This window comes from Hibiscus syriacus, unplaced genomic scaffold (assembly GCF_006381635.1).
Source record: "Hibiscus syriacus cultivar Baekdansim isolate YM2019G1 unplaced genomic scaffold, ASM638163v2 tig00110783_pilon, whole genome shotgun sequence".
Taxonomy (NCBI): Eukaryota; Viridiplantae; Streptophyta; class Magnoliopsida; order Malvales; family Malvaceae; genus Hibiscus; species Hibiscus syriacus.
In genome coordinates, this window is record NW_024062861.1 from 369,317 (window position 1) to 512,783 (window position 143,467).

At 35.3% G+C, this 143,467-nt stretch overlaps 10 protein-coding genes, 2 long non-coding RNA genes and 1 pseudogene across 16 annotated transcripts in view; 5 read left to right on the top strand and 8 right to left on the bottom strand.

Moving 5' to 3' along the window:
- Nucleotides 1-516: 516 nt before the first annotated feature.
- LOC120140193 (glucosidase 2 subunit beta) lies at nucleotides 517-3,337 on the top strand. Its single transcript, XM_039155207.1, has 5 exons — nucleotides 517-784; nucleotides 869-982; nucleotides 1,296-1,391; nucleotides 1,948-2,130; nucleotides 3,006-3,337. Exons 1-5 carry the CDS (start codon nucleotides 652-654, stop codon nucleotides 3,107-3,109), a joined length of 630 nt encoding a protein of 209 aa, XP_039011138.1. The 5' UTR covers nucleotides 517-651; the 3' UTR covers nucleotides 3,110-3,337.
- A 9,267-nt stretch (nucleotides 3,338-12,604) lies between these two features.
- Nucleotides 12,605-17,103, top strand: LOC120140397 (calcium-binding protein CBP-like). Its single transcript, XM_039155385.1, has 5 exons — nucleotides 12,605-12,898; nucleotides 16,227-16,273; nucleotides 16,357-16,532; nucleotides 16,845-16,863; nucleotides 16,999-17,103. The coding sequence occupies exons 1-5, from the start codon at nucleotides 12,634-12,636 to the stop codon at nucleotides 17,101-17,103; spliced, it is 612 nt and encodes a 203-aa protein (XP_039011316.1). The 5' UTR covers nucleotides 12,605-12,633.
- A 590-nt stretch (nucleotides 17,104-17,693) lies between these two features.
- LOC120140396 (transcription elongation factor B polypeptide 3) lies at nucleotides 17,694-21,007 on the bottom strand. 3 transcript variants are annotated; one of them, XM_039155383.1, is made up of 8 exons: nucleotides 20,753-21,007; nucleotides 20,159-20,368; nucleotides 19,937-20,074; nucleotides 19,707-19,785; nucleotides 18,439-18,507; nucleotides 18,215-18,287; nucleotides 18,039-18,090; nucleotides 17,694-17,943 (listed from the first exon to the last, which is right to left on the bottom strand). In XM_039155383.1, the coding sequence occupies exons 2-8, from the start codon at nucleotides 20,360-20,362 to the stop codon at nucleotides 17,848-17,850; spliced, it is 711 nt and encodes a 236-aa protein (XP_039011314.1). In that variant the 5' UTR covers nucleotides 20,363-20,368; nucleotides 20,753-21,007; the 3' UTR covers nucleotides 17,694-17,847. The 3 variants fall into 3 exon arrangements, with proteins under 3 accessions (XP_039011314.1, XP_039011315.1, XP_039011313.1); XM_039155384.1 differs by having other exon boundaries at nucleotides 17,694-17,938; nucleotides 18,034-18,090; nucleotides 20,159-20,457; XM_039155382.1 differs by having other exon boundaries at nucleotides 20,159-20,457; nucleotides 20,753-21,006.
- Nucleotides 21,008-47,031: 26,024 nt separating this feature from the next.
- Nucleotides 47,032-48,115, top strand: LOC120140243. Its single transcript, XR_005517706.1, has 4 exons — nucleotides 47,032-47,133; nucleotides 47,483-47,542; nucleotides 47,868-47,906; nucleotides 48,014-48,115. It is a non-coding gene; the product is annotated as an uncharacterized LOC120140243 (long non-coding RNA).
- Nucleotides 48,116-48,547: 432 nt separating this feature from the next.
- On the top strand, nucleotides 48,548-50,670 carry LOC120140242 (annotated as a pseudogene).
- A 627-nt stretch (nucleotides 50,671-51,297) lies between these two features.
- On the bottom strand, nucleotides 51,298-79,285 carry LOC120140259 (ubiquinone biosynthesis O-methyltransferase, mitochondrial-like). 3 transcript variants are annotated; one of them, XM_039155257.1, is made up of 9 exons: nucleotides 79,037-79,285; nucleotides 78,643-78,958; nucleotides 77,728-77,805; nucleotides 76,999-77,044; nucleotides 52,725-52,777; nucleotides 52,477-52,625; nucleotides 52,255-52,335; nucleotides 52,098-52,159; nucleotides 51,299-51,440 (listed from the first exon to the last, which is right to left on the bottom strand). In XM_039155257.1, exons 3-7 carry the CDS (start codon nucleotides 77,791-77,793, stop codon nucleotides 52,278-52,280), a joined length of 372 nt encoding a protein of 123 aa, XP_039011188.1. In that variant the 5' UTR covers nucleotides 77,794-77,805; nucleotides 78,643-78,958; nucleotides 79,037-79,285; the 3' UTR covers nucleotides 51,299-51,440; nucleotides 52,098-52,159; nucleotides 52,255-52,277. The 3 variants fall into 3 exon arrangements, with proteins under 3 accessions (XP_039011190.1, XP_039011188.1, XP_039011189.1); XM_039155258.1 differs by lacking the exon at nucleotides 79,037-79,285 and having other exon boundaries at nucleotides 78,643-78,998; XM_039155259.1 differs by lacking the exons at nucleotides 78,643-78,958; nucleotides 79,037-79,285 and having other exon boundaries at nucleotides 51,298-51,440; nucleotides 77,728-78,088.
- LOC120140292 (ubiquinone biosynthesis O-methyltransferase, mitochondrial-like) lies at nucleotides 78,856-79,248 on the bottom strand. Its single transcript, XM_039155291.1, has 2 exons — nucleotides 79,037-79,248; nucleotides 78,856-78,958 (listed from the first exon to the last, which is right to left on the bottom strand). The coding sequence occupies exons 1-2, from the start codon at nucleotides 79,246-79,248 to the stop codon at nucleotides 78,856-78,858; spliced, it is 315 nt and encodes a 104-aa protein (XP_039011222.1).
- Nucleotides 79,286-81,658: 2,373 nt separating the features above from the next.
- Nucleotides 81,659-85,409, bottom strand: LOC120140188 (probable receptor-like protein kinase At2g42960). The gene is made up of 9 exons (XM_039155203.1): nucleotides 85,122-85,409; nucleotides 84,994-85,008; nucleotides 83,774-84,516; nucleotides 83,566-83,670; nucleotides 83,258-83,380; nucleotides 82,873-83,043; nucleotides 82,653-82,782; nucleotides 82,322-82,531; nucleotides 81,659-81,830 (listed from the first exon to the last, which is right to left on the bottom strand). Exons 3-9 carry the CDS (start codon nucleotides 84,433-84,435, stop codon nucleotides 81,759-81,761), a joined length of 1,473 nt encoding a protein of 490 aa, XP_039011134.1. The 5' UTR covers nucleotides 84,436-84,516; nucleotides 84,994-85,008; nucleotides 85,122-85,409; the 3' UTR covers nucleotides 81,659-81,758.
- A 2,049-nt stretch (nucleotides 85,410-87,458) lies between these two features.
- LOC120140283 lies at nucleotides 87,459-88,037 on the bottom strand. Its single transcript, XR_005517714.1, has 3 exons — nucleotides 87,956-88,037; nucleotides 87,785-87,865; nucleotides 87,459-87,621 (listed from the first exon to the last, which is right to left on the bottom strand). It is a non-coding gene; the product is annotated as an uncharacterized LOC120140283 (long non-coding RNA).
- An 83-nt stretch (nucleotides 88,038-88,120) lies between these two features.
- On the bottom strand, nucleotides 88,121-89,050 carry LOC120140294 (callose synthase 7). Its single transcript, XM_039155292.1, has 3 exons — nucleotides 88,886-89,050; nucleotides 88,632-88,732; nucleotides 88,121-88,243 (listed from the first exon to the last, which is right to left on the bottom strand). The coding sequence occupies exons 1-3, from the start codon at nucleotides 89,022-89,024 to the stop codon at nucleotides 88,121-88,123; spliced, it is 363 nt and encodes a 120-aa protein (XP_039011223.1). The 5' UTR covers nucleotides 89,025-89,050.
- A 21,631-nt stretch (nucleotides 89,051-110,681) lies between these two features.
- On the top strand, nucleotides 110,682-120,424 carry LOC120140231 (DEAD-box ATP-dependent RNA helicase 53, mitochondrial-like). Its single transcript, XM_039155241.1, has 4 exons — nucleotides 110,682-111,012; nucleotides 111,185-111,409; nucleotides 112,216-112,368; nucleotides 120,054-120,424. Exons 1-4 carry the CDS (start codon nucleotides 110,974-110,976, stop codon nucleotides 120,354-120,356), a joined length of 720 nt encoding a protein of 239 aa, XP_039011172.1. The 5' UTR covers nucleotides 110,682-110,973; the 3' UTR covers nucleotides 120,357-120,424.
- Nucleotides 120,425-123,700: 3,276 nt separating this feature from the next.
- Nucleotides 123,701-130,533, bottom strand: LOC120140199. Its single transcript, XM_039155214.1, has 9 exons — nucleotides 130,441-130,533; nucleotides 130,257-130,337; nucleotides 128,479-128,940; nucleotides 128,148-128,328; nucleotides 127,181-127,478; nucleotides 126,311-126,383; nucleotides 125,307-125,397; nucleotides 124,264-124,343; nucleotides 123,701-124,127 (listed from the first exon to the last, which is right to left on the bottom strand). The coding sequence occupies exons 1-9, from the start codon at nucleotides 130,444-130,446 to the stop codon at nucleotides 123,969-123,971; spliced, it is 1,431 nt and encodes a 476-aa protein (XP_039011145.1). The 5' UTR covers nucleotides 130,447-130,533; the 3' UTR covers nucleotides 123,701-123,968.
- Nucleotides 130,534-141,251: 10,718 nt separating this feature from the next.
- The window catches only part of LOC120140265 (protein DETOXIFICATION 41-like), a 4,543-nt gene continuing 2,327 nt past the window's right edge, over nucleotides 141,252-143,467 (bottom strand). The window contains exons 2-8 of the mRNA XM_039155264.1: nucleotides 142,671-143,215; nucleotides 142,519-142,605; nucleotides 142,316-142,372; nucleotides 141,996-142,234; nucleotides 141,734-141,852; nucleotides 141,502-141,588; nucleotides 141,252-141,416 (exon numbers count right to left, since the gene is read on the bottom strand). Of these exons, the coding sequence (XP_039011195.1) occupies nucleotides 141,348-141,416; nucleotides 141,502-141,588; nucleotides 141,734-141,852; nucleotides 141,996-142,234; nucleotides 142,316-142,372; nucleotides 142,519-142,605; nucleotides 142,671-143,215 (1,203 nt within the window). The 3' untranslated portion in view covers nucleotides 141,252-141,347. The remainder of the gene's footprint in view (nucleotides 141,417-141,501; nucleotides 141,589-141,733; nucleotides 141,853-141,995; nucleotides 142,235-142,315; nucleotides 142,373-142,518; nucleotides 142,606-142,670; nucleotides 143,216-143,467) is intronic.

Here is a 143,467-nt window from a genome sequence, read left to right on the forward strand (position 1 = left end):
TCTCCACTTAGAGTCTCTCAACATCCGGTGAGTCTTTCGTTCGTCATCGGCGACAATGTTCATTTGATGTGTGTAACTGGTGACATCTCTCTGTTTTCTTACTCAATTGGCTAGTGAAGTAATTTGATTCATACAATTTTTTTTTAATTTTCTGGTTCCTTTAATCAACTTAATGCATACTTCTGATTCATCATTTGCTCCATTTTAATACCATTATTCATCTCTCTAATGTGTTCCAAATTCTGATGAGCTTGCTTTTATTCAGGATTGGCTGATAGTTTTAGTTAGTTGGTTTGAAGTTAATTGATATGGATGATTTTGGAAAGTGGTAATGATTTATGTCGGTTGATCTTTACCTTCAATTGACTACTGCATTCCTGACTGGAAATACTGAGGTGTGGAAGGTGAATTTGAATGATATTAGAAACTTAGCAATAGTTGGGTGAGTAAATGAGTAATTTAATTTATTCCCTTTATTTATTCCCATTCAACCCTAAGCTCAAAAACAGAAGGAAAACCAGGCGATACTGGATGGCTTTGACTCTTGCGTCAAGTCATGGCTGAAGACTTAGGCAATTGAGGGTACAAATAATTCCCGTAAACCATATCCTTGCATTTCAGAGAAAAAAAATAGAAGAAAGGGAAAAGTAAATGGAGGCATGGAGTTGGCTATGTTTGAAACGCTGTTTCACGGTTTGTTTTGCTGCCATCTCCTTTCTTGTCGTGCTTGTTTCTTCTTCTTCTGTTCGTTCTAATTCTCTTCCCCTCGGAATTCACCCATTAGGTATTCCAATTTCCAAACCCCTTTTCATCATTTTTCTTAGTATTATCTTTAGTGATTTAATCGAATATGTTGATAAATGAATAGATGCCAAGTATTTTGCTGCGGAGGTTATCAAGTGTAAGGATGGTTCCAAATCATTTACCAGAGATCGTCTTAACGACAACTTCTGTGACTGCTTTGACGGCACTGACGAGCCTGGTATTCTCTTCTCCTGCCAAATCCATCGCTTTTACTGTTTTAATTTGCACTAAATGTATTGTCTTTGCGCTAGAATTGGTGTTTTCATCATATTGTTTTAATGCTGTAGCTGGGAAGACATCCACAGTACAAAATTCTACCTGTCAATGACATTTGCCTGCATTGATTTAATTTCTTGATTATGTGCATTCATATGGCAATTGCCAAGTACATTGGTGATTAATTCTTTTCAAGATTAGGATTGCCTTTTTTAATTTTTCTATTTTGTTTTCTGACTTGTTGAGTCTCTTGGCTGCCTTATTTGTTTGTGCAGGGACTTCAGCTTGCCCTGCAGGCAAATTTTATTGTAGGAATGTAGGAAGTATACCTCGATTCATTTTTTCTTCTCGAGTTAATGATCGTTTTTGCGGTGAGTGTTATTCCAACTTTATTTTTGTTAACCTTTGTTTATAATCTTTTTAGATTTGATCATTTTTGTAAACATGGATTGATGTTTCAAGCAGGAAACTAAACAATGTTTAAGGAAATGTTTCTTTTTGCATGGACTAGGATAGCTAGTGGTTCTGATAATGTGAGAGGCTCCTTTGTATTCCGCCATCTTAATCTTTAGCTCTCTAATATAGAATAGAAAGAATACCTTGGATTGAATCTTTGCTATGCCTTTTTCTTCTCATTCTTTTTAATTTTCTATAACGGACCAACTCTGAAACCAAAAACTAGATTCTAACCCCATACTCTTATAATATTTGAATGTTATACTGTCACTACCTGGTCCTATTGCTTCACAACATATTTAAGCTCTTTATTCTTTTCCAAACTCTTGATCTTCTAATGAGATAGTTTTGCATCTTTAGATTTTCAGTTTAAGTGTTGTACTGAATTCCGTGATTCTGAGCCTAATGTATATCAACCTTGGCAAGATTTTCTATTATTTGGTTTTTTGTTAAATATATGTCATCTTTCAGATTGCTGTGACGGAAGCGATGAACATGATGGTGGCATCATATGTCCCAATACATGCATCATGGGTGGTAATGTCGAGTACAAAACTGAAAATTATATTTCTACAACTACTTATATGGATGCTACTAAAACGAAGGAAGTGAAGAGTGGGATTAATTTAGAAGATTTGATCCAGACAGTTGCAGGTATTGAATATGATTTATGACACTGATTTGGTCATGATGGGTTGTTTGACTTATAAATCTCACTTCAAATGTATGTTCCAATTTCATGCATCAACTCTTCAATCCCACCCCTATGCATACCCCTTTGTTTTGTAATATGGTTAATTACACATTTGGTACTGAAACTATAACAAAAAGGGTCAAGTTGGTACTGGAAGTTTTAATTGCTTGCAATTAAAAAGAGGGGGGGGGGAAACTGTGTCAATGACATGTTACAAAAAATGCCATGTCATTTTTATTTTTGACTTTTTTCTTTAATTTTTAAGTTCCAAATTCTTAAAACAAACAAATTATGTAGAGAAAGGCACTGAGAGATAAGAGTGGGGGAGAATCTGCTGATTTTGGTAGAGTGGTATTGATTTGTCTCTATTCCGGTATATCAGCAATGAACAAACGACCAAGCATATATATGTATGCCTAAAATGGTGAAAAACAACCAAGAAGATGAGTGCACTGAGTATTATTTTAATAACTAATGAAGTTAGATTTGATATTTGCTTAATGTAATACCAAATGTGTGTTTAATGCAGTATATAATGCACATTAAGAATGGGGTTGTCTGTCAGTGAATTCCCCCTTTCCCTACATGCATTTCAGATTATTTTTTCTAGTAACTGTTCATTCAAAGTATGCTGAACATATCTTATGGAGACCTCTAGCTTCATCTTTTGTATTTTGATGGTGAGAAATAAGAAAGTCCAACCGGAAAAAATTTCAAGGTTTATACACGTTTATCATGTTATTTATGTTTCTATTGGACTCGTAAATCTCATTCATGATGTATAATTTACTTTTCCTCATTTGGAATGACAAAAAATGTGGGTTGGTGAATGTAGGTTTGAAGATGATAACAGTGGCGGAAGTGGTTGTTGGTGGTTTTCTGGTTATTAAATGGATATTGTATAAGCGTGTCAAGTCTAGGAGAAGGCATCATAGATGAAGGAATCTGATCCAAATCCAATTCTTCTACTTCCATTTTGTTTAATATATTAGAACGGATGCATGTTGAGGAAGCCGTCTGTTTCTGACGTTGGTGCATTAAATTGCATCAACTTCAGCTCGTTGCGAACCTTACAACAGAGATTGTTCTTGGTGCACCGATAGATATTCGGACATGTATATAAATCCTTCATAGACCTTGCAAAATATATGGAAAATTTTCACTAAATGTTTGCTTTCTTGAGGTCTCAATTTCGAGCAGCTACGTCTGTAAGGCGTGTGTGCGTTGTCAATGAGGAAGTAAGATTATAGACAAATACTACCTTGTGATTAGAGGTGCAAAAAAATTCGAATATTCGATTTTGCGCAAAAAAATATCCAAAACCAAATTTGGGAAAAAACGGTTTTTTTAACCGGATCGGATTTTTTTAAACCGGTTATTTTAACTGGTTTGGGAAAAAAACCTAGACCGGTTTTTATCCGGAAAAAAACTCGGTCTGGGTTTAAAAATTAGCCGTTAATATAGTCATTGGGGGGTTTTGTGACCGTTTTTTATCGTTTTTTCTTAAAAAAATTATCATTTTACCACCTTAAACATGTATAAATAGGTTGGGGATGTATTTGGTTGATTACAACTTTCTCAAATCTTATTACACAACACCTAAACATCTCTCAAATCTTATTTTTGTAATTTTTTGTTCATCATGAGTAACACGGCTGAATCTTCCGTCGGGGGAAACCTTGAAGTCGTGAGAGTGATCGAACATACTCGAAACATAGATATTTGAGATCACTACGATTTATGTGAGATGTCAAATGGCTCGAGGAGGGCACGTTGTAAACTTTGTCTAAAGTTGCTTGCACCAGAAGGAAACACAACGTTGAATAACCATTTGATAAAATCATGCAAGGCACTTCGCTCAAGATCGGATCCAAGTCAATCGAATCTTACACCGCAAGGTGGTTTTTTGTTTACGACAACGAAAAATTACGAGAAGTGTTTACAAAGTTCGTGATTGCAAAAGCATTGTCGTTCGACCACTTTGATGATGAAGATTTCACGGCAATAATTCAACAACTAATACAACCACGTTATACTCAAGTAAGTCGTACTACCCTTAGAAGAGATGCTATAAAAATGTGGCGTACGGCGAGGGAAAAATGATTTTAGGATTCCAAGAACATCGTTATGGTGTGTCGCTTACATGTGACGTTTGGAGTTCCCCTCATAATACCGGAAATTCTTTTTTTGCCATTACGGCACATTGGTTAGATCTAGATAATTGGCAAATGATGAAAAGAACAATCGCATTTGAATTATTCGGTGAGCCGCATACCGGTGCTAATTTATTTACACTTTTAAAAAGGGTAATTTGTCTTTATAAAGTAGAAAATAAAGTTTTTTCTATATCCTTTGATAACGCATCGAATAATACAAACGCGGTTCCAAGATTGAAAATATTACTTTCACCGATTTTAGAAGGTACGTTTTTTTCATACCCGTTGCGTTGTACACATAATTAATTTATTCGTGCAAGTCGGTTTGGAGGTTATTGAGCCGATTAGATTAGAATTTAAAGCAATGATAAAATCGGTTCTTTGTAACAACAACAAAAGACGAAATGATTATAAACGATTTTGTAAGTCGGTTAATAAAAAAACTTTGGGTCCTAATTTGGATTGTCCAACTCGTTGGAACTCAACTTGGATGATGATGCATACCGCCTTAAGGCAAAGGGAAACATTGCAAACATTTCACGATCGACTTTTCAAGAGGGGTCATGTCCCAAACATTTATCCGGATTCGAGTTGAGAAACTATAGCCAAAATAATCGATTTGCTTGGGGTTTTTAAAAATGCAACAACTTTTTTATCCGGTGTTTATTACCCTACTAGCCCGTTGGTTCTTAATCAAATATTTTTGTTGGCTACCCGACTAAATGACTTTGAATTTGAAACCGAAGTTTTTCAAGAAATTGGCTTTGCAATGAAAGAAAAACTTTTAAAATATTTTAAGGAGATACCCCCATTTTTACTTGTGTCGCCGCTTTAAACCTAACGTTAAATGTTGGCGGGTTGAAACACTAATTAAACAAATTGTGTTTGCTTTTAATCTAACCGATGATGAACCCAACTTTGTCCAAAACCAAATAAATTATTTTAACAAATGTTTTCGAGACATGTTTGCAATTTATTTAACTAAATACGGATCAAGTAGTGTAATACACGATCAAATGAGAACGAATGTGGAATCATATAGTAGACGTCCCAGTAACATAAATTTGTCACTTTTTAACACTCTTGTAATTGTAAATTCTCAATCCAAACTATCACGTACTACTACCCAAGTAGCGAGTTGGGAAATTACATGTCATGCGATTTTCTATCAAAAATGACATTTGAAGAGTTTGAAAGTTTAGATATTTTGGCTTGGTGGAAAGAAAAGGAAGCACAATTTCCGATTCTAGCCGCCATGGCCCGTGATTTACTAACCGTCCAAGCTTCTACGGTAGCTTCAAAATCCGCTTTTCTGTTAGTGGCAGGGTTATATTCGCAACGGAGATCAAGACTAAGTTCCGAGTCGGTGGAAGTATGCATTTGTTTGAAGGATTATTTGGACGGAGGGCTCGGAAGCAACATATCACCACCCTAGAAGATGCAATTGATGCCGATTTGAAAGCAAACTTACACATTGAAGAAGTCGAACTTGGAATATCCCCTCCAAACGAAGAAGGCGAAGATGATGAAGAAGATATGGCAATGTAGTTTATTTTTAAACTTTATTTCAATTATCGTAAACTTTGTTTCAATTATCGAACTTGTAAGTTTTTAAGTATTTGAATTTATCGAACTTGGAAGTTTTTAAGTATTTGAATTTATCGAACTTGGAAGTATTTAAGTATTTCAATTATCGTAAACTTTGTTGCAATTGATGACGATGTAATTTTAATAATATTAAAATCGGTTTTTTTATAATCGGTTTTTTAAAAAAACCGGTTTTTTCAAACCGAAACCGGTTAGAATATTCGGTCCTCCGAACCGGTTATTTTATAAACCGGTTATTTGTCTATGGGAAAAAACCGAATCGGATAAAAACCAATCCGGATCGGATTGAAATCCGGCTTCTGTGCATGTCTACTTGTGATCACCCCAAATTATTAAAAAAAAATATTTGTTTTTTGACCAATTGAAAAAAAATGATCACTCAATGGTTCTTTTGTTCATTATGAGAGATTTGCAGTCTCCATTGCAAGAAATGGATCCTCCTTTACTATTTGCCCTTTTAAAAGTATGGTAACACTTGGAATCTTCATTTTTCTTTGAAAAAAATGACATTTCAAAGTTGCCGCAGATATGTAGTGAAATTTTAAAAGAAAAAATATTGTTAACCTACACTTGGAGAAGAGTTGGTCGGTATCCATGAGATCAGCAACTGTAATTTTCCCACAATTGCTATTGTCTGATGCATCAAATTGGTTGCAGATCTGCAAAATATCTTTCTCTGAAATTTTTCCCATCTCCTTGAGCTTGTATATTACAAATTCAGATTTACTGCCACAAATAGACAACTATAATGATTTGAGAGGGACTAAAATGGTCATTTGCTCAATTGAAAGGGACTAAAATTCCTGGATTTACTGCTACTTATGATTCATATAAATATCTTATATTTTTGGTAATCACACTAAATCCAAGTAACATATATGAAAATTTGCTAAACATATACAATGAGAGAAATTAAAAATTGAGATTAACAATAGGAAATGAGAAGATATTCATTGGAAAAAACAATGAGTTAATCTCAGCTTTTGATTTCCTCTCATCTAGAGGTGATTAATGAGTTGAGCAGCTCAAACTTTACTCGGTCAATACTTGGTTAAAACTCGACTCGATACCTTAATGTGTTGTTGAACTTTTTTTCAAGAATGGTTTTAATATGTTAGTTTGATTTATTTGTGGATTGTTATTTGGTTTTAATATATTAATGTGGTATATTTGTGGATTGTTACTTTGGGGTTTAGATTTTAAAATTGCTTCATACACTCTTTTTGTTAGGTATGGCTCATAAATATACCAGTAAAGCGGTACGGTACAGGGTTAATTTTGTAATTATGTACCAGGGTTTTCTATTATAAATAGAGATGTAACCTAGACCTAAAATATAATTGAATAAAACTTCTAGCGCCGCCTAGGCACCGAGGACGTAAGCACATTGCCGAACCTCGTAAAATTCTCGTGTTCTTTCGTTTTCTTTACCCGTTTTCGTCAACAATTGGTATCAGATGTCAGGAGCAAAATTCGAAGTCGCGAAATTCGATGGTCAGGGTAACTTCGGATTATGGCAAACGAGGGTGAAGGATCTATTGGCGCAGCAAGGGATCTTGAAAGCTTTGCGACCTACAAAGCCGGCGTCGATGGATGAGGAAGATTGGGAAGAATTGCAGCAGCGAGCGGCAGGAACCATACGATTATGCTTGGCGGACGAGGTCATGTATCACGTCATGCATCTATCGTCTCCAGACGAAATTTGGAGGAAGTTGAAAAGTCAGTTTATGTCCAAATCCTTAACGACAAAACTGTATCTGAAGCAGCGGTTGTATGGGCTGAAGATGCAGGACGATCACGATTTGGCGCAACACGTGAATGTCTTCAATCAAATCGTTTCTGATCTGGCTCGGCTTGATGTGAAAATTGAGGATGAAGACAGAGCGATGATTCTGTTGTGTTCGTTGCCTTCCTCTTACGAACACATGGTGACTACTCTTACATATGGGAAAGAGACTATCAACGTTGAGGAGATTACTGCAGCCTTGTTGGCTCATAACCAGCGGAAGCAGAATGCTGGGGAAAGCTCTCAAGCCGATAGCTTATATGTCAAGGGTAATCGAGATCGTGGACGGAAGCCAGAGAAGGTAGGGTCCGGGAAGCGGAATTCCAGATCCAAATCCAGGGATAAGAAGACGATTCACTGTTACAAGTGCAAGGAGGCGGGACATATGAAGCGAGACTGTCCGAAGTTGAAAAAGCAGACTGATGAGAAGCGTGATGGCTCATCCAAGTCTGTGAACGTGCTCGAGGATGATAATTCTGATTGCAGTGAGGGTGATATGCTTTCTATTTCAACGACACAATTGACGGATGCTTGGATTCTTGATTCTGGATGTTCTTATCACATCACGCCAAATAGGGAATGGTTTTTGACATACAGGCCGGTTAATTCTGGTTCGGTTTATTTGGGTGATGATCAATGTTGCAATATTGTTGGTATTGGTGATGTCAGAATTAAGATGCACGATGGCTCCGTTCGGACGTTGAGTGGTGTTCGACATATCCCAGACTTGAAGAAGAATTTGATTTCCTTGGGCACTTTGCACAAGAATGGTTTTATCCCTAAGGCTGACGAGGATAGGGAAACCATTCGAATTGTTAAAGGAGCATTGACTGTGATGAAAGGCAAGATGACTGCAGGGAATATCTACAGATTGTTAGGGAGTACCGTTGCAGGTGGAGTTCACTCTGTTGAGTCCTGTGATGATATGACAAAATTGTGGCATATGCGCCTTGCTCATCTTAGTGAACGTGGTATGGCAGAATTACACAAGAGAAACTTGTTGCATGGTGTCAAAAGCTGTAAGCTCGACTTTTGCAAGTATTGTGTTCTTGGTAAACAGACTAAAGTCCGTTTCAAGACTGCGAAGCACACAACTCAAGGGATTCTTGATTATGTGCATTCTGATGTATGGGGGCCTCCCACGACATCGTCTTTGGGTGGATCTAGGTACTATGTTACTTTTATTGATGATTTTTCACGGAAAGTTTGGGTGTATTTTTTGAAACAGAAATCTGAAGTTTTTGAGAAGTTCAAGCTGTGGAAAGCTGAGGTAGAAAACCAAACAGGACGAAAAATCAAGTGTTTGCGGTCTGACAATGGTACGGAGTACACAGATTCACAGTTCCTACAATTCTGTAAGGAGCATGGGATTCAGAGGCATTTTACAGTGCGCAAGACACCACAACAGAATGGTGTTGCGGAACGAATGAACAGGTCGTTGAATGAAAGAACCAGATGTTTGCGGTTGAATGCGGGGCTTCCCAAACACTTCTGGGCTGAGGCTGTTAACATGGCGTGTTACCTTATCAATAGATCGCCAAGGGCATCGCTGGCTGGGAAAGTTGCAGAAGAGGTATGGACTGGTCATGATGTTAGTTTTGATAACTTACGGATTTTTGGTTGTCCTGCTTATGTGCATGTACCTGCTGATGAGAGATCCAAACTTGATGCAAAATCGAAGAAGTGCATTTTTCTGGGTTACAAGAAAGGTGTCAAAGGATTCAAGTTCTGGGATCCAGTTGCGAAGAAAGTTGTGATTAGTAGAGATGTCGTTTTTGATGAACAATCCATGTTGCAGCAGAAGCAAGACACGACAGTGGTGGATTTCGAGCAGTTTCCAGTTGAGAAACCAGAAACTTCTCAACCGACTTCTGGTGGTTCCACTACGGATGATTTGCAGGATTATAGTCTCGCCAGAGACAGGGTGAGACGGACGAATATAAAGCCACCGAACAGATTGGGTTTTGAAGACTTAGTATCTTTTGCACTTATTGTTAGCAGTGATGATCCGGTTACTTTTCATGATGCCGTTACTAGTCAGGAAAACGACAAGTGGATGGCAGCCATGGTTGAGGAGATGGAGTCTTTGAATCACAATCGCACATGGGAGTTAGTTCCCCTTCCTGAGGGTAAGAAGCCGATTGGTTGCAAATGGGTGTATAAGAAGAAACCAGCAGTAACAAAAAAAGAGGGGAAGAAGTTCAAGGCTCGTTTGGTAGCGAAGGGTTTTTCACAGCAGAAAGGAGTTGATTATGATGAAATCTTTTCTCCTGTGGTCAGGCACACTTCAATCCGAGCAGTACTTGCATTGGTGGCTAGTTGGGATTTGCATTTAGAGCAGATGGATGTTAAAACTGCTTTTTTGCATGGTGATTTAGAGGAGCAGATCTACATGCGGCAACCTGAAGGTTTCACTCAACCTGGAAACGAGTATTTAGTTTGCAGATTGAAGAAATCTTTGTACGGGTTGAAACAGTCTCCGAGACAGTGGTATAAACGGTTTGACTCCTATATGATCAAGATTGGCTACAACCGATGTGAGTATGATTGTTGTGTCTATGTTAAGAGCCTTGATGATGGTTCTTTTATTTTTCTATTACTGTATGTTGATGATATGTTGATTGCTGCGAAGAACATGGATGATGTTATCGGTTTGAAAACTTTATTGAGTCAGGAATTTGATATGAAAGATTTAGGTGCTGCAAAGAAAATTCTTGGAATGGAAATTTGCAGGGACAGAGACTCAAGGAAACTGCGGCTATCTCAACGGGGTTATGTTGAGAAAATGCTAGAAAAGTTTGCGATGAGCAGCGCAAAACCAGTTAGCACTCCATTGGCGAATCACTTTAAGCTCTCATCAGAACAGTGCCCCAAGACAGATAAGGAAGCTGAAGATATGGCAAAGGTTCTGTATTCTAATGCTGTTGGCTGCTTGATGTATGCGATGGTATGTACTCGTCCTGATTTAGCTCATGATGTTAGTCAAGTTTGTAAGTACATGTCTAAACCTGGTAAGCAACATTGGGAAGCAGTCAAGTGGATCTTTCGGTACTTAAAGGGTACTGTGGGACATGGAATTGTTTTTGGGAGTCAGCGGGATAATCCTTTGGTTGTAGGATATGTGGATTCAGACTATGCAGGTGACTTGGATAATAGAAGATATACGACAGGGTATGTCTTTACTCTTGGTGGAGGGCCTATTTGTTGGAAGTCTATTGTTCAATCTATTGTGGCTCTATCTACAACTGAAGCTGAGTACATGGCAGCGGCTGAAGCTGCAAAAGAAGCTTTATGGCTTACTGGTTTAGTGAAGGAGTTGGGTGTTCAACAAGGTGGAGTTCAGTTGCTTTGTGATAATCAAAGTGCTATTCACTTGGCTAAGAATCAGGTGTATCTTGCTAGAACTAAACATATTGATGTAAGGTTCCACAAGATCAGAGAGTTGGTTGCATCTGGAGAGGTTTTGTTTCAGAAGGTACATACTGATGAAAATGCCGCTGATATGTTCACTAAGCCAGTTACGACAGACAAGTTCAAGCATTGCTTGGACTTGTTGAATGTTTCGAGTTGTTAAAGAATCAAGGTAACCCAACCCACATTGAATTTTCAAGAGGCAGGATATTCGCCAAGGTGGAGATTTGTTAGGTATGGCTCATAAATATACCAGTAAAGAGGACAGGAGATGGAGCGAAGTGAGCGAAGCGAACATCAACTGCCCTTACAAAGAAAGTCTCGTTGTGGGGTTACGAATTATGTGGGTTGGGGGTGCGGGGGGAGCAGCCCCCGCGGTACGGTACAGGGTTAATTTTGTAATTATGTACCAGGGTTTTCTATTATAAATAGAGATGTAACCTAGACCTAAAATATAATTGAATAAAACTTCTAGCGCCGCCTAGGCACCGAGGACGTAAGCACATTGCCGAACCTCGTAAAATTCTCGTGTTCTTTCGTTTTCTTTACCCGTTTTCGTCAACACTTTTAATATTTTTTTGGTTAAATTTGTTAATTTATGTTTATATTAAGCTCTATCTAGTATTAATAGATTTTACTAATAGTTAAAAAAATAATGTAAAAATTCAGGTGAGCTTAACGAGTTGAGTCGAGCAACAAAATTTTTTAACGAGCACGAGTCGAGCAATACCAAACTCGTGATCGACTCACTCGATAAACATCCTTACTCTCATCCAACGATCCTAAGTAATCATAAATCAATAAAAAATTTATTAAAATTTAATCAATTATAATAGTATTAATTTATTAAAATTAAAAAAAATTAAGTAGTATAAAAATAATTAGTCTACTCAAATTTTGAAGTTATAAAAATCTTTTTACTAATGAAAATAGAAGAATAAAAATGGATTCCCACCCTAATTAATACTTAAGCCTGGAAACTAGTTCTACCGGTAAATAACTATCAGGACCACACGGCGGCTAACTTCAATATATTTTAATAAATATTTCTCCATTTTGTCAATGGGATAATTTTATGTAAATAATATTTTATTATTATTTGAGTTAATAATACTAAAATATTATTTAAGAAAATAACATCTATTTTAGAAAAATATTCTATCAAACGCATGTATTAGAAATGTAATCAGCGTGGTACGTCTTTTTTAAATGAGTATTATTTTTCCAAATAATAGTTTTTGAACACTGTTTATGTAAATAATAAAAAAGAATTTTATTAATATAAAAGGCCCTTAGATAGGGTTGCTTTTACAGAATTTAAACAATCCAAAGAATGGGTCTTGCATAGTAAAATTAATCCAAAGAATGGCAGTCTTGTAAATAGTATTCAAAAGTAAACCCCCTTTAACAAACTCTTGCTTTACAAATACCACATCAATGAATCAACACGCACACTCAAAAACGAATTGAGAGCTCATTCTCGGCAACAAAAACATCGAAGCATGTCTGATGAACACCCCTCCAACTATGGTCCTCCTCCTGCAGGGTGTTACGTCAGCCCATTCTCGGCTCTGTTTCCGTCGACGTTTCCACCGGAGACGGATCCTAACATCGTGGCTTGCTTTCAATTGGCTGATCAAGACGGCAGTGGATTTATTGATGATAAGGAGTTGCACACAGCTCTTACTTCCTGCAACGAAAGCTTCAGTTTGAGAACTGTCCATTTGCTCATGTATCTCTTCACTAACAGTGACACAAGAAAGATCGGTCAGCTTCTTCTTCTATGCTACATATTTATTTTATGATTTATATTTAGTATTCGATATTATTTTCTCAAAAATTTGCATCATGTTATCAAATAAAATAACTTTTACTTCTAATATTTTATGATTTAATGTATAATGATATATATATATATATATAACCATGTGATCCATATAAGTATGAAATAAGTTTTAGTGAGAAGTATTAATATATGAATGATGGGCTAAAGATAAAGATGAGTTTCGGTTTATTGAGCGGTCTTAGTAGTTAAAGGGAATTATGTTCTCTCTAAAGGTATTGGATTCGAGTAGTTATATTTGTAGGTTATATGTAGGGATGACAAACGGGCGGGTCGGGTGCGGATACCCCTTCTCCCATCCCCATACCCACCTACTATTTTTCAATCCACCACCTGCCCACCACCCATGATGGGTACAAATTTTCAAATCCACACCCGCCCACGCGGGTACATTTTCAAATCCATCCCCACACCCACTACCCACTAGCGACATACCCATTTAGACCCGCCTGACAACAAACTAATGAGATGTTGGAGTTGGTTCGCTGACAGTTCGTGATGGGGTAGCAGCGCATGCTTCAATTTGTCAAATGAGTGGCTCTACGAATGTTATGGAGACATATTGTAGGGAGCATGTAGTCGCAGAGCTGGATTGTTGTGTTGCTTTCGATGTTAATGCTCATAGTGCGCCTAATATGGGTTTTGATGGGCTAAAGAACATGGAAACTGTTGCTTTTGATGTTAATGCTTATAGTACGGCTAATTTGTGTTTGGATGGGCAGCATGGGCTAAAGAACATGGAAAGTGACGTGGTTAGTGAGATTATGGGTTTAATCAAAGAGCCGAATATTTCCCTAATTAAATACCAGATTAAAGACTAAATATCCTTAATATTTAATTAAATTATATGTTATATATTATATAATATTAAAATTTATAAATTAGTCTCTAAAATTACACCTAAATTCATAATGGTCCAAAATTTAATAGATATTTAGCTGGGCGGGCGGATGTGGGGCGGGCGGATGCGGGGCGGGCGGATGCGGGGTGGGTAATGTCTCAAACCCATTACCCGCCCACCACCCACGACGGGTACCACTTTATAAATCCACACCCGCCCACTACCCGCTAAAATTATACCCATCCCCACTCCAATTGGAGCGGATGCGGTGCGGAATCCACGAAACTGTACCCGTTTGCCATCCCTAGTTATATGTGCATTATTAATTGCTAAGAAATATCTTGAACAAATATTAATTGTTATTAATTATTTGAATTAGTATTATTGTTATTGTAACACTTGGATCTTATTTGAGTTATTTAGTATGAATATTTTATTTTCAAAACTATTTTTTAAATTCAATGTTTTACATAGTTAATCATAATAACTTAAAATAAAAAAGGTTTATATTATTTTTAACATATTATATATAATTTTAAATTAAAACACCACAAAATTAAAACATTTGATTTTAAAATATTTCAAGTTAAATTTAACTTAAGCAATCTATTTATTTTTTTTTATTTAAAATAATGATAAAATATTACAAATATAAACTTATATCAATATTTTTATATTATATAATTAATTTTAAATTATATATTTTAAAGGGTAAATTACACATTTAGTACCTAAACTATCAATTTTATTTCATTTTAGTACATAAACTTTCATTTATTTTAAAATCATACCTAACATTTACTTTTTGTTTCGTTTTGATACATCACCATTAAAAACTTAGCATAATTGTTAGAACACGGCACTTATTTATGGGTAAATTACATCATTCATCACTCAATTATCTTTTCTCTTATTTTGGTCATTGAAGATTATTTTTTTAATTTAATTACTTAACTTCCAAATTACTCCTAATTTGATCACTCTAACTTTCAAATTTATTTTTTATTTTAATTATATATTAATAAAATAATAATAAAAATGTCATGTCACAAAAATTATTAATAAAATAAATTAGAGTGATTGAAACATGAGGAATTTGACAATTGAGTAGTTAAATTAAAAATTTTAAACTTTAGTGGCCAAGATAAGAGTGAGAAGATAGTTAAGTAATGAATTATGTAATTTACCCATTAAAAAGTACCACGTGCAATAGTTCCATTAAGTTTTTAACGGCGGAGTATTAAAATGAAACAAAAAGTAAACGTTAGATATAGTTTTGAAGCAAATGAAAGTTTAGATGCTAAAATGAAACAAAACTAATAGTTTCGATACTAAACATATAGTTTATCCTATTTTAAATTACATTTGATTGTCGGGAGTAAATTATATGTAGTCCTAGGGGCACTATTTTTTATTAAAAAATAAATAAAGATAAATACTTATTTAGATCTTTAAATTTTGATATATTTTAATTTTACCCCTGATTTTTTATTGTTATTTATATTTTATCTCATTAAACTAGAATCATGACAGTGTTAACTTACTAGTTAAACTCTTTTCACATATTCGATATAGGCCGGGCTAGATAGACCAACCGGCCTATGATTAGGCATACTAAATTTTATTTGACTTTAATGAAAGATCAAAATTAATTAAAAATTAGGTATGTCCAATTAATTATTATCAGATGTATAATTAAAAATTAGGCATATCCAATTAATTATGGTTGGATCAGCTGTACATACTTAAGTTGATGTTTGTTGTAGGAGTACAAATATAATTACATTAACTAAAAATACAACCAATACATATTGGTACGATTATGAAATATTTTCTGATTTAATTAATTTAAATAATTTTTTAATTAAAATTAAAATAAAGTTTAAACATTTTACACAGTTTATACAAATTGAAACTCGAATGAATATTCAAAGACATAACACCTAAACTTTTACCAACTTTTCAAGAACCTCGTTGGTAACTTTGCCCAAGTGTAGCATGCACGTAGAGTATACTTTTTAGCTCCATGCAACATAATGACTAAAAGAACCCCCCGTTCATGTATATTTTGGCACTTTGTTTTCTAAGATTTGGCCAATGTTCGAGGGGCAATTCGGGGGTGAGATAGGGTTCTATCCCTATAATGACTTGGAAATGGATTTAATGGCTAATTATTTAATTTTCTTTTTCTTTGGGCTTGAGAGCATTGGATTTAAATATTTTTGGTTAAATCTCGCACTAAATTAAAAAATAAAATTAATATTAAAAATATTTATATTAACATTAATATTAACAATATTAAAAAAATATCTAAATTGTATCAGAATTTAAACTTTTCAAAGGGCTCGACCGCCCCCAACACCTCCCCGGGTTATCCTTGATTTTAGTAGTTTTTGTTTTTCTTAGTACAGGTCCTATGGAGTTCACTTCATTGTTCTATAGTCTTCAGAGTTTGAGGGTAATTCCCAAAAGAATGTTTCTTTCTTCCTTCTATGATTACATCAATGGGTTAGAAAATGAGTACAAGTTTATGTTTTGTAGGCAATTTTTGAGAAATTGGATAGGGACATGAGTGGTAAAATCGACGCCAATGGAATGAGTGAAGCACTGTTGAGTCAAGGAATTGCACTTCCTCCCACTGTCTTGGAATTGCTAGTAACCAAGTTCGACACAACTCAGGGTCCAATAAGGACCATCGACTATGAAAACTTCATCCTGTAAGATTCATTGAATATTTATTTAAGTTTATCTCATTCGGCGGTGTCTAACTTAAAATATGAATTTTTTCAATTAGTTATTCATTTTACTGATGATCTTCATATAGAAATTTTATTTATGTCCACCCGTACAAAAAATTATATTGTAAATATATGTGTTCATCTTCAAAAAAAATTTACGGATCTGTAACTATTGGCATTCGAGATTCATTTTGTGTTTCAAGCATTTGGTTTTTTAACGTGATATTCCATTGACTTATGCCTGTAATATCAACTAATCTTTGTCAAATTTTCTTCTTCTTCTCAACGCAGGTGCAGTCTTATAGTTAAAGTAAGCTTTCCTATTTTATCAATTTTGATGTGACTTTGATTTTTTATGTAAGATTCTAGTAATCTTATTCCAAAAGGTAATTTTACATTTCATGAATCAAACCAACCCTAAATAATTTTGTGGTTTGTAACGTAGGGCTTAACTGAGAAATTCAAGAAGTACGACAGCATGCACACTGGTACTGCAACCTTTACATACGGAGAATTCATGTTCACCGTTCTGCCCTTCTTAATGGCTTAGGTCTTCTTCTTTTTCTTCTTCTTAGATATGGAATAAGATTTTAAATTAGTCCCTGTACTTTAAAATGTTCCATATAAGTCCTTAAACTATGACCACATCTATATTGATCACTAAAATTTAAAACATTCTACATCATTCCTCAAGCTATCAATATCATTCCATTTTGATTCTTACATTAACATGTCGTTAACTCTACTAGTCTATTGATTTTAAAGGTCCTGAAAATTGAACTCGTGACCTTGTAAAAAATTTAATATGTTTTTGAAGCAGAAACAAAGCAAGGATTAAACTATGAGGGGGCAAGCAAGTTGTTTAACTTTGAAATAAATTGGATCTTTAAAATAGAATATACCGTCAAATTTAAAAGAGTTATAGTTTAATTTCACTAATTTTAAAATTAAATGATCTTAAAAATTAATTAAACCAGAAGAAATGGAGGTCTAAACATGATTTCGTTTTAAAATTGATAGGGTCCAAAAATAATTAAAATAATAAATTTTGAGAGGAACGAGGACTTAATTGTAATGATTTCAAAAATATTAACGACTTGTAGACAATTAAACCATCAAAGTTTGGGAGGGGTAAGAAATGCAAAAACCTTATATATAATTGCATTATGCAAAATTATGTTTATAAAGTCACAAATCGGTCCCTTATTACTTTCCAAACATTACAAAGATAGATGAAAAAGAGAGGCAGCAGAACCTTTTTTGGGACTGCTCTTAAACTTTTACAAACATGCTTCTAAAATCTCCTCTCTAAAGGTTTGGCATGCTTTGATATTGAAGCAGAATTCTTTCCACAAAACCCACTTGACTTCGTTACAGCGGAACCACTGTGTTTCAAGAAGCCAATGTAACGAGTCGCCAGCTCAAATTAATGGATGGCTGTTTGATCTAAAATTGAATAATATAGAGTCAAGGATATTACCTAGGATGACTCTGCACTGCTTTTTTCTTAATGGCTGCAAGATTTTTCACTTCCTGACTGTTTAAAGATGGAATGAGAAGAAAAGAACAATTAATTCCCTTGAATATTCACCTTAACGATGTGGAATCTTAATGCCGATCATTGTAGGTGTACAGTTTTCATAAAAGAGAACAATGATTACCTCTTCATAAAATCTATCTTCGCTTTCTTCATTATGTTGCTCTTATTGGAGAAACTGCAGCCAGGTCCACTCCCTAGAGAACATGTTAAAGACTTTCAAAAATAGAACCAACACTTCGCAAAGTACACTATTTATTAACAGTTACAAAGATCAAAATCGCATATATTACAATAAGAAACCAATAAACTAAATCAATCTTGCTTCAGAGAAACAACGAATATTACCAGAAAAGAAGCTTCTTTTGCTTGAAGGTGGAACCTTGGTGCAAAGCTGAACCTGCCGGCTTTGTTTTCCTAATCAAGTTAAGTCAAGGTAAGAAATTCTGATGATGGAAAGAGCATAGGTGCTGGAACACACAGCAAAATCTTGCTTTCTACAAACTCATTTTGTTAATGTATTGATATGAAAGGTTCTCTTAAATAACACAACACATCTTCATTTTAAATCCATTTTGACAGTACCAAAGTATTCAATCAACGCAACACCACAGCCATGATAAGTGTGTGTGTGTGTGTGTATAAAAGATACCACCAAAAAAAATATAATGGATATCAAATATTCTTATTCATTAAATTGTTTAATGGAAGAAAATAATCAGCCAACCATCCAAAACTTCTTGTCAATGCAACTACTAGATCGTCTGATGAACTTTTCTTTGACACTTCAAAGTTTTGAAGCATAACAAACAAGAAAAGGATGCATCTATTGATCAAATGAAATTAGTTTTACCATCCTAGTATTGTGAGCTTTGTCCCCCTTTATACACCTAACAGAAACTTAAGGCCAATCTACATCATGAACTGTCTCAGAGAAATTGTACAGTCCTAAATGCCGTAGCAGTGCAAATAACTAGAAATAGAACCAAATCTACAAATACTACAGGGGATGGAAGATTGATGGAGATCAACAGAAAATGGCATAATACATGTTTTATTGGTTCATTCATTCATGTCAATCAGAGTTCTTATCAATGCACTAGTTGAAGATGAATGCCCTAATAAAGCTCTACAACATAAACTGTTCAATGGTGAAAGCCAAAACTATGTTGGACTTATGATAGTGCAAATCATGGTGAACAAAAATCCTATAGCAAGCTAAAATAGTAAAATCTGAACATTTTGTTTAGCAATTAAGGAAAATGGTAGACATCTCATTTTACCACGAGAAAGACTCTTTAGTCCTCTCCAATCAGTCGTAGGGTCAAGGGTACACAGTCCAAGTATGTAGACACGCAATTAAAGGTCACTTCTCAGCACAAGCTTGACCCAATGCATGTTCTTGGGAATGGCATTCAATAAATAGTTCCAATTTCAGTACTTTCTGAACTATGTCGCCTAGTTAAGCAAGACCTAGGTGCATACAAGAGAAAGCTTAAGGCACTATTGCACAAGTAATGATCCCAAAGTGCTTACAATAGATAGAAGCACACATGTATAATTGTCAAAAGCACGGCTTATATTGTTATAAAAGATTCAGAGAATAAGGAGCTTACGGGCATCTTCTTTCTTGTATAATTGTCTCAGCCGATCAATTGCTTTGTTCTCAGCCTCTTGAACATCCTTCAATTTTGCCTGCAACAAATCATTCAACTTTAGTAGGGAAGTTGATAACAGTGTCCAAAAACAAGTAAAGGCACGATGCTGGTTCCTCAGCATTCCACCAACAGCCTAGCTATTAAGCAAGAAGATGGCATGCAAGGAAAAAAGAAAAGATAAAGATTACCTCATACAACTGTCTCCATCTAAATGAGACTTTCTTTCGTTTCATCCTCTCAATTACAACTTTCATACTATCACGACCAAACTGCAGCTCATAGAAATTCTTCCATAGTTTATCAGTTACCGGACTAAGATCCCTTCCCTACACCAATTGATTAGTGCCTGTTAAATGTACAGAACCAAAGGAAAACATCTAACTGTGGATCATATGATGAGGACAACTTACTTTTGTACTCGTTTCCACATGCAATAATTGATCAATTGTACAATGCGGTAGAATCCGTTCAAGTAAATGTGTGTCTGTCTCACCAACATCTCCAAGGTACCTTACATTATCTATTGCTGTTCTAACACAAAGGTCTACCAGTGAAGGAGAATGTCTCATATTGACTATATCCGCAATGCTTCTTGGTTTCTTCTCCGGATACATATTGCTCTAGGGAAGGAGAAATGGGGGAGGGGAGACAAAGGATGCAATTAAGACAATCTCTATTGTTATGCCATAGATCTACCCTGTTCGTTAGTCTACAAATTGGATTTGCATATAAAAAAGCAATCAATTAATACTATGATCATCCAACAATAATAAACTGAACTAAAATTCTAGCTTTCAAAACAAAGAAATTGAAAGAAAAAAGGAAAGAAATTTGTTTCCATATTTTTTCTTTATGAAAAAAAAATTACGCAAGATCATAAATAATTAATAAAAAAAAAGATAAACAGCTGCATAATCATCATATCGGAAACATTAAGAAGCTGATCGGTTCGAAATTAAAAAAAAAAAGCATAAGATTCGAAATTAAAGGTAAAGATAGCTCACCGATTGATTTCCGAGGGGGAGGAGCGAAGGGATTCGATGGATCGAGAGACGGGAAGAACAGATCAATCAAAGATTGCCGATTGTAATCACAATTCAGAAAGAATGAAATTCTTAACGCGTAGAAGAAAAAGATTTCGGTTCCCGTGCTAACATGCGCCGGCTCGGGGGATGATAAAGACACAGCCTGCTCTACGCAGATTTTTATATATCTCCTAGACCAGATTTGCTAACTTGCACTATGGGTGCACGGCTTGCCAGCGTTTTTATTTTATTCCGTTTTATTAAAGATTTTTTTTCATTTTTTATTTATTTTTAAGTAAAAAAAAAAGTATATAGTTAAAAATTAAACAAACTTCCATTGTTTTATTTTATATTTATAGAATGTCCACCCAAATATGGAGTTCTATTTGAGTATAAAAATATTTAAAATAGTAATTAGTAAGAATGAATAAATTAACTTCTTATATAAATTTGAAAAAAAATTAAAATTCCAATATTATATTACTTTTACATTTATATATTACATCTAATATTACATTATGTAATAGGATCCATAATTCTAACGAAAGTAAAAGTGAACATGTAAACAAGTTTAGTTATAAAAAAGTTTAGTCTATCTTGGATTTGAATTGCTAAAGTCCTTTAGCATATTCCCAATTCTTCTCATTGTCGGAAAGTCTTTTCTATTAAATGAAGTACTCATGTCTTAGACGGTGTATTGCTCATCGGATGACTATGTTTTTCTGGACTCCTCGAACTTTATTCTCGTATGAGACATTCACTTCAATTAGTGTTCGATGTGACTTGCCCAGATTCGATTACTCCTCATCTTGATGATACAACTTTAGTAGGCTAACATGGAGCACATGATGAACTCGGATGGTTGGTGATAACTCCAGTAAATCCTTTTTGCAGATTTCTGAATCTTGGATTTAAGGTGAGGAAAATCTGCCCAATGATTATAAAAACCACTCCTAAAAAAATGAAGGTATGATAGAGGATTAAAGGAGATAAAAACCTTAAAAAAAAAAAAGAAACAAAAAAGAAAAGGGGGAGACCACTTCCCTTTGATTTTCAACGTTTCTCGATGATTGAAGAGTCCCTTCAAAGATTTGAACGGTAGTAAGCTTGGTTGCGATGAGGGGAGCCACATACTACGAGACCAACCCAATTTAAAATGAGAGTTTTAGTTTGAGGATGAAATTGAAATGTTAAGAAGTTTGAGGATTAATTTAGAATTATAATCATAATTTACGGATGAAATTAAAATATTACAAGTTTAGGGGCCAACTTAAAATGAGGGTCATACTTTGAGGACATGTGATGTAATTAGATCATATAAGTTTATAATATAAAAATAAATAATTTATATTTTAAAAATATAACCAAATAATTTAGGGTAAATTACAAGTTTAGTATATAAACTTTTAGTTTTGTTTTGTTTTAGTACATACATTTTTATTTGTTTCAAAAGCATACCTAACGTTTACTTTTTGTTTCGTTTTGGTATATCGTCGTTAAAACTTAGCAAAACTGTTACTGTAACCCCCTCAGACCGATGCGGGTAACCCGATCCGATCTAGAGTGTCACATTAAGGCCACCGGAGTGACCCGCTGTAAAAATAGCGGAAAATTTAAAAACTTTTTATCAAAACATGTAAACTCATAAAATCATTAATAGGTATGCATAATTAAAACAAATTTTCAGACTCAAATATAAAACAAAATACAATTACATGCCCCCTAATCACATGCACATACTCTACAAACAACGTCGGAAGAACTCCTTTACTGAAGTCGATAGCTGCACTGGTACAATTCTTTTAACCTGCAATGGTGAGTAATAGAGTGAGCTTCAAAAAGCTCAGTAATACAGAACTACCAGATGATGCTGAAGAACGTGCAGATACATATAAACATGTATTTCCTTATCGGTTCAGATATCTACAAATCTATATGTTGAGCGGAAATCCTACTGATATTTCAGGTAATAACAGATAGTATTTGTGAACACCATTTTTTGTCCACCCACTCATCAGCACCAGCCCATGCTCCACTCACCAGCACAATACCTTGTTGTTCCCCACTCAAGTGCCTGCCCATACACTGCCATGCCAACCCATACCCTGCTGTTTTTGCACCAATGTTCCACTAATTCAGCACTAATTATATTATGTTGCCACCATTAATATTTGTTGACCACCCATGCTAGTAGTGCTCTATTATAGATTATTTATTTTCCTTTGTAATGGGTATTTAATTCACACGAGAAAGAAAGGGAAAGGGGGGAGCTCAGATTCGAAAAATGTAATAGAGGGACGATTCAAACAGAAAAAAAGGGTAGCTTGTAACCATTCGAAAAAATCAATACACAAGGAAATTTTCAGATTCAAGCATTTTCCATATGTTTCATCAAAGGTAATTTTTTATTTTGCATACATGTTTTAATTTTCGAATAACAAAAAATTAGAAAAGAGATTAAAGCTTACCGTGGTGGCCGAGTTAAATCCGACCACCAAGGGACGATGGTCGACTGAATTTTGACCTTGGAGGTGTAACCCCCTAGACCCGGCCTATGCGTTTCGACTAAGTCTAGTGGATCACATTATGATTATTAAAGACATTTTTCGAAACTGTTATTCCATCAATATAAAATCACATTATAAATAACATGAAATTATAAACAAATTATACTATCAAAATCCAACTCGTAAATATAGTACCAATAAATAATAATTTAATTTAAAACATGTCTTCAAATTCAAAATCACAATAAACCGAGCAATAATAGCAAAAGAGTCATCATTATAAAATCTGATATTTTAAAATAAGGTCCATGTCACCAAAATAAAGTCAATTTGCAAGATAAAAACATTACAATCTGATTTACTTCAAGAGATATGTTGATCCTCCAAGTGCTCGAACCGAGGTATCTAACCAACAGTATCTGAAAGGGGGAAAACATTTTCAAAAGGTGAGCTAGGCTCAGTGTGTCCCAACATTTCCATAAAATCACAATAGGTACAAATCATAGTCCAGTAATCTCACAAATTCGTAAAAGAGTTTAACTTTTGAAAATCATAGTTTAAACCCTTTTCTGGTACACCATCAGTAGTTCCCAAAATTATTTTCCATATAGCTACTTTATGCACATAGCAAAAAGAAAGCCGACTTAAGGATAGGCTCTGAAGCTTGTATCCTTAAGCCCTAGTCAATAAGTCCATATAGCTTACCCTAAGCACACAACAAAGGAAAACCGACCTAATGAAACATCTTGGGGCCCTCAAGAGTCACATTAGACCCAGTTAGCTTGATCAGAGCTATTCCATCGTAATTCAATTCCAAAATTCAATTGCATCGTGACATAAATTCCATAAATCCAAAAACATGGTAATCATATACCATTTCAAAACAAAAATTAGATAGCAGCCATATTCCATAAATTGTCACATTAAATTGGTGCATCCATAAAACAATAACCAATGAATTCGGTGTACCACATATTAAAACCAATAAAACAGTTCAATAATAAGTAGGGAACACACCTCGACAATAGGTTCAAATAGCAAATCTACTGATTGCTGGTTTCACCACGCTCTGTTACAGTTTTCGAACGGGTGAATACTGGCACACGTGGTTTAACTGATCTAGAAGAGCTGGGTCGAGCTGTCGAACGATCCGGAGAGTCTCTTGTACCTTCAAACGATAATATTTATCAGTCCCAAATCCTATTTAATTGTTCAAAGCTAAACTTCTTAAGTATATAAGCATTTTTCGGGTTTGACTATCAATTTGGGGTATTTCGAGTCTGAATTTGGCCAAACGGATTGCGGGATCGGAATCAGGGCATCGAAAAACATAAATTATGACTTTCCGAAAATTCAAATTCTTGGTCAAAGTCAAATTCAACCACTTTAACCGTCGATTTGGAGACCTTCGGGTTTGAATTTGATGAAACGGACAACGGAAACGGATTCGACACGTCGAAAACTATCAGGATAGGTATACTCGAAAAAGATTAACGATCGTTTAATAGCCGGTCAAAGCCGATCAAAGTTCTGGTCAAAGGAGGTCAACAAACTTTTGAACATTTTACACAAATAGCACCCTTTTTAAAATAATCACCAAAATAGCACCCATTTCGAATTAATTACCAGAATAGCACCAAAATCGAATTATTTACCAGAATAACACCAAAACTGAATTATTTACCAGAATAGCACCGATCAACGGTCAACGATCGGGTCGGGTCAACGGGTCGGGTCGTGACCGGTCAAACCGGTCAAACCCTTAAGAAAACCGGTTGAACCGGTCACTCACTCGCCCAACGGCGGCGCGTGAGGTGTCCTCCGGGGCTCTAAAAATTACGGAAAAATTTCTAAAAATTATTTTGAGCGTTTTCGAGATACTTACAAAGCTCGGTTCAAATTTTTGATCGTCGGAGAGCTCGAATTCATCAAATCGGGAAGTTTGACCGGTTCACCTCCCCACGCGCCGCCGCCGCCGGAGAAAAAGGGGAACACCGGTGGACTCGGAACGGCACAAGGAACACGATGGTGTGGGAGGTGTCGTAAATGGAGCAACGATCGGCGATGAATTTAAGATTTTCTCGGTGATAGAGCTAACAAAAATGTCGCTGCTTTGACGGGAAATTCCCGACGTTTGGCCGCATTTCGCTTCAATTAATTTGAAGGGTTTGTTTCTCGCTCGATGATGAACACAACGGTGGTTTCAAAACAACGATCGGAATTCGGACGGCGTCGGAATCAGAGTTGGAAACTGCGTATGGGAAAGGAAAATTGAGAGCATTTTGGTTCTGAAAATCAGAACCAAATGCACGCTTATAATCAAAGCTGCCGACAGTTTTAGGGTAAATTCAAGGCTTGGTCCTTGGATTTCCTTCACTTCTAAAATGGCCTATAAACTCTCATAAATTTTGATTTAGTCACCAACAATTTACCAATTTTCACAATTAACCTCCAATTTCAATTAATTATTATTTTGTAAATATTCGGGTTGTTACAATTCTCCCCCTCTACAAGAAATTTCATACTCGAAATTTACCTTATGAGAACAGTTGAGGAAACTGAGCCTCCATTGACTCCAATGTCTCCCAAGTAGCTTCTGAGGGGCCTCGATTACTCCATTGAACTTTAACCATTGGAATGCGCCTATTCCGAAGAACTCTCTCATCTCTTTCTAATATATGAATGGGCTCTTCCTCATATGACAAATCAGGTCTCAGCTCTATTTCCTCAACCTGAATGATGTGACTTGGATCTGGACGGTATCGCCTTAACATAGACACATGAAAAACATCATGAATACGACTAAGATGGGAAGTCAACTCGATCTGATAAGCAACAGGTCCAACTTTCTTTAAAATATGATACGGCCCAATAAATCGCGGACTCAGTTTACCCTTACGTCCAAATCTCAATACTTTCTTCCAGGGTGAAACTTTTAAAAAGACCTGATCTCCAACCTCAAACTGTATATCCTTCCTCCTTTGATCTGCATAATATTTCTGCCTATCAAATGCCTCTTTCAGACGGTCACCGATTAATCTGACTGTGTCCTCCGTCTCACGCACTAACTCAGGTCCCAACGTTTTCCTATCACGCAACTCAGTCCAACAGATCGGAGTGCGACATTTACGCCCATAGAGTGCTTCATAAGGTGCCATACGAATGCTGGTCTGATAACTGTTATTGTAAGCAAATTCAGCCAACGGCAAAAAGTTCTCCCAACTACCATGAAAATCGATTACGCAACCCCGCAACATATCCTCCAGAATCTGAATCACTCTCTCAGATTGACCATCAGTTTGTGGATGAAAGGATGTACTATAATCCAATCTTATTCCCAAAGCCGTATGTAGCGCCTTCCAAAATCTCGAAGTAAATCTTGGATATCGATCAGAAATAATAGACAATGGAACACCATGTAATCGTACAATCTCTGAAATATACAATCTCACCAGCTTGTCCAAAGTATAATTTACCCGCACAGGAATGAAGTGAGCTGACTTTGTAAGTCTGTCAATAATCACCCAAACTGAATCTTTTTTCGAAGGAGTCATAGGTAAGCCGGTAACAAAATCCATAGTAATACGCTCCCATTTCCATTCCGGAATCTTGATAGGTTGTAACAAACCTGATGGATGTTGATGTTCTGCCTTAACTTGCTGACAAGTCAAACACTAGCCACAAAATTCGAAATGTCCTTCTTCATACCGACCCAATGATACTCTCTCTCAAATTCGGTACATCTTATCTCCACCGGGGTGCATAGCATATGGACTACTATGAGCCTCAGTAAGGATAGTCTGCCTCAACTCAGCATCATTAGGCACACAATACCGACCTTTGAAGCATAAAACTTCATTCTGATCAAGGGTGTAATCTGAGTTTGTCCCTTGCTCTACTTGCTCTAAAATGGAAAGCAAGGAGCTATCAAGGGCTGCTTAGCCTTGATCTCATCAACCAAGGTCGGCTTAACTTGCAATTCTGCTAACAAGGTGCCATCGTCATATAAATTCATCTTGGCCATTAAAGACCTCAACTCCGATACCGTCTTTCGACTCAAAGCATCCGCTACAATGTTAGCTTTACCAGGGTGATAATCAATCACGCAATCATAATCCTTTAGAAGCTCTAACCAGCGACGCTGTCTCAAATTAAGCTCCTTCTGGGTCAGAAGATACTTTAAGCTCTTATGATCCGTGAAAATGTAACACTTCTCTCCATAAAGATAGTGTCTCCAAATCTTCAAGGCAAAAATTACTGCTGCCAACTCCAAATCGTGAGTAGGATAGTTACACTCATGTGGTCGCAGCTGACGGGATGCATAAGCCACCACCTTACTTTCCTGCATTAAAACACAACCAAGTCCTGAATGTGACGCATCACTATACACTGTAAAATCCTTCCCGGACTCTGGTTGAATCAACACCGGTGCTTGAGTCAAAACCGCCTTTAATTTCTCAAAGCTCTCATGTTGTGCCTCGCCCCAGTCAAACGGCACATTCTTCCTTAACAACTTTGTCAAAGAAGAAGCAATGATCGAGAAGCCCTCAACAAAACGTCGATAATAACCAGCCAAGCCCAAGAAACTGCGGATCTCAGATACGTTCTTAGGTCATTTCCAATTCATAATAGCCTCTATCTTGCTGGGATCGACCTGAACACCTCGCGCATAAATAATATGCCCCAGAAACGACACTTCTTGAAGCCAAAACTCGTACTTGCTTAGTTTGGCATATAGACGATGCTCTCTCAAAGTCCGCAGAATGATCTTCAAATGCTCGTCATGCTCTGCCTCAGTACGAGAATAGATCAGAATATCGTCAATGAAGACCACCACAAATTGATCCAAATATGGACGGAACACCCGATTCATCAAATCCATGAAAGCTGCAGGAGCGTTCGTCAAACCAAAGGGCATCACTAAAAATTCATAATGACCATATCTAGTGCGAATGGCCGTTTTTGCAATATCAGATCCTTTACCTTTCAATTGATAATACCCCGAACGAAGATCAATCTTAGAGAATACAGTAGCTCCTCACAATTGATCAAATAAGTCATCAATCCTGGGTAGTGGGTATTTATTCTTGACCGTCATCTTGTTCAATTTTCGATAGTCAATACATAATCTTAGCGACCCATCCTTCTTTTTCACGAACAGAACTAGAGCTCCCCATGGTGAAGTACTATGTCGGATAAATCCTCGATTGAATAATTCTTGCAATTGGATTTTCAACTCCTTAAGTTCCTTTGGAGCCATACGATAAGGTGCCATAGAAATAGGTGAAGATCCCGGATAAGTCTCAATCTCGAACTCTACCTCTCTATCAGGAGGTAACCCAGGCAACTTCTCCGGAAAAACATCAGGAAACTTGCTAACTGTACGAATCTCCTCGATCGTGGACAATGCACCTTTGGTGTTCAAAATACAAGCAATGAATGTCTCATATCCCTTCCGGATCATACGATCAATTTCCATCGCTGAAACTATATTGGAGAGATAACCACGCCGTTTACCAATTAACACAACAGTCCGACCATCTGAAGTCTTCAGAGTAGCCCGCTTGTATTCGCAATCTAGATTTACCTTGTGTTTATTCAACCAATCCATCCCAAGAATTAGATCGAACTCCTCTAAAGGAAGCTTCATAAGATTAGCGAGAAAAATTTCTCCCTGAACCTCAAGAGGACAACGCCGAAATACTTTATTCACTAATACCGCTTGTCCTACTAGACTCGTAACTGTAACAGTATTTTCAGTGTTCTAAATCGGAATCTGAAGGTTTTGAGATACCGAGCTCGATATATAGGAGTGAGTGGAGCCATTGTCCAATAATGCAAAGTCTGGGGTAGAATAAATAGTAAATGTACCTGCAATAACCTCAGGCTCATCTATGTCATCACGACGTCTAGTTGCATAAACCAAAGCTGGCTGTCTAACCTCAGAAGCTGTTGGCCCTCTATTTTGCTGAGGTCAGGCTCTACTGTCTGTCCTGGACGCTGATCCTCGAGTCTTTCCTCGACTACGATCTCTAATTGGGGTCTGTACTGTAGTCTGTGAACGCACAGGAGTTTGGGTAGTGGTCTGCTCAAACGAAACTAGCTGAGGACAATCCCTCCGATAATGACCACTAGATCCACACTGATAGCAAAGACCCATCTTCTTACGACACTCTCCTGAGTGCTGTTTACCACAATACTCACAAAGGGGCCCATTATAATACGACGAGGAACCGCCTCGACTGCCAACTAACGGTGAGGATGCTGTAGGCCTGAAACGTGTATTGCTTCTCTGAGGGGCTGAAGTACGAGTCCTCTTCCCGGACTGTGCTGATGACTCCATCGGGCCTGAAAATTTTTTAGATCGTTCCTGATCAACACGCTCTCTACCAGAAGCTAAAACCTCCACCTCTTCAGCATCTTTGGCTCTACCCACCAGCACATCAAATATTTCATCCTGATGGGTTACAACTTGCCTACGCAGCTCGTATCTGAGTCCAAAAGCAAATTTACGACATCGATCTCTCTCAGTAGGTACCATACTGAATCCATACTTCAGCAACTTCAAGAACTCGATCTCATACTCAGAAACAGTCATGTCTCCCTGAACCAAGTCTTGAAACTATTGTCGTCTCTAAGCTAAGTAGCGCTCTCCCAGAAAATGACTCCGAAAGCGATCCTTAAAGAAATTTCAGGTCAAACGATCGGTAGGAACACTACTAGTCACTGACTCCCACCAAGTGTAGGCATTACCATCTAACATTGCTACAGCACCCAAATATCTCTTAGTTGAGTCCAAACCCAACTGATTCATGCGTCTCTCTATATCCTGGAGCCAATCCTCAGCTTCAGTATGAGCTCCACCAATCTGGCCCCCAAAAGTTCTAACTCCATTGGCAATCAACGTCTGTGAAATAGGAACCTCAGATACAACACCAGTAGCTCTGACTGCTCTCTGTATTAACTGCAGAAATTGTCTACCAAAATTCTCATCCAAAGCAACTCCGGTAGACTCTGACTCAATATCGGTCGCTCCTATGATCGGTGTAGTCATGCCAATACCAGCGGCTGGAGGCAGATTCGTTGGGGTCGTAGGAGCAGGATCACCTATCGGAGGTGGGGGGTCTACTCGTATCTCATCAATCGGATCTGCAAATCTAGCCACTCGACCTCGTCCACGGCTAGTTCGACGACCACGTCTAGCACTCATTTTTGGTGGATCTCGAGATTACTACAGAAGATAAACTTAAGGTTAGATAAGCACTTGGAGTCTCGAACATAGTTAAAATCTTAATATCTTTGTGACATGGCTTTAGTAACTTGTTTTGTAAAATATTTCAAAACCGTATTTTCAATGTGGACTCATACACAGTACGAGGGTTAAAAACCAAAAGCTCTGATACCAAAAAAATGTAACCCCCTAGACCCGGCCTATGCGTTTCGACTAAGTCTAGTGGATCACATTATGATTATTAAAGACATTTTCCGAAACCGTTATTCCATCAATATAAAATCACATTATAAATAACATGAAATTATAAACAAATTATACTATCAAAATCCAACTCGTAAATATAGTACCAATAAATAATAATTTAATTTAAAACATGTCTTCAAATTCAAAATCACAATAAACCGAGCAATAATAGCAAAAGAGTCATCATTATAAAATCCGATATTTTAAAATAAGGTCCATGTCACCAAAATAAAGTCAATTTGCAAGATAAAAACATTACAATCTCATTTACTTCAAGAGATATATTGATCCTCCAAGTGCTCGAACCGAGGTATCTAACCCAACAATATCTGAAAGGGGGAAAACATTTTCAAAAGGTGAGCTAGGCTCAGTGTGTCCCAATATTTCCATAAAATCACAATAGGTACAAATCATAGTCCAGTAATCTCACAAATTCGTAAAAGAGTTTAACTTTTGAAAATCATAGTTTAAACCCTTTTCTGGTACACCATCAGTAGTTCCCAAAATTATTTTCCATATAGCTTACTTTATGCACATAGCAAAAAGAAAGCCGACTTAAGGATAGGCTCTGAAGCTTGTATCCTTAAGCCCTAGTCAATAAGTCCATATAGCTTACCCTAAGCACACAGCAAAGGAAAGCCGACCTAATGAAACATCTTGGGGCCCTCAAGAGTCACATTAGACCCAGTTAGCTTGATCAGAGCTATTCCATCGTAATTCAATTCCAAAATTCAATTGTACCGTGACATAAATTCCATAAATCCAAAAACATGGTAATCATATACCATTTCAAAACAAAAATTAGATAGCAGCCATATTCCATAAATTGTCACATTAAATTGGTGCATCCATAAAACAATAACCAATGAATTCGGTGTACCACATATTAAAACCAATAAAACAGTTCAATAATAAGTAGAGAACACACCTCGACAATAGGTTCAAATAGCAAATCTACTGATTGTTGGTTTCACCACGCTCTGCTACAGTTTTCGAACGGGTGAATACTGGCATACGTGGTTTAACTGATCTAGAAGAGCTGGGTCGAGCTGTCGAACGATCCAGAGAGTCTCTTGTACCTTCAAACAATAATATTTATCAGTCCCAAATTCTATTTAATTGTTCAAAGCTAAACTTCTTAAGTATATAAGCATTTTTTGGGTTTGACTATCAATTTGGGGTATTTCGAGTCTGAATTTGGCCAAACGGATTGCGGAATCGAAATCAAGGCATCAAAAAACATAAAGTATGACTTTTGAAAAATTCAAATTCTTGGTCAAAGTCAAAGTTAACCACATTGACCGTCGATTTGGAGACCTTCGGGTTTGAATTTAACGAAACAGACCACGGAAACGGATTCGGCACGTCGAAAACTATCAGAATAGGTATACTCAGAAAAGATTAACGATCGTTTAATAGCCGGTCAAAGTTTTGGTCAAAGGAGGTCAACAAACTGTTGAACATTTTACACAAATAGCACCCTTTTTAAAATAATCACCAAAATAGCATCCATTTCGAATTAATTACCAGAATAGCACAAAATCGAATTATTTACCAGAATAGCACCAAAACCGAATTATTTACTAGAATAGCACCGGTCAACGGTCAACGATCGGGTCGGGTATATTTATTTTAGTATTCGTATAGGCATCTTAACTTATTATTTCTTTTTATTTTAGTCATTGATCTTGCTTGTGTATATTTATATTTTTGTTTTGGTCTTATTGATTTACACTCTGATTGGTATGATGTTTTTAATCTCGATGGATAATTTAGAAAGTTTGCATGTTGATCCCTTATTTATGTGCATATTTAAATAATTGTTAACACCCTCTTTTATAAATCATCATTGTCTTTTAAATATGTAAATGAAAAATGTTTATTGTGAGATAAATCTATGAAGACATCTCCCAACTAAAGGGAAAGTATTTTTTCGAGGATTTTTCGCATTAATGTCTGTTTTGTATTCGATAATTCTTTTTGTTCCACGTTTATTTGTTTTGATTATTTTAACTCTTTTCATTTTTATTTCATTTTGTTTTTATTTTATTTTACTTTTTCAAAAAATTGTGAAATAATGTTTTATAAGGGGAATCTATGAAAAAGTCTCCTAACTATAAAGGAAGTGCATTTTGAAAGATTGTTCACATTTTAAATAAATTCGAATGAATAAAAGATCATAATTTAAATACATTTCGAAGTTTGTAATTCCTAATATTTAAACATTGTATAATCGTTTAGGTACCAAAATTTGGGCGTTGTGGGGGTGCTCACCCTTCCCCACACGTAACCGATTCCCGAACTCTTAAAAATAAATCTTTGGTAAAACACATACCATTTTGTTGTATTTTAATGATTTTTCTAAACTCATTAAAATGATGTTTAAGGTTTCCAATCTACCTAAATTAAAAGTTGGTGGCGACTCCAAGATCAAATTGTTTTTCAAATCAAATTTCATCGTTTTCCCCCCCAAAACTAAATTTTTAAAGTCTAACGGATCCCCACAGGAAACGTTATGACAGCTTGACGACTCCACTGGGGACTTAGAGAATCAGGCCATAAACGATTATATGTTGTTTTTATTTTTAGGAATTACAAACTTAAATTATATTTGATTTATGATCATTTTATGCATTATTTTTTATCTTTAACTAATTGATTTTTGATTTAACTGATCATCAGAGATTTGAACAAATTTTGGGAGCTTGTGAAAGTTTTGGTTTTTGTCATGTTTTTAAAGGTTTGTGAGTTTCTCTGCACACACAACACGTGCATTTACATACCATAAGCTCATTTACGAGCTTTGTCCCTTTTAAGTTGAGGTGAAAGCTTAGCCTACGTGAGATAATTTGTTTCTCAGTATGAGTTTTAGCAAGTAATCTTTGGGGTTCATATACCTTATATTTACATGAGATAAATTGTTTCTCCGCATGAACATAAGGGAATGTATCATCTCAAATTGAACTTGATCCGTACGAGCCTGTAATGGGTCAGGATTGAGGGTTTGGTAGCCCCAAAGGGGCACTGACATTAAGGATATTTCGAGTACCTTTTTCTAATAGTGTCGAAATACTGCATATAATGAACCCTAGTAATCCACCCTTATAAAATTCATGCCGAATCTTTGTCCGTTAATAGGTACCCAAATTAAGTGTACACAAAGGAGAAGCGTTTCTGAACCTTTCCTTTTGCTTTAAATTTTGTTGAACAAAAGCATGCGAACTAGATACCATGCGGTTAGGATCATTTCGTTGAAATTAATCATTTTTTGGTAGAAAGCATGTTCGGGTAGGATTGTTTATTTAAAGCATGCCCGGGTAGATATCATGATTTGATAGGTGTTGTATTTATCTTTAAATAACATCTTTTAATTTTATTGATTATTTTACCTACACTAACTTATCTTGTTTATTTACTTGTGTCATTTTTCGTCCCTTGTTGCATTGCATTTCAAAGGATCATCAATTTTACATCTGCATTTTGCATTTTCGCATTCTGCATAATGCATTGCATGTCAAAGGATCATCAATTTTGCATCTGTATTTGCATTTTCGCATTCTGCATAATGCATTGCATGTCAAAGGATCATCACTTTTATATATGTATTTGCATGTTCGCATGATCATCATAAATAAAAGAAAGGTGTCGATTAACCAAGTAATTATCATATTAGAAGAGCGATCATTGAACTGGAAAATAATTTTCATAACAAGGAATAACCCAATCCAACGGTTCGAGCTTAGTCTGAAGAAACACAAAGGGCAAAAAGAGACAGTCTGTCTGGGGATTATGTATCACAGATGTCCACAGATGTCAACGTCAGTTTAAAAAAGAATGATCTACAAGAGCTGATAGATATTTGGAGAATAGTTAACAAGGAGGAATTTCACAAGAAATATGGAGACATGGTTTATCTCCTTTACATAAAGATAGATGATCTGTTACTTAAAGTTTTGGTCCGATGCTGAAATTCTGCATACGACTGTTTCATTTTCAAACAAACAAGATTTGACATCAACAATAGAAAAGTATGCAATTTTATTCAACTTCGAGAACCTCCAGGTAGATAGGATTCATTCCAGACTACCGAAAGTCCAATCCTTCAAAAGCAAACTGGTGAAGAATACAAGTAAAGTTGAAGATTGGATTGAAGATCACATTCAACTAAAGAGAGTGTCTTTCCGGGGCATTTTCTCGAGAAGATTTCTTTGACAAATTAAAGAGGTATAAATCATGTATTGGCTATCTTTGAAGAGACTTTCCGATCCTTAAATGATTGCCATAGATTGGAGGGACAACGGTTTAGATGCTGTTATCAATTACTCACTATTTGGATTTTGAAAAAAAAAAGAAAGAAAAAGAAAGTTGTTGGGTTCATAACTAAGATCATGGAGCTAAAAAAAGGGGTCGAACCGCATTCATAGATTGATCTTTCTTGTAAAGATGAAAGTTCTTTTGAAGGAATGAAACTCTTTCTAAGAATGGTTACTTTTGGAGATCGATACCTTTTGCATTGCATTCTGCAGTGCATTCATTCAAGCATTTTTGCATACATCATTTATAAAAACATGTAATTAAGTCATGGAAGATTCGGTGAAGTGGTCTTAATCACATGACATTCCCTCGAGAATTGTCAGGCATTGAGGTGCAAGATCTAGAACTTAATTGATTCAGGGGCATGGATAATCAAAAAATGATGGGGGCATTGCATCTACCATTGCACTGAGAGCATTGTTTTGTTTGAAATCGTTTTTGATTTTTATACTTGATTAATCTTTTGACTGAATTTATGCTACATTCTAAGGTGAAATAATTGAAATTTTAATCTTCAGTTCTTCGAATATCGAATGAATTAATGATTCTTTTAATTCTTCAAGAAATATAGATTTTTGACATATGGCAAGATCATGCATTTCTTATCATGTCTAAAAAATCCCTCGATTTTGTTTTCCCAGAATAATTCATGATACACAAAGAGTCATACCTTTCTTTGAGTCACACCATCGTCTTCTTAGACGCAAAACCAACATTTTTTTCTACCAATAAAACTTGAAGGCAATGAGTACAAGATTTTCACTTGAACATGAACCTTTCTACTAGAAGAAACAACGTGGGGCATCTCGCATAAAATTCCTGAATATGAGCCTAAACAATTGAGACATGCTAGGAGCAAGAAACAGAAAGGATAATTACTTCAAAATAATTCTATCATGCATTACTTACATTATTTTCATGTGAATAAAACTTTATCCTGATTCAACAAAGGATCACCCTCCACACTGGGGGGCAAGGTGGAAGAAATTTACTCACATGAGTGAAGACATCAATCCAGAGTAGATACCGAAAGGTGAAACAAATACCAAATTCGGAGGTGTGTAGATTACCGGGATCTCAACCGAGCAAATCTCAAAGATAATTTTCCACTACCACATATTGACACATTGGTTGATAATACAGTTGGTCATGCTATTTTCTCCTTCATGGATGGTTTTTCAGGGTACAATCAAATCAAAATGAACCCTGAAGATAGATAAAAGACAAAGTTTATGACAATGTAGGGCACCTTTTATTACAAGGTGATGCCTTTTGGACTCAAGAATGTCGGGGCAACATATGAAAGGGACATGGTTATTTTGTTCCATGATTCGATAGAAGTATACGTGGACGATATGATTGTCAAATCAAAAACCAAAGAAGAACATGTGAAGGTTTTAAGATACCAGCTCGAACTTAATCCAGCCAAGTGCACTTCAGGGAATTATTGAGATTTGTAGCCAGTGAAAATGGGATAAAGATTGATCTTGATAAAGTCAAAGCAATCTTGGAATTACCAACCCCTAGAACGCAAAAAAAAGTACGAGGATTTTTGGGGAGGTTAAATTATATTGCCAGATTCATCTCTCAGTTAACTGAGAAGTGTGGTCCAATTTTTCGATTATTGAGAAAGCAAAACCCAAGAGAATGAGATGATAGTTTCTAAGAATGTTTTGACAAAATTAAGTTATTTGACTAATGCCCCGGTTTTAATGCCACCAATCCCAAAAAAACCATTGATCTTATACTTGATTGTATTTGAGAAGTCAATGGGATGTGTGTTGGCACAACATGACGAAATTAAAAGAAGAGAACGAGTTATTCACTGACTGTGAGAGTCGATATTCCTCAATTGAAAAGTTGTGTTGTGCTTTGGTATGGACTATTAAGAGACTGAGATAGTATTGTTGTATCACAACCTGGTTAATATCAAGGATGTATACATTAAAATATCTGATGGAATCAACTGCTTTAACCGGAAGAATGACAAGATGGAAAATGTTGTTGTCTGAATTTGACATAGTCTATGTAAATAAAAAAAACTGTAAAAGGAGGTGCTATTGTTGATTTCTTGGCAATCATAGCATTAGAAGACTATGAGCTAGTAAAATTTGATTTTCCAAATGAGGACTTAATGAGTATATTTGCGGCAAAAGAATATGCTCCGAATAATGAAGCCTGAAAAATGAACTTTGATGGTACCTCGAATGTTGTGGGACATAGAATTGGGGCAATACTAGTTTCACCAGAAGGATATCATTATCCTTTTACTAGTAGGCTCACATTTGAATGCACAAACAACATGGCAGAATATGAAGCATGTATCATGGGTATTCAAGTTGTAATTGAATACAAAAATTAAAAGCTTGGAAGCATTTGGCGATTCTACTCTGGTTATTTATCAACTTCGAGGGGAATGGATTACTCGAGACTCTAAATTGATAGAATACAAGGACTTGGTGGTGAACTTGATCAAAGAGTTTGAAGAAATTTTTTTCACTTATCTTCCCCATGAAGAAAATCAAATGACGGATACTCTGGCTACGTTAAGGTTGATGATCAGTCTCGAATAATGCATATTCGAATGAGTATAAAAGAAATGTCAGCTCATTGTTGCAACATTGAGGAAGAGGAGGAAAACGGTCTCCTTTGGTATTATAATATTCTTCAGTATGTGAAGTATCGAGCTTATCCAGCTGAAGCAACTGAGAATGAAAAACGAACTTTGAGAAGATTGACATAGAGTACGTTCTCGATGGGGGCATTTTGTACAAAAAGAAGAAGCAAAGATTAGGTTCTTTTGAGATGTGTGAGGCCAAGAAAATACTTGAAGAAGTCCATGAACACTTCACTCGAAGATCATGAAGCATCTAGAGAATATAAAGAGAAATACATACGAATATATTCAAATTGAGCAATACAGGATTGAAGGCATCAAAATGAATTGATCTTTGGTTCAGTACCCTGAAACACTTGTTTGGGCCTATTTATATTTTTCTTTCATAACCATGAACCATGACCTATATTACGTACATTAAAAAGACCCTTCTAATCATAAATGGATTTCTAAACAGAAGAGACTATTTTCAGATTTCATCCCGCATATTAGGATTAATCTTTATTTGCAAAAGGTTTTCTAAAATCTTTAATGCATGATAGAGAAAAACAACAAAGGGGGCTCAATACGTAAATTTTAAATGAAGTTTTGAAACCAAAGGAGGATTCGAGTTGAAAACCTGAAAATACGACTCGAGTATAAAAATGGTGTAGCTGAGGCGATCACACAAATTTATTAACAAGGCATTTGCACAATCCGAGTGTGACCATGGGAACTGGGAGTCGGAGAACACTTCCAGTAGAGAAGCATACAAGCTACTCCATCAAATCAGTGAACATCAAAGAAACAAGAATGCCAAACTTTTGACCAAACACAAAAACCTGAGATCATTTCCTTACTCAACCATTCCCAAAGATAACTTTGATCTTGTCACTTGTCAAATAGCTATAATTTATTGAAGGATTAACAATGTACTTAATTCTTTGATATCCAATGAACTCTTGTTCTATGATTTGTCAATTGTGAAACCTTGCAAAGGGAAATATTTTCAAACTGTTGATTAAACATTTATCAACATTCTTCTAATTGATATTTTCATATCTTGAAAATAAAAGAAGAAGAAAAAACACTTTTTAGACAAGACAATCTCTCTAGAGTGGATCTTGGTAGATGACATGTGGTTCTCAGACACAAAGCTCATGCTTAGAGTCAATGCTGAAACAATAGAGGGCATCTTTGAAGATTCAACATCAAATGTTGGTGCATCTTTGAAAAATTCAACATCAAATGTTAGGGCATATTTGGAGATTCAACATCAAATATCGGGGCATCTTTGGGGATTCAACATTCTGATGCGAACAATCAGATCTTCTAAAGGCATTTCCTCCACATAGAGGATTGGCAGACAAAGAACGAGACTCCATCCAGATATTCGATTTAAAAGCACAGTTGAAGACCGATGGTGGTTGCTTAACTCAGCAGTGAGAAGCTACACCTCAACCAACTTGACAGATTGACAGATCTCAGAATCAACTTCAGACGGTTTCGAGAGCCAATTCAGAACGAATCCGGTTCAGCTTAACTCAATGATGAGAGGCTATTTTACAGTTAAAAGCCAGATTTCAACTTAACTGAGGAATATACCACAAAGCTTTCCCGTGAAAGGGGAGTCATCTAAAGATCATATCGTTTGGTTCAGACCCGCTGAGGGGAATCACCACCAGGAACAAGCAGATTATCAGACTTTCCTGTGAAAGGGAGTCATCCGAAGATTATCTCAATTGGTTCAAACCCGTTAAGGGAAACCACCTGAAGAATTATAACTGGCTTAGACCCGTGAAGGGGAGTCATTTTTTTTGCTTAAAGGAACTATTTACAGCATAGCTCAAGGCGAGAAGGGCTATCTGTCAACCAAAACCTTCAAGCTCGACTACACTCAGCTCAAAAGCATACCAAATTTACAGCATTACTCAAGGTAATAAGGGTTATCTGTCAACCAAACCTTCAAGTTCGATTCTATTCAGCTCAAGGACATGTCAAATCTACAACATAACTCAAGGCGAGAAGGGTTATCCGTCAACGAACACCTTCGAGTTTTGATTCCATTCAACACGATGACATATCAACCGCATGGTAACGAGGAAATACTTTCTGGTTAAAGCCAAGGTCTTCAAGTCAAAAAGAAGATCTGGGGCAATCTTTCAGCTCAGTACAACATAGCTTAAGTCGATAAAAGCTATTTGTCAATGAAAACTTTCGAGTTCGATTTCATTCTGCTCGAGGAACAAATTTTCAGTTGAATTTTCAAACCGACCAGATCTCCTCATCACGAAGGAGCAGTGTCACTCTCAGACAATCAGACTTCCTAATCACGAAGGAACCGTATTGTCCCCAAATTATCTCTTGATTGACCCAATTTCCTCATCACGAAGGAACAGATTCATAATCGAAAATGACCCGATCTCTTCATCGAGGATGAGCAGTGTCGTCTTCAACATCAAATCGACCAGATCTCCTCATCACGAAGGAGCATCGTCACCCTCAGACAATCAGACTTTCTCATCACGAAGGAAACGTATTATCCCCAAATTGACCCGATTCCCTCATCAAGAAGAAACAACGTCATAATTGAAAATAACCCGATCTCTTTATCGCGGATGAGCAGTATCGTCTTCAACATCAAACCGACCCGATCTCCTCATCACGAAGGAGCAGTGTCACCCTCAGACAATCAGACTTCCTCATCACGAAGGAACCGTATTGTCCCCAGATTGGCCCGAATTCCTCATCACGAAGGAACAACCTCATAATAAAAAATAACCCGATCTCTTCATCGCAGATGAGCAGTGTCGTCTTCAACATCAAACCGACCCGATCTCCTAATCACGAAGGAGCAATGTCACCCTCAAACAATCAAACTTCCTCATCACGAAAGAACCGTATTGTCCTCAAATTATCTCTTGACTGACCCGATTTCCTCATCACGAAGGAACATCGTCATAATCGAAAATGACCCGATCTCTTCATCGCGGATGAGCAGTGTCGTCTTCAACATCAAACCGACCAGATCTCCTCATCACGAAGGAGCAGTGTCACCCTCAGGCAATCAGACTTCCTCATCATAAAGGAACCGTATTGCCCCCAAATTATCTCTTGATTGACCAGATTTCCTCATCACGAAGGAACATCGTGAGCAGTGTTGTCTTCAACATCAAATTGATCAGACTTCCTCATCTCGAAGGAACTGTGTTATCTCCAAATTTACCTAAAAACGATCAGAACTCTTTATCGCGGATGAGCAATGTCGTCTTCAGGAACAAATTACATCCAAAAGAATTTCATCAACAAACAACGATTATTCGAAGAAAATGGGGCTGGTCGAAGAGATATAAGAACTCGTCCGAAGGAAAACAAGAATTTCAGAAAAAAAGAACGAGTGTTTACAAAATTTAAGTAATTCAGGCAAAAAAATGGTGCTTGAAATCTTTGCTCTATTCCTGTTTCACAGCAATGAGCAAAGAAGGGTAGTTGTGAACACTATTTTTTGTCCACCCACTCATCAGCACCAGCCCATGCTCCACTCACCAGCATAATACCTTACTGTTCCCCACTCAAGTGCCTGCCCATACACTGCCAGCCAGCCATACCCTTCTGTTTCTACACCAATGTTCCACTAATTCAGCACTAATTATATTATGCTGCCACCACTAATATTTGCTGGCCACTCATGCTAGTAGTGCTCTATTATATATTATTTATTTTCCTTTTTAACAGGTATTTAACCCACACGAGAAAGCAAAGGAAAGGGGGGGAGCTCATATTCGAAAAATGTAAGAGATGGACAATTCGAACAGAAAAAAGGGCAGCTTGTAACCATCCGAAAAAATCAATACACAAGGAAAATTTTCAGATTCAAGCATTTTTCATATGTTTCATCAAAGGTATTTTTTATTTTGCATACATGTTTTCATTTTCGAATAACAAAAAATTAGAAAAGATATTAAAGCTTATCGTGGTGGCCGAGTTAAATTCGACCACTTAGGGACGGTGGTCGGCCGAATTTTGACTTGGAGGAGTTCGACCGGCGTTGAGGAGAGTCCCATTATCCATCTGTTTGTTTATTTTATTTCTGGCACTTGAGTTTCGTATTTATAATTTAGTCACTAACATGTTATTTTGTTTTTATTTATTTTGATTTGGGCATTTTATTTTCCTTTTCTTTTATTTTGTCACAAACTTATTAATACTCTAACATTTTTTTATTCAAACTAATTTACTATTGTTATTTAGTGTTTTATTATTGTACTAGCTTTTCATTTCTATGTTATCACTACCATTTATTTTATTGCATAAACTAATCCCTAACTTCAAATTTATGTAAATTATTTTATTTATTATTATTTTTCAGCACTTTAATTTCAAGTACTTTATTTTTCTATCCTTTAACTTTCGAGCATTTTATTTCAGTCATCTTTTATTTCTAACAGTTAGTTTTCAGTATCGTATGGCATTTAACTTATTATTTCTTTATTTTAGTCATTGATCTTGCTTGCGTATATTTATATTTTTTGTTTCAGTCTATGATTTACACTCTGGTAGTATGATGTTTTTAATCTTGATGGATAGTTTAGAAAGTTTGCATGTGATCCCTTATAAATAATTTTAACACCCTCTTTTATAAATCATCATTGTCTTTTAAATATGTAAATGAAAAATGTTAATTGTGAGAGAAATCTATGAAGACATCTCCAACTAAAGTGAATGTATCTTTCGAGGATTTTTCGTATTAATGTTAGTTTGTATTCGATAATTCTTTTTGTTCCACGTTATTTATTTTGATTATTTTAACTCTTTTCATTTTTTTCATTTTGTTTTATTTTATCTTACTTTTTCAAAAAATTGTGAAATAACGTTTTTATAAGGGGAATCTATGAAAAGTCTCTAACTATAATGGATGTGCGTTTTCACAGATTGTTCACATTTTAAATAATTCGAATGAATAAAAGATCATAATTTAAATACATTTTGAAGTTTGTAATTCCTAATATTAAACATTGTATAATCATTTAGGTACCAAAATTGGGCGTTGTGGGGTGCTCACCCTTCCCCACACGTAACGATTCCCGAACTCTTAAAAATAAATCTTTGGTTAAAACGCAGACCATTTTATTGTCTTTTAATGATTTTTCTAAACTCATTAAAATGAGTTTAAGGTTTCCAATCTACCTAACTTAAAGGTTGGTGGCAACTCCAAGATCAATATTTTCAAATCAAATTTCATCGTTTTCCCCCCAAAACTAAATTTTAAAGTCTAACGGATCCCCACAGGAAACATTATGACAGTATTCATTTCGATTGAATAATATTGGTATGTTAGGTTCAGGAGATCAGAATAGGTTTTCTAGTTTGTTCCCACAAAAACATGTAAAAAGATACAGATCTTAAAAAAAAATATATATCCCCACGTTCACATCATAAATGTGTAGGTCCCCAAAACATACATCCAAACGCACATGCCATTTAGACCCTGAGCACAAAGCCGATGAGTCTACAGATAATCTCCTCCAACAATAAACCCCCAGATAAAAAATTTCTCGCCGGTAAACGGAGATATCATAATCAAAACAGAATTCAGATCAGAGATCAGAACAGAATATAAGAAATCAGACAGAATTCAGGTAATGTATCAGAAACAGAATTCAAGTCGGAAATCAGATAAATATTATATGATTAGGGAACACACCAGAGTTTACAAATATTATTCAGAGGTACTGGATAATCTTATAAGAATAAAAACACAGATCTTCAGTATGATAGAGTGTTGGAATTTAGAATCACTATTGGAAGAGATCAATAACTGATTGATAGGGAAGAATGAAGGTTCAAGACATTTACAGTCTATGTCGATTTATTATCAAACTCTAGATGAATATCTCCCAGAATTAATGTTTGTCGATTGGTAAATACATTATCCTTCCAGGGTATTTACTATTTAATACAAAAATTCTTATCCATAGATTATCTTCGGAATCATCACTGAATAGTCTTAAGGAAATTAAACATATATTTCAATGCTCTTATTTTATTTCCACGCTTCCACGATATCATGAAATGCTGGCGTGCTTGATTTGTAGTATGTCCTATAAGAACCTTACATCATGTATGTTCAAACGTTTTTCAACTCATTCAAATCACTTATTTAATCCTCAGTCCTTGAGGTTACTTAATTTATTTAGCAGTCAAGTGTCCCAGTTATTCAGAGTTTTTCATAGTAATTCGGACGTTTCTAAATTCGGATAAGTATTGTACTTCCGTTCAGTTCAATTTGGTTTCTTGGTTGATTTGTCTAACGAAATATCCACTTTGAGTACCGAATATGATCCAAAGTTGAGCTGACCTGGTTACTTCCAAAATTATCATCAATCCAAACTTAATAAGACGAAACCAACATTCAAGTGATACTTATATCATTCAGATAAGATATAGCACTAGTATTAGTGACCACTTAAGCTGTGTTCATAACTTTAAGAGCAGTACAACATCCATGTTATTGGATTCTAAATTAATCCAAGACATTTACTTATTCTAAGCCATAAGGTTATTTTGGTCATTTTGGTGCTCAGTTATTTCATTTCAGAGCTCGAGGATATCCAATCATTCCTGAGCTTGGTGATATCTTGGTCATTTGCATTCTAAGAGTATTCTGGTTATTTTATAGATCCGTGTATTACGATAATTTCCTTAGTCCGATCTTATTATCGAATTCAAACTTATCACTTATTTCAGTCATTTCGAATAATTCTGTCAAAAAAACACCCCCGATAAATTGTTTTTCAGGTTTTTACTATAACTCGGATATTTCGGGTCAAGAGCTTCTAGATTTTACAAACGAAATATCATGAATTTTTCTGTACAAAGACAATATTTAACAATTAAATCCATACTTAACGAGTTAAGTACGAATCCTCAAAGTACTTTCTCATTCAGAGTCAACTCAGACTATTTTACTCTAGGGTTTTCATAATTTCTTAACCAGATAATTTTGGTATTAACTCTAACCAAATATATAATTTAGAGATCATATGATTCATTGCTTTCCGAACATTCTCTGATCTTGAAATGATTCCCTTAACATACTCCTAGATTCTTGCTCAAAACTCTCTTGGGTTGAAAACCGTTATCTATATTTTGTAAGCAAACTAGATTCTATAGCACATAAGTAGTTTCAGAGTCAATATGTCTTAAAAACCTCTTCAACTTCCCATAGTCAAAATATTGTCTTTTTATAACATAAAGGGTATTTTCGTAATTTTACCCTACCGGAGTATTTCATAATTCTCATCCAAGTACCTTAACATTTAACCTTTGATGAAATAAATTATAAGTTACAGATTCATGTTGATTTCTTTACACTGAGCTAACTTGTAATTTAATTCTAAATAATCCCTCAATTTCTTATAAAAGTCATCTGAACCATAATCAATTACAAAACTTTACCGTATTCAGATCGAGTGTATAAATTAATAACTACACAAACGAGGACCAACATTATCTTAATCATGCATTTACCAATATTCATGTTCCATAAAGCATAAAGAGGTAGTAAAATATTATCTCGATTTTCGTGCTATACAGATCGACCATATAAATTCCATTCGAACGCCTTTGATCTTTAATTCAACTTCCAATATTTCCTCGGATCCATATCAACAGAAATTACATAAAAAACGGAGTTTAATTCTGAAAAACAGATCGAATCGGGTGATAAATCAGTCAAAAATAGCTTACCAGGTTCGAGTTTGGTGAAACGGGCCCTAAAAACATATTTGGGACGTCGAAAACATAAAATATGACTTTTCAAAAATTTTAACTTTTCGGTCAAAGTCAAAGTCAACGGGTTTGACTGGCAATTTCGAGGCCCTTCGGGTCCGAATTTTGAAAATCAGACTGCAGAATCGGACTCAGAATGTCGAAAAACGCTAGGATAGGTATACCCAGTCAAAGGTCGTTCAACGCCGGTCATCGGTCAACGGTCCACAGTCGATCGTTTACACAAATATCACCCTAACAGAAATTAATTACAAAATTAGTAAACCTTCTATAAATATTTATAAAAATAACACCGAATTTTACAAAAATATCACCCTAACATAAATTAATTACAAAATTAACACCCCTACGCGCGCAGTGGCGGCGCGTGCGGCGCATGAACAGTGATACGGTGTCGGAAAATTTCCATAAAAATTCATAATTATTATTTAAGGCATTTGAAAACTTACCGAGCTCGGTTCACAATTTTGAACGGCGGAGAGCTCGATTCCGAAACATCGAAAACTTTAACTTCTCACCCTCCACGTGCCGGCGACGACGGAGAAAGAAACGGAGAACACCGGTGGACTCGGAACGATGCAAGGAACTCAATGGTGTGGGAGGTGTCGAAAACGGATGGCCGGATCGACGTGAATCGACGGAAAACCAACGGAATTGAGTTAAAACCGACGATACTTCAAACTGAAATTAACGACAAACAACGACGATTCACGATGAGAGGTTTAAGGGGATTTGTTCATCGATCGACCACGAACACGATGGTTATTTTAGTTCGTCGAACGGAGGTCGGACGGTAAGTAGATCAGAGTTGAAAGGAGGGTTAAAGGGGGGGGGAAACGGGAAAATAATATGCGAAATACACGGGGAAGAGACTTATAATTGTCTCTAAAATAAAAATGGTTAAACTATGAGTTTAACTACTGAATTTTCTACACTTTATAAAAGAGTCTGTCAACTTTGAAAATTTTCAATTTAATCCTCAATTTTCTTCCCAAATTACCAATTAAATCCACCACTTTATAATTCTAAAATTTAGCCCCTAAATTGAGGTGTTACAGTTACAACATGGAACTATTTTATGGGTAGATTATTCATCAGCCAACTATCTTCTATTCTAGTCACCAAAGTTTACTTTTTTAATTTAATTACTTAACTTTCAAATTACTCCAAATTTAATCACTCTAACTTTCAAAAAAATATTTTAATTATATATTAATAAAATAATAATAAAATTTCATGTCACAAAAGTATTAATAATATAAATTAGAGTGATTAAAATATGAGCAATTTGAAAGTTTAGTGGTTAAATTGAAAATTTTAAAACTTTAATGACCAAAATAGGAGTGAGAAGATAGTTTAGTGATAAAAAAATGTTATTTACCCATATAAAAATGTCACTTGTGTAATAGCTCGATTAAGTTTTTAACGGTAGGGTATTAAAATGAAACAAAAAGTAAGGTTAGGTATGATTTTAAAACAAATGAAAGTTTAGGTACTTAACAAACAAACTGATAGTTTAAATGCTAAATTTGTAGTTTACACAATAATTTAACTGAATCGGGTCTACCAAAACTCGGACATAATAGTGGAACGAATATTACCTTCTTCTACTTCAGGTCTCAAGGAATCGATCTCAGCGGGAGTGAAGAAGATACAGAGTACAGATTAGATCGAAGTAAGCCTTCTCATATCTCTAAATTTCGCCACCTCTATTGCACATTATAGAGGATGAAATTATCATATCTGTTTTTTTTTTTGCAGATCTGTTTTTTTATCCCTTCGATTCTATCGAATTTCATTTTTTATGTTTCAAACACGTCTGAATGGAGTATACTTGAATTTAAATGCATGTTGATGTGCAGATCTGATGTGACCAATCTCTTTGCTGATTAGAAATTCTGATGCTTTTCTTCTGTTTTCAGATTTACTGTTACATTATAGTTTATAATTTGCTTTTATTTTATCTTCATTCCCGCTGTTCAAGTTTTGCTCGTTTTTATCCTAAATTTTTTTATTTTTAATAGGTTTTCTGATAAAATCTTCAGTTGATATTTCGGGTTGATTGCTTCTCGATATCCAAGATGGTAAGATCTTTTTCTTATTTTCTTTTTTCTTTTTAGTAGAATATTCCTTTGAGTTGATTTCAGTTGAGTTGTTTGTTATGTATATGTATTGAATGAACTGAAATGATTCACTTTTTGCTTTATTGCATCTATCAATCGATCTATACTAGCATCATGTTGTTGGAACTCTTCTTCTGTGGCTTATTTAAGTATTCTCCAGTATTTTCCGGTTGGGAACGCTCTGCTAGTTTGGACTGCTTATGTTTTGTATTTGTAATGCATTCCCTCCTTATTAAAGGTTAAGTGTATGGATTCCAGTGTCTGATTTTACCTTTATTTGTGTTAGGTTGTACTTGCGGCTTCAATTGTAAGCAAGTCTGGCAAGGTGACTTTCATGTTTGCTCTTTGTAGTTGCTTTCCTGTGTCATTGTAATTGAATTGTTGGAAGTTCAGATTTAGTTGTCTCACTCGCTCTTTTTGTTCTTATTGCAGTGCTTCTCTCCAGGCAGTTTGTGGACATGACTGGATAAGAATTGAAGGTCTTCTTGCAGCTTTTCCTAAGTTGGTAGGACAGGCAAGCAACACATGTTGAGACTGAGAATGTGCGTTATGTTATCAGCCAATAGAAGCTCTTATTTGCTTCTTGTAACAAACAAGCAGAGCAAATTCTTGAAGATTTGGAGACTCTAACTGTATCCAGGCTGGTATGCTTTTGCTTCTCTTTGATTTCTTTCTTGTCTTATTTTTGAACATAAATTCTGTAGTAGCACTGCATATGTTTTCCTTATTTCTTCGATCTACCATGAGTAGTTAGAAGTTTACTTGTTTCTGGAGTGGTTTCTTTCCTGTATGATTTCAGCCTCTCATTCTTTGTCACATTTGTATCTGTACTGAGGCATTTACGATGTTTAGCCTTTTTAGAATACCTTGTCTTGGCCAAGTAGAACAGAGCATTTACTTGATTCCTTATACTTTTTTAGGTAACTGAGTATTCTTACTCTCGGATGAGGAGGGTATTGGCAAGAGTGCTTTTGAACTGATCTTTGCTTTTGATGAAGTCATCTATTGGGCACAAGGAAAATGTGACTGTTGCACAGGTTAAGCAATACTGTGAGATGGAGAGTCATGAAGAGAAGTTGCATAAGCTGGTATTGCAGAGCAAGATTAATGAAACTAAGGATGTCATGAAGCGTAAAGCTAGCGAGATTGACAAGAGCAAGGTTTTATTGCATGTTCTTGGCTTGTACTAATCTCTCTTCTGCTATATATATTTTTTCTGTGTTCTGCAGATTGATAAGAATAGAGGTGACAAAGGAGGTTCATGTCATGGGATCTGGAAGAATAGAAAATGGCTTCAGTGAACTGAGCATTTCTAGCAGTGGAAGTGGCTTTGGAGGTGGTTCTGGGTTTGGTGGACCAACCACTGATCTTGATGCCTTTTCTAACAAGCCTAAAGGTTAGTCACATTATGTGCCACACCCACAACATGCCTTTGAGTTGTTTCTCAGGTTTTTAATGCATTAGTTGTATTTGCTTTACTTAATTTCATAGGAAACCAAGTTGCTTCACTTTTCTAGACATGCTTAAAATGTTTCAGACATTTTTGACCACATGCTCAAATTTTTAGGCCGCCAACCTTCATCTGCAATGCCCCTCCTAAAGGTTTTGGCATGCAGCTGGTAAATCACAAAAAACAAACCAGTTCCTGGAATCCCTGAAAGCAGAAGGTGAATGATAGTTGACGATGTCCAGCCAAAGGGAGGCCTGTCCAGAGTGGTTGCAGCTCCGCTTACTGATCCCGTTACTTTGACTGTTGAGGAGAAACTTAATGTCATTCTGAAAAGAGATGGTGGAATTAGTAACTTTGCGGTTGAAGGGACCTTGTCACTTCAAATTCTTAACCAGGAAGATGGACTCATCCAAGTTCAGGTAACAATCATGTTGTCCCTAAAGTGCAATATACCTTTCTCCTATTGCCTTTACATCTTTGAATTTACCAATTATCTTTTCGTGCATTATTTTTAGATTGAAACTGGGGGTAATCCTGGAATTCTTTTCAAGACTCACCCAACATGAACAAGGAATTGTTTTCCAATGAGAATATTCTGGGGTTGAAGGACCCTAATAGGCCTTTCCCCACTGGTCCAAGTGGGATGAAGGTGGTATTGGTCTTTTGAAGTGGAGAATGCAAAGTGCAGATGAGTCAATGGTGCCATTGACCAGTGGGTTTCAAACCTAGTGCTTGCTTTTTCTTGGTGTGTAACTGCTATTGTATACTTAAATGGTTGTTTTTTTGTGTGTTGCAGTCAACTGCTGGCCTTCGGTTTCTGGAAATGAAACTTATGTCAGCATTGAGTATGAAGCTTCAACCATGTTTGATCTGCAAAATGTCGTGATTTCTGTACCTCTTCCGGCTCTTAGAGAGGCACCAAATGTCAGACAGATTGATGGTGAATGGAGGTAAACAGAAATAATTTCCAGATGGTGCTCAACAAAATGTTGTGATCTGTTTGGATTATCTTCATAATATGTAACTAAAAAGCTGTATAGCGTGAAAAAGTAGTACAATATTGTGGAACATAAAATGTGATGTGTAGTTTGTTGTTTTATGTACATTTTCTTGTTTTTCATGTAGGTACGACTCTAGGAATTCCGTCCTAGAATGGTCCACACTTCTCATTGATAATTCTAACCGCAGGTCTGTTCATTTTTCCCAACACTGCAAAGCTTCATCAATTGTTAAATCTTCTCAATATGGTACTGATTTATAAGTGACATATTTGCAGTGGATCTATGGAGTTTGTGGTGCCTCCTGCTGACTCATCAGCTTTCTTCCCCATTTCTGTCGGATTTTTAGCCACCAGTACATACAGTGACCTGAAGGTATGATATGCCATTTTACTTTTTTTAATTCTGTTGTCGATTTTAACTTGCCGTTGGATCGAATGTTTTAGTAATATATTAGTAGTTAAAGAGAAATATTGGTGCAGGTTGTGAACATTATTCCTTTGAGAGGTGGAGCTGCTCCCAAGTTCTCTCAGAGGACAAAGTTGATTACAGGGGATTACAGAGTTGTGTGAATGTTATTATTACTGATTCTGGGACTTTGACTTGCAATTTTATTGCTCTTGAATGGGTACGTTTTTTTTTTTGCGGATTCAAATTTAATTACATATACTGTCCTTCGTGGATTTGAAATTGATGCATATAGACTTCATAATATTCATTAGGGTAAACTACATAATCATTTGGTTTTGTTTTGATTACCCAGCCATTTTTTCTTTAAAATCATCACTAATGTTATGTTTTAGTTTCATTTTAGTCATGTGTTGTTAAAAATTAACGGTGATGCTGATATGTCACCATAAGGTAATATCATGTCATCTTTGAAAAAAATAAAAAATATCGTATCAGCAATTTTATTGATTTTTAATGACGGGTGACTAAAATAAAATCAAACATAACGTTAGTGATGATTTAAAAAGAAATAGTTGGGTGACCAAAATGAAAATCAAAATAATAATTTGGTGATTAAATATGTAGTTTATCCTAATTATTATTCAAAGAATTTGCCTGAAACGTTCAAAGTTGGTCTCTAAAAATAATTGTACAAGGTTTGTTCAAATGGTAAGTGTTTTTTTTCCAAGTATATTTTAAAATAAAAGATTATTATTTGATATAATGTTACTGTCATCAAACTTGAATAATTCTTTCCCTTATAACTAGCTATGTGGAAAAATATATATATTATTTCCCTCCAAATTATTTAAATATGACGTTCATAGATACAACTGATAATTAAATATTAGAAAATTTGTTTTATCCCCAAGCAAAATCTAATGTAATTTGTCTCACACCATAACAACCCTTTTCTTCATTAGTTTCTTTAGTACCAAACGCTATAAAATTTACACTAAGGGGGTGTTTGGTTCAAGGAATGTGGGATTCCCATGGGATGGGAATCCCACATTCCCATGTTTGGTTGACTGGGAATCTCATTCCCGGTAATATTTTATTACCAATAGTAGATTTTTTGGGGTATATTACCGGGAATGTCATTACCTCCCTTCCCTTAGGTATTGTAACATTACCGGCGTTTTGGACTAAAATGCCCTTAAATTTTTATTTTTTTTCAAAAATATCCTTCTTCTGTCATTGAATAATAAAAATTCTACGAATGTTAAATTACAAATTTATCCTTAAATTATTTTAGATTTACAAAAAAAGTCTATAATTAAAATTTTATATGAAGTTTAGGGGTTAAATTTTTTTTACCCTTTCATTAAACATTTTTTATATTTTTAATTTTGTAAAAAAATTATATAAATATTATGAATTTAATTTTTAAAGAAAATATAAATATTTACAATTTGTAATATTATACAAATATATAATAAGGACAATTGGTCAAATATACATTCCAATAATCTTTTATTCCTTTGACCAAACACGGTAATCTTACATTCCTGCTAAACCAACCAAACACAAAATACAACATTCCCAGTAATCCTATTCCCTGGTAATCTTTTATTCCCACTGGTAATCTTACATTCCGTGAACCAAACGCACCCTAATATCATCTGATAGAGACCATCTCCCTGTTATCGGGTTGAACGCAAATCCGGCCATCTCTCTTACCTATACATCCAACCATACAGAGCATGCTTTAAAAATCATAATTCAACGAAAGAGTTCAATTTCAGGTATCAAACGGACTGATCTGTTTTACTTACGTCGATCGAAGCACGCCTTAAAATCATGGTGAGTTCTTCTGGGGTGAGGAAACTTGACCATTGATGCGTGCCTTTAGGAAGCTGCATAGAATCAAGAGGCATATTATGAACATATTCGTAAACAGCGACCTCAAATGAACAAAACAAATCTTAGAACAGATACATAATTACGCATCGAAGTTGAAAAAATAAGTTGTACTTAAAAGACAGGCAAAATCATACCCACGTAGCAGGTACTCTGCAGCAATGATGGCAGTTGCATATGATCTCATAGAGCGGTTAATTGTTGAAACCACGGTAGCTCCTTCATGAGCAGTTAAAGCTGAGAGAGATTTGCAGAATTCAGCAGGATCTGCCACGTGCTCAATCACCTACGTAAAATTGAAAGGGTGGAAAATAGACACAGATTTACGATATTGATTAAGGGAGAGAAGAGTGAGAGACGTAGTTGTCGTCCAGAGAGTGCATACCTCTAAAGCAATCACTGCATCGAACTTTCTTCGTTCGTCAACCAGCTTTTCTGTTTATGAAAATGTATGCGCATAAGTTATCACTAAACTCAAAGGAGGAACAGCTATGACCATCACAGACATCAAGAAGAGAATGGTTACAATTTCAATTGTCTTCAATATCTTTCATTCATTCAGGGGGAGAAAACCAACAAAGAATAAGAGTTTGACCAAATAGCATTTAACATCTTTGTATTGATTGATATTATTAATTTATCCATGTTACTTGCACTTTGAGAGTTAACCCAGCAACATTAAGTTCCTAAAAAAGGACTACTTTGAAGAGAATTGTACATAAGGTAGTTCTACCGTGATGAGTTTATTTGCATGAGAACTACTATCAGATTTTCCGCGAGTTCTTGTTTACATTTCCACTCAATTCTGTGTCGGAAGAAGTGTAACCCAACAAATAATTTGTCCTTCATTGTCACTCATCCAGAAATGTCACTATCTTACAGATTTAAAAGTTTGAAAAACAAAAAAAAGCAATGCTCATTTCAACTAATTACAGATCTAGATTAGCAGAGAGATTAACCTAGAGAAGAAGAATTAAGCTTAGAATTTACCTGCTGTTTGTAGATGCTCGTTTTTGTCCAGGGCTAGGACAGAGTAGACCCGAAGCAGAGCAATTGGAGGCCCAAACCAATGACCCGGTAGAGCAGCTCACGTGAAGCCCTGGAAAACCAAAAAATAGTTATCATGAATTAACCACTAGAAACTGTAAATGGTGGTTTTAATTTTTAGTTAACCACTAAAGAAAGGGTCAGTTTTTTTTAGAGGGGATTAACCACTGAAAAGGAGGAGACCAACGAAAAATTTAAAAGAAAAGCATTTTGAGAAGAGAGGACAGGATCAACAGGCAGAGAAAAGAGAGAGTTTTACACAGGAGAGAAAAGGAAAGAAAAGCACGAAAAGAGTAGGGCTTCTTCATTTTTTTTCTTTACACAATAGAATAACAAAAGAAAAACAGTGTAGAGGGTTCTGTTATCTGATTCGAAAAAAAAACAGCGTGTAAAAGAGTTTTTTTTCCTCCAATTCGAAGATTACTACAAACAAAATGCTCTTTCTCTTTCAAAGCAATACCAAGCAAATCCAATACGTGTAAGATTTTCCCTTCATGATTACTTATAGTTGCATATTTTATTGGTTTTAATAGATTTCACAATGAAAATAAATAGAGAATAAAAAAACAAGATGGTAGAATCTAAACAACCCGATAGCAATAACAGAGAACCATAGAACCAACATCGAATCAAAGTACTAACTATAACAATGTTTGCTAATCACAATTTTAGAAGCTAAAGCCTTACCATAAACCTGAATTTAAGGTCTTCAGTCATCGCTCCATGCTCACTGTCTCTGCCATCACAGTTGTGTCCAGTGTTTCTTCTTCCAAAATTACCGCCATTTCCTCCGTTTCAGTATAATTAAGCTTTTTTGATAGCATGCTTAGTCTCCATCGGAAGTAGTTAAACCATTAAGAGTCGTTGGTGGCTATGGTAGTGGTTAAAAAGCGTTGTAAGTGTTGGTTTAGAATCGTTGGATATGTATTTATTCGACGATCATGGAGGTCTTGAGGGCTCGACCAAGGTGATGAGGAGATAGAGGGCAGTAGCTAAGGATTAGGTTTAGAATAAGTTTAGGGTTGGGGTAGGTTCGTTTCTAGGGTTGTTAAAATATTGGCCATGTATGAGAGGAGTCAATTTACCTAGTTGAAGAGATGGTCGCCGGAGTTGAAGTCGCCGAGGTGGAGAGACTCGAACAATAGAGAATAACAATGGTCGTTTGGCTTCGGTTAACAGTCCAATAGTGGTCGGGGTTTAGTGTAGTCACCGTTGAGCGGTGGTCGTGAGGTTGGTGAAGAAGAACAATCGGAGAAGAAAGGGATAATGAAGAGGAAACGTGAGGAGCGCAGAGTTCAATTTAGTTTAGCTTAGGTTTAAGTTTTACTTAGGTTTTATATTAACATTTTAGGATTAATTAGTGTTTAGCCATTGTAACTTAGATGTAAACTATCTTTAGATTCTAAGTTTAACGTTTTTGTAATTTAGTCACCTTTAGGGCTTGATTTTTTTTTTTATGTCTTAACTTAGTTATTTTCTAGTTTTTGTTTTGGTTACTATTTTGAATTATTTAAGTTTAAGTTCCTTATATTTATATTCGTTTATTTAAGTCTCTGTTTTGATTTTTAGTCAGTATGTTTAATTTTACGTGTGTTTAAATTTAGTCATTGCTTTAATATGATGTATATATTTTTTAAAATTTATAGTTTAGTATTCCATTTTTATTTTTTGTATTTGAGTCACACTTGTACATTATATGTTAATATGCATGTTTTATGATTTTTTTTTAATCAAAATATACATATATATTTTTTGTATGTCACGTTGTATGATATTTTTAATTTTGTTTAATTAATTTTGCATGACATCCACCTTTTGCATAATTTGCATGATATCCTCATTTGCATAACTTGACGTTAGTATATATTGGATTAAGGGTAATATACTTTTAAATTTAAAATTGTTTTAAGTGGGCAGTCATAACTGATTTGAGGTCCGCTTTTAATGATTTTAAAATAAAAGTGTATCCCGAAAGTGAAACCAAAAAAATTGATTCATTACCTAAAATTTGGGAACGAGAGAAAAAGAAATGTTCGTTTATTTAAATATATCGAGAAAAGGTTGTTATATCTTTAAGATCTGGTCTCGATATTTGTAAATAATCGAAAATTCTTTATCTTTCTAAAATGACTTGGTAATTTTAATTTAATTTACTTGAGTGTTTTTGAACGTTTTAAATTTACATTTTTTTATGGGATCAAAAATCAAAATAAATTCAAATTTGTAAAGATCAATGCAAAGACGTTAATTAATCGACTAGGTACCGATTTAGGGCGTTGTGGGGGTGCTAATCCTTCCCCACACGTAACCGACTCCCGGACTCAATTTTTGGTAACGCATACCTTAATTTGTTGTTTTAATTAAAATTAATTTTTATTTAAAATGACAAAGCATTTTTGGGTGCCCAATCACACCCTAATCAAAGATTGGTGGCGACTCTTCAAACCGTATTTTTCGATCGTAAAGGAAATCTAAAATTTTTCGAAACGAGAGGTCTTTTAAATTGCGTTTGTTTTTAAATTAAAAAGAGGATAATTAAGAATTAATGTGGTTTTCAAAATCTCACCTTTAAGGAAAAATCGTTTCGACAGCTTGGCGACTCTGCTGGGGAACTTTTTTTTTAGAGAGTCAGGCCGATAGTCGATTAATTAATTGTCTTTGCAATTGAAAGTTATAAATTCATTTTAATTTGGTTTTTGATCCCTTGTTTGGATTTTAATAAGTTTTGTTTGTATTTTGGTTTTTTAATTTAATTCGATTAACAATTAAATAGTTGTACTGATCTGTTTGCTAATGGTTTCAGAATAATTGTGTGTTTTGGGATTTGATTTTCAGTGTTTTTATTGTTTGTTTTTCGCTTTTCCTCACACACTGCACAGCAGCATTTTCATGACATGAGCTAAAACCCCGCTCCGTCCAAATTAAGTAGGAGTGAGAGACTATGCCCTCGTGTGGTTTTCACCTCCGCATGGTGTTGAGTTAATCGAATGACGAAATTGGCCAAGAGGGGGGTGAATTGGCAATAAAAATTTTGTGGAAGCTTTTGCAGAAAATTGAAAGCAATTGCACAGCGATTTACAGTGGTTCGACTTTCTCAAACAAAGTCTACGTCCACTACCTTAGCTATCCACACTAAGGATTTTCCAACAAATTCACTAATTTGTTCTTTCTTTTGAGGCCAAAGAGATAACCTTACAATTCCCTCAAGAGTATACCCCAACTCTTGAGAACACTCTTTTCTCAAAGAGAAGATTACAAATTTGCAAACTTACAAGAAAACCTCACAAGGTAAGATGTTTGCACAATTCTAGAACAAAGAAAAGAACACTCAAAGATGAATACAATTGAGCACAAAAAGTGTTCTTGAAAGCAAAATGAATATTGAATGAAAATGGGCTTGAAATGCTAAAACTTGAGGTTTGATGCTTTCTCTTTGATTCTCTCTTGATTCTAGTTGCTTGATGTTTCTTGTTCTTGATCAATGGCTTCTAAGCTTGCTTAAATACACCTTGAATCACTTCTGAACGTTGGGGATAATTAGAGAAGATATTATAGCCGTTTTAGTGTGAAAACATTTAATAAAACAGCTTGGACAGTGGGGGGAATCGGTTCCCTATCATAGGGAATCGGTTCCCTAAGTGTAAAATTCAAATATTTCGACCGTTGAACAGGGGGAATCGGTACCCCCTTGGGGGGAATCGGTTTCCCTCCGAGCATTCTGGAAATCTCGGAGCCAAACCATTCAGGGGGGAATCGGTTCCTCCTATGGGGGGGAATCGGTTCCCTCTGAGTATTCTGGAATTTTTGGCTTTGAATTGGTTCGAAATACTTGTAAATATTTTGAAATTGTTTTATGATTAAAACTTAATTTTACACTTAAGTAAGGATCAAAAATGATTTTGAAATATTTGGAGTAATGTTTGATATTCGAATAGTTATATCGAATATACTTAGAAAATCATTTGGAAAATCTTAAAATCCATTTAACTTAATTTGTTATATCGAAATATTAAAATGTTTCAACAATCTCCCCCTTTTGATATAACAAAACATTTTAGTAATTTTAAGATTTTTGAAATCAAGTTTTGAAATTAGAAATTACCCCCCCTTACTTTAACACTTATTCTTCTCCCCCTTTTTGTTAAATCAAAAAGTCATTGTAAAACAAGGTTTTGTAAATCATTTAGACAATTGATTTATTAATTATAAGCTTAAGCTGCTAAGATCATAATCAAAAGAGAGGTTAGCCATTAGTTTCATAAATCAATATTCATAAATAATGTGATATGGCAAAATTGGTCATATTGCTAATGATAATGTAAATGATGCAAAAATGAATAAAACAAACCAAACATATAAGTTCACACCATTCATATATCCAAAAACCAACAATCCACAAAATCAAACATATCAAAATGTTGAAACAATATTCATTTTGTTCAAAGTTTTAAAGCTAAACATAAAATCAAGCATCCGGATCGGTAGGAGGAAAACGGGCTCGCATAGCGGCCATCTCGTGTGTGAGTTCATTGATACGAGCGTTGGTTGATTCATTGTTTGCACGCATCTCCCGAAGAATCTCTAATTGTTGAGCTCCCATTGTGGATAAATGAGACTCTATAGAGGAAAACGCGAGTCCATGGTAGCGTATCGGTAATCGAATGTCTCCATAAAGGATTGAAAATATGGAGGCATTTGATGCGTTTGTTGTGCTTGCTCCTCGGGCTGCTCTTCGGGCTGATCAGGTTCTTCTTCAACTTCATCATATCCCTCATTAATTGTTCAAACTCGGGATCTTCGTCAGCTTCGGGTGGAGCTTGTGAAGAACTAGCTCCCGGAGTAGAAGAACGAACCCATTCACCGGTTTCTTTGTCCTTTACCCATCCCGCTCTCGTTAAGGAAAGAGATTTTTTGTTTCTTAAGAGGAAAAACGGCATCTAGACCGACTCTAAGCCCAGCTTTGGAAAACAGATTACTCAAAAAGCAACCGTAAACTAGAGATGAACAGTGTTTCTTGTTAGGAACAAGATTTAACGGTTTCAACAATTTCAGCAAAAATAATCTGAGGTAGGTTAATTTTAATACGGTTTTCAAAACAATGTAACCACCAAAGATCCAAAGCTCTAAGAGTAGAATAACGACCTCCGGATGGTCGAAACCACCAAGAAATCATTAGATGAAGAAAACGCTCATGTAGGTCTAAGACACTCGCACTATCCCTTCTTTTATAACGAGAACCTAAGATTTGTTTTTCATTCGAAATACCATCATTATCTAATCCAAAAGTATTGGCTATATATGCCGGGTCAATATATAAGAATTGTCCTAGAAGGTAGGAACGAATTCCTATAGTTTCTGTTTCAGCTTGGTTTTTAACACATACAGCATTAGAGTAGAATATACGAACAAGTTGATGGTAAACGATGGGTTCAAGATCAAATAGTTTATCAAATTTCCATTCTTGTAAAATGGGAAGATATTTAAATCGATAGCTAACATAGCTTGACGAGAAGGAATACGTTCTTCCCGGATTTTGTAAGAATCGAAATATTGATAATACCAATATCGGTGATTTCTAGACCCAGGATGATTGAAACACGAATTTTGGATAGTCAAGTTAGGATCAGTGGATTGGGATTAGAAATTGGAATAGAAGGAGGATTTTGAGGTGGATTTGGTTGACGACTAGAACGACTAGATGAAGACCTAGGACGTTTAGGATTTGACATGGTGAAGAAAATCGGAATAGATATAATAACCTGCAATTTTAAAACAAGTGTATGCAATTCAATTAATCCCAAAACTCAAATGAGTCCTCAATATTTCAAGATTCTCTAAAACAATCCTAATGGGCAAAGTTTTTGAAAAACTTTTGAAAAATATGGTTTTGAGAAACAATATATGTATAGTTTTTCATAATAACAATATAATTTGATCAAAACAATAATTTGAAAAATAACATTTTTTTTTATTTCGAAAATTTTAAAAAATTTGAAAAATTCTTGTGTTTTGATGAAATTAGTTGTAACATCTAGTTTCTAATCACTAAATAACCATGCCCGATCACTATTTCAACCTAGAACTAATTGAAACTAATCCTATGTTCAAAAATAATGAAATAAAGAGTTTAGAAAAATTTACCTTGAAATATGAAGATTGAGGGGATTTAGATGTTGTTTGCACGATTTTAATGATTCCAACAGGTTTGGAAGATGATTATGAAGCAAAATCCGATTATTATCGTTGATTTGAGGCAAAAATGGAGATTTGAGGGTTTAGAGAGTGAGAACTGCGGAGAGAGAGAGAGAAGAGGGTTTTTGGAGAGTTTAGGTTATTCTGCCCGATTTTAGCAGAACCCCAGGGGGGTATCGATTCCCCTGTGGGGGAATCGGTTCCCCTTCAAAGGGGAATCGGTTCCCTCAGGGGGGGATCGATTCCCTCTGCACAAAAATGCTAAAATCCGAATTTTTAAGCACAAAATGCTAAATTAATCTTTTCTAGTGGTTTGGCAACTCATATATCAAACTTTAATTATGTTCAAATAATTAAATTAATCTTTAATTGATTTTTGAGCATAAAATTAATTTTCATTAAGAATCACAAACTCCCCCTAACTAATAGCAAGAATGCAATCAAAAAATATAAGCATTTTTCAAGATTTATTAAAGTGCTAAAATTATTTAAACACTAAGTGAAGATAGATTGGTCAAACCTAATTCTCTCCTAAGTGTCCAAAATCTTTCCTTGTCTAAGGGTTTTGTAAAGATATCCGCTAATTGGTGCAAAGTATCAACAAATTCTAGAACTACATCTTCCTTAGTGACATGGTCTCTAATGAAGTGATGTCTTATTTCAATGTGCTTAGTTCTAGAGTGTTGGATGGGATTTTTAGTGAGACAAATAGCACTAGTATTGTCACACTTGATAGGAATAGTACCTACTTCAATTCCATAATCAAAAAGTTGTTTCATCCATAAAACTTGTGCACAGCAACTACCGGCTGAAATGTATTCCGCTTCAGTGGTAGATAATGCAACACAATTTTGTTTCTTTGAAACCAAGAAATCAGCATATTTCCAAGGAATTGGCAAGTACCGGAGGTGCTTTTCCTATCTAATTTGCATCCTCCATAATCCGCATCAGAAAAAGCATGCAAGCTAAAACTAGAGTCTCTAGGATACCAAAGTCCTAAACTAGGAGTGTCCTTAAGGTATCTAAAGATTCTCTTAACAGCTAGTAAATGTGATTCCTTAGGACATGATTGAAATCTAGCACATAAGCAAACACTAAACATAATGTCCGGTCTACTTGCAGTTAGATAAAGCAAAGAGCCAATCATTGACCTATATAATTTAACATCTACACATTTACCTCCTTCATCTAAATCAAGCTTTGTTGAAGAGCTCATTGGAGTGTTATGAGGTTTCCCATTTTCCAGTCCAAACTTCTTGAGCATATCTTTGACGTACTTAGCTTGATTAATGAAGATGCCATCTTTTCTTTGCTTGATTTGGAGTCCCAAGAAAAATGAGAGCTCCCCCATCATGCTCATCTCAAACTCACTTTGCATTAGCTTAGAAAATTCTTGGCAAAGAACATCATTAGTAGAACCAAATATTATATCATCAACATAAATTTGAACTACTAATAAATCTTTACCTTTTCTTTTTAAAACAATGTAGTGTCAACCTTTCCTTTTAAAAAATCTTTTTCAATTAAAAAATTTGACATCTTTCATACCAAGCTCTAGGAGCTTGTTTTAAACCATAAAGAGCTTTTGTCAATTTTAAAACATGATCCGGAAAATTTGAATCTTCAAAACCTGGAGGTTGTTCCACGTACACTTCTTCTTTTATAAAACCATTAAAAATGCACTTTTAACATCCATTTGATATAATTTAAATTCATTGAAACATGCAATGCTAATAACATTCTAATTGCTTCCATCCTAGCTACGGGAGCGTATGTTTCATCATAGTCTATGCCTTCTTCTGAGTATAGCCTTGAGCAACAAGTCTAGCCTTGTTCCTCACTATATTACCACTTTCATCAAGTTTATTTCTAAAAACCCATCTAGTACCTACAGTAGATTTATCACTAGGCCTTTCAACTAATGTCCATACTTTACTTCTCTCAAATTGATTTAATTCTTCTTGCATAGCCATAATCCAATGTTCATCTTTTAATGCTTCTTTGATGTTCTTAGGCTCTATGCATGAAATAAATGCAACATAATTACAGATATTTCTAAGAGAAGATCGAGTAGTTACCCTTTTGATGGATCACCTATAATTTCACCATCTTTGACATAGTTGTACTCTCTTGGAAAAGATACTTCCCTTTCTTCAATGGTTGGATTCTCGAGGGGATCATGAGTTTCCTCATCTTTTGTTTCTTCCTTTGATGATGATTCTCCAACGTCATATCTAACGTCATTTGCTTGTACAATACCTACATCATCATTAACAGAAGAATCCTTCCTCGGAAGGGGATTATCATCGAAAACAACATGTATAGACTCTTCTACAACTAAAGTTCTTTATTAAATACACGATAAGCTTTAGAGTTTAAGGAATAACCCAGAAAAATTCCTTCATCACTTTTAGCATCAAATTTACCAAGATTTTCTTTACCGTTGTTTAAAACAAAACATTTACATCCAAAAGGATGAAAATAGCTAATGTTAGGCTTTTTATTTTTGAGAATTTCATATGGAGTTTTCTTTAAAATTGGCCTAATCATTACTCGATTTATAACATAACAAGCGGTATTTGTGGCTTCCGCCCAAAAATATTTTGGCAAATTATTTTCACAAAGCATGATTCTAGCCATTTCTTCTAAAGTTCGATTTTTCCTCTCAACAACTCCATTTTGTTGAGGGGTTCTAGGTGCTGAAAAATTGTGGCTAATACCATTAGAATTACAAAACTCAATAAATCCAAGATTTTCAAATTCAGTTCCATGATCACTTCTAACACTAGTGATAGAGTAACCTTTTTCATTTTGGATTATTTTTGAAAATGTGATGAAATTTTCTAATGCTTCATCTTTAGTACTTAAGAATAGAACCCAAGTGTATCTAGAATAGTCATCTACCAAGACAAATGCATATTGTTTTCCTCCCAAGCTAGTAGTTCTAGTTGGCCCAAAAGATCTAAATGGATCAATTGTAATACTCTACTAGTTGATACATCATTAATAGATTTAAAAGAAACTCGTTTTTGTTTTCCTTTAGCACAAGCATCACAGATTTTATCATTATCAAATTTAAGCTTAGGCAACCCTCGAACTAAATCACCTTGAATTAGTCGTTGCAAAACACTCATACTAGCATGACTTAGTCTCCTATGCCATAACCAACTATCATGCTCATCCTTAGCAACTAGGCATAAATTAGTCATATCAATAGAATCTAAATGCACCATGTAAATGTTTCCTATTCTATGACCAACAAGCATAATCCGATTAGATGCAATGTCAATGACTTTACACCATTAATTTCAAATAAGACATTGAATCCTTATCGCATAATTGACTAATACTCAATAGATTATGCTTTAATCCATTCACATATAAAACATTTTTAATTTGTATGGAAGAGGTATTACCTATTGTACCAATACCTTCAATGTGACCTTTTGAATTGTCTCCAAAAGTCACTTCTCCTCCATTTTTGGCGTTAAGCTCAATGAACCGGCTTTTGTCTCCGGTCATATGTCTTGAGCATCCACTATCAAGGTACCATGAGTTTGAATTTGTTTCCCGTGCCTTGTAGCAATGCTCCTTTCCCTACAAACATAGATTAATTTTTGATTTTTGGTACCCAAATTCTTTTGGGTCCATATTCATTAGTTTCCAAAATCCTAGTTCCCTTAGGTATCCATTTTTGTAGGATATCTTTATCTTTAGTAGTAATGAGTCCTTTAGGAACCCATATACTTCTAAATATTTTACCATTTAAGGTTCGTTGAGGATTTCTATGATTGTAGTTTCTAAAATCTTTTCTAACAAAGTTGGATTTTGAATTTTCTCCTTTTTCAAAACGTTTTGTTCCAACTTTTTCAAAAGAGATTTTAAGATCATCAATTTCTTTTGATGATCATTGACCTTTGAAAGTAAATTTTGCAAATCTAAATTTTTCTTTTCAAACTCTTCTAGTTTGATTTGCAAATCTTTAATTTTACTTTCAAGATCATTGTTGGTTTTGGATATGAGTTTATTTTCATTTTTCAATTTTGAAACATCATTTTATATTTTAAAAATAATTTCTCATAATCCGAAGCCAACCCATTATATTCCTCTAATAGCTCATCATAAGATAAATCATCAAAATCAGATGAGTTAGAGGTTACCTTAGAATCTTCCCCGAATGCCATCAAGCACAAGTTCGCTACTTCTTGTTCCTCTTCATCGGAACCTTCTTCATCGCTCCATGTAGCCACATGAGCCTTGTGCTTATTCTTTGATTGACCCTTTTTCTTCAATTGTGGGCAATCATATTTGACATGCCCCGGCTTTTTGCATTCATAGCAAATAATTGGGTCCTTCTCTTTTGGTTCATTTTTGAGGCCTTCGTTTCGTTTGAATTTTCTTCCTTGGTAAGGTCTCATCATTTTTCTGAACCGTTTGGCAAACAATGCCATTTCCTCGTCATCATCATCATTAGAATCACTCTCATCTTTTGTGGATTTGAGAGCAACTCCAATGTTTTTCTTCTTCTCCTTCTCCTTTGGTGTCTCTTCAACTTTATCAAGGTCCACCTCATCTTCAAGCATCATCTCATGAGTGAGGAGTGAACCGATAAGTTCTTCAAGAGTTAAAGACGATAGGTCCTTAGACTCGATGATTGCCGTCTTCTTTGATTGCCATGATTTTGGGAGGGAGTAGACTAACTTCCTCACAAGCTTTCATTTGAGATGATCTCTCCATATGATTTGAGACCATTGACAATCGTTGAAAATCTATCCGTCATAGCTTTGATGTCTTCATTTGGTTTCATCCTGAAATTTTCATAGCTATGCGTTAGAATACTAATTTTTGATTTCTTTACCTCATCTGTACCTTCATGTGTGACTTGAAGTTTGTCCCATATTTCTTTGGCGGTTGTACACGATGAAACTCTTCCGTATTCATCTGGTCCAAGAGCACAAAAAATATATGGATGGCTTTGGAGTTGAGCTGGAACATTCTTGTCTCTCCTTCACTCCACAACCTTGGATGAGTGAGAGGTTTGATGTATCCTTCTTCTACAGCATTCCATGCTCCCATGTCACTTGCTTGAATGAAGTACATCATTCTATTCTTCCAATAGGCATAGTTAGCTCCATTGAAGAAAGGAGGCTTGTTGACGGGCATCGAATCAAGACGGAGTCGAAGTTTGAAGTGGAGGCCATTGATGACTTTGTAATCGATGTAAACTCTTCCCGGATCGACTCAAGAGGCGATTAAACCTTCAAATGAGTTAGGCTCTGATGCCAATTGTTGAGTTAATCGAATGACGAAATTGGCCAAGAGGGGGGTGAATTGGCAATAAAAATTTTGTGGAAGCTTTTGCAGAAAATTGAAAGCAATTGCACAGCGATTTACAGTGGTTCGACTTTCTCAAACAAAGTCTACGTCCACTACCTTAGCTATCCACACTAAGGATTTTCCAACAAATTCACTAATTTGTTCTTTCTTTTGAGGCCAAAGAGATAACCTTACAATTCCCTCAAGAGTATACCCCAACTCTTGAGAACACTCTTTTCTCAAAGAGAAGATTACAAATTTGCAAACTTACAAGAAAACCTCACAAGGTAAGATGTTTGCACAATTCTAGAACAAAGAAAAGAACACTCAAAGATGAATACAATTGAGCACAAAAAGTGTTCTTGAAAGCAAAATGAATATTGAATGAAAATGGGCTTGAAATGCTCAAACTTGAGGTTTGATGCTTTCTCTTTGATTCTCTCTTGATTCTAGTTGCTTGATGTTTCTTGTTCTTGATCAATGGCTTCTAAGCTTGCTTAAATACACCTTGAATCACTTCTGAACGTTGGGGATAATTAGAGAAGATATTATAGCCGTTTTAGTGTGAAAACATTTAATAAAATAGCTTGGACAGTGGGGGGAATCGGTTCCCTATCATAGGGAATCGGTTCCCTAAGTGTAAAATTCAAATATTTCGACCGTTGAACAGGGGGGAATCGGTACCCCCTTGGGGGGAATCGGTTCCCTCCGAGCATTCTGGAAATCTCGGAGCCAAACCATTCAGGGGGGAATCGGTTCCTCCTATGGGGGGGAATCGGTTCCCTCTGAGTATTCTGGAATTTTTGGCTTTGAATTGGTTCGAAATACTTTGTAAAATATTTTGAAATTGTTTTATGATTAAAACTTAATTTTACACTTAAGTAAGGATCAAAAATGATTTTTGAAATATTTGGAGTAATGTTTTGATATTCGAATAGTTATATCGAATATACTTAGAAAATCATTTGGAAAATCTTAAAATCCATTTAACTTAATTTGTTATATCGAAATATTAAAATGTTTCAACACATGGGATAGTGGATCGCTCCTGGAGTTCACGCCTTATGGTCCTCGTGATGGTAATCACCTCCGCATGGACATAAGGAGGTGTGTTCCCTCGAAATTGAACTCGATCCCCTAAAGCCTGTGATGGGCTAGGATTGAGGGTTCGGTAGCCCAAGGGGGCACTGACAAGGACAATTCGAGAACCTATTACTTTAGAACCGAACCCAGCATATAGTGAACATAAAGCCCGAATTTAGGTCGAGCCTAACCCGAACCTTAAGAGTCCCGTGAGGAGGGTACACAAGGAAAAGCTTTTTGAGTCATTTAATTTTGCTTTTTGAATAAATGTATACGAACTAGAAATTATGCGGTTAGGTTTATTTTTCTCGAACAAACATGCGAATTAGATATCATGCGGTTAGGATTTTTTGAATGACAAAGTATGGGGTAGATATCATGTTGGGTAGGATCAACTAAAGTATGATTGGGTAGCCAATATATAAGGGTAGGTTTTATTTGATATTTATAGTACTTATTATTTTGTTGTTTATATTATGTGCACTAACCCATTTTTTGTTATATGTCTATTTTATTTTGATTTTATTGCATTTACATCTTCATGTCATCACAAGGTGTTAATTTGCAAGTGATTGACTAAAGAGAAGGCTAGACATATTGAGACAAAAAATTCTCAACCATGTAGTCAAAACCGGGAGATACAAAGATGTTCGACTGATCATGAAGAATAATATCTGCTGAATGAAGAAATCAAACTGATTGAAGACTTCCTTTAATGGGGCAAAGGCCAAGATGTTGATTCAAGAGATAGATACAATTATACCAAGGACGAGAATACCCTTCACAAAGACATGAAGATCACTTCGTATTGAAAGTAAAAATGGAGACCTCAAGATTCAATTTAAAGACATCTGGTGTCATTAAAGGTGATAAAGTACGCCGACAACTTTGGGCGCAATATTAGATTCCATGAAGAGTACGGCTCAAGGAAATAAAGAAATGAAGAATCACATTTATATTTTGACTACATGGTGTACTGAATTCTTGTTGTCTAAATGAAGGTTGTTCTATAGTGGTCACTTTTAGGATTAACACCTTGTGCATGTGCATTTGCATTTGCATTCTTATTAGTATTAATTTATTTATTTTGTTATTGTTGCTTTTTGTCATTTTGTTATCTCATTTGTACTAACTTTTTTCTATATTATTATTATTTTTTCTCTTTGTTCGCATTGCATGATCATGACATATTCAAAAGGTGTTGATTTGTGAGTGGTCATCATAGTAAAAGGTTTTCATGACGGACAAAGGGTTTCGTGATCAAGCAGGCTATACATAGTCAAGAAGTGGCATCCTATGAAAGCTTCGAGAATAGTGGAGGGTTGTGTGCATAAAGATCATATGGCGCACAAAGAGCACAATGAGATAAGAGAGATAAAAGAGCAATGTCCAAGATGATGGATAGAATAGATGTTTTGTCCAAAGGAAGAGAGACTTCTACAAAGAAAAGAAAGAACTCAATGAAAACAATCTCGAGGTGTCAGATACGCAATGGACTACTTTAGAACCTGTTGATTCTAGTCAGTATCAGAAATCACGCACATCATTGTTCGTATTAACAAGTTGTTTGGAAATGCCAAGGAAATAGTGGCACTATAGAAGTTCAGAAGGATGAAAAGAAGCCATGCAGTCAGAACTCGTTGGTGTTTGATAGTTTACTTCCAACATCAAGGGAAATAAAAATGGAAACTCTAATTCAACCCAAGTTGAGAGGTGGCTCTCATTGTGATTCCATCCCAATATCATATAGGAATTGTATGATGAACTGTTAGAAGCCCGAGAAGTGGCACCGCATTATGTAAAACCTTTGCAACCTCCATATCCAAGTTGGTATGACGTCAACGTTCGTTGTGAATATCATGCTGGAGTTCAAGGACATTCTATTGAGAATTGTTCTACCTTCAAACGTCGAGTCCAACTTCTTCTAGATCATGGAGTATTGGAGTTTGAATTGAAAGGACAACCCAGTTTGAAAACAGATTATCCTGTTGAGTTTGAACCAACAGTGACCAAAGGTAAGGGTATCAGTAAGGAAATCCAGGAAGAAAATTGTTTGCCAAAATACGAAGCTCTGATTCGTCATTTAAGAAGTGAAAATGATAAATTGAGCAGAGAGATGGAAGCCATGCGAGATGATTTTCAAAGGATCAATCAGGCTTTTAAATTTGCTGGTATGGGAAATGTACTAGATGAGTGGATAACAGGAGTCGCTAAATTGAGGAATGACGCTGAACAGTGGAGAAGGAATTGTAAGGTACACGAGGGTTGAGCCGAGAAGTTTTCTCATGATTTACATATTGCAGAAAGAAGACGCAATATAGTTGTTGATAATTTGGGAAAATATCAAGCCGAAATTCAGACATTGAACAGATCCATTGCCAATATGGAAATCTCATATCAGCGCCATAAGCGGGAGAATGACGCTGAGCTAGAAGCCGTTAGAGCCAAGAACAAGAAGTTGATGAAGATTGTGGATGATTATAGTGATCTTATGCAAGAGCTTTATAACCACAATGACTTTCTTACAAGGAAGATTCAACAGCAGTGTCTACAGCTCCAAGAGTCAGCACTCAAGATAGAGAAAAGGGACAAAGTCATGAAAGAAGTTATGACCCAAGCAAGAAATGTGGCTCAGAAATGGGTTGATTTAGCTGGTTTTGCAAGAGAATTAAAGCAGATTGACAACTCAACCCCCGAGCATGAGTGGAAATTAAATTGGCTTTTGAAGGAGATAGAAAAGTTCGGAGTGAAAGTTGTCCGTTATATGTAAAGTTTGTTTGATGAACCGAAACCTTTGTGTTCAATGAAAGTTGTTTTAAGATGGTCACTCTGGAATGACACCTTTTGTATTTGCATCTGCATTTGCATTACATGTTTTATTTAAGCATTTTACATGCATTAATTATAAAAACACATAAATAATTTATGGAAGGTTATGTGACAGTAATAACAAGATCATCCATTCATACTACTTCCTCATCGCCATGAATAAGCAAATGGAAACAATGGAGCAATCTCATAAGGGGTCACAAGATCAGTTGCAAGAGCAGTTAGTCGGGTCACAACAAGATACGGGGAATCAAGCATCGGGTTCTTTGCAAGGCGTATCGAATCAAATGATCCAGGTACTGGTACCACAGGCTGCTAGTAAAGAGAAAATAGAGGATAAAGGAAATCAATCTCATCAGACTGGTACATCAAGAGTGATAATTTGCCCTGGAGCGTCTAACTCAGACCTAGGGATGAGCCTCATCAATTTTGAACAATTTGAAGACAAATTCAGGTGGTTGAATGAAGCCATTGAAGATATGAAGATTGTTAATGCCCCTCACAAGGAGTTAGAAGCTAGAGAACTTAGTTTGGTCCCTGATTTGGTCATCCCACATGAATTTAGGGTGCCTAATTTTGAGAAATATGATGGCACTAGTTGTCCCATAATTCATCTAAAGATGTTTTGTAGAAAGATGGAAGGGTACCTAAATAATGACAATATGTTGATTCATTACTTCCATGATAGTCTTGCTGGGCCAGCTATAGTATGGTATAACCGTTTGAACAAAGAACAGATCAAGACATGGGTCAACCTAGCTGATGCTTTTCTGGGACAATATCAATATGTTAAAGGCTTAGCCCCAAAACGTCCTGACCTTCAAAGGATAAGAATGAAAGCTACTGAGAGCTTTAAAGAATATGCCCTAAGATGGAGAGGAGTGGCAGCACAAGTTCAACCTCCTTTGTTAGAAGAAGAAATATCATATGTTTCACGATTCTCTTCCAGCTCCTTTCTTTGAGTTAATGTTGGGAAAGTCGACGAATAACTTCAAGGATCTTATGACAGCTGGAGAGTTAATTGAGGATGCAATCAGCAAAGGAAACTTGAAAGACACTTCTAAAAACCCAACCGATCAAAAGGAACAAACTGATGAGGTGAATGAATGTTACGTCAAGAGCTCTCAAAGCCGTAAAAGAAAATGGGTAGCGGGTTACTCGAGATTTTCAAAGAAAGTCCCAAGATCAAAAAATGCTTTGAAAGTGTTCCAAACTCCTATCTCAGATCTATATCCCCATTTGATTGAAGGTCAATACCTCACACCAAGGCCAGTGAAAGTGCAACCAGACCCTTCTGCTCATAGCTATGATCAAGATAGTGTATGTGATTTTCACTTGGGGGCATTGGGATATTCTACGGGAAACTGTAGGCCGCTGTTAAAGGAGATAGAGATGCTTGTGGCAAATGGGACATTAACAGAGGAATTGGTGGAACAGTGGATGACGAGCTCGAGTGGGGCATCAAAGAGCAATATGTAACATCCGTTTGAGTTAAGTGCCACGACATTAGATGGGTAATGAGGCCTCCTAGATAGGAAGAGATCATTTCATTCTATCATGAAGCTTTATTCCATTTGCAAAATCATGTTTGAACTTGTTTTTCATCATTTCTCAGTTTTTTTTGTATAATGATATTTAAATAAATTCATGTTACTTTAAGGATGGTAAGCATTAAATCGAATTTGCAACTTGAAATTCTTTGAATATCAACTGAATTAAAAACTCTTTAAATGATTAGAGTTATAAATCTTTGACAAGATGACAAGGTTGAAACCTGATAAAACAAGGACCTTGACCTTATCCCCAGAAGATACAATCGAACACCATACCTTTTTATTGCAGGGATCGATATAGCCTTCTTCTATCATAATGGAATGAACCATAGGCTTGGTATTCAGGTATGTATAGGAGCGGACAACGTGGGGCATCTTTTGTGTATGATGTCACGAAACTGAATAGACCACACTTTTGTTGATGACGTTCAATGATGATTGATCTTTACGGATGAAATAGTCGAGTAGGTGAATCTAGTTTAGGTCAGTTACTTGGAAATTGAACTCTAACGATGAGATTTTCTGACTTTCAACAACACCTAGACTATGACAGGTTCTTCTTGACAAGCTTAAGAATTGGACCCGTATACCCAAATTATAATATTATATGTATACAATAAAGCTTGAGTTGTCCCTCTAGAGCAATTGGTTAAACGCCCCGGCTTTATGGACATAATTTAGCTAGCCTAATAAAGGTGATGATATTATATATATACAATAAAGCTGAGCTATTCCGCTAAAACAATTGGTTATAGAGGAAACTCGAAAGCCCTGGCTTTATGAATAGATTATATTCAAACCATGACCTTGATCGGGTACCTGGCAATTTGGTGTATGCTCCACTGTGATTGTCAAGTCAAAGACTTTGTGATGAGACGAACCCTTCAGCTAGCCCGATAGAGGCAAATTACAATAAAGCTGATTTCAGCTAGCCAGACAATGGCAAATTAAACCAAGTTTTTCTAAATAAGGAGTTTCGGTAAAGATTGACTAAGGGAGTTAAGGAAAACCTGTTATAGTCAACTTAACACGAGCACTCAGGAATTTCATTTTTAGATCGATATTTCTGCACTGCCTTTGTTAGAGGAGTCTACGAGGCTTGAAAAAATGGAAGATTTCAGAGAACTGAAATAGAAGTGTTCTATAAAGTCTAGTAATTGATTATGCAAGTTGCGTCATTTTGTCCGTATCCGATTAAAATACCAAGCCAGAAGAAGGGGCATGTTGTGATGTTCACGAAGACCGAGAAAGAAATATAAGTTTGTTGGCTGAAACCTTAAAAAATAGGAAGCCAACTGAAGCCAACCCATCAATTTTGACACTTGTCAAAGAGTTATAACTCTGAAAAATTAAATAGTTATTGATTCTTTTGATATTTTTTGAACTCATGTTTATGATTTGATTTGATTGTGAGCCTGAATTAAGGGGCAATATTTTATAAAATTTCATTCTTTGATCCCTATAATAAGAGAAAAGGGAAAAACATTTTCAAACATGACATTTCAAGTGTGAAAGATCCTTGAAGCTTGTGAGACTCATTATTCCTCTATTGGAGAAAAGGAATAAGCAATGCCAGAACATGAAGTATTCCACGATCTTGAAGTAGATGGTCCAAGAGAACAGAATGAATGAAGAATGAAACTTATAAAATTTCCTTGTGACGTTGTCAATTACCCATCAAGAAGAAGATGATCTCATTATTCAGAAGGGGCATATATTACAGCTTGCATAAAATGCAAGACATTTTGTTAGAAAAATTAGGCACTTAAGTGTTTATGACAATGTGAAGAGACGCCTTCAAACTACTTGACAACACTACTATGTAGTGACACGAGAATGAGAACATTCAAGTTATGATATGTTGGGCACAAAGAGATCCAAGAGTACCCACTTTGGGGCATGACCAGAAACCCAGATCATGTTGGGATGACAAGATTCAGATCAAGAAGATATTGAGAATGAGCCTCACAACTTGAAGTGTTAGGGGCAGACCGTGAATTTGAGCAGAGCTTACCTTGTAAAGCAAATCAACTGAGCATTGATCAATGGCAGAGTCCTAGAAGAACAACTCTGAAAGTATAATTGAGCCAAGGACAGAAATGGGGCAACACAGTCGTATTTCTTACTATAGCAAGATGTTGAGAGAGAAAACACTTTCTCCGAAATAAAGAAAGAAAACAAAGACGACAAGAAGAAGATCAGAGGGCTTGTCAAAGATGCAAGTTGGAAACCGTGAGTTGCTACACGAGCATATGAAGTAGACCCTTGAAAGAATGATCAAATAGAAGAAGATTAAGCTCACCACTCTGGAGCCAAGTGAAAATTGATTCAACATTTATGCATTCATAAAAACATCATTTGCATAAAAGAAAATGCATTACACTGATACATTTAATTGCATTAGTGTTTCATGCATAAATACATGATTTTGACAGATCTTCCCGTGAAAAGAGAAGATTCATGATGTCAAAAGCCCGACAAGTTTGAAGGGAAAATTTCCAACCTCAAACGCAAGGAGTTACATTTAGAGAGGCATACCCTGAAGAATTGAGAGGTCTAATCCACAGAAGACGCATTACTCTGAAGTGATGACCATCAGATATAGAAGAAAAACAAAGATTTTTGTGTATAAAGAAGTGAATCGATCGATTGGAAAGACTTGCACACATGAGATTGGAGCAAGTCAATCTTAAGCCTTCACCGAAGAGCAGTGAAGCAAACCATCCATAAGACCTTCGGGTAAGATGTTTTCAAAAGAATTTGAAAATAAAAAATGATGTTTTAAGAAGATGGAATTTTTGAAAACGAAGAATGCGATTTTCAAAATTTCACAATTTATAAGTCCTTCGGGCCATCAGTAAGTCTTTCGAGCATGATGCTTAAATCCTTCGGGTCATTTGTAAGCCTTTAGAGCAAGATGATAAGTCCTTCGGACCATCCGTAAAACCTTCGGGTAAGATGTTTTCAAAAGAATTTGAAAATGAAAAACGATGTTTTGAGAAGATGAAATTTTTGAAAACAAAGAATGCAATTTTCAAAATTTCACAATTTATAAGTCCTTCGGTCCATCAGTAAGTCTTTCGAGCATGATGATTAAATCCTTCGGGTAATTTGTAAGCCTTCACCGAAGAGTAGTGAAGCAAACCCATCAGTAAGTGACATCAGTAAGTCTTTTGAGCATGATGATGAAATCCTTCGGGCCATCAGTAAGTCTTTCGAGCATGATGATTAAATCCTTCGGATAATTTGTAAACCTTCACTGAAGAGTAGTGAAGTAAATTCATCAGTAAGTCTTTCGAGCATGATGATGAAATCCTTCGGGTCATTTGTAAGTCTTTCGAGTGAGATGATAAGTCCTTCGGGCCATTTTAAGCCTTCTCGGGATAGTGTTGGAGCAAACTATCAGGTCATCCGATGTGGGACGAAAACGAAGGTTCTCGAGTACAAAGAAGCAGATCAATTGATTAAAAGGCGCATCAGGAGTCATTAACTAATTCAAGGTCCTAGAAAGAGAGAGGTTCAGATGGCTGTCGAGTCCAAGAAGATTTTCATATCTAGTTGTTGCGAGACAAGCTCCCTCAAGAGAAATGGATTCTCAAAGATTCTCTTAAATTCTAATTTTTTCGAGTATAATGTTTTTCAAATCTTCAAGCATACATTAATGAGTGACAACGTTTGATTTTCAGGTTTAACCCTCGAAGTTGAGCCTTCATGGAAGAATAGTGAAGCAGAATCACACCAGAAGATTATTCGAGTTCTACTCCCTGAAGCAATAGGGAGCGAACCCATTTTTAGGAGATTGTTCGAGTTCCTTAATCCCGGAACAAGAGGGAGCGGACCCGTCATTTGAAGATTTTTCAAGTTTCATTTATCCTGAAGTAACAGTGGAGTGCTTTAATCTTTTGAAGTTCTCAAGACTGGACAAACTCGTTCATCTTTTGATCTTTGCTCTATTCTCGTTACACGACAATGACCAAAGAGGGGTAGCTGTAGATGCTCGTTTTTGTCCAGGGCTAGGACAGAGTAGACCCGAAGCAGAGCAATTGGAGGCCCAAACCAATGACCCGGTAGAGCAGCTCACGTGAAGCCCTGGAAAACCAAAAAATAGTTATCATGAATTAACCACTAGAAACTGTAAATGGTGGTTTTAATTTTTAGTTAACCACTAAAGAAAGGGTCAGTTTTTTTAGAGGGGATTAACCACTGAAAAGGAGGAGACCAACGAAAAATTTAAAAGAAAAGCATTTTGAGAAGAGAGGACAGGATCAACAGGCAGAGAAAAGAGAGAGTTTTACACAGGAGAGAAAAGGGAAAGAAAAGCACGAAAAGAGTAGGGGGCTTCTTCATTTTTTGTTCTTTACACAATAGAATAACAAAAGAAAAACAGTGTAGAGGGTTCTGTTATCTGATTCGAAAAAAAAACAGCGTGTAAAAGAGTTTTTTTTTCCTCCAATTCGAAGATTACTACAAACAAAATGCTCTTTCTCTTTCAAAGCAATACCAAGCAAATCCAATACGTGTAAGATTTTCCCTTCATGATTACTTATAGTTGCATATTTTATATTGGTTTTAATAGATTTCACAATGAAAAATAAATAGAGAATAAAAAAACAAGATGGTAGAATCTAAACAACCCGATAGCAATAACAGAGAACCATAGAACCAACATCGAATCAAAGTACTAACTATAACAATGTTTGCTAATCACAATTTTAGAAGCTAAAGCCTTACCATAAACCTGAATTTAAGGTCTTCAGTCATCGCTCCATGCTCACTGTCTCTGCCATCACAGTTGTGTCCAGTGTTTCTTCTTCCAAAATTACCGCCATTTCCTCCGTTTCAGTATAATTAAGCTTTTTTGATAGCATGCTTAGTCTCCATCGGAAGTAGTTAAACCATTAAGAGTCGTTGGTGGCTATGGTAGTGGTTAAAAAGCGTTGTAAGTGTTGGTTTAGAATCGTTGGATATGTATTTATTCGACGATCATGGAGGTCTTGAGGGCTCGACCAAGGGTGATGAGGAGATAGAGGGCAGTAGCTAAGGATTAGGTTTAGAATAAGTTTAGGGTTGGGGTAGGTTCGTTTCTAGGGTTGTTAAAATATTGGCCATGTATGAGAGGAGTCAATTTACCTAGTTGAAGAGATGGTCGCCGGAGTTGAAGTCGCCGAGGTGGAGAGACTCGAACAATAGAGAATAACAATGGTCGTTTGGCTTCGGTTAACAGTCCAATAGTGGTCGGGGTTTAGTGTAGTCACCGTTGAGCGGTGGTCGTGAGGTTGGTGAAGAAGAACAATCGGAGAAGAAAGGGATAATGAAGAGGAAACGTGAGGAGCGGCAGAGTTCAATTTAGTTTAGCTTAGGTTTAAGTTTTACTTAGGTTTTATATTAACATTTTAGGATTAATTAGTGTTTAGCCATTGTAACTTTAGATGTAAACTATCTTTAGATTCTAAGTTTAACGTTTTTGTAATTTAGTCACCTTTAGGGCTTGATTTTTTTTTTATGTCTTAACTTAGTTATTTTCTAGTTTTTGTTTTGGTTACTATTTTGAATTATTTAAGTTTAAGTTCCTTATATTTATATTCGTTTTATTTAAGTCTCTGTTTTGATTTTTAGTCAGTATGTTTAATTTTACGTGTGTTTAAATTTAGTCATTGCTTTAATATGATGTATATATTTTTTAAAATTTATAGTTTAGTATTCCATTTTTATTTTTTGTATTTGAGTCACACTTGTACATTATATGTTAATATGCATGTTTTATGATTTTTTTTTAATCAAAATATACATATATATTTTTTGTATGTCACGTTGTATGATATTTTTAATTTTGTTTAATTAATTTTTGCATGACATCCACCTTTTGCATAATTTGCATGATATCCTCATTTGCATAACTTGACGTTAGTATATAATTGGATTAAGGGTAATATACTTTTAAATTTAAAATTGTTTTAAGTGGGCAGTCATAACTGATTTGAGGTCCGCTTTTAATGATTTTAAAATAAAAGTGTATCCCGAAAGTGAAACCAAAAAAATTGATTCATTACCTAAAATTTGGGAACGAGAGAAAAAGAAATGTTCGTTTATTTAAATATATCGAGAAAAGGTTGTTATATCTTTAAGATCTGGTCTCGATATTTGTAAATAATCGAAAATTCTTTATCTTTCTAAAATGACTTGGTAATTTTAATTTAATTTGCTTGAGTGTTTTTGAACGTTTTAAATTTACATTTTTTTATGGGATCAAAAATCAAAATAAATTCAAATTTGTAAAGATCAATGCAAAGACGTTAATTAATCGACTAGGTACCGATTTAGGGCGTTGTGGGGGTGCTAATCCTTCCCCACACGTAACCGACTCCCGGACTCAATTTTTGGTAACGCATACCTTAATTTGTTGTTTTAATTAAAATTAATTTTTATTTAAAATGACAAAGCATTTTTGGGTGCCCAATCACACCCTAATCAAAGATTGGTGGCGACTCTTCAAACCGTATTTTTCGATCGTAAAGGAAATCTAAAATTTTTCGAAACGATAGGTCTTTTAAATTGCGTTTGTTTTTAAATTAAAAAGAGGATAATTAAGAATTAATGTGGTTTTCAAAATCTCACCTTTAAGGAAAAATCGTTTCGACACTGTTGTACAACAGTATTCGATATTTGAAGTCGTTAGGTCCAAATTCTGTAGAAAAAGGTATATAAAGTCCTAGTTCAGGCACTCAAAAACAGTAAACTTTAAACATGTAATTTGTTGCAATAGTAATCAGATACAAAAGATTCACGTTAATCAATTTTGAAGCAGGAACCAAATATCTATAATTAATAAATAAATAAAGGAATTTGAATTTGATAAACAATACGTAGTGACAACTGCCAAGAAAGTTTTATAACCCAAGGGACTATTAATGAACTACGAAATATAAGCCAAAATATTCAATCACCTACTAACTAGCTAGTTGTGCCAAAGTAGAACCAGGTAAGAGCACTCCATTTCAAGAAGTTTTCATATGAAGTAACCGATGCCTGATAAAATATCAGAATCCTATTTGACCATATCCAGTTACAAAGACAAAAAGAAAGTAAAAAATCTTTGAGACGACATAGTATCTTCAAACCATAGACATAATATGGTGTTAGCATTAAATAACCAAATAATTATCTTCCTTTTTTTTAACCCATGTGCAGTTATTACTAAAATCATCCGAGATGTAGAAATGCTTAGGCTAACATGCATGGAAGAAATAGTGCTGCAAAAGATGGAATATTTCTAGAAATAAGCAAATTATGAAAGTTTGCACTTGCATGTACAAAAAGGTAACACCATCTCCATATTATGAAATGGATGAAAAGAAGAAAACGGCATACGGCATGAATACGGGCAATCTTGATGTTTTTCTCTATTGCATCGATTCCAGTGACAATTGCTCCCATTCGAGCCAATGGCTGAGAGGAAAAATAACATAATAAGTACCAGAAAAATATCAAATCTAACTTGATCAGTTTGTATTAATGCTTACTAGGAGAGAAGGGAAAAAAGATCAGAAGCGGAATGAGGGCTTATGTAAACAAGTTGTTTAAATAATTTTGATAAGTGGACTACATTCAGTCAATTTTAAATTTAACGAGTATGTTTACATTGAAATAAAAACTTGCCTCAGTTACACGTAAAAGATCAAGGGTTTATTTGGGTATTAACCTTTCCCCTTTCCCCAACAAGTTAATATCCTGGTTGTTTACGAGGAAAACACACCTAACCATAGCTGTGTAAGAAAAAAAAGGAGTTTATGTAATGCAACTTGTTGCAAAAGGGAAAGAAGAAGGTGAATTGGAGACAACAGTGGTAGAGTTGGATGTGGAAACTGATTTGCAGCTCAAAACTATGAAAATAAGAGGGAAATGTCAATAAAGGAAGCTGCAAAATTTAAATGATACGAGTACTCATAATTTCTAGAGTTCAAAGGTAGCTTGTAAAGTGAACTGTGAGCTTATTCCAGAAGCTATAGTTCTTGTAGAGGTCACCAGTGATAAGAATTTACAATGAAAAAGCAAAGCTTAAAGCTTTCCAGTGGAGTATGCATGGCAATGACTATGTGGCAAAGGTTTATCTCGTTGATCTCTATGCCTATGATCTAATATCAAGGTTCCGGTGGCTATACAAACTTGGGAGGTAACATAGGATTTCCAGACATAAAGATGTCATTCCAAATGAGAGGTACAATTTCAGCATAAACACAAAAAGAAAAAGAAAAGGAATTCCATGTAGTAGACATGCGAAAATACCTCTGAAAGAATACCACCACCGCAACCGACGTCGATAACCCTTAATCCTTCAAAAGGCCTAGCAGAGAGAGGATCCTTTCTACGACAACAAACAGCATAAACAAACTCAATTAGGGATCAAAGTGAAATTCCCCCAAAACATTAAAAACTAGGATATCAGTATTCCAAAACATGGTTTACAGAACAAGTTCAACTAGTGTAAGATTCAGTCTATTAGAAACACAAGTGGCAATGCCGACAAAGAGTAGAGCGGATGAAAGCAAGCCTGGTAGGGTTCATCTTATGCAATGGTATAAATGGTCCTTCAGAATCCCACCTGCACGTAATAGAAGAAAACAACATTGTGGATCATTTCAAAATCTTTGTTTAAATAATCCCAGTTTTTTTTACTGACCAGGTATCGGCAATGGCAGCGAACTTGGCGGGTTCAGCTTCCTTCAATGAAGAAGGAGTTGAAGAATCATTTTTGAACTTGTTATTAGATTTGGGTTCAGGAACCGAAACAGGGTGTTGAGAAGGCAAATCAGAAAGGAGCTTGCCATTGAAAAGGCTTGTTCGAAGGAGACGATGACACCGCGGTTGGCTTAGGAGCTTTGAAGAAGCCATTGAAAAATGGGTATATGCAGGAAAAGAGGATCAGGAGTAATAGCCGGATAAGGTTAATTTCGTCTTTGTCTGTTTATTATTTAAATTGACGGTGTTGACTTTCGATTTATATTTATTTAAATTTTTAATCTCGTTTTTATGTTTGTTTATTTATTTTTAAAGTTATTTATGTTTATTTATTTATTGTTCGTAACGTGTTCGTTTAATATTCGTAACCGTATTAATTTATATGTTCATAAACGTATTCATTTAGTGTTTGTAAACATGTACATTTAGTGTTTATGAACATGTTTGTTCAATGTTAATTTAATGTTTGTTTATTTTTCGTTTATCGTTCATTGATATATTCAAATTTTAGTTTTATCCTTTCATTTGCAAAGTTAAAGAAAAATGATAAAATTATATCACTAATGATTAAACTCCTTAAAATCCACAATTTAAATTTCAACTTTTATCATGTGTTCAATTTAATCTCCATCTTCATCAATATTAAAATGTAAAAAGAATAAAAGAAAAAGGAGAATCGGGTAAACAAGTTTGTTTATGAACATAAATGAATGAGTTGATAAATGAGCTTATAAACGAGTTCATAAATGAGTTCGTTCGTTCGTGAACATAAACGAAACGAACACACCTATATTCGTGTTCATTTGTTTACTAAACAAACAAACAGAATTATTCATACTCGTTTATTTAACTTAACGAATAAACAAAAACGAACATTATACAGACAATTCACTTAACGCTATGTTCATATACTTAAATTGTTGAAAATTTAGATATTCATTTGTTTTTTAGTTTTTAAATAATTTATATTAGATATTTGAAAAAAAAATATTTAAATCGGAACTATAGATAATTTTTAGTCCAGTAAGTCAGCTACTCACTAATCTATTAAGACTCTAGCCCAATAAAAATTAACAAATTTATTTATGAATTGTGTATGAATAATTAAATATAGTATAAACTATTAAAATAATCACTTACCTTTTATATTTATGTAGTTTTTCTCATCTTTAAAATATTTAAATATTAATCATTTACATTATTGTTTTATTAAATTTTATCACTGAGATGTTGAATATTATTAGTTTAATGATATACACGTTAATAAAAAAGTTTAATTCTTATTTTAACACTTGAACTTTAAATATTTTGTTAATTATGAACCTTTTTATAAAAAAAGAATTTAAGAACAAATTTCAATTTTTTTATATGATTTTCTTCAACAAACACTATGCCAAAGTCAAGCTTTTTCATCGCTACGCTGCACACCCCTGATTTTTTTTAAAAAAAAACCTTTGATTTCATGCTGTTCTTTAAAAAAGGTAAACTATAGCAATGATCACTAATTTTTGAGTAACTTTTTTATTTTTCTATTGAAGTTTTAAAAATAACAAAATGATCATTAATATTATTGATTTATAATAAATCAATCAATCACCGTTAACCGTCAATAACAGAATGGTGATATGATGCGTTAAACCAGCTGACTTAACACATTTGACTGTGAGTGACACCTATGACCGACCATTTAACTCTCTTCTTCTTCTTCTCAAACATCACAACACACACTCAAGTACACGTCAACAACGCCTTGATTCTCAATATAAACTTTTGTTCTCAACCCTCCCCTCAAATCAAAATCGAATTTACTCTATATATCTTCTTCACAATTTTGCGTTTTCTGACTCCAAACAACCATTACCAGAGATCTATAATTTTTTCTCAATGATTTAGAAATTTTACCCAATTTCCCACCATTTCTTCTTTTCTGTAAAGAAGCTTAAAAAAAGTTAATTTATAAAATTATTTAGTTAAAAAATATAGAGAGACCTATTTTTGAAATTTCCCTCGAAATTTAAAAAATGTTCAAGATAGCTCTTAAGTTAAATATCAATTTGGTTAAAAATATAATAATTAAATAGTTAAATATTGGATTTTTTTACAAGGGTTTTAAGTTTAATCCACACCAATTATATTTTGATATAATTTTAAAAATAAATATTTAATATAATTTAATGACCAAGTGTGCAAGGCTTAATGAACCAAATCCTCTGCTAGCGCATTTAAACTGGTTTAGATTAGGGTTTTGTTTTCAAACAGTTGTATATGTAGAGTGTATATGCATCGTCAGTATTCAAAAAATTTTTGAGTATATACTACTTTATAATCACCTCGTAATATTAAAAAAACCCTAATTCAATTTTTTTTAAATTAATGAAGTATTGTCACTAAAATTAATGATTGAAAAAACCCAAATCCTAAAATGGTGGTGCAAGTGCTATTTAAGTAGTGTCACTATTTGTATTACATAGGAATATATGGACTATGATAATGAAGCTTAATTAAGCAACGGTTGCTTTGCTATTGCAAAAAGGCCTTCCTTGGTCGCCACAGCTAGTAGTGGATAATAAGCTGGTTGTTGAATTTGTGATTTGTGTCGCTGAAAGCCTTAAATACAAGGCAATTATTCACCATGTCATGCCATTATCGTCCGTCTCTATGACTCACGAGTCGTCTCCATCATGTTTCTCGATGATTTCCATGCTGGCTGTTTGGCTCTTTCGGTTCCTCCGGTCCTGAATAAGATCGCAGATGTCAACATAAGGGCTTTGTTAGCTTGTAGAAATGTAGGTACAAGGAACTGCAAAAAGCAACTCAAGGAACAAAAGGTATACGACATTCAAACACAGAAGACCATTGATATTCTACGGTGATCATGAATAGGCGACGGCTACACAGTATGCAAACACCACAATTTGTATCCCAAGACAGAACAAGCTCATTAAAAAAATTAAAAAAAATGCAGTAAACAACTCATACCGTAGATTCCTTGCCGAGTAGGTTTTCTGTTCTTTTCGTTTTCTTGAGGACGTTTAGTGAAGGGAGGATAGGGGATGCAAAGGGTCATTGCTGTATCGAAGATATCAACTACAGAACTGTAATATTAACTAAAACTAGCATACCTTTATGCTGCAGAAATGCACTTACACCTATTACACGAAAGAAGAAGCCATACGGAAATACACACAAAAATAGCATTAACTCGGCAAATAGAAGATCATTATACCTCACGAAATGGGTAGTCATCAGCATCAAGCATCCGTACAACCCGACTCATTTTAGGCCGTTGATCTGAGTCCGGGTCAACACATCTAAGTGCCACCAAAAGGGCACGTCTAAGAGCACGTGTTGTCGGTCTAGCTTTGAGATTTGGATCCACAACATCCTCTGCTCTCCTTGTTCCGACCATAATCTTCAGCCACTCAACAAGGTTGATCTGCAGTAGGCATACATATGGTTAGCTCAGTTTAAGCGAAACCCCAAAAGTACTAACTCGGTTTGTGGGGAGGCAGAGGAGAACTCAATGCAAAGAGTGTTACTCCAGAATTAAATAATACCTCATTAGCAGATCTCTCATAGTCGACAGGGTCTCTTCCAGTGACAGCTTCAAGTAGGAGGACACCAAAGCTGTAAGTATCACTCCTCTCGTTTAACAAACCCGTGTTAGCATATTCTGGTGCCACATAACTGAAACTCACAAAAGAATTTCGATTAGAAAATACTTAGATACAGGGGCATATTTTTGCTAAGCTGGAAAAACAAAGAAATTGGAATTACCCAAAAGTCCCCATAACTCTAGTTGCGATATGACTCTCTCTCGAATCCAAGAGCTTGGCGAGCCCAAAATCAGAAACCTTGGCATTAAATTCATCATCGATCAAGATGTTACTTGATTTTATGTCCCGGTGAACAACTTTCGGTTCTACTGCTTCATGCAAATAAGCAAGCCTGCAAAGCAATTACCAAAAGTACTCCCACTCAGTTTTTTTAAAGTAAATGATATTTTTTTTTCAATTATTTCTAGCATCAATGACGGAGCATTGTTCTTGCAGTAACAAAATACATGATACAAAGGGGCAGAGTTAAATGGTTAGAGGATAGTATAAAATCTATATTTTAATCCAATGAAAATAGATATTTCAAGATCGAATGATGAACTTACGCCTTGGCAGTACCAAGAATAACCTTCATCCGAGCTTCCCAAGTAAGTGTACCATGCTGCCAAATTTCCCCATGCAGCCATTGTTCCAAGTTACCATTATTCACATATTCATATACCAACATCCTATGTAATCAACCAGAAATTACAGTTATAATCAGATTTGCAGTCGAATCAAATTCAAGCAACTATAAAGACAGGTTAGATAAGGAAAGCCTAGCACACATTAACACATTAGTACATAATTATAGCTAAAAGTGAACCTTCAATGAAATCAACAAATAAACCAATCAAACATATTTGAACTTCACCTGTGAACTCCTTCTATGCAATAGCCCAAAAGCCGCACAAGATTCTTATGTCGAACATGACCAATAGCCTCCACTTCAACCCTAAATTCTTTCTCTGCCTGTCCCCTAGACATACCATCGAGCAATATTTTTAATTTTTTTTTTGTTGAGAAAAGCAAATACAAAAGCATTAAAATAAACAAGATAGTGTCCGAAAAGATATCCTTACAGATTATTAAGAAGCTTTTTAACTGCTACTTCAGTTCCATTGATCAGTATACCCTTGTAAACCATCCCATATCCGCCCTCTCCAATAACATTCTCCCCTGAAAAATGATTTGTTGCACGATCAAGATCCCTAAGAGTAAACCAGTGACCCCACCCGAGATGTGAAATCTCTGGCAAGGCAACTAAGGGAGAGGCAGTCACTAGTCCTCCATACAGCAATGCAGACTGATCTCGGACTGTTCCAGAGCTGCCTTCTTCTCCTGAATGCAAACTAAAACCTCTTTCATGATGATAAATCGAGCTGCATTGACTGATATTATCAGGATCACTCGATTTGCTCGTCCCCAGAAGAGCTAACATTTTCTCCGATTTCTTATCGCTGGTTTTATCATGAACAGAAATGACTTGATTTTCCGGATGATCACTGAAGCCCTCAACTCCAACCTTGTCAACCTTGATGTCCTTTGAGTCATTCGGTATTTGAGAGAGCAAGAACTTGTCTAGGGGTCGTCTACTCCTCCGAAATGTAACCCATACAGATAAGATGCCAAGAATCAACAAGATAAATGCCCCAACAGATAAACCAATCAATACCCAAAGTTTTAGACCCAAAAATGGTGTCTTCTCTGATAACTCAGCATTTAAGGCATCCCGAGACGACATCGCTGATCTTCCAGGACTTTTAACACACAAAATTATATTCAATCTCTTGTATGCATGATCAAAATTTCAACACATTCCTACCTGCGTAACAGAAACATGTCATCTAACACCAAAAATATCGAAACTATTAATAATTTTTCAAAGTCCATAAATGAGTTTTAAGTTAAATTTTCTGCATAACAAGTTATTGTCATCAAAACCATCCTCACTCAAATCAGAAAACCCAAAAATGATAATAAATCCATAAGATTCTTGCATACTCTCCACCCACTAATAAAAAAAGATGAAAAAAGGGGGGATATAGGAGGAGAATCTGATACCACATTTAATGAAGTACATATACATTCAATGAATCAAGAAGAACCATCCAATAAACAAATCAGACCACTAAAAATTCCACAACAAACTCTGTATTCCATGGTTTTAAATAAATAAAAAAATCACTTATAGTCCAAGTAAGATACAGCAAAATTAATTCAAAAACAGGAAAGCATTTACCTTGGTCTTCTTTCTTAAACGTTCACATAAGCAAAAGGAAAAGAAAAACAAAAACCTTACATTTTAGCATCCAAGAGGGAATCTTTCAATGAGCAAAAAGATAACAAACCAATGAAGAACCCAAAAAAAAACCAAAAGCCTAAAAAGGGGGGGGGGAGCAGCTAAAGCTGCATTTGCAAAGGGGATAGTGGTTTAAGAGAAGAAACCCAATTTTGTTTTGTTCATGTTGTGGTCATTCCAAGTGGTCCAAAACAAATGGAAAGAATTCAACAAATGATAAAAGGAAATGGGCAAGAAAAAGCCAGACAAAAATCCAATCTTTCAAGCAAAAATGTAGAGAGAGAGAGAGGAAAAGGGGAAAATGTTAGAAAAATGGTTGGTGGGTATTGGAAGAGATGCGAGGGACCTCAAAACAAAGCTGGAAAAAGGAAGCTTAGTTTAGTTTCCAATGGAGGAAACCAGAGAGAAAGACGATACTAAAGAAAAAGCAGGATAGCAAGGACGGCCACTGTGGTTCCTATTTATAGCTGAATTAAAAAAAATAAAAATTGAAAACATATAAAGAAACAAAAAGAGAAAGGAGTCAACCCAAATCCAACTGGACTGAAAGTGAAACAGTCCTGAAATCTAAGCTTGCATTGATGTCTACTTACCAAATTGTTCTTTAGCTTCATTCATTTGTTCCATTTTCATACACCATAGTTTGTTTCTTCTATTTCAGTCTTCTTTTGAAGAAAGGGAGATCCAGTCCTGCTCTTACCTTCATCTTTTCTATTTTTCTTTTACTTTTTTATTCGAACAAGAATTAAATATAAATTAATTTTCCAACAAACGATATTACAACATTCACTATTTTTCAATTTTCTTATCTTTTTCTTTGTCCAACCTTGTTTGCAAGAGAACATATCATCTTTTCTTTTCTTTTTTGTAATCACCTATGATTATGTGAATGCATATTCTTATATTGTATCTCTTTATTTAATTATTTTTGAAATGTATATTCTATTGCTTTAGAAAAAGCATTGCATACTGTTGTATATAATCTATACTGTTGCTTTAGATAAAAGATATATTATTATTCTTACTTTCTTTCACATAGTTAAACCACTAGCCATGCTATAGGAAAAAAAAGCAGTACTAACAGATATGGAAGAAATGCTTTAAATTGTTAAGGCTTAATTGTAAAATAAAGGCATAATACTAAAATTAGACCCCAATGTTTACCAAATTTGTCATTTTGCCTCATATTCTATCTTTTAGAGCATTTTGACCTTCAGATTTTCAGTTTAGGGCAAAAAGGCCCCTAACTTTAAAATGTTTACAGAATGAAATTAAACGTCAAGTATCTACCTTGAAAAAACTTAAACACCTAAAATAAAAAGAAGTATAGTTTGAGTACTTGATTTGCAATAAAACCAATTCTTAAAGTAACAAATAAAAGTTAGTATAACATCCTAAACCAACCCATGAAGCCCTACTAATCTAGGGGAGCTACGTTCAGATCCAAAATGAACATTGACTTAATATTTCAAATAAAATAGTTTTAGAACCGAATAAGTCATGAAAAAAAATTGATATAAGAAGCTTTTGAAAAAATAATTATACAAAATTCGGAGCTTCAAAACAAAGATAATATCAAAAGCCAAAAGTATAAATTCATTGTTACAAATTGAAAACATAAAGCAAGGGCTCTAGGTTATACATGCCCTCTAAAAGTGAATAAGTACTATACTCTGAAAAATCATCTGTTAGAACTCTGAAAATAGTGTCAATGCCCTGACTCGAACGAAACAAAAAATCTAATTACCTGGAAGGAGAAGAAATTTTGACCACTGAGCTTAGCTTTGCATGCTCAATAATGTACAACAACTCTATTGAAGCATCATGAGGTAGGTGATACATGTAGGTTGAACATAAATATGACATAAATATTTAAGGCATTAACGTAATGTGAAAGTAGACATATTATTGCCAGCCAAGGCAAACATCTAGGCTCATGCTTATATATATAGATACATATATACATCGCTTGAGAGCAGATACGATATTAAACTCAATTACTAAACACTAAAGCGTACATCATCGTTTGGTAGTGAATACAATAGTAAACTCAATTTCTAAACATTGGCATATGCGTGTTATGGATCGAGAGTGGATATGATACTAAAGTCGATTACTAAACACTGACACATGTACATCATTACTCGAGAAAAAGTTTGCATATATGCGTATGTTCACGACAGGGAGAACGACAAATGATTGTATATGTGTATATTGACAACAAACAGAACTGATAACAAATCACATATATGTGTATATTCACAACAGATACAAAGGACTAAGAGTCATGCATATACTTATGCTTACCATATACATAAATAGTCATTGTCTACTTATTCTAGCTTATTCAATGACAATAATTACGGCTATTATACAATAATACAGTTTCATATACAAAACATTAGAAATTAGGGATTGTCTTGATTGTAACATTTTACTTTCCTTATATGTATATAGAATTATTAGTACAAAAGCATAGTTAGGGTAGAGAGTTAATGAAGCTGAATTTCAGAACCCTACATCTATTTCTTCTTTCTCTTCTTCTCTTCCTTGACAGCAGCTTCTCTTATTTACTGCTATTCATCTTAATTTCTTTATTTTAAACTTGAATATCTTTCGATTAACAACCTGAAATCCAACGAGGAGACAAAGCCAATAAAATATATAATATATATCATATTTGGTATAGCAGTAACTGTTGGTTTTAGTCTGCAGTGTTTATGAAGAGCATTGACATGGGGAAATCAAACTACAAAAAGGCTATCAGAATAAACAAGAATATATAATGCACCTTAGGAGGTTCCCGTGGAAGACAGTTATAGTACTCAAATTGCTCCCTTTTCTTATCAACTTCTTTAGCATAAATCAGAGTCTGGAATAACAGAATAGAACTTGATAAGAAAACCCCTCCAGAATATAATTAGTCCTTGAAAAATTTGCACTCATAATTTACAAATCAAACCTTTTCGTCAACTCTTGAAGGATGAATTATCATCTTCATCGCATCAGACAACGTTGAAACAATTTGATATATTTTAGCCATCTCCTCCCTTCAAGAGCAACCAACAACCAAAAGAATAAGACACATGCCTAGCTCAAATGGTATTTCCAAGTGAAAATAAACATCTCACGGTTTCTTTTTGTTTTGGTCCTCTGCAATGTTTTCCAGATAAAACCGATGAAAATACATCTGAATTTCTCTTGGATCGGTTCCGGATCCGGAAAGTATATGTTCTGTCTCTACTTCCTCCTGGGAAAAAAATCCCTTAGGATCGAAACTCCGAAATAGAATAACATATTAGTCTATATAATGAACTCTAAATTTTTTAAAGAATATATCCCGAAGGGGAACCTCAATAATCATAGTAAAACACTACATCTTGGAAATCTTGGGATTATAGAATGCATGGGGACTACTCATATCATTCTCTTTATTCAATATCAAACATATCATGCTTTTAATTATCAGGGAGACATTCTCCTCAACTTGCTCCTCAGTTGCTAAAGCATTTTAGAGAAAAGATATGTAAGTCTTATTACTTTGACAAAGTTAAACCTGCTGTAGAAAAAGAAGTATTAACAGGTATGGAAGAAAATGCTTTAAATTATCAAAGAAACAAATAGGTTTTAAAGTGTACCTTTTCAAGTCTATCCACCATATGAGTCATAAATTGGCCAACACCACGACCACTGTATGTTGGATCAATTTTGCGAGCCGTCTGGTATGCATAGAAACGGCCTAATTGAACGAAAAAACACATGTACAAGGGTCACTAATTAATGGTGATTACATATAACAAGTTGCAGTTCTGAGTGAGTGACTGTCAGTGTATCAATGATAAACCCAAAATGTAAATGAAAAAGAAGAAAAGAGGGAAAGGGGATGAATTACAGAGATAAGCAACTCTTGGGTTATCCTTTTCGATTTCTTCCGCAACACGGAGAATAGGGACAATGGGAACCAAGCTGGAAGGGACCGAGGCTGAAAGCATCGGAGCCTGATCGCCCTTCGTCCCACTCGAGTTCTCCATGAGACCAAACCACCAACAATGTTTTCCTCTGGGTTATTTAGTTATAATAGCAGCATCAGAGAAAACCAAAGTTGCTATCGTCATTTTCTTTCATCTTTAAATGAATATTTCCTGTGGGTGGATGAAAGTATTAAAATGATTTTCAAGTTTAATAATCAATTTTAAAAAAATGATTTTTAAAATTTAATAAATATTTCTTTGAAAATTATTTTTAAAGTGAGGTAAATGTTTCTTTGAAAAATAATTTTTCAAAGTTTTATAGATGTTTGTTGAAAAATGACAATGGGATAATCACAATTAATCCCTAGGTTTTAGAGTATTTACAAGATTAAGTTCTTAAGTTTCAACTATAAATACCCTAACTCATTTAGCTTCAAAATCATCCCAAAAATCATTTCTTTCTCTCAATACTAAAGAGTTTTCTTGTGAGTAGTGAGTGTTTTGTAAACACCTGTAAATTTTCTCTCTTAGTAAAAGATATGCAGCAGTCCGGAGATGTAAGCACAATTGACTGAACTTCGTTATCAATTTCGGATATTATTTTTTCGCTTTTATTTTGCATTCTCACTAATCTGGTTATAGGAAAATTACTTGTACTTGGTTTATTTCCCAACAACTGGTATCAGAGCTTTTGGGTAGTGAATTTTGTCAATTTTTTGCGAGATTACTATTCGGGTTACTATTTACATGAATAGTAAATTTTGTGAATAGTAAAATTCGGTCGGCGATACGAGTTTGTCGACGGAGGTGTTCTAATACACGACGGTTCGCAAAAATTGTCAGGAACGATCCAAACGAAGCCAGATTCGAGTGGGAGCGGTGGCTGCAGACGAAGGGAATGTGAAAATTGAAAAGTTCGATGGTGCGGACTTTGGATTTTGGAAGATGCAAATTGAAGATTTTCTATACCAGAAAAATCTATATCAACCCCTCTCAGGAAAACAACCAAATGGCATGAAGAATGAAGACTGAGCTCTTCTCGACAGACAAGCCCTCGGAGTTATCCGACTGACGTTATCCCGCAATGTTGCTTTCAACATAGCAAAGGAAAAGACCACGGCAGGTCTTATGACGGCTCTCTCCAGTATGTATGAGAAGCCATCGACCTCAAACAAAGTTCATTTGATGATGCGATTATTCAATTTGCGGATGACGGAAGGGGCATCGGTGGCACAACACATAAATGAACTCAATACAATCACAATCCAGTTGAGTTCAGTGGAAATTGAATTTGATGATGAAGTTCGAGCTTTAATTCTCTTATCATCTTTACTAGACAGTTGGAATGCTACTGTTACAACAGTCAGCAGTTCGTCAGGAAACAGCAAATTAAAATTCGACGATGTTCGGGATCTGGTACTGAGCGAAGAAATTCGACGGAGAGAATCGGGTGAAACATCAACCTCCTCAGCCTTGCACACGGAGTCCAGAGGGAGAACTTCAGAAAGAAATTCAAATCGTGGCAGATCGAAATCCAGAAGGGGAAAATCAAGAACAGGAAATAAAGATTTTACCTGTTATAATTGCGGCAAGAAGGGCCACTTCAAAAGAGATTGCCGAGAACCGAAGAAAAATACCGGCGCACATGAATCTGCCAACATGACGGAGGAGACAGGTGATGCCATGATTTTAAGCGTCAGCAGTCCGATTGAATCATGGATTTTGGATTCAGGGGCATCTTTCCACTCCACGCCATGCCAAGAAATCATGGAGAACTATGTCAGTGGTGATTTTGGGAAGGTTCATCTTGCTGATGATGAAACCTTGAAGATCGTCGGAAAAGGAGACATCTGACTAAAGCTGCCAAACCAGACCACCTGGAAGCTGACAAGAGTGAGACATATTCCTGATCTCAAAAGAAATTTGATTTCTGTAGGACAGCTTGATGGAGAAGGATACAGTACAACCTTTTCAGGTTGTGAATGGAAGATTACCAAAGGAGAACTCGTCATTGCTCGTGGTAAGAAGACTGGTACTCTCTATGTAACCTCAAATTTAGAGAATATCATTGCAGTAGCAGATGCTGATGGAAAATCAAACCTATGACACCAAAGGCTTGGCCATATGAGCGAGAAAGGGATGAAGACACTTTTGTCAAAGGGGAAGCTACCGGATCTAAAGAATGTAGATGTCGGACTATGCGAGGATTGCATCTTTGGCAAACAAAAGAAAGTCAGCTTTGCAAAGATTGGTAAGACACCCAAGGCTGAAAAGTTAGAGTTAGTTCATACTGATGTATGAGGACCATCTCCAGTTCTATCTCTTGCAGGCTCATTATATTATGTCACCTTCATCGATGATTCTACAAGGAAGGTGTGGGTTTATTTTCTGAAGAAAAAATCAGAAGTCTTTGATACCTTCAGAAAATGGAAGGCCATGGTGGAAAATGAGAATGGTATGAAAGTCAAGCGGTTGAGGTCTGACAATGGAGGAGAGTACAGAAATAGGAGATTCAGAGATTTTTGCGCAAACAATGGGATCAAGATGGAGACAACAGTTCCCATGACACCGCAGCAGAATGGCGTAGCAGAGCGCATGAACAAAACTCTGAATGAACGTGCCAGAAGCATGAGGATACATGCCGGATTGCCCAAATTTCTATGGGCTGAAGCTATTAACACTGCAGCTTACCTGATCAACCGTGGGCCCTCAGTTCCTTTGGATGGCAGAATACCAGAGGAAGTTTGGAGCAAGAAAGAAATAAACCTTTCACACTTAAGAGTGTTTAGTTGTATTTCTTATGTACACATAGACTCTGCTGAAAGAAGTAAACTTGATGCTAAGTCCAACAAATGTGCCTTTGTTGGTTACGGCGGTGATGAGTTCGGTTACCGGTTTTGGGACTATGAAAATCGGAAGATCATTAGAAGTAGAGATGTCATTTTCAATGAGAATGTGATGTACAAAGACAGGTCAACTGTAGAATCAAGCAGCTCCATACCAAAGCTGAAACAAAGGAATTTGTTGAGTTTGACGAGATTTCTGGAAATGATGTTCAGATCAGTCCTGAAGCAGTTCAAGAAGAACCAGGCACATCGGAACTAAGACGCTCCTCCAGAATTCCTAAACCAACCCAACGGTATTCTCCTTCTTTGCACTACTTGTTGCTGACTGACAATGGTGAACCAGAGTGCTATGATGAAGCAATGAAAGTGGAGGATTCAGTCAAGTGGGAGTCTTCCATGAAAGATGAGATGGACTCGCTTTTGTCAAATCAGACGTGGGAATTAGTTGAATTACCACCAGGCAAGAAAGCGCTTCACAACAAGTGGATTTATAGGATCAAAGAAGAGCACGATGGGAGCAAACGCTACAAAGCGAGATTGGTTGTCAAAGGTTTTCAACAAAAAGAAGGTACTGACTACAATGAAATTTTCTCTCAAGTCGTGAAACTGTATACAATCAGACTGGTGTTGAAAATTGTAGTTGCAGAGAATTTACATCTTGAGCAGTTAGATGTAAAGACAGTTTTCCTTCATGGTGATTTGGAGGAAGAAATCTATATGAGGCAGCCAGAAGGCTTCATAGAGGCAGACAAGAAAAACCTGGTATGCAGGTTGAAGAAGAGCTTGTATGGTTTAAAACAAGCTCCTAGACAGTGGTACAAGAAGTTCGATAGTTTCATGAGTAGCAGTGGTTTTACCAGATGCCAAGCATATCATTGTTGTTACATCAAGAGGTTCGACAATAGCTTCATTATTTTATTGTTGTACGTTGATAACATGCTCGTTGCAGGCTCAGACATGCAAGAGATTATAAACTTGAAGCAAAAATTGTCAAAGCAGTTTGCTATGAAGGATCTGGGCGCTGCAAAGCAGATTCTTGGGATGAGGATCAAGAGAGACACAAAGTCAGGGACTTTGATATTATCATAGGCTGAGTACATCAACAAAGTACTCTCCAGGTTCAACATGCAAGATGCTAAACCAGTAAGTACACCTTTAGGTGTTCATTTCAGACTCTCCAAAGAACAGTCACCAAAGACGGAGGAAGAACGTGCACACATGGTGAAGGTGTCGTACACCTCAGCGATTGGAAGTCTGATGTATGCCATGGTTTTTACCAGACCAGATATTGCTCAAGCAGTGGGAGCTGTTATCAGGTACATGAATAATCCGGGCAAGGTACACTGGGAAGCAGTCAAATGGATCCTCAGATATCTGCGGGGTACCACAAACAAAGCACTTTGTTTCAAAGGTGGAGATACGATACTGACAGGCTATGTAGATGCTGACTTAGCCGGAAATGTTGACATCAGAAGGAGCACTACAGGGTATGTCTATACTCTAGGAGGAACCGCAGTGAGTTGGGTTTCTCAACTACAGAAGATAGTTGCTCTCTCCACAACTGAAGCAGAATATGTCTCTGTTACGGAAGCTAGCAAGGAGATGGTTTGGCTCCAAAGTTTCTTGGAACAGTTAGGCAAGAAACAAGAAAACAATGTCTTGTATTGCGACAGTCAAAGTGCTATACATCTAGCAAAGAATCCATCTTTTCATTCCAGGACAAAGCACATACAATTGCGATATCATTTTATCCGGTCTCTTCTGGAAGATGAGATTTTGAAACTTGAAAAGATCAATGGAGCTCAAAATCCGGCAGATATGTTGACAAAGACGGTGACTACAGACAAATTGAAGTTGTGTTCAACTTCAGTTGGCATGCTAGAGTAACAAGACTAGAAAAGCTGTTGCATTGATCGAGGTATGAAGACAGATTAAAATCAGTCTTCAAGTGGGAGATTGTTGAAAGTATTAAAATGGTTTTCAAGTTTGGTAGCTGTAGACATCATTTTTTTCATTTAAATTTTATTATTATTATTAAATTTATTATTACTAAATATTATTATTATATATATATATATATATATATATATATATTACAAGCCCAAAGGACCCGGAGCCCCGTTTTACAAATCTGGAGGCCCGGTTATCAAATCCCAAACCCAAATGGAAACCCTGAATTGATTTGGGGTTTCAGCTAGGGTTTTCAAACCCTAGCCCACAGCCGTCGTCAACATCATCAGCCGTTGGATCTGGCAAGATCCAACGGCCCAAAAGGGTTCCAGATGGAAAACCCTAGGGTTTCTAACCCTAGCAGCCAGCCGTTTCTAGATGCTTCCAGCCGCCTCTGATGAGTCCAGGTGGTCCAACAGCTGCTGCCGACACTCCAGAACGTCACGAAGCTACCCACGTTGAGCCCTATGGTGAGTCACCACCATAGCTATGGTGACTCACCGGGCCTTTCATCTTCTAGACCGGTCTGAAGCCATCACCGGTGGTGGCTATAAAAGCCACCGTCCCCTGCAAGAAAGAAAAAAAAACGACAGCCAGCAAACGGGAGACAACAACACCAACAGCAAGCAATCCAACCACCATCAAACACCAAAATAACGAGATAAAAATCGAAAGAAACCTTACCGAGGAAAGCCACACCACCACCAGAGTAACCACGCGCCTCCACGCTCCACAACAGACCTTCGAAAACCGAAGGTATTTTTATATATTTGCTCCGATTGAGAGCTTTTTAAGGTAAACAAATACCGGAATCGTCATTAGGACGATCCGATCTACGTTGTGGTATAAAGTTTTATTTTTCGGCCACCGGAGGCGGTGGCCGGCAGTGAGGTTGGCGGTGGCTATCGGCGCCGGAATTCCCTCCGGTGAGGGAATTAAGAGAAGGAAGAGAGAGCTTCTTCTCTCGTTTTTGAGAGAAGAAGAAAAAGAACAATGAGGCTGCTGGCCCTTCGGGCCAGCTATGAAGGGGTGTATAAACCCCTTCCCGAACGACGTCGTTTTGGGAAGGGGTATATGCGTAATTTACATGTATGGCTAAACCCCTTCCGTAGCCATCTAAGTTTTGTAATTATTCATTTTAGTCACTAAAACTAATTTCTGAATGTTCTAATTCAGTATTCGAATTTTATTTTATTATGTTTTAGTCCTTACCAGTATTAAATAATATATTTAGGATAAATATCACATTTAGTCCCTAATAATTTTGATATTTCTATTTTAATCACCTATTAAATAATTAATGGCTAATTATACTACTAGTATTTATATTTTATGATAATTCTAACCATGTCTCTTAAATATTTATATTTTATAATTTGATTATTAAATTTTATATAATCTTAATTTTAATCATAAGTCTTATTATTTTTACATTTTAGGTTCATATATTTATGAATATGATCAAATAGTTTTAATATTATTACTTTTGTTTTCTTTCATTTTAATTATTATTATTTTATTATTACTTTTGATATATGTTTAAATTATTATCTTCATGATTATTTTATTATTATTATTAAGTTATATATAAATATATATAATATTTATTTATTTATTCTATTTGTTTATTAAATAAAAATCCTATTTATAAATTTAATTTTATAAATTACTTTTAAGAAAAATAAAACATATTTTGATATATTTTTATTTTTTAATATCTAAGAAAAGAGCTGTCTTAAAATACCTAGAAGTCCTTTTCTGATATTCTTAAATAAATAAATGTCCTAATTTTATAAATTGTATATATATTAATCTATTTTTTAGATAAATGTTTTAATATTTATTTATTTTTTAATATCAAAGGAAGGAACTGTCTTAAAACACCTAGAAGCTCTTTTCTGATATTTCTAAATAAATAAATATCTTATTTATATAAATTAATAAATTTACTTAAAATTATAGTAATAAATTTGAATTAAATATATTTTTAATTTTTAATTTTTAATAATAGAGACAATTTATAATTAAAAAGTACCAATTTTGGGCGTTGTAGGGGTGCTAATCCTTCCCTAAACGTAACCGACCACGAATCCCTTTTTATTATTAAAAAGAACGAATTTTTGGTTAAAACGCAGATCAGTTTATCTTTTAATTGATGTTTTCTTAAAAACTCTTTTAAAAGATATTTTTTTAGGTATTCGACCTACCTGACCCAAAAGGCCGATGGCGACTCCCAAATTATTTTTAAAACCATTTATTCACATCAATTTTCCAGCCAAGTAAATATTTCGTGCCCGGACTAAAACAGGTTACGACAGCTTGGCGACTCCGCTGGGGATTGGTTAAACTTTAAAATCAATTATTAATTGTCTCTATCAATTAGAAAATTAAAAAATTCATATATTTAATTTATAATTCTTTCTTTTCAAAATTTTTATATATATACTTATTATTTTCATAATATTTATATGTTATTTAATGCTTTATTTTCAAATATTAAATTTTATTATTTATTTGTTAGAGGTTTGAACATTTCTCCTCACACACAACACTTGCATTGCATAACATAAAGCTCTATAATTGAGTTTGTCCCTTTTAATTGGGAGTGAAAGCGACGTCTTCGTGAGAATTTATTCTCCGTGTCAGACCTAGCAAGTAACTTTCGGGGTTCATATGCTCTATGTCTTCGTGAGAATTTATTCTCCGTGTTAGTCATAGAGAAATGTATCCCCTCGAATTGAACTCGATCCGCTTAAGTCTGTAATGGATTAGGATTGAGGGTTTGATAGCCCAAGGGGGCACTAACAAGGACAATTCGAGTACCTTTACTCCTAGAACTAAAACCCTACATGTAATAAACATTAGAACTTCTCCTGATCTAAGACAGTACTGAACCTCTGTCCTTAGGTATACACAAAGGAGAAATAAGCTCTAGCTTTTAATTTATTTTATTTCATTTTCCTGAATAAATGCATGCGAACTAGAAATCGTGCGGTTAAGTTAAATTTTCCAAACAAATCATGGAACTAGAAAACATGAGGTTAAGATTTATACCTTGATAGATAGATTTTTTTCATTAGTTGGTACTAACTATTTTATTTTTTTCTCATGTCTTTTGTTTGCATTGCATGATCATAGTATAACCAAAAGGTGTTTACTGGAAAGACTGTTCATAAAATTGGAAAGAAATCATAAATGGACAAAAAGTTTTATGATCGAACAAAATATGACGCAACCGTGAAATGGCATCCTGAGGGAACTCCAAGGATAGAGGAGAGCTATGCACCTAAAGATTGTATGCCCATTAAAGATCAAAAGGAGATACGTGAGATAAGAGAGCAGATGTCCAAGATGATAGAAAGAATATCTGTTTTGGCCAAAAGAGAAGAGATTCCTGCACAGAAAGAGAGAAAGCTTAATAAAGATAATCCTGCAATTTCAGATATGCAAGGGACTTCTGATCCTAACCAACTTGAGAAATTACAGACAGTCATCATTCGTATTCACAAATCGTCTGGAGATACCAAAGAAATGGTGACCACTGTAAAAGCTCTCAGAGATGAGAAGAAATCATGTAATCAGAAATCATCAAAGTTTGGTCTGCTCCCGATGTCTAAAACTCAGGTTCAATCCAAGACAAAAGGTGGTTCTCATCTTGATACTATCCCCATATCATATAAAGAGTTGTATGAGAAGCTACTTGAAGCACGAGAAGTGGATCCATATTATATAAAACCGTTCCAACCTCCGTATCTGAATTGGTATGACATCAACGTTCATTGTGAATATCATGCCGGAGCTCAAGGACATACCATCGAGAATTGTCTTGCCTTCAAACGTCGAGTCCAAAGTCTTTTGGATCATGGAACCTTACAATTTATGGTAAATGATCGACCTAGTTTGGTAACCAAGGGTCCTGATAAATTAATACCAAAAGTCTTCAAAGGTAAAAATATCAGTAGGGGCGCCCAAAGAGAAGAAGATTTTCTGAGGTTTGAAGCTCAAATACGTCATTTGAAGATTGAAAACGATAAATTGAGCACCAAAATGGAAACCATACATGAAGACTTCTAGAAGGTCAGTCAAGCCTTTCAAAATATTGGTATAGGAAATACCCCAGAAGAGTGGATAGCAGGGGTCACCAAACTGAAAAAGAGTTGCAACATACATGAAGATCTTGTCCAAAAACTTTTTGAACACAAATGTTCTCTCACAAAGGAAAATGATCAACTCCAAGAATTAACATAGGTGATGAAAGAACACCAGAATGTCATGGAAGAAGCTGCAGTCCAGACAAGCAATATGGCCCATAAGATGATAAACTAACTTGGTTTTAGAGAAGAAAATGGGAAAGTTATTCCCTATATGTAAAGTTTTGTTGAAGTTAGGACTGAAAATTGTCCCCTACATATAAAAATTTTGAAGCTTTTGTGTTCAATGAAATCTGTTCTAAGATGATCACTCTTAAGTAACACCTTTTCATACATGCATTTACATTTTGTATCTGTGCATTTTCATTTTGTATTTTTACTTTTTATATCTTTGAATTGCACATTTTGCATTCTTATTTTTCCATTTATGCATTTTTCACATTTTTATTTAAGTACTGTTATGTACTTTAATTATAAAAACATGTTAATAATTAATGAAAAGTTTTATATTAGTAAAACCAAGGTCATTCATTTTACTTTACCATCATCATTGAAAAAAATGGAGCAATTTTATGAGGGACTACAAGACCAGTGGCCAGAACAATTAACAGGGTTACCTCGGGATACAAGGAAAGAAGCGTCAGATTCATTACTAGATGAATCAGATCAAATTATTCAGGGAATGGAATTTGATAAAGAAGAGATAACTACTAAAGATAAATCGTACTATCTGATTGAAGAGTCGAGAAAGACAACATACCCTGGGGCATCCCACTCAAACCCAAAGAATAGCCTCATTAATTATTCACAATATGAGGAGAAAGTCAAGAGGACAGAGAAAACCATCAGAAACATGAAAGATGTTAGTGCCTACCACAAAGAATTAGAAGCAAGAGAGCTTAGCTTGGTTCCAGATTTGATTATTCCCCATGAATTCAAAATGCCTGATTTTGAGAAATATGATGGCACAAGTTGTCCCCTAATCCACCTAAGAATGTTTTGCAGAAAAATGGGAGGATATTTAAATTCTGATGACCTATTAATTCACTCTTTCCATGATAGCCTTGTTAACCCAGAAGTAGTCTGGTACAATCAGTTGACCCAAAAACAGATCAAGAAATGGGTAGATTTAGCTGATGCATTTTTGGGACAATATCGGTATGTTAAAGGCTTAGCTCCAACACGTATGGATCTTCGAAGAGTAAAAAGGAAAACCAATGAAAGATTTCAAGAATATGCCTTAAGATGGAGAGGAGTGGTAGCACAAGTTCAACCTCCCATGTTAGAAGAAGAGATATCACGTATGTTTCGTGATTCCCTTCCAGCGCCTTTCTTCGAGTTAATGCAGGCAAATCCGACAACTGAATTCGAGAATCTTGTGACAAGTGGAGATTTAATTGAGAATGTAATCAATGAAGAAAACTCAAAAGTCACATCCAGGAGCCCGACGGATCAAAAAGAAAAAGATGATCATATGAATGAATGTTGCATACAGAGTCCTCGCAATTGCAAAAGAAAAAGAGCAAGTAACTGTTCGGATCGACCAAAGAAAGTCATGCGATCAAGACAAACTTTGGAAGTATTCCAAACTTCCATTTCAGACTTGTATCCTCATTTGGTTAAAGGTCAATACATCACACCAAGACCAACTAAAGTGACATAAAACCCTTCTGGTCATAGCTATGATCAAGATAGTGTTTGTAATTTCCACTTGGGGATAAAAGGGCATTCTACAGGCAATTGTAGGCCACTGTTGAAAGATATAGAGATGCTTGTTGACAAAAGAGTCCTGACACAAGAAATGATCAAAAAAATTGGGGGCAAATAAAGACAATGACCCTGGTCCAGGTATACACCCAACATTAAAGGAGGCATGATGTATAAACAAGTGGAAGTGTTATCTATCACTGTAGTACTTTCTATTTTCAGCATCTTGTTTGAACTTGTTTTTTGTTCCTTTCTCTGCTTTTTGTGCAATAAATAAATGTGTGTTGCTTATTAAGGTTATGAGCAAGGAATCAAATTTTAATCTTGAGATTATTGAGTATCAAGTAGATTAAATGTTCTTTTAATTTTTCAAGAGTTATAGATCTATTGGCAAGTGGTAAAATTATATCTTTAATATCCCATCCAATGCCAATTACTCAAACCAAATCCTGACACTACAAAGATTCTGAAGAAATGTCTCCACCTGTTTTTACACCTACTCCAGATGTTTACCTTTTCGGGTATAGTTGATTGATGATACTACATTCCACCATATATATGACTTCAAAAGTCACACATTTGTCTTTTCGAACACAAAACCATCATAAACCAAAAGACCTCAAAAGAACCAAACTTTCAACTATTCGTGAATTTCACTGCAAGAAGAGACGAGATGAGGCATCATGAACCAACTCATTGATGATAATTTCGAGTGATTAGGGCATACTCAAAGAAGAAGGGGAAAGTGATTGATTGAAATAAATATATAATGCATTAATTACATTTTTTCATGTAAATAAAGTTAATCTTGAATATTCATCCCCCTGTGGATACATCTTTTTACAAAGGTTTCTGTGTATGAGATGATGAACGGCATTGTTTCATTAATATATATATATATATATATATATATATATATATATATATATATATATATATATCCTTGGTTGTCCCCATTTGAGCCTGAATAATGTTTCTTCTAATTCAACCCTAACCAAGGATCACCCTCTACATTGGGGGGGCAAGAGTGCTTGAAGATCAATCCAATCAAGAATAATGGAAAATCTCCAAAATGCAAAAGGAAAAGGAGGTGCTCAAAGCAATTGAAGTATTATACTTGTCCAACAAAGAAAGAAGAAAAAAAAAGAGAAGAAGAAAAAGGAAAATTGAATCAAGATGGGTGACTTATTGAGCCTCAAGTTACAAGGTTGATCAAGTACGAACAAGAAGAGCAAGAAATGCTGAAGATATGAGAAATTGGAAATGAATCCAAAATTTGGCAGTCTAGAGGGATCCAAATGATGGAAAAATCCCCAACAAAGCATATCCAAGTTAAGCAAGGCAAGATTGATGGCATCAGAATGAATTGATCCTTGGTTTGATTACCCTTAAACACTTATTTGGGCCTTTTTATCCCTTTCTTTCGTAACCATAAGCCATGGCCTACGTTATATACTTGAAAAGTCCATTCTAATCATACATAGATTTCTAAGTAAAAGAGAATATCTTCAGAATTCATTTCGCCTCTCAAGATTGATTTTTATTTGCAAAAATTGGTTTTTAAAATCTTTAATGCATGATATGAAAAATGATAAAAGGGGGGTTCAAGATGTAAATTTTTAAATAACATCTTAGAACCAAAGGAGGATTCGAGTTGAAAACCTGAAAAGGCGGCTCGAATATTGAATGGTGCAACAAACGACATAAGAGATGATCTTAAGCTCTTAAATGAAGCACCACACAACCCAAAGACGTTCCTGAGATTCTGGAATCAAGAAGTATCTCTACAAGATGAGCATAACAACCATTTCTTCAAGTTAGTGGAAGCCCGAAGCGACATACTGAACCAACTTGAAAGAACCTTACTTTACCAAAATCCACCTACACCTTAAATCAGTCAATAATTTTGACACTTGCCATAGGACTATGATTTTTGAATGATTTAAAAATGTAGTTGATTTATTGGATATTCATTAAACTTATTGTTTATGATTTGATTATATTGTGAACCTGAAAGGGATAATACTTTGCAAAATTCTTTCAGAAAGAAAAAAGAAAAAAACATTTTCAAACAGTACAGCCTCAAATAAGGAAGGTCCTTAAAGCAATTGTTGCTTATTCTACCTCTGTTGTAGAAAAAGAATGAACGAAACCAGAAGAATGAAGCGCTTCACATTTTTGAAGGCAAGTGGTCCAAGAAGTCAGAAACTCTGGAGAATTGAACTTGTGACACTCTCCTATGACATTATTAGTAGCTCATCAAGAAATATTATCGTTTATCTCATGCTGAGGGCGATAAGTATCACCAGACAGATTATTTTCCCCAACCATCAATTCATGTTCTCTAGAAGATTACATCAGAGAACCATGAACAAGTCACTACCTGCACTCTGGTTATACTGTGATGTTGGCTCAAGTCTTGATACATCATTGCTACTTCTTCTATGCCGATCATTTTCTTTGTCAAGATGATATCCATTATGTCCTTCAGAAGATTGCTGAATTTGAATTTAAGGACTTATGGCACAGAATAAGACATTGGAACAAATTTTACATTTGTATGCCGTACAGGATTCCAAAAGTTGAGATAACCAGTTTTACCATCAACTAAACCTGTCCACGGTTAGGGAAGAGTATGATATGGCAGTGTGTATTTTGGAGCAGCAGAAGAGATAGTTGTCGTAGCAGTCATTGCAAGAAAATGCACCAATAAAAATCTTCTATTTAATCCTGATGATGTTTATCTCTTCCAGTAAGGTTGTTACACTGGATGCAATCGACAACAAGGTCGAATTTGACAAATCTACTCATCAATTGCTCCAACCGATCATCATTCAGTTCTTGCACATCTGTTTTTAAAAGTATGCCAAGACAATAAAAGGCAACTTCTGTATCATTGATCCCAGAGAAAAGAGACAGGACATTGATATCACCATGGAACATGTCTCTATACAGATCCTCATGTATGGTTTTTAGGGAAACCTAGAAGCATTTCCACCTCATCAGGTTCAAGTAGAACCATTTTATTCCTTCTAATCCATACCAGATTCCATTTTCAAGCACTCATCAAGAACATACTTCTGGACACTCGAAGGTGTTTCATTGTCATAAGCTTCAAGAGCCTTACAGATCATTTCTGTCAATTTGGCACTTCCTGTACATGTTTATAAACAGTTCAACTTTGTTCTTGGATCCCAGGAAGACCATCATTTCTTTGTCAATGGAAAATCATCAGCACATGGAGGAAGCAGAATAAGAGAAAATCTGTTCTCAATTGGCAGAATTATGAATATAGCCCTTTTCAGTGTAATAGCATGAAAATGCTTCGAATCTACAAATTCTGGCTCTACATCGAATAAGTACTGTGATATCACAATCCAAACATTAACTGGAACAAATGCAATGTACTCATAGCATCTTCTGGAAGTGTTCTTTGAGTTATCTGATCAGGTTTGGCAGAACCAATCATTGAAATTGGAAGAGGAATGTGCTAACTCCATCTTCTGGAAGTGTTCTTTGAGTTATCTGATCTGGTTTGGTAAAACCAGTTATTGAATTTGAAAGATGAATGTGCTCATAGCATCTTCTGGAAATGTTCTTTGAGTTATCTGATCTGGTTTGGTAAAACCAATCATTGAATTTGGAAGATGAATATGCTCATAGCATCTTCTGGAAGTGTTCTTTGATTTATCTGATATGGTTTGGCAGAACCAGTTATTAAATCTTAAAGATGAATGTGCTCATAGCATCTTCTGGAAGTGTTCTTTGAGTTATCTGATCTGGTTTAGTATGAACCCCAAAACCAATCATTGGATTTAAAAGATGAATTTGCTCATAGTAGAAATAAGGAGACCCAATAGCATCTTCTGAAAGTGTTCTTTGAGTTTATCTGATCTGATTCGGTATGAACCCCAGAACCAATCATTGGAATTAAAAGATGAACTGCATGATCATCTTCATTAAGAAGCTTCTTTTCAAACTTCCTCTGCTTATTCCTTTTCCACAAATCATAGCCCAAGTTTCGCCTTTTCTTGTAATTGGGATCATTGCATAATGACTTCCTACCTTTTACCAGAAGAAGTGCATCAGCAGCCTTAGTCATTTGAGCAACACATATAAAATTTGTCAACTTTGCAATTGATGAATCTGGACCACATCTCTCCATGGCTATTGAAGCCTCAGCCTCTGAGAATCCCATTTTTGTCAAGTATAACAGTTTATTCTCCTCATCAGAATCAGAATTCAGGATTTCCTCGATATCAGAAGAATTATCAATATCTGTGAAATCATCCTGAAAGATCGCTTCATAATCAGATGAGTTATTATCAGAATCAACATGTTGCATGAATGTGGATTTTTCAAGAGCCTGTACTACTCTATATGTAGTCTTGTTATTGCATCAGATTACTGTTTGCATAAATTGGTTTCTCTCCCACAGAAAAGTATATTTCAGAGATGGCCTTCACTGAGAGATGATAAGCCACTGTGTCAGCCTGGAATGGATTACCAAGCTATTGCTCTGTCTGACTAAATCCCTCCAGATCCAGAAAAAGGTCACCTCATTCAGAAGACACATATTTCAGATGTTTCTGTCAGAATGATTGAGTACTTCTTAATTATGTGACAATACGAAGAGATTTTCTCCAGTTACTTGACAACACTGATGTTTCGTGATACCAGGAGAAGAGTATTCAATGATAAATAGATTTGGGGCATGAATAAAACCACAAGTACCTACAAAAGTTCATTATCAAAATTGGACCTCGTGGTGATCATGACATTTCAGTCAAACAGACATTGAGAGTGAATCAGAAGCAGATAATTAAGGCATCTTGAAAGCCTATTTCAACCAGAAATAGAATATTGTGGCATTTTGAAGGCTCACAGCAATATGAATATCTGGGCATTCTTGGAGGCTCATCTCAACAAGAAGTAACGTTGAACACACTTTTAACATCTGTATCAGCAAATATTGGGGCATTTTAAAGCTCACTTCAGACAGATCCATGTGGGGTATTTTGAAGACTCAGATTAACAAGAAGCAAATATTGGGGCATGCTGAAAACCCTTTTCAAACAGAATCAGAAATGTTGAAATATTCTGAATATTTATCAGCAAAATGTTGGGGCATGCTGAAAACCCATTTCAATCAGAATCAGAACTGTTGATGCATTTTGAACACTTGTATTAGCCAATGTTGGGGCATGCTGAAGGCCCACAATATCCTGTGTAAAGATCATTGACTTGAACAAATATTTCCAATGAGATACAAAGATATGAAGAATGAAAATGGTGAAACAATAACAGTCAATCTGACTACACATAATTGCTTCGTTCATCAGGCAGTTGCATTAGGGTCATGTTGTTAAACAAATATTTATTCAGCAAGTATGGTTTCAAATAACCAATCTTCTTAAACCATGTGTCACATGACAGTATGTTCTTAGTTAAGCTACATCATGGTTGCATGAACAAAGATGGTCCCTTTGTAGAACATTCAATCCAAGGATCAGTTCCTCGAGACTTCGAAATCTGAATTTGGCCTTTTGTGTGTCGGTAATAAATTGAAAACATTTCTTTGAGATTCCTGTCAGTCAGTTTCAACCATACTGTTGAGGTTACGAAGCTGTTTTTCACATCAGTTTTGTTTAATTGATGAGATTAAAGAGAGAAGCTCATGTATATTGCTCTTTCCCGATTGTTACTGGGGTTATCATTGCCAGCTAGACTAAACCGAGTTTTCATCTATTTGGTTTATCAAGTGCGTTTCATCCCCAGCATCAAGAATTCTACGGATATCGTTCTGTACATAGATCCTATAGCTGAAGTGTTTCTATTTTCTATCATGCTCATTACGAAAGAAAACATGATCAGTATCACATTTGCCTTTTCCAGAGATGATATCAAGATTTGTCGGTATTTTCTATTCAATTCGATACCAGCACATTTTATGAATTTGACCAACTTTTTGGTCATACCAACATTAAACTTGAATCCCCACTGAGTTTTGGTTCTCAAGTGGTCTTGTGACGTTATTCAAAAGCTTTGAACATTAGGCAAAGAGCTTAAATGATTGAGAAATCTTGGCAGAAGCCACAGTAAAGGATGAATGTGTTGTCAAATGTTTTACGACCATCTGAACAGAAACCACATGAAAGGATGAATGTGTTATCAAATGTTTTACGAACATCTGAGCAGAAGCCACAAGAAAGGATGAATGCACTGTCAAATGTTTTACGAACCTGCTATTCTGATGCTGAACCAATGTTACGATCATATGGTTTCCATTGATTGATCCAAGATGAAGTTTGTCTTCTTCAACCCCAAGATTAGAAGTGAGATATAATGAAGATTTCTTTCCAAGGAAAGTTGGAAACTAATGGGGTCAACTAAGGTTGAACTACAGGTTGTTGTTAAGCATCTCGACATGATATTAGTCCAAGTTGCCTTATTCGAGATCTGATTATATGTGGAGACTTGAAAGGAATTGGAATAAATCTTCCTTGTGATGTTTCAAGAGTTAAATTAGAACAGATTCTACTCTCCTAATTAATCCCTGCTGAGTCAGGCATATCTACATCTACACTCTTCAAAGATGATAGATTCTCTTTTTAAAGATGAAAGCTTTATGGGATTTACACACAAGTCCAAGCAAATAAAGTTGGTTTTATCCAAGACAAAATCGGGCATCAGGGTCATAATTTTGACTACGACAAGAGTTCCACAAGTGAAACATTTCTTCTAAGACTTTCATGAAGCAAAGAAGACAGCAAAGATACAAGTTGATCAGATGATTCTGCATGAATGCAAGCTTGATAACATAAGTTTCTACACTGATATCTGGAGGTAATCCTGGCAATAAATGATGAAATGAAGGAAGACCAAGTTCACCACTTTGAAGTCAAATGAAGATTGCATCAACATTCATGCATTCATAAAAATATCATTTACACAATAGACAATGCATTACATTGATACATCTGAGTGCATTCAAACATGAAGTTTTACAGATCTTCGGAAGAACAAGAAGATTCAGGGTAAAAAATACCTTACACGAAGAAGGTATTCAAAACCACAAATACAAGAATCATGCAAACATCTGAAGAAGAGATGGATGCAATCCACAAAAATGAGCATTATCTTGAGATTGGGGCATGTTACCCAATCAACATGTTATTTTGAAAAAAAATGAGAAAACGATTTCCATAGTTTCTCATTCAATCTTTTCTAAAAATGAAATTGATGAAAAGTAAGAAAACGATTTCCTTAGTTTTTTTACTTAGTAAACTATTTCCCACATCTGTAAGTCCTTCAGTGCATGATGTTTCCAAAAAGCCTTCGGGATCTTTTTGATGTTTTCAAAGCCTTAGGGTCATCTGTAAGTCCTTCAGTGCATGATGTTTCCAAAAAGCCTTCGGGAGCTTTTTGATGTTTTCAAAGCCTTAGGGTTATCTGTAAGTCCTTCAGTGCATGATGTTTCCAAAAAGCCTTCGGGAGCTTTTTGATGTTTTCAAAGCCTTCGGGTCATCTGTAAGTCCTTCAGTGCATGATGTTTCCAAAAAGCCTTCGGGATCTTTTTAATGTTTTCAAAGCCTTAGGGTCATCTGTAAGTCCTTCAGTGCATGATGTTTCCAAAAAGCCTTCGGGAGCTTTTTGATGTTTTCAAAGCCTTAGGGTCATCTGTAAGTCCTTCAGTGCATGATGTTTTCAAACATTTCCATCCTGCTCAAAAGAAGCCAAATGAAAAAATTATTGTCTTTTTCGTCTTTGCTCTATTCTTGTTAACACAAGGATGAGCAAAGAGGGGCAGCTGTAGACATCATTTTTTTCATTTAAATTTTATTATTATTATTAAATTTATTATTACTAAATATATATTACAAGCCCAAAGGACTCGGAGCCCCGTTTTACAAATCTGGAGGCCCGGTTATCAAATCCCAAACCCAAATGGAAACCCTGAATTAATTTGAGGTTTCAGCTAGGGTTTTCAAACCCTAGCCCACAGCCACCGTCAACATCATCAGCCGTTGGATCTGGCAAGATCCAACGGCCCAAAAGGGTTCCAGATGGAAAAACCTAGGGTTTCTAACCCTAGCAGCCAGCCGTTTCTAGATGCTTCCAGCCGCCTCTGATGAGTCCAGGTGGTCCAACAGCTGCTGCCGACACTCCAGAACGTCACGAAGCTACCCACGTTGAGCCCTATGGTGAGTCACCACCATAGCTATGGTGACTCACCGGGCCTTTCATCTTCTAGACCGGTCTGAAGCCATCACCGGTGGTGGCTATAAAAGCCACCGTCCCCTGCAAGAAAGAAAAAAAAAATGACAGCCAGCAAACGGGAGACAACAACACCAACAACAAGCAATCCAACCACCATCAAACACCAAAATAACGAGATAAAAATCGAAAGAAACCTTACCGAGGAAAGCCACACCACCACCGGAGTAACCACGCGCCTCCACGCTCCACAACAGACCTTCGAAAACCGAAGGTATTTTTATATATTTGCTCCGATTGAGAGCTTTTTAAGGTAAACAAATACCGGAATCGTCATTAGGACGATCCGATCTACGTTGTGGTATAAAGTTTTATTTTTCGGCTATCGGCGCCGGAATTCCCTCCGGTGAGGGAATTAAGAGAGAAGGAAGAGAGAGCTTCTTCTCTCGTTTTTGAGAGAAGAAGAAAAAGAGAACAATGAGGCTGCTGGCCCTTCGGGCCAGCTATGAAGGGGTGTATAAACCCCTTCCCGAACGACGTCGTTTTGGGAAGGGGTATATGCGTAATTTACATGTATGGCTAAACCCCTTCCGTAGCCATCTAAGTTTTGTAATTATTCATTTTAGTCACTAAAACTAATTTCTGAATGTTCTAATTCAGTATTCGAATTTTATTTTATTATGTTTTAGTCCTTACCAGTATTAAATAATATATTTAGGATAAATATCACATTTAGTCCCTAATAATTTTGATATTTCTATTTTAATCACCTATTAAATAATTAATGGCTAATTATACTACTAGTATTTATATTTTATGATAATTCTAACCATGTCTCTTAAATATTTATATTTTATAATTTGATTATTAAATTTTATATAATCTTAATTTTAACCATAAGTCTTATTATTTTTACATTTTAGGTTCATATATTTATGAATATGATCCAATAGTTTTAATATTATTACTTTTGTTTTCTTTCATTTTAATTATTATTATTTTATTATTACTTTGATATATGTTTAAATTATTATCTTCATGATTATTTATTATTATTATTAAGTTATATAAATATATAATATTTATTTATTTATTCTATTTGTTATTAAATAAAATCCTATTTATAAATTTAATTTTATAAATTACTTTTAAGAAAAATAAAACATATTTTGATATATTTTATTTTTTAATATCTAAGAAAAGAGCTGTCTTAAAATACCTAGAAGTCCTTTTCTGATATTCTTAAATAAATAATGTCCTAATTTTATAAATTGTATATATATAATCTATTTTTTTAGATAAATGTTTTAATATTTATTTATTTTTTAATATCAAAGGAAGGAACTGTCTTAAAACACCTAGAAGCTCTTTTATGATATTTCTAAATAAATAAATATCTTATTTATATAAATTAATAAATTTACTTAAAATTATAGTAATAAATTTAAATTAAATATATTTTGAATTTTTAATTTTTAATAATAGAGACAATTTATAATTAAAAAGTACCAATTTTGGGCGTTGTAGGGGTGCTAATCCTTCCCTAAACGTAACCGACCACGAATCCCTTTTTATTATTAAAAAGAACGAATTTTTGGTTAAAACGCAGATCAGTTTATCTTTTAATTGATGTTTTCTTAAAAACTCTTTTAAAAGATATTTTTTTAGGTATTCGACCTACTTGACCCAAAAGGCCGATGGCGACTCCCAAATTATTTTTAAAACCATTTATTCACATCAATTTTCCAGCCAAGTAAATATTTCGTGCCCGGACTAAAATAGGTTACGACAGTAACCAACTTTGAAAAAATGGTTTTCAAAGTTTGGTAAATGTTTCTTTGAAAATGGTTTTCAAAGTTTGGTAAATGTTTCTTTGAAAAATAGTTTTTCAAAGTTTGGTAGATGTTTGTTGAAAAATGATAATGGGATAATCACAATTAATCCCTAGGTTTTAGGGTATTTACAAGATTAAGTCCTTAAGTTTCAACTATAAATACCCTAGCTCATTTAGCTTCAAAACCATCCCAAAAATCATTTCTTTCTCCCAATACTAGAGAGTTTTCTTGTGAGTAGTGAGTGTTTTGTAAACACCTGTAAATTTTCTCTCTTAGTAAAAGATCTACAGCAGTCCGGAGACGTAAGCACAATTGGCTGAACTCCGTTATCAATTTCGGGTATTATTTTTCCGCTTTTATTTTGCATTCTCACTAATCTGGTTATAAGGAAATTACTTGTACTTGGTTTATTTTCTAAGAACTTTGAGAAGAGGGGTGATAGTAGCTTTTTTATCCGAATATCTTTGAAAGAATATTTTTCAAATACGAATTTTTGTTTTACACATTACCGGATGTAGGTGGAGTATAGGGTGGATCGTTACTCATTTTGAAATTTAAAAATTTTATATTAGTTATTTGTTTTATTACTTATTTCGTTCCTGAAATTTTATTTATGTTTATTTTATGTGAAATATTTTATTATTAATATATCAATATTAATCTTTAAAAGTTTTTTTAGATTCGTAATATATTATTAGTAGATATTTTGCAAAATTGTTTAATATTAATATATGTTTGGTCATCTTCTCGATTCTTTATTTTACAACATTAAGAAATCTCTTCTAGAACTATTATGAAATACTTAAAATAAATCAGCTTTTATCATATGTTAATGGATGTTGGAAGGTTATTACTTGTAACCAACATCTATTTCTGCACTCATAAAATAGTGGAGACTAAAGACAAACAGTTTCCTGTTTTGTGTAGGAAGTACACAATTACTTTGGATTATATTTCACTCTAGTTAGATCTCCCTACTTTGGATTATATTTCACTCTAGTTAGATCTCCCAACTTCATGGTTACTGTTTCTTGCTTCTTGTTACTTGTTCATACTTAATCTCAATTTGTTTGTATTATGGAAATTTAGGGATCTAAAAATCAATGCATGTCATGTTAAAAGTTGTGAAATCTGATTCCATTTGCTTCTGCTGCTGATTTTTTTTATGACGGGGATAGGCTGAAGAGAGAAAGACACATACACATAGCAGTAGTTATTTCTTGTGACTTATGTGCATCTGCAGGTTGGAAATTCTGATCAAAAGTTGGCAGAAGGAATTTCCTTGTATTCAGTTGCAGCTGATATGCATGGGAAAGCATCAATTCTTGGTCCTCTAATAACAGTAAGGGTCATAACAATAGAGTTTGTTTGTTTTTCCTGTTTGTCAGTTCTATTTTTATGTTTATTTTCCTTTGTTTTTAATTTAAGTTTTGGACCAATTTCAATCACGGTCTGTATAGTTCTTGCTCAATTATCAGTTCTTTTTCTCTCATCGTCAAGTCTTTTTTCCTCAGGAGCATGCAAAAGGAGGAAAGTGTATTGTTTTCACTCAAACAAACAGTGATGCTGATCGACTGGCACATGCTATGGCAAGCAGTTTTAAATGCGAGGCTTTGCATGGTGATATTTCACAACTCCGGAGAGAGAGAACCCTCTCAGGCTTCCGAGATGGACGTTTTAATATTTTAGTTGCTACTGATGTTGCTGCTCGTGGTCTTGACATACCGAGTGTTGACTTGGTTAGTTTTAGGACTTGGTTAGTTTTAGTTGTTATTCTCTTTCATGATTCTTACCCATTTTTAGCTTGGTTTGTTAGAAACTGTTGTTATCTCTGTTGATTATAGATGATAATTTAATGTTTTTGGCTCATGATGCCAGACATGTCTTGTTGGTTGTTATCTTAGTTGTGGTACTATTTTAAGGATAACATACTTCTTATTGACCGTACAATGTGAAATCCTAGAAAAAGTTGTGCTACATGATATATGGATTTCCTATTCACTATCGCTAAAAAATATTTAATGGCTTGTTGTAGCAGGTTTCAGTATTCTGCCTTTTCTGTTTGCAATTTCTTGCGCCATGTCAGGATTATAGGGCACTAGTAGTTGTTGAAATAATGCAAATTCTGTTAAAATACAAAGGTATCAAGGAAATAATTATACTGTTATTTATTGCTGATGGAGATGATTTTTCTAATATTTTTGTCTTTTGGAATCCATGATTATACTACAATGGAAGTGCTTGTATATTCTAGGGTCATCTTGAGGAATTCCTTTGAATTCTGCATGCATTGATATTGTGGATTCTCAAATTGCACTATATTGTTACTTTCCTTTCCCATTTTGTTTGCTACAGTTCATGGTTTAGCTGAAGTTACTGTACAATGGTATGAGGTCATATCTTCTCATTTGCTTATAGTATCAGGTCTTGGATGTTAAGTAATTTATATAATGAATGGTTGAACTCTTTTTTAACCAGCTGACTTTTTTTTGCCCTATTAATTGTACTTTAAGAAGTATTTTGTGATTCTTTTATTCTCACCCAGGTAATACATTATGAGCTTCCAAATACTTCTGAAACTTTTGTTCACCGAACTGGTCGTGCTGGAAGGAAAGGAAGTGCAATTCTTATCTATACTCAGGAGCATAGTAGGGCTGTTAGGGTTATTGAGCGAGAAGTTGGATGCAGATTTTCTGAGGTTGTATCCTGTATCCCTTATGATGTGCATGTTGTTTTCCTTTCCTTTTTTCCCTTTTTTATTTGGGGGGATACATCCATATATGTATAGGGGTTATTGAATGTTAGAAAAGTCGGGACATTTGAAATTTAAAGTGAAAGAGCCTGTCTTGGGGTTGGCAAAAGACAATTCAATGTTGACACTCTTTCAGTCTTTTGGAAGTGGAGTTGGCCTAAACGTTTAACCTATTTCAGCCTCTTGTATTTTATGTTTCAAAACAGCTTTTACCTCATTTTTGTCATTCTTGTTCGGGGTTAATTATAAGAAGTTTTGAAGCAAAGACCTTGCCAGTTCCTGCTCAAACCGGCTGGTATGTTTTTATTTTTAAGAATTTTTATCCAAATGTCAAATTCCCAGGTAACTAAAGAAAGGGAGCCTTTGTTTCTTCATAAATTTGAATGAGTTCCTATTGGCATTTGTTAAGGTGATGTTTCTCCTTGAATTTGGTGAGAATAGCTCATTAAATGGTATTAATTGCCTGAAATAGAATTTTAATTAACTTTAACAAGTTTCTATAGGGTCTCAATACCAGACCCTTGTTTCTTTCCACCAGAGGGGAACACTATTTACCATGTGAAAACCAAAGTCAGCATTAAAATGTGAAGTAAGAGAGAAAGATACCATAGAAAAAGAAGAAAACCTGGAACTGCCTTTCCAACTTGGATCTGGTCCTCATTTGTTTAGTACATGATCTGGCTTTTAAATAGTTAAGAGAACGGTATATTCACCATGTTTGTTTGGGATTTACAGTGTTTTTTTTCTTCTTTTTTTGGAAAACAATTTTAAGTTTTAACACAACTCTATGGATCACCCCATATTCTCGAGGGAATTGTCATAAAGTTGACAATTATTTTGTGAGGAGGAAGGTGGTAATATTTGGTACCGTTTCTTAGCCATGCAATCGAGCCTCATTGGAGGTTTGTGATGTTGCAAAATGGATCACTGTCTTAGATTGATGCTTAAAGTATTAATTTGAATCTGTTGAACATGCCAGTTTCTGTTGTGCAGGGATGATAGATTTTGTTGTTTGGCAATAAAATATTTCAATTTTAGTAAATTTTCTGTTCTTGCTGACCCATATGCTGATCCAATCTGAATTGGAGGATACTGTTTTGAATTATTGAAAAACGGTGCACATGGCACCGAAAATCATTCAATTGTTTTGTCAAATGGGGGCACCGAAAGGTGTAGAAAATATATTATTTTATTTTATAGTAAAATCATATCTAGTCATTGTAATTTAGGGTATTTACAAATTAGTCTTTAAGTTTCAACTATAAATACCCTATCTCATTTAGCTTCAAAATCATCCCAAAGCATTCTAGCTTTCTTCCAATACTAAAGAGAATTTAGAGAGGTTCTTGAGAGTTGTTTTCTCCTTTTTATCAAGAGAGAATTATCATTGTTTTCTCCTTGGTAGATCGAGAGAGGTTGTAATTCCTATTCTTTCATAGTGAAATTCTTGTACCGTTGCCCGTGGTTTTTACCCTATATTATTTAGGGGTTTTCCACGTAAATTTTGTGTCTTCTTTATCTTCATTTTTATTTTTTCAAATTATCAGTTGCGATTTTGCTCTATTCGATAGCCGTCTTCTGCAACAATTGGTATCCGAGCCAGATTTGAGTGTGTAATATCTGCTTATTGTCTTTGTGGTTGCCACCAAAAGGGGGATCCTCCAACATAAGAAAGTAAGAAGGTATTACCCATTCTTTGAAGGTTCCAGAGAACTATTCACGATAGTGAAATAGTGGGAGATATCCGTAAAAGAAGCTATGGCAACGAAATTTGATATTGAAAAATTCAATGGGAGAAATTTCTCATTCTGGAAATTGAAGATGAAGGCCATCATGAGGAAAGACGGTTGTCTAGCAGCTATCAGTGAAAGGCCGGTGGATTTCACAGATGACAACAATTGGATCGAAATGGACGGGAATGCTATGGCAAATTTTCATCTAGCATTAGCGGATGAAGTATTGTCAAGCATAAAGGAGAAAAAGACAGCTAAGGAGATATGAGATCATCTCATCAAACTGTATGAGGCCACATCGCTGCACAATAAAATTTTCCTTAAGAGAAAATTGTACACTCTTCGTATGCCAGAATCTACTTCAGTGATGGAGCACTTAAATACACTGAACACTTTATTTTCTCAGGTTACATCTTTAAGCTGTAAAATAGGAGAACAAGAACGTGTTGAACTTCTACTTCAAAGTCTACCGGATTCGTATGATCAACTCATCATCAACTTGACAAACAGTAATGTCACCAGTCTAGTCTTCGATGACGTTGCAGCTGCTGTTCTACAAGAAGAAAATCGGCGCAAGAACAAAGAAGACAGACAAGTAAATCTGCAACAAGCAGAAGCGTTAACAACGATGAAAACGATGAGAGGGAGATCAACAGAACGTTGCCAAAGCAGCAATCACAAACATGGTAGATCGAAGTCGAGGAGCAAGAAGAATTTAAAGTGCTACAACTATGGAAAGAAGGGTCACTTGAAGAAGGATTGTTGGAGTCCAAATAAAAACTTCAATCCACAAGGCAATACCGCAAACACTTCAGATGATGGAGATGCTCTATGCTATGAAGCGTCAACCACCGTGGAAGGCAGAAAAAGATTTGCAGATATATGGCTCATTGATTCAGGAGCAACATATCACATGACCTCAAGAATAGAATGGTTTCATCAGTATGAACCTATCTTAGGAGGATCTATGTATAGTTGCAATGATCATGCCTTAGAGATCATTGGCTTGGGAACCATCAAATTAAAGATGTATGATGGAACAATTAAAGTTGTTCGAGATGTGCGACACGTGGAAGGCCTAAAGAAAAATTTATTATCCTACGAATTGTTGGATAATAATGCAAGCAAGATTGAAACACGAAAAGAAATCATGAAGGTGTTCCGTGGAGCGCTTGTGGTGCTGAAAGGCGAAAATATAGCTGCAAACTTGTACATGCTGAAGGGAGAGACTTTTCTAGAAGCAGAAGCCTCTGTTGCCTCATGTAGTTCAAATTCTGCAATGCTATGGCATTAGAAACTTGGACATGTCAGAACAAGGAATGAAAGTCCTTGTGGAGCAAAACCTATTTCCAAGCTTAACAAATGTATCACTTACCTTGTGTGAGCATTGCATAACAAGTAAGCAGCACCGGTTGAAATTCAACACGTCAAATTCTAGAGGTAAAAGTGTTCTAGAATTGGTTCACTCTGACGTATGGCAAGCACCGGTTACATCCCTAGGCGGAGCAAAATACTTTGTCTCATTTATTGATGACTACTCTAGGATATGATGGGTGTACCCTATTAAGAAGAAGTCAGATGTGTTTTCAACTTTCAAAAACTTCAAAGCGTGGGTGAAACTTGATTCTGGAAATAAGATCAAGTGTTTCAGAATATATAATGGAGGAGAATAAACAAGCGAAGAATTTGATGACTTTTGCAGGAATGAAGACATAAAAAGACAGTTCACAGTGGCGAACACTCCTCAATAAAATGGAGTGGCAGAGTAGATGAACAGAACCTTGTTAGAAAGAACAAGAGCAATGTTGAGGGATGCAGGCCTAGAAAAATCATTCTGGGCAGAAGCAGTCAATACCACTTGTTATTTGGTGAATCAAGCTCCATCAACTGCAATAGAGCTGAAGACACCAATGAAGATGTGGACTGGTAAACCAGCTGATTATTCAAACCTCCATGTATTTGGAAGTATTGTGTATGTGATGTACAACTCCCAAGAAATTTCAAAGCTAGATCCAAAATCCAGGAAATGCAAATTCTTGGGGTATACTGATGGTGTAAAGGGGTATCGCTTGTGGGATCCCACTGCTCGCAAAGTGATCATCAGTAGGGTTGTTATCTTTGTAGAAGATAAACTACAAAGAAAAGAAGATGATGATAGCGCTGAAAAGTCAGAGACTACACAGATACATGTGGGAAAGGAGGTTAAACAAGGAGATTATTCTGAAGCAGAACCAGCACATGATGAACAAGAACTAGAGAGTTCTGAAGCTCCAACAACTCGTCAATCAGATCGTGTGAGAAGACGTCCCAATTGGCACTCAGATTATATTATAGAAGGTAATATTGCATACTGCCTTTTAACAGAGGACGGTGAGCCATCAACATACCAGGAGGCAATAAACAACTTAGATGCTTTACTATGGATAATGGCGATGCAAGAAGAAATCGAAGCCCTTCATAAAAATAATACATGGGACCTTGTGCCACTACCACAAGGAAGGAAGCCAATTGATAACAAATGGGTCTTCAAAATCAAGCGAAATGGTGACGATCAAGTTGAGAGGTATCATGCAAGACTGGTGGTCAAAGGATATGCTCAAAAAGAAGGTATTGATTTCAATGAAATATTTTCTCATGTGGTTCGACTAACAACAGTTCGAGTAGTTTTGACAATGTGTGCTACATTGAACTTACATCTAGAGAAGCTAGAAGTTAAAACAGCTTTTCTTCATGGAAATCTTGAAGAAGAGATTTACGTGCTCCAACCTGAAGGTTTTGAAGAAAATAAAAAGAAGAACTTGGTTTACAGGTTGAACAAATCTCTGTACGGTCTAAAGCAGGTGCCGAGGTGTTGGTATAAGAGATTTGATTCCTTCATTATGTGCCTTGGATACAACAGACTTAATGCAGACCCTTGTGCTTATTTCAAGAGGTCTGGTGATAACGATTTTGTTATATTGCTGTTGTATGTGGATGACATGTTGGTTGCAGGACCCAACAAAGATCATATTGAAGAATTAAAGGCACAACTGGCCAGGGAATTTGAAATGAAGGACTTGGGATCAGCAAACAAGATTCTAGGGATGCAAATTCACCGAGACAGAAGTAATAGGAAAATTTGGCTTTCACAAAAGAATTACTTGAAGAAGATCTTGTCACGATTCAGCATGCAAGATTGTAAGCCAATTTCTACCCATCTTCCTATTAACTTCAAATTATCCTCCAGTATGAGTCCTAGCAGTGAAGAAGAGAGGATGGAGATGTCTCGAGTACCGTATGCATCAGCAGTGGGAAGTTTAATGTTCGCTATGATATGCACAAGACCAGACATTGCACAAGCAGTGGGAGTGGTTAGTCTGTACATGGCGAATCCAAGCAAATAACATTGGAATACAGTGAAGAGGATCCTGAAATATATCAAAGGGACCTCAAATATTGCATTATATTACGGAGGATCAAACTTACTAATCAATGGGTATATAGTTTCTGACTATGCAGGGGATTTGGATAAAAGCAAATCTACTACAGGATATGTGTTCAAAGTTGCTGGTGGAGCTGTAAGCTGGGTTTCAAAATTGCAGTCAATTGTGGCTACATCCACAACAGAGGCAGAATATGTAGCAGCTACACAAGCCAGTAAAGAAGCAATTTGGTTGAAGATACTATTGGAGGAGCTTAGGCACAATCAAGAGTATGTCTCTCTGTTTTGTGACAGTCAAAGCGCCTTGCATTTAGCAAGGAATCCAACATTTCATTCAAGGACAAAGCACATACGAGTTCAGTACCATTTCATTTGTGAAAAGGTGGAAGAAGGGACGGTAGATATGTAAAAGATCCATATCAAAGACAACATAGCAGATTTCATGACGAAGGCGATCAATGCCGATAAATTTACTTGGTGTCGATCCTCTTGTGGCCTGACGGAAATATAAGCAACATGAAGGTACAAGGTAGAAAGAATGGTGTGAAGATATGATTGTTCCAATCAAATCTTCAAGTGGGAGATTGTTGAAAAACGGTGCACATGGGTACACATGGCACCGAAAATCATTCAATTACTTTGTCAAATGGGGGCACCGAAAGGTGTAGAAAATATATTATTTTATTTTATGGTAAAATCATATCTAGTCATTGTAATTTAGGGTATTTATAAATTAGTCCTTAAGTTTCAACTATAAAGACTCTAGCTCATTTAGCTTCAAAATCATCCCAAAGCATTCTAGTTTTCTTCCAATACTAAAAAGAATTTAGAGAGTTTCTTGAGAGTTATTTTCTCTTTTTTATCAAGAGAGAATTATCATTGTTTTCTCCTTGGTAGATCGAGAGAGGTTGTAATTCCTATTTTTTCATAGTGAAATTCTTCTACAGTTGCCCGTGATTTTTACCCTATATTATTTAGGGGTTTTTCACGTAAATTTTGTGTCTTCTTTATCTTCATTTTTATTTTTTCAAATTATCAGTTGCGATTTTGCTCTATTCGATAGCCGTCTTCCGCAACATGAGTGACTTAATGATGTCAATTGTAGTCATATTCGTTGATGTGGATATACACAATAAACAAATTTCCACGTTTATGATTGTATGAGTATTGTACCTTACAGATATTCATGTAGACATTGATTGCCTTATTATATTCTATGTTTTCGTGGACTCAACTTATAAGTTAATCATTTACTAATCAATGGGTATGTAGATTCTGACTATGCAGGGGATTTGAATAAAAGCAAATCTACTACAGGATATGTGTTCAAAGTTGCTGGTGGAGCTGTAAGCTGGGTTTCAAAATTACAGTCAATTGTGGCTACATCCACAACAGAGGCAGAATATGTAGCAGCTACACAAGCCAGTAAAGAAGCAATTTGGTTGAAGATACTATTGGAGGAGCTTGGGCACAATCAAGAGTATGCCTCTCTGTTTTGTGACAGTCAAAGCGCCTTGCATTTAGCAAGGAATCCAACATTTCATTCAAGGACAAAGCACATACGAGTTCAATACCATTTCATTTGTGAAAAGGTGGAAGAAAGGACGGTAGATATGCAAAAGATCCATACCAAAGACAACATAGCAGATTTCATGAAGAAGGCGATCAATGCCGATAAATTTACTTGGTGTCGATCCTTTTGTGGCCTGACGGAAATATAAGCAACATGAAGATACAAGGTAGAAAGAATGGTGTGAAGATATGATTGTTCCAATCAAATCTTCAAGTGGGAGATTGTTGAAAAACGGTGCACATGGGTGCACATGGCACCGAAAATCATTCAATTGCTTTGTCAAATGGGGGCACCGAAAGGTGTAGAAAATATATTATTTTATTTTATGGTAAAAGCATATCTAGTCATTGTAATTTAGGGTATTTACAAATTAGTCCTTAAGTTTCAACTATAAATACTCTAGCTCATTTAGTTTCAAAATCATCCCAAAGCATTCTAGCTTTTTTCCAATACTAAAAAGAATTTAGAGAGTTTCTTGAGAGTTGTTTTCTCCTTTTTATCAAGAGAGAATTATCATTGTTTTCTCCTTGGTAGATCGAGAGAGGTTGTAATTCCTATTTTTTCATAGTGAAATTCTTCTACCGTTGCCCGTGATTTTTACCCTATATTATTTAGGGGTTTTCCACGTAAATTTTGTGTCTTCTTTATCTTCATTTTTATTTTTCCAAATTATCAGTTACGATTTTACTCTATTCGATAGCCGTCTTCCGCAACATGAATGACTTAATGATGTCAATTGTAGTCATGTTCGTTGATGTGGATATACACAATAAACAAATTTCCACGTTTATGATTGTATGAGTATTGTACCTTACAGATATTCATGTAGACATTGATTGCCTTATTACATTTTATGTTTTCGTGGACTCAACTTATAAGTTAATCATTTATTAATTTATTGTAACTTCCTAGGATCGAGATTGAAGGTGGGAGCACCTACATGTTCAATGAGATGGGTGCTGGTGGTCGATTTGGATCATATGGAGGTACACGAGATCGCAGATACAGAGATATGGGTTTTGTCCATTCTGGTAGGCAGCAGGAATATGGATTTGGCTGTCCTGAAGGCAACAGGGGTCTTGGATTTGGTCGTAATATGGGTCAATTTTCTGATGAGATGGGTGGCTTTGCAGGGTCTAGCTCTAGTCGCTTTGGTTCTAATAATCGGTCTGGAAACTTTAGAGGTCCTGCAGTCACTCGTCCATGAGTACTAGGGGAGCTGGGTAAATCAGATTGTTCTATCAGTTTTGGGAGCTTTGGTGCAAGACGTGGTTTTGGAGACTTTGGTTCTGGCTGAGACAGTGGGACTGGGACCTATGGTGATTCTCAATCTAGTCATTTTAGCCGCTCCCGGAGCTCTAATTTTGAGATGGTCAGGTCACTAGAAGAAGAACATCTAAATTCTTTAAGGTAAGCATGATTTAGGCCCACACCGTTAGGAACTCTCTCCCTCTTTGTTCTATCTAAGTCTCTAACTTTTGCATCTTTTGCTTTCAATTTGAAATTAGCCTACATTTTGGGAAAGATTGCCCTGTCCCAACTAATTTTCTTTGTATTCTTAATGCTAACCAGCTCTTCCTTTGGTCTTTGTGTGAAGTTGGTTTTCTCTGGTAAAGCCTTCAAACTTTTAGTGGATTAGATTAGTGTGAATACAATTACTAAACTAATTTTTCTCTTTTCCAGCTCTTGGTTTCTTGTGTTGTAGTAGAAAACTACCACTGCTTTGAATGTCAAATTGATAAGTCGGCCCGTGCTACAGTTCTTATCCAAACTTGAGCTCATGGAAGAGCTTGCAATATATACATGTTAAGTAAATATATGATTAGTTGATAATATGGAAATGGCTAAGCCTTTTTTTTGGCTGACACCTGTCTATAAATGATTTTCACCGTTAAAAACACTAATGTGTCATATTTAACTAGTCATTTTGCTTGCAATGATATTGAATTATATTTTCTATTGGGTCCTTTGTTTGGCTGACACCTAATATCTATAAATGTTTTTCATTGATAAAAACACTAATGCCTTCATGATTTAGTTAATCATTTCGCTTGCAATGATATTGAATTATATTTCTTTTGGGGCTTTTGTTATAATTTGGTGGAGGGTAATGTGTTCTCGTACTGGTTTGAGGAATAGATGGTTGGCAAATATGGGGATACAGGCGGGTCTTTGTTGACAGGCCTAGTGAACAATGCAAAAGAAACATGATATGTGCAAGAGGGGAATATCTGAGACCAGTGTTCTAAAACAACTATTATTTCTTGTTTTTTTGGGCTTCAGAGAGGTGTGGCAAATAGTTGTTTTCCTTCCTTTTTTGGATAATTAGAAGTTTTTTCTTACTTTATATATCGTTGACCTTTTTTGGTGCCTTCCAAAAGCAAAGCTTTGAAACTGACTTCCTACAAGTAGTTTTCATTAATAGAATTATAACGTTCGGCTGTTGTATTGTGCTTTCTGAGGCTCTACCTTCATTTTGTTGACAGCATATGTGCACTCGGTGCATAAACATTATTCTTTAAAAAAAAAATAGTTTTCTGAAGACGCAATTGCTCGAACCCAAGATCTCAAGGGAGAACAACACTCTTTTTAACCACTAATGACAATGGGTTCGAATATTATTCTTTTTATCAGGTTCTATGTTTATTTGATTACTTATACATGCTAGACTGCCAATATGCTTAGTTCATGCACTTGCCCATTGCTATGTTGTTATCAATCGGTTATTCTGGCCTATGATACCTTTCTTGGTTTTCATGTGCAGCTATTTTGGAGTGGCAAGGAAGAAGGCACCACTCCATGACAGCTTGATGCATTTGCTAGGTTGTTATCAACAGTCTGTTGTGGCCATTGATAACTTTGGTTTTTCATGTGCATTTATATTTTGGAATAGCAGGCGTAAAATATTAGGAAGAGGATACTTTGTTGGGCTAAAGACCAAATATGACCCAAGCTTTATCATTTAGCTTTGGGCTGAACTATTACATTTATTTGACCCAATTGGATGTTACATCAATTGGGACAGCTAGTTATGAACTTGTAACCTATTTATCTTTAGACGCACATGGGTATGGGCTGGGCTTCATTCTTGTTGAGCTTCCTTTTCTTGAAATATATGATAATGCTACTGAAATTCTTGATTCTTCATGAAGTCTTGAAGACCCCACAAAGTCTTTACGGTCACATGTAGTTTTGCTTTGAGTTGCCGTGACTTTGCTCTTATGATTGAACTAAGTGGAAAAGTTAGTCTACCACAATTATGAATCTTGGTACATGTAACAAAATATTAATAATTTTAATTAAAATTATAACATTACTTAATATCATAATTAATAATTTTTTACAAAATAAATATAATTAAATTGTCTTCAATTTAAGCTTAAAACTATTTATTCTCAATTTTATAATGAATATGTTAATTTGAGTAATGGTTGTGTATTGGGATTGTATTTCTAAAATGCTCAAGTACAAATCCTAATCTTTATAAATCTTCTCTTATTTTGTGATCAATTAGATTTTGATACCGTCTTATTTAAGCGTTGCAACTGAAATAGAAATTTTTTCTAATATCGATGACTAAGTTGATAGTACTATAAAAACTTTTTTTTATGATAAATCTGAAATGAATAGTATCCGTTCAAAGACTATTGACCTTTTAACAAAAAAACCCTTAAATATCAAGGTCGTTTAGTTCGTAAAGTATGATGAATGTCTAAGCAAATGACCATGCAGTTGGAAGAAAAAACCTTTGTCCATAGCAGAGAAGGAGATAGTAGCCAAGGCAATTTGAAGAATGTTTATGAGTGTATTTTGCACTCTCCTTTGAAGCTTTAATACAGTACGATGAATTCTTGCTCATAACCCTTCTTTTTATATGGAAGAGTATCCTTTCTTCAAAATAAGTTCTTAGCTAAGATCACTGGTTTGGATATTCGAGTCTTTAAACAAGTAGAATTCAAGCATTTCAACTCATTTCATCGATCTTCCGTAGCTCCAAGTTCGAAATACGAGGAAGTCGAAACGTTGGAGCATGTGTTGTTAAGTTGTCCTATGCTGCTGGCTGCTGGGATCAATTCTTATGGTTTTATGGAGAATCTGGTTCCATAGGAACCCTATTTGTTTAGCAAGGACAAGATACGGCTACCCATCTTAGGGTTGATTTTGCAACCAAGTTTTCTAAGGATTGGGCCGATTCCACAGTAGCATTTCAGCACTACCATAAGCCGGCACATCACACTACGGTTTTGTCAATGACTTGGGTAGATCCAGAGGGGGATGGCTAAAATACAATGTGGATGCTTCGATCTGTCAAGCTTCGAATGTAACATCCCATGGTGAGATTGTGAGGGATGGACTGGGTATGTCGGAAGCAACAAATCAACAATCAAAATAAAAGAAATTAATTCTAAGCAGTCTCAATGATTTCCTTTAGGAAGAAGGATACCAAAAGTTTAAAATAAAACAAACATCGACTCCATAAAATAAAGGTTGACAGCTTCTCTAAAAAAAACATTTTGGATCATACAACAATATATGTAACTTGAGAATATTTCGAACAAAATGCTGTAATTACGAAAATTTGAAGCAAGTTTCGAGACCAAAAAGCTTCTCATGTCTTCACGCCTGCCTAAATTTCAGGCTCAATTAACTAAACTCGAACTGGGATTCAAACCTCTCACCATACATATACCATACATATACATGTGTATACATATAGACACATAAATGCCAAAATGACATGCAGGATAGGCAAACTGAAGATGAAGACAATGACTTACATATGTGGATTCTCACTGCCACTGAATCTAACAAGCAATGGTCACTGCTGCAAGGTTGCATCAATCTGCTGTTGGCGGGGTTGTGTTCGTCGTCTTAATCGCCATCTAAGATATTCCACGAGAAGAGAATTTGTACTAATTGCAATACCAAACCCAGTGAATGACGAAAGGAGGACCGAGAGAATTGGGTTCACAACAAGCTAAAAAAATCAAGGGAAGTACATTAGGAGCTTAACTCCGATTCCGCCCTCAGAACAAATTGATGTCGCTGATAGTTGAAACAAAAGAAATAGTAATACAGCAGACAATCACTGAAGAAATCGGTTTTAAACTTACTAATGTATAAAAGATATGGGCAAACAGGATGACCATTGCAAACTGGAAGGAAGCATATGCCCATATGTAACTCCTGCTCACTGCCATCATCAGATACTGAAATTTAGCAACTTTAGGCAATGAAAAAAATGGCGGCAGCTACAGGAAGCACAAGGGAAACAAGAATTGGAACAAAGTTCGAGTTCCATGAGACTCGATTGTCTACATAAAAAGTAATTAGGCTAACTAGTTCTCTGTTTTAGTTTGGTTTCTGTAATTGACATATTTGAAATCAAAACATAAGCTGTGTTTCGTTTTTTTTTATTTGTAATGGGTAAAGTAGATATTTCAAAACTGTCACAACAGAGTACTATAGTCAAATTGCTATGCAGAATGATGTTCAAGTAAAATTCCTAGTTTAATAAAAGAAATAACGAATAAACCTCAACAAAGAAGAAAATATTTCCTTCCTAGAAGATTTCATGCAACTTTAGTTGTCTATGGAATTTAAATACTAAAAAATATGCAAGCGCCAAAATCTCTAAATTTAAAAACTTAAAGGTATGAGTCACTTTTGTTGTTTTATGCAAATGAGCAAGACGCACGCATGCCCTAGGTGCTTGCCTTGACAACACTGACCCTGGAGATCTTATCAGGGTGACAAAATTTTAAAAAAAAATTAAAACTAATGTCAGTAAATGGCATGGCAAAGGCAGAAGAATCTTAAATGACATCTGAAATCCATTTTCAATCAATATCCAAATTCGACCAATGGCAACATGTTAATATCTGGGTACTGAACCAAACAGGTGAATTGCTAACGAGGAACATTCAGTTGGACTACACATCCGATACACCAGTTTAACACGAACTAGGTATAACACAACAAGCAGGGGCGAAGCCAGAAGCTGTATTAAGAGGGAGGGGCTTCCCCCTTGCATTTTGCCTCTGCCAACCAGGAGCAACAGAAATACCAAGGAAGCACCACACCACTATAAAGTTTTACATTTTTCTCACTGTAAATGTCTCGTACATTTTTTTCAATCAAGAAATGGCATACTCACCCATTGTGGCAGCAATCGACGAGGAAAGAAGACCTAAAGCACAGGAGAAGGGTAATGAGATGGCTAGAGCAAGTGCACCCAAATCAGACACCTACATATGTTGAAAAAATTAAAAACCATAAATCAACTTGCACAGTAAAAGAAAATTGTTAAGAACTAAGTTTAAAATAGAAGAAAATGCCCAAAATATGCAGATATACAAGAAACATCATTATGCGGCCAGAAATATTTTATTTGATTGAAAGTTCTTTAGATGTTTTAGAGTTTATTTTAGGATGAAAAACAACTATGGACCTAGCAGTCAGCTACTTAGCTAAATGTTTGAAACGGAACAGACCTTTGGAAGCAAAGAACCAAACTGTCTTGCTGGAAAGGAAATGCGACAATAAAGATCTAGGTAGACACACCGAGCTTAAATTTATGTTGGGCAATAACAGCATCATGATTAAAAAGTTCTACCATCTTAAGCAGATCTTTTAACAGTTATATAAATATTATCAGTCCAAGGATCAAACTTACAAAGAAAGATATAGTGATATTTTCATCCAGGTTTTAGTAAGGAATTTTCTTGCAGGATCCTGGGCTCATTTGCATAAAGAAACGCTACCAATATATAAGTGAGAAAGCATTGAATTTAGTTGGCAGTGCAGGGAATCAGAAGTATTCAGCTGATTTGATTCTTTTGAAAGCAAGACAAGATTAGGGTGTATTTATCATTGCTTTCCAAATCAGTTTTAGATTTAAATTAGTATTTTTTATTCATAAATAATGATAAACCAGTGTGAAAGGATTGAATTTAGTTGGCAGTGCAGGGAATCAGAAGTTATTTGATTCTTTTGAAAAGCAAGAAAGATTGTCTTAGTTGCGGCACATGTTTTATAACATAAGTAGATGTCATCATAAAATAGTGATAAGAATGCCATCTGATGGATGCTATTACAAAATAAAAGAAAATATAGCAGGGAAACAAGTGGCACAGCACAACATATATAACTGAATATTACCAGAAGTTGTTCCAGGAAACAGAAGTAAGCCAGTATGCTGACCATGACAAGAACTGGTATATCCTGCCAGAGCCTATTGATCGGACAACAAGTGGAACACTGCTGTTATTAACTCCGAAATCAATTTATGTATGCAAAAAATAGGAACATAGATATTACAGATGTAGACTACTCATATTGAACCAAAACTGATCTTCTTCAGTTTGGTTGCTTGCATAACTAAATGAAATATGTAGCATACACATTGTAATTACAAGGAGAAAACAGCCATTTTAAAATAGAACTGGTTAAACGACCTTATTATGTCATTATGCAAATATTCAGTACCAGATTTTGGTTCATATAAAAAAATAAAAATGCAATTTTAAATTTGATATTTAGGAGTTTGAATCTCGTTATTCTATGTCCTCCCATTCTCACTTTAACATGGGCATCATAAAAGTCACGTATTTTTACAGAAGTATCATAAACCTTATAGAAAAATGTTTAAAATACCTTGAAGGCTCTCCTTAATTTTGCCTTCTTCAGGACCCCCTAACTCCAATCTGCCATTAAACAGCAAAAAAACTACTACAGACATACCCAGATAGGTTTGTTATCTTTCTCCTCTTTTACTCACACAGATGGTATGGCAAATTGACTAAAGATAACAAACCAATCTATGAAGTGCATAATAAGTTACTAGGTAAACGCCCTGATTACACTAAACACAAAATTACCAAAATACCTTTGCTATCTAAACAAAATATAAATCCATATAGAAATCATGAAAGTTTCCAATGAAAATAACAGTTGGAGGATTTGTATTTCACACCTGCAACAAGCACTTATGAAACAAAGTTATCAAAAACTTTGGAAATGAAAACTTGCCTGTAACCAGCAACTTGAGACTGCTGTGGCACAGTTGGAGGTCGTCTGATAACAAACCTTGGATCATTCATTTTTAATAAAGTTACAGGGAGATTCTGAACATCTTGCTTACACACATCACATGTCTTGTTTCCCTTGATGCTAAACCACTTCACTGCACAGTCTTTGTGAGCAAGTGCAAGCTCTCCTTTACAGCTACACTCCATCTTCAGAGTCTCGCCTCCTTCACCCAGCTCAACCAAGCAAATCCTGCATACCGCTTCTTCTTCAGGAATGTCTTCACCTGCATCTTCACTAGCTGAGAACATGTCAACAGTATGGTAAAAGTGATAAGCAGATAGGATAAAATATTAGTAGACCGGGCCTCAGATGGCCATACTCACATTGCCTTATTAAAGCACAAAAAGTTAAGGAGTAAAGACTGATGATACAATCATTGAAGAAAGCACCACAAACATTTGCAATCAGATGACATTGGTCAGATAACAAAGCACCTCAAACATGGCCATAACAGGATTATATTAAGCTGTGTCAAAGACCAGAATGAAATAAAGCTCCAAAGAAATAGTTCAATCTATCCTTAAAACATTTTACCATATGGTATACAGAACCTGATTTCATAATTTGCTTGAATGAAGCAACCAAAGCATCTCTAGAATTTACTTAGGTGAAACCAGACAAGAATTAGCAAGACCAACTAAAGATACAGGCATGAAGAAGGCAAAAAATTTATCAGGAGGTCTCAATGCAAACAGGCAATAGCTCCCACCATAGGAACACACTCATTTAAAGTCCATTCTAGAACATTATATTTGACATAAAAGGAGAACAAATCCAATTGTAACTAAAATAGATTGCATACAAGGGGATAGTATTGAGTATTTTGTAGAGTTAAATATTTGAAAATCACGTAAAATTAGTCTACAAACTGAAGGTGTTGATTAAAATTAGAAAAATTAGCACTTACTTATTTCTGTTGATGGGGCGTCATTTGGCAATGCACCCTCGAGTGCAGCAGGACGTGGGGTTGCTGAAATTACACGGACCAAACCTCGTCCAGAGTCTGCTCGTCTTAAACTTCTAGGTTTAACATTAACTGGTACTGACAATGAGCGCGCCATACTCATTTGCTGCTGAACTACTGAGTTCTGTAGGCAAAAAAATCTTTTTTAAATGGCATAAACAAATATTTAGGGGCATACATATTTATGCAGTGAATTCCTAGTTGCACCTTAATATGGCCATAAAGCATCAATAAACACTGGAACTAAATTGAAAATGAGACAAAATGCACTTACAGTAACAGTAGACTGAGCATCTATATGTCTTTCTGGTATAGGCTTTGGACCTGAATACGCAATTGGTGTAACCGGTAAAGAATGTGCTACCTTTGTTGAAGGGAACAAAACTTTGTTGAGAGAAAATGATCTTGAAGTAGAAGGCTTCTCCAAAGAACAATCAGAAGGAGCTGTCTCTGGAACTATAAGAACCATCTTCTCACCTTTTTGGCAAAAATTGTTTACCCTAAAGCTCCCTTGTGGAAGAAGATTTCTAACAGAGGATCTGATTTTAGCTGAATGGGGTCTAGGAGGCAATCCTGCTTTCGTCGAGCTAGGACTTGGGTCAGAAGGAATATCTACAGATGTAAAATCGTAGAAAGAACTTTCCAAAGACCTCAAAGGTATCTGCAAAGAGGAGAGATTTGGGCGTCTAGTCTGATGAATTGAGGCTTCTATGCTTTTGTCCATTTCAATGCATACCTACAATCCATCACAACTTTCCATAACTATCAAACTGTACCAAGCAACAATGAGTTGTAAAGATAATAAATGAAATCAAAAGCTACAAACACCACTTCAACAGCAAAGCATATGTCATATGAAACTACACAAACCTATTGCCCCAAAATAAAGTATTTCTAAGAAGAAGATTAGCACATGTTACGATCAAGGATTTAAGTTGCAGTTTCGGATACATTTTTTGTTCTCACATTTATCACAGTTGCTGAAGTAATAAATGTATCACAGCAAATTGGTGAATATCGATGCCGGAGAGAGAAAAAAAAATGGCAGCCCTAACATCACGTTGCTGGTGCTATTTAAATCCATGACTATGAAAATTATAGAATAATCAATATTCAGGGATTTAAATTGTGGTCCCGGATGCACTTTTGGTTGTCATATTTACTGTGGTTGTGGGCGTAACAAATGCTATTACAATCAATTGGAGAATGCCGATGACAGAGAGAGCCGAAACTTCACAATTGCAGCCTAACATCACCTCACTATTTAAATTAATGGCTATGTTATTGATATAAAAATCAATATTCGGGTATAAATAAAATAAATATAGACCAATTCTTTGAATCCAAAAGTCATACAATAAACTACAATTTTTACAGTTGGTATGTGGGTTGGACAATTTTCCTATAAATTAATTCTTTCAACGAATACCCTTGCAGGCACAACACTGATAAATGATAAAAATAAACACTGCTTCCGGTGACACAAAGAAATTCATATTAACTACTGCATGGATAAATCACATGGCAATGACAAGGTTTCCAAGCAAAATTTAAGTCATATTTTAGGAAATTCTATAGATTGTAGGTATTCTAAATATAATGAAATAGATATTCTAATACAGCCTCATGCAACAAGTCATCCTCCAAATACCCACACAAAACCCCCTCATAAAATTGTTATTTCACCCCTCACAAACACCAGCAGTAAACAGGTAGAAAGTGGGGGGGGGGGGAATAGCATCGATCTTCAAATAAAAACTCCACAGAATTAAGCATAATCTGAGAATGGCGCACACTGACAAGGATTAAATAGATCAAACCTTTGGTTCATCTAATATATTCTGTAATATTGTAGAAATAACAAAAATAATAATAAAAGCCAAGATCAACAAGGAAACAAAGCAAGTTGTAAGCTAAACCCAGTCGAGCTTCACTGAAACTAGATCAAATGGCCAAAGATATGTATAAAATATTGCCTGGGAAATGAATTTGTGGAAGAAAAAAAAAATAGCAGTTTGCATTTATTGGAAACAATAAAGAAAAAAGAAAAACCTGAGAATTATGTGAAGGATATGATGAAGAAGATGCTTCACTGCGTTGATGTTCAGCAACTGAAATTTCCATCACCTCCTCCTCCAACACAATGGTAAAATATAAAACGATTTAATAAGCAAAATTTTGCAGTTTGCTTGAATTCAATTTTCGAAAAAGCAAATAAAAAAAAACCTTCCATTTCCTTCATCTTCACTCCTAAATAGCCCACTCATCTTCCAACAGTTACTAAATAATATTTTATATAAAATATTAGAATATTTTATATAAAATATTAGAATATTTTAAATATGATTAATAAATTTATTTGCATTTTCGCAAAAGCAATAAGCCGCCATGAATCATGACTATGCCTAGTCAAAGTTGGTCAGTGCTTTTAGTCTTTTACCAAGGGAAGCAACTGTAATGTTCCTTTTTCAATTCATATTAATTATGTAATGCTGACGTCATTTTGTCAATTTATGACTAAATTTCAGTTATTTAAAATAAAATTAAAGAGAATTCCTCAAATCTTTTCCATACTAAAAAAATATTATTATTTTTTAAAATTTTAAATTCGAACTATTATATTAAAGAGTGTATGTGCATTATAAATAATTTAAAAAAAGTTTTGAATAATATTATTTTATAATTATCTTATATTATTTAAAAATAAAAATAATATAATATAAAATCAAAGATAAATTAGATATAAAGCATATGTAATATATTAATAATAGCATTTAATTTTATATTTTTTATTATTTTTGTTATAAAATTTTAAATTTTCAAAATTAGAGCAACTAATATTAGGAGAAAATAAATAAAAGAATTGATTGATTTATTTTAGTCAGCATCAATTTAATCTATTAATATGATTTTTTAATTTTAATTTTATTTTTATTTTTATTTTTAATTTGATCGATCAATTTTCAGTTATTCAAATTAAAAAGATTCAATGATATTCGGAGTCCTCTACATCTTCAATTTGTTTTTACGTTCAATGTAGCTGAAAAAATAAACAATTTAATTTTTTAACCATAGGAAATAAATATTGATTGTTACGAGATTAGAGTGGCAGTTTACAATACTGACATGACGATTCATGATGCTAATGTAATAGTCCAATATTTTTTAAATTCAATGACTTATTAATTTTTTAAATATTTAATATTTAAATATTCAAAAAATAAATATAAAAAATTGAAATAGAAATTAAATTACTAAAAAGAAAAAAAAAACTAAAAACTATTAAATTAAAAAACTAAAAAAATATCACAAATTATAAAATTATAAATTATCAAAAATAAAAATAAAAATAATTTTAAAAATATATATCATATATAATATATACACGTAACATACAAAAACAAAAATGATTTAACATTGTTTATAACTCTAAAAGTGGTTGTGACCTAGAAAATGTATAAGACACTTTTGATAACATGTAAATTAAAAATATATCAGACATTTTTATGTCATAAATCATTGCACATCGTATAATAAGTTAATATATAAAGTGACGCTTAAAATTTATCTGAAAATGATTAAATATGTATATTGATACAAATAATTTTATGATATTTCTTAATTATATTTAGATACAAAATTCGTAAGTATCAATTAATTCAGTAAAAATAATTTGTATAATTATCGATCATATGATAGTATGGTAATGGCATCATGTTTAATAGGCTTACATTCACGATATAAAAATGCCTGATATATTTTTTAATATACATGTTATAAACAATTATATATTTAACATTGCTTATAACTCTAGAGGTGGTTGTGACCTAGAAAATACTTTTGATAAGTGATAAAAAATTGGGTTTAATTAAGTTTTTTATTATGAATATGAGATAAGTACAAGACAATATATATTTAAATATAACTCTCAATTATTTGATATTGAACGCTCATCTCTGATATTTATGATACTCTAACCCGGAATCTTAAAGAATAATAACAATTTTTTTATCACCGAAACTATAATTGAATAATGAAAATCAATGAAAATGACCAACTAAATTAAATATTCACCGAATAATACATTCTTGACGGTTTTATCTTGTTTTTCTTCAGTGACTTCAACAAATTGTTTGGCAAGTATACTTACTAATCATATATAATAAATTTAGTTACAGAAAATATTGAATATTTCCAGATCAAAGCAGATCAATTATTTACAATTTTTCCAGATTTGAATCTCAATTATAGTAGCGGCTGAGTAATCACGTGTATCAATAATAATGATTCCAAATATATAATTAAAAAAAGTCATAATTTTAGGATATATATTTAGTAATTAAGATGAAAATAAATCTAAAACATAATTTTGTTAAAAAAAATATATTTTTAATTGATTTTTTTATTTTATCGATTCTGATCAATCTTTTTAATTTTCCAATTTAACGTATATGGTTCAATCATTGACCAATTTGTGATATGTTTGTATGCCTCGAGAGAGTTACAAAAGAGAAAATTGAGACGTTTCTACTTTTAAAACGTATGAACAAGTACGCATAAAATTTTAGAAAATGAAAACATATTATTAATAAAAAATACTTAAAAATATATAAAATATATAATAAATTTAAAATTTTTAGAGAGACGACCATTCAATCATCCTCCTATATATCTTTGCGTATGAATAGTGGAATAGATAAAAGAGAGTAAGAAAAGAAAGTTTATGAAATAAAATTCATGTGAATAGTACACCGATCATATAGCTCGTCATTGCAACAAACGTTACATTACATTTAACAAAATAAATAAATAAATAATTATGAAAATGATAAAAAGAAACTAATGGAATATTTTGTAATTTTTTATGTCAGATTGAAGTATAGTTTAGACTCTAAATTAGGACTTGATTTGGTTAATATTTGTATTACAATATAATTTTGGTCAACAATCTTTAAAGCATGTGGTTAAAAGATCTCAGTTGATATCTCTTCTCTCCTCTAGGTTGTGGGTTCAATACCTATTAGAGAAAAAGTTCATCCCCTCCCCTAAGTAAGAATTGTTAAAAAAATTGATTCGAATGATTAGAGGGCGTTTTTCTTAAATTTGTAAAAAAAAAATTGTTTACCAAACTTAATTATATTTTTGGGTTAAAGTGGTTTTGGGATTATTATTTTTGGTTACAAAAGGGAAGCACGACAAAAGCAATGCAAGAATAATCTTTTCAAACCAGCCATGTCCCTTGTGAGAAGGGGTTCAACTCCATCGGAGGTGGAAGGATAAAAATCTCGGCCTTTCATTTAACCCAAACGAGCTATGGTGTCGGTTACACCATTAATACCACAGCGAATATGCACGAACTTAATCTTCCAATGGAGTTGAAGAAGCTGAGGAATCCTTAGAATGAGAGCTAAGTCGTGTCCTTGTGTGAGATTATTCAAAAGCCTCATTGCCTCGTTATTTTCCATCTCCAAGTCAATCTGATTAGCTCCCCGATCCCAAGCGATTTCAAGGCCATTGAATAGTGCCTAGAGCTCAGCATGGAGTAACGAGAAGCTTCCAATATTTTGATGATAACCAATTATCCAATTTTCATTATTGCCCGAAGAACGCCTCCACTTGAAGTTGTCATCATGTCAGGTTTGATAGCTCCATCAGTGTTGAGCTTCACCATTCCAGCTTTAGGGTGAGACCAATGGAGGAGCCTTGTAGATAAACCTTGGTTATAATGGAGACCATGTTGGTTGTTCCGAATTTCCTAGGCCCAGCTCCATGCTGATTGAATGATTGCTATCGACCATCAAACTTGCCCATTGAACACAAAGGAATTCCTCTGTTTCCAAAGCCTCCAAATAAGGATTCCGAAGAGGTGCCTCTAATGATATTCTACTTGAGTAATACCTACGTTCTTAGAAATATTTACCTGAAGCCAATCGATCAACGGTTTGGAGAAGAAGTCAGTCTTAGCTTGATTCGAAATTAGCTGCAACCAGATCATATGCACTCTGGGGCAGTCATGTAACACGTGGATTATGTTTTCTTCTTCGTTCCCACAAACCGGGCATAACATTTTCATAGTTAAACCTCGCCTAGCTTGTTCGATATTGGTTATTATTCGATTACGGAGGACCAACCAAATGAAATGTTTAATCCGTTAGGGGCCATCAAACTCCCAAGCAAGCTTCCATAGGTTGCTACGCGTATCCCACCCATCTTGTTGGTTTTTGAAAAAGACTGACTTAACCGTGCAAATACATGCATGAGCCCAACGCCATGAACGATGGTTGTCTCCTACAACATCACAAGGTGTAGGCATCACCATAATCTTTTGGACAATATCCTCATCCAGACAATGCCTTAGTCGGTTGAGGTCCTAGTCACCTGCATTAGTTATATAGTCACGAAATACAACATGAGAATCAGTGATCCGATTTGGGAAGCCAACTCGATAATGGGTTTTGTTTCAGGTATCCAAGATTCGGTACAGAATATGACCCTTCTCCCATTGTTGATAGACCAACAAACTTTATCCCGGATGAAGTTCCAAACCCGAGAGAGAGATCTTCAGACGAATGAACAATTATCGACTTCAATACTAGTGGGCACCAACTATCTTATTTAATACTTAGACAGAAGAACTTTAACCCATAAAGCCTCCAGAAGCATAAGCAAATTATGGCCCATCTTGACAAAAAAGGCCTCATTCTGAGAGTGAAGTTATCTAATGCCCAGCCCACCATGTGCCGTGGGTTGACACTAAGTTTTCTAATTGACGAGAGCTATGTTCGGGGAGGATCTCGTCCCCCAAATGAAACAAGGAGAAATTTACTCAATTTGGTCATAAATACCTTTGGGTATTACCATAGTTTGCATAAAATAATTGAGGATGGTGAGTAAGGTTGCCATAGCGAAAGTCACACGTCCTGCTAGGGCAACTTGGTCGCCATCCAACTATTCAGCTTGTTTCAGACTTTCTCGATAATAAAATGGAATGTACTCTTAGTCACTCTACTATGGAAAAGAGGCAAGCAAGGTACTTACCTAAGTATGTAGTCCGTTGAAAGCCTAAAAAGGAACATAAGTCTTTTCAAGTTTTAAAACCCCATCTTCTAGAAGAGACCGAATAAAATGATATCTCAATTGTATGTGCTTCGTCCTAGAATGAAAAGACGGATTTTTTGCTAGATGTATAGCACTTTGACTGTCGCAATACAAGACATTATTTTCTTGTTTCTTGCCTAACTATTCCAAGAAACTTTGGAGCCAAACCATCTCATTGCTGGCTTCTATAACAGCGACATATTCTGCTTCAATTGTGGAGAGAACAACTATTTTCTGTAGTTAAGAAACTCAACTCACTGCAGTTCCTCCTAGAGTATAGACATACCCTGTAGTGCTTCTTCTGATGTTGACATTTCTGGCTAAGTCAGCATCGACATAACCTGTCAGTATCGTATCTCCACCTTTGAAATAAAGTGCTTTGTTTGTGGTACCTCGCAGATATTTGAGGATCCATTTGACTACTTCCCAGTGTACTTTGCCCGGATTATTCATGTACCTGCTAACAGTTCCCACTGCTTGAGCAATATCTGGTCTGGTACAAACCAAGCCATACATCAGACTTCCAATTGCTGAGGCATACGGCACCTTCACCATGTGTGCACGTTCTTCCTCCGTCTTTGGTGACTGTTCTTTAGAGAGTCTAAAATAAACACCTAAAGGTGTACTTACTGGTTTAGCATCTTGCATATTGAACCTAGAGAGTACTTTGTTGATGTACTCAGCCTGTGATAACATCCAAGTCCCCGACTTTGTGTCTCTCTTGATCCTCATCCCAATAATCTGCTTTGCAGCGCCCAGATCCTTCATAGCAAACTGCTTCGACAATTTTTGCTTCAAGTGTATAATCTCTTGCATGTATGAGCCTGCAACGAGCATGTCATCAACATACAATAATAAAATAATGAAGCTGTTGTTGAACCTCTTGTTGTAGCAACAATGATCTGCTTGGCATCTGGTAAAACCACTACTATTCATGAAACTATCGAACTTCTTGTACCAATGTCTAGGAACTTGTTTTAAACCATACAAGCTCTTCTTCAACCTGCATACTAGGTTTTTCTTGCCTGCCTCTATGAAGCCTTCTGGCTGCCTCATATAGATTTCTTCCTCCAAATCACCATGAAGGAAAGCTGTCTTTACATCTAACTGCTCAAGATATAGATTTTCTGTAGCTACAATTTTTAACACCAGTATGATTTTAGACAGTTTCACGACTGGAGAGAAAATTTCATTGTAGTCAATACCTTCTTTTTGCTGAAAACCTTTGACAACCAATCTTGCTTTGTAGCGTTTGCTCTCATCGTGCTCTTCTTTGATCCTGTAAATCCACTTGTTATAGAGCGCTTTCTAGCCTGGTGGTAATTCAGCTAATTCCCACGTCTGATTTGACATAAGTGAGTCCATCTCATCTTTCATGGAAGACTCCCACTTGACTGAATCCTCCACCTGTATTGCTTCATCATAGCACTCTGGTTCACCATTTTCAATCAGCAACAAGTAGTGCAAAGAAGGCGAATAACGCTGGGTTGGTTTAGGAATTCTGGAGGAACGTCTCAGTTCTGGTGTGCCTGGTTCTTCTTGAACTGCTTCAGGACTGATTTGAACATCATTTACAGAAATCTCCTCGAACTCAACAAATTCACTTGTTTCAGCTTCGGTATTGGAGATACTTGATTCTATGGTTGCCATGTCTTTGTACATCACATTCTCATTGAAAATGACATCTCTGCTTCTGATGATCTTCCGATTTTCATAGTCCCAAAATCGGTAACCGAACTCATCACCACCATAATCAACAAAGACACATTTGTTAGACTTGGCATCAAGTTTACTTCTTTCAGCAGAATCTATGTGTACATAATAAATAAAACCAAACACTATTAAGTGTGAAAGGTTTATTTCTTTTTTGCTCCAAACTTCCTCTGGTATTTTTCCATCCAAAGGAACTGAGGGCTCACGGTTGATCAGGTAAGCTGCAGTGTTGATAGCTTCAACCCATAGAAATTTGGATAATTCAGCATGTATCCTCATGCTTCTGGCACGTTCATTCAGAGTTCTATTCATATGCTCTGCTACGCCATTCTGCTGCTGTGTCATGGAAACTGTTGTCTCCATCTTGATCCCATTGTTTGCGCAGAAATCTCTGAATATACGATTTCTGTACTCTCCTCCATTGTCAGACCTCAACCACTTGACTTTCAGACCAGTCTCATTTTCCACCATGGCCTTCCATTTTCTGAAGGTATCAAAGACTTTTGATTTCTTCTTCAGAAAATAAACCCATATCTTCCTTGTAGAATCATCGATGAAGGTGACATAATATAATGAGCCTGCAAGAGATGGAACTGGAGATGGTCCTCATACATCAGTATGAACCAACTCTAACTTTTCAGCCTTGGGTGTCTTACCAATCTTTGCAAAGCTGACTTTCTTTTATTTGCCAAAGATGCAATCCTCGCATAGTCTGACATCTACACTCTTTAGATCCGACAGCTTCCCTTTTGACAAAAGTGTATTCATCCCTTTCTCGCTCATATTGCCAAGCCTTTGGTGCCATAGGTTTGATTTTCCATCAGCATCTGCTACTGCAATGATATTCTCTAAATTTGAGGTTACATAGAGAGAACCAGTCTTCTTACCACGAGCAATGACGAGTGCTTCTTTGGTAATCTTTCATTCACAGCCTGAAAAGGTTTTGTTATATCATTCTCCATCAAGCTGTCCTACAGAAATCAGATTTCTTTTGAGGCCAGAAATATATCTCACTCCTTTCAGCGTCCAGGTGGTCTGGTTTGGCAACTTTAGTCGGATGTCTCATTTTCCGACGATCTTCAAGGTTTCATTATCAGCTAGATGAACCTTCCCAAAATCACTACTGACATAGTTCTCCATTTCTCGGCATGGGGTGGAGTTGAAAGATGCCCATGAATCCAAGATCCATGATTCAATCGGACTGTTAACGCTTAGAATCATGGCATCACCTGTCTCCTCTATCACATTTGTAGATTCCTGTGCGCCGGTATTTTTCTTCGGTGCTCGGCAATCTCTTTTAAAGTGACCCTTCTTGCCGCAGTTATAACAGGTAAAATCTTTCTTTCTCGTTCTTGATTTTCCCCTTCTGGATTTTGATCTGCCACGATTTGAATTTATTTCTGAAGTTCTCCCTCTGGACTCCGTGTGCAAGGCTGAGAAGGTTGATGCTTCACCTGATTCTCTCCGTCGAATTTCTTCACTCAATACCATATCTCGAACATCGTCGAATTTTAATTTGTTGTTTCCCGACGAGATGCTGACTGCTGTAACAGTAGCATTCCAACTGTCTGGTAGAGATTATAAGAGAATTAAAGCTCGAACTTCATCATCGAATTCAATTTCCACTGAACTCAACTGGGTTGTGTTTGTGTTGAGTTTATTTAGGTGTTGAGCCATTGATGCCCCTTCCGCAATCCGCAAATTGAATAATCGCCTCATCAAATGAACTTTATTTGAGGTCGATAGCTTCTCGTACATGCTGGAGAGAGCCGCCATAAGACCCGCTGTGGTGTTTTCCTTTGCTATGTTGAAAGCAATATTGTGGGATAACGTCAGTCGGATAACTCCGAGGGCTTGTCTGTCGAGAAGAGGCTTGTCTGTCGAGAAGAACTCAGTCTTCATTCTTCATGCCCTCTGGTTGTTTTCCTGAGAGAGGTTAATATAGATTTTTCTGGTACAGAAAATCTTCAATCTGCATCTTCCAAAAGCCAAAGTCCACACCATCGAACTTTTTAATTTTCACATTCCCTTCGTCTGCAGCCATCGCTCCCTCTCGAATATGGCTTCTTCGGATCGTTTCTGACAATTTGTGCGAACCACCATGTATTATAACACCTTCGTCGACAAACTCGTATCGCCGACAATTTTTTTACTATTCATGAAATTCACTATTCATGTGAATAGTAATAAATAGTAACTTCGCAAAAATTGACAAAATTCACAACCAAAAGCTCTTATTACTAGTTGTTAGGAAATAAAACGAGTAACGAGTTATTTCCCTATAACTAGATTAGTGAGAATGCGAAATAAAAGCGAAAAATAATACCTGAAATTGATAACGAAGTTCAGCCAATTTGCTTACGTCTCCGGACTACTGCATATCTTTTACTAAGAGAGAAAATTTACAGGTGTTTACAAAACACTCACTACTCACAAGAAAACTCTCTAGTATTGGGAGAAAGAAATGATTTGGGATTTTGAGATGATTTTGAAACTAAATGAGCTAGAGTATTTATAGTTGAAGTTTAATGGCTAATCTTGTAAATACCCTAAAGTTCAATGACTCAATTTTATAATTATCCCTATTACAAAATAATTAAAAAAATTAGCAGCCCTCCCCACTTGTTTTTACAGCCGGCTGCTTGAAGAAATTTCAACAAGAGTGTCATCATCAAAACACCACTCTCTATTGTTAATACACAAGGCTTGTATATGGTTAGCTTTCCGACAATTTAGGGCACGATTGTAGAAGAATTTAGTATTACGATCACCTTCCATAAGCCAAGTGCTTTTGGATTTTTGTTGTCAGAGAAGCTCCTCGTGATCGAGAACTTCCTCGAGTTTAGCCCGGATTTTCATCTCTTCGGCTTGGCGGCTATCACTTCCATACTTGTTCATAGGAGCCTAGATATCGGTAAGATGTTTCTTAATCTTCTTTTTTTTCCTGGATAATATGACCGTATATGTCTTTGTTCCATGATTTCAAGTAGTTGGAGATATGAATAATAGCCTGATGAATATCCTTTGTATTCCAGTTGTTACGGAAAAAGGCAGTAAATTGTGGATGCAGCAGGGAGGCATATGATGAGTGGGAGCAAAGGTACGAAGCAATAAGGGTCTATGGTCAGATTTTATACGGGGAAGACCATGAACCATCGAGGCTGGGGCAGTAACATTCTAAGCATCGTTCACCACCATACAATCCAGACGCTTAAAAACCCATCCACGCATCCACATAAATTGAGGTCCTTTGGAAGTTAAGTCCATTAGATTATTGTGATCCATGAAACCTTGGAATAAGTTACAACCACTCAAAACCCACCAACCTTTTCAGTTCTAGAAAGAATCACATTAAGATCTCTAGCTAAAATCTACGAGCTCCACCTTTGTGGACTTGGAGCTTGTCGGCTGTTTAGCATGGATGTCAGGCATGGGGGCGATTCCTTTGCTAGATTCAACAGTCATGTCGGTAAGGATGTTCAAAACTAGGTACTCGGATTTTTTTGTACCAAAATGTTGGTACGTTAAATTTGAATATTCGTAAAATACGGATATTCATATTTTCAGGTCACATTTACCTAATTCATTTTAGAAACAATATTATTATATAACAATATAGAAAAATAAATATTAGAATCAATTTCTCCTTGAATCAACTTTTAAATTTATATCAATCCCTTAAAATGTAAAATAAAAAGACAGGCATGTTACTGTTGTCCGGCAGAATCCTCCTCCTCAATTCCACATCTTTTCTGTCTCTCAGTATTAATTACTATATTTTTAAAAATTGAAATCATTTTTAGCAGAGGTCATAGAAACTTTTAGAGTTTAGACTAATTTGATAGTTCTCTAAAATTGAGTGACTCGACTAGTGATTTTTTCTTTTGGCGACTGAATTGATAATACCTTAAAAATTGAGTAACCATTTGAGTATTTTACCCTTTCTTAGTGATAGAATAGGATAATCTACATCAATATTTTAGCAACAATTAGTTGGTATGATGGATCATTAAATTTATTACGTAAAGTCAAAAATTTAAATTTTGATATTGTGAACGAAATAAACCGAATTAGGAAGATTATCATATAATCAACTTTTCTAGTATCTGATTCAAATTAGTCAATCAATAAATCAGATATTGATGTTAAAAAAATATTTAAACCAAAATATTCAGTGATTTTAATTATTTAAAACAACCAATACTAATATTATAAAAATAGCGGTTAAAGTATACTAAAATTCAAGAACCAAATCTCAAATTTGAGCTTAATGCAGGGACCAAAACAATAATTAGACCTAATATTCCTTGATTAATGAGATATCTCTAGACTCTAATCACTAATCAACTGTAATGTCTCCTCATTGGCAGAATTCCTCAAGCGATCAGAAGCTTTTTCAACCTACAAAAATGGTTAATTTCCAGTAATGAACACATAAAATAAATAAGTTGCCAAAGTAACTCCACTTTTTTTTACCGTAAATTACCTCCATATTCCAGTTTGTTCTTGCAGTGAGGACTATTAGAGTTGCTGTTTGTAGAACAACCCCAATTATCATCCCCCACCATATACCCTAACACAATAGAATCAAATCCAAGGTTAAAAAAATCTGAACCAGTTAAACAAATGGTTTAAATTTTAATTAAGAATATTTAAAAAATAATTATTATAATATAAAAAAAAAGGGTAAGAGAAATGAGAAGGAAGAGATCACTTACTGCCACTCCTAAACTAGTTTTGAATCCAAGAAGGCATCCAATTGGAAGACCAATAAGGTAATATGTTGTAAGGTTGACATAAGCTACAATATGTTGCCATCCACTCCCAATGGCGACTCCTGCCATTTCATATATAGAAATTATGTAGGTTGGGTGTCGATTTCATTAGATTTAGAATATTCGAGATTCAATATGATTATCAGATATCGAGAGTATTCAGTATGACTATCACATATCGAAAGTTTTAGACCAAGTGATCCACCTGAGAGAATTGGTTGAATGCCATTCAAGAAAATGGAGATGGCAAGCAATGGGATCAAACTGGAACCGGCTTTTATAACCTCGGTATCGCTCGAGAAAGCTTTGATCAATCCGGACCGAAATACCAAAACGATTGCAGTGAAGACTACACTCATGGAGATGCTGGTGGCGGTCACTACTATGACTGAAAATCTGGTTAGCTTCGGATGGCCTGCCCCGAGCTCATTACTCACTCGAACACTGTCAAGTCCGATACAACCGAATAAATCATATCAGAAATTTTCATCAAAATCCATCAGAAACAAGTCTATATGTACTGACCTGGCCGCTGCACTAAGGCCTAGAATAAAGTTGATATCCCAGTTCCAGTAATTCATGCTGACAATTAAGGCAAAGGTTTTACCATTAGGCTTTACATATGAAAAATAAGAAAAGAGATGACAATGGAGAGCAGAAATATTTTCAAATCATATTGTTTTTTAGTATATGTATCATATAACTCTATGAAATGACTCAAATTTTACCATATAGTGATGGAGTCTAGGGCGATTTCAGCGTTGGGAAGAAGACCAGATATGAGCACCAGTCCTTGGTTGTACCATATCTCCAAGCTGCAATACCAAAACAGAGTCATATTTGACATTGAGCAAATGATTTTACAGTTTGGGTAACATACCAAAGCATGAGAGCAGAAGAAGCAGTAAGCTTGAAATAAGGCCAAATGCCATTAAAAGCCTTGAAAGACAAACCAGTCCAAGTGTCCTTGCAACAAGGACTTAAACCGATGTAAAGCCCTGTGAAAACGGCGAGAAACCACCATGAGAGACTGAGAGTCAAAGATGCTCCGAGAAGGCCGAATTCGAAGACGTCAATGGCGAGCCACGTAAGAAGAATGTGCAGAAAGAATACCCCAACAGAGATATAGGCCAAGGGGTTGACTATGTTCTGAGCTTGAAGGAATCGCTGCATGGGGCAGCTGAAGGCAAATGCGTAAAGTTGAGGGACTAAACCTCGAGCGAAGACTTGCCCCTGCGAGGCTATGGCTTGGGATTGACCTATTGCTTGAAGGATGGTATAGGAATACCAGTAGATAAATGTGAGGATCAGTGCGGCTCCCAAGTGCAACACCATTGCTCTTTGGCAAATGATCCCCATCGCTGCGTATTTCTTAGCACCGAATGCTTGGCCGCACACCGTTTGCACCGCGCTGGACATGCCCAACTGGTTTTCAATCCCAAACATATCAGTACTGGGGGGTGTGCGGTACAAAACAATTTTTGATTAATCAAAATAGTTAATTATAAACGCACATTTTCTTATTTTAAAGTTTAATTTCAACTTATTAAATGATTTCAATAATTGAAAAAAATATTATTTTTTTAGAAATTTTGAATTCAAGCAGTTGTGTTTCCGAATATTTATAATTATTATCAACGATTAAAAAATTTAAAAAAAATTCTAAATAAATATTAT

What these genes read in the sequence shown, in the direction of transcription:
- LOC120140193 (XM_039155207.1), top strand. Translation starts at nt 652, where the DNA reads ATGGAGGCATGGAGTTGGCTATGTTTGAAACGCTGTTTCACGGTTTGT. An exon ending in CCTCGGAATTCACCCATTAG is followed by an intron (nt 785 to 868) that starts GTATTCCAATTT and finishes ATAAATGAATAG; the next exon opens with ATGCCAAGTATTTTGCTGCG. An exon ending in AGTTAATGATCGTTTTTGCG is followed by an intron (nt 1,392 to 1,947) that starts GTGAGTGTTATT and finishes GTCATCTTTCAG; the next exon opens with ATTGCTGTGACGGAAGCGAT.
- LOC120140231 (XM_039155241.1), top strand. Translation starts at nt 110,974, where the DNA reads ATGCATGGGAAAGCATCAATTCTTGGTCCTCTAATAACA. An exon ending in TTCTTGGTCCTCTAATAACA is followed by an intron (nt 111,013 to 111,184) that starts GTAAGGGTCATA and finishes TTTTTTCCTCAG; the next exon opens with GAGCATGCAAAAGGAGGAAA. An exon ending in TTGGATGCAGATTTTCTGAG is followed by an intron (nt 112,369 to 120,053) that starts GTTGTATCCTGT and finishes AATTTATTGTAA; the next exon opens with CTTCCTAGGATCGAGATTGA.
- LOC120140292 (XM_039155291.1), bottom strand. Translation starts at nt 79,248, where the DNA reads ATGGCTTCTTCAAAGCTCCTAAGCCAACCGCGGTGTCATCGTCTCCTT. An exon ending in GCTGCCATTGCCGATACCTG is followed by an intron (nt 78,959 to 79,036) that starts GTCAGTAAAAAA and finishes TATTACGTGCAG; the next exon opens with GTGGGATTCTGAAGGACCAT.
- LOC120140396 (XM_039155383.1), bottom strand. Translation starts at nt 20,362, where the DNA reads ATGTATCCGGAGAAGAAACCAAGAAGCATTGCGGATATAGTCAATATG. An exon ending in ATGTGGAAACGAGTACAAAA is followed by an intron (nt 20,075 to 20,158) that starts GTAAGTTGTCCT and finishes CAATTGGTGTAG; the next exon opens with GGAAGGGATCTTAGTCCGGT. An exon ending in CAAAAGAAGCTTCTTTTCTG is followed by an intron (nt 18,288 to 18,438) that starts GTAATATTCGTT and finishes CATGTTCTCTAG; the next exon opens with GGAGTGGACCTGGCTGCAGT.
- LOC120140188 (XM_039155203.1), bottom strand. Translation starts at nt 84,435, where the DNA reads ATGTCGTCTCGGGATGCCTTAAATGCTGAGTTATCAGAGAAGACACCA. An exon ending in AGAGTTATGGGGACTTTTGG is followed by an intron (nt 82,783 to 82,872) that starts GTAATTCCAATT and finishes TGTGAGTTTCAG; the next exon opens with TTATGTGGCACCAGAATATG. An exon ending in ATGACTACCCATTTCGTGAG is followed by an intron (nt 81,831 to 82,321) that starts GTATAATGATCT and finishes GATCTTATTCAG; the next exon opens with GACCGGAGGAACCGAAAGAG.
- LOC120140294 (XM_039155292.1), bottom strand. Translation starts at nt 89,024, where the DNA reads ATGGAGAACTCGAGTGGGACGAAGGGCGATCAGGCTCCGATGCTTTCA. An exon ending in CCCAAGAGTTGCTTATCTCT is followed by an intron (nt 88,733 to 88,885) that starts GTAATTCATCCC and finishes TCGTTCAATTAG; the next exon opens with GCCGTTTCTATGCATACCAG. An exon ending in TGGTGGATAGACTTGAAAAG is followed by an intron (nt 88,244 to 88,631) that starts GTACACTTTAAA and finishes TTTTTTTCCCAG; the next exon opens with GAGGAAGTAGAGACAGAACA.
- LOC120140199 (XM_039155214.1), bottom strand. An exon ending in TCTCAAGTTGCTGGTTACAG is followed by an intron (nt 126,384 to 127,180) that starts GCAAGTTTTCAT and finishes TCCGATCAATAG; the next exon opens with GCTCTGGCAGGATATACCAG. An exon ending in GTCGATTGCTGCCACAATGG is followed by an intron (nt 124,344 to 125,306) that starts GTGAGTATGCCA and finishes TGATGATGGCAG; the next exon opens with TGAGCAGGAGTTACATATGG.
- LOC120140397 (XM_039155385.1), top strand. Translation starts at nt 12,634, where the DNA reads ATGTCTGATGAACACCCCTCCAACTATGGTCCTCCTCCTGCAGGGTGT. An exon ending in CAGTGACACAAGAAAGATCG is followed by an intron (nt 12,899 to 16,226) that starts GTCAGCTTCTTC and finishes TTCTTAGTACAG; the next exon opens with GTCCTATGGAGTTCACTTCA. An exon ending in ATAGTCTTCAGAGTTTGAGG is followed by an intron (nt 16,274 to 16,356) that starts GTAATTCCCAAA and finishes TATGTTTTGTAG; the next exon opens with GCAATTTTTGAGAAATTGGA.
- LOC120140259 (XM_039155259.1), bottom strand. Translation starts at nt 77,793, where the DNA reads ATGGGAGCAATTGTCACTGGAATCGATGCAATAGAGAAAAACATCAAG. An exon ending in ATGCAGTGATTGCTTTAGAG is followed by an intron (nt 52,626 to 52,724) that starts GTATGCACTCTC and finishes AATTTTACGTAG; the next exon opens with GTGATTGAGCACGTGGCAGA. An exon ending in GCAGAGTACCTGCTACGTGG is followed by an intron (nt 52,336 to 52,476) that starts GTATGATTTTGC and finishes GATTCTATGCAG; the next exon opens with CTTCCTAAAGGCACGCATCA.